Below are 116242 nucleotides of genomic sequence, written 5' to 3'. Positions count from 1 at the left end.
ACCAGTTGGTAAACTTTCTTTAAATTCCCTCCAATCGTTGCAAAAAATAATAATTCAGTACAAATGAGGAGATAATTCAGTAAGTATTCAAACCAGTTTTTGCTTTGCAATTTTCTTATTGATATCAATAGGTAGTCCAAGTTTATGACAAGTAAAACTGGAACAGTGCTACAGTACAATTCAAAGGGACATCGCCCATCGCCTCTTGGTAGAAGGTTCGTTGAAATCCTGCGGGGTTTTGGTAATGAAGTCCAGAAAAGAAACTGTGTAGACTTTAAGTAAGAAAACAAAACCGTTGCTTTGCTAAAATATCATTCCATTTTAGAAACCCGTAATATATGCACTCTATGACTTTATACCGATCATTCCTATAAAATGTAATTCTAATCCAGTCAACAGGATAGAGAAGTAGTGCGAACAAATTTTATTCAAAAATTACGTTTTAAGGGCCTTAACTCCGCAATAAATGACCCATGATCCAATATCCGCATCCCTTTCTGGTAGTGAAACTTTTTCGAAAAAAAAAATCGTTAAATTTCAGGCAGTTTTTGCTGAGAAATTGCGGGGAAAAAATTCAAATCAAACTATTTAGTATATTTTTATAAGATAGATATCGTGTTTCTCCAATATAAAGTCAGAGGAGGATAAATAAACTAGGGTTTTAAGGTCTACCTTTTATAACAGTCACTCCTGTGACATTTAACAGAAATCTTGAAAGCCTTTTTTGGAGAGGAAGTATGGACATGAATCTATTGTTTTTTATATTTTTAAATTTATGTCCAAAATCGAAGGTTCGTAACCATTGAAAAATTACGCTGTCTTTAAATCCTGATTGTAAGCAATAATGCGAACAAGATAGTGGAAATATGCGTAATAAAGCTCCTTGTGCATTTCGTTGAATTCCAGCTCTTGTTTTCTGAGAAATAATCCGAACAAGAATGCAGTGACGGACAGATGGTCGTTCCTACATATGGGTATTGATATAAGTACTCTTTTGTTCTCTCTATTGTTCCTTTAGCCACGTAAAAGAAAAATAGCCACATAAAAGCTTATGGAATGAATGACATCAAAGAAAAAGTACAGTTACCTATTGTTCCTATAGCCACCTAAGTATGCAAATGTAATACCGAAAAACTCGCGGACGAAGCGGTGACATTATGCCCCCTAGCCCCCCGGTACTTTTTACCGTAAAAAAATATCATACAGCCGATGTCTGAAAATGTACACCATATATAAATTCAGTTTAGTATGTCCATTGTCCTGTAATTGTTAACAACTATTTCGATGTGAACTGCGTGTATTGTTGAGAAACAGTTATTTCTATACTGTATAAAGTGACAACGTCTCACATGTTATTTAGTCTACCCATTATCTCACCTATATGCTGCTCATGGGATTATACTTTGTAAATCAAATCGTTTTAGTGCATTTGCTATAGCCTGGCATTTGTAAGACAAAGATCAAAGAAATGAGGCTGCGGAGTAACAGAATTGTGGGTTGGTCTCGAACCACGTGGAAACATTCTCCTCTTCAAAAAGTGATTATGACTTCACGACAGATACGATTGTTAAACGAGAAACTTGAAACTCTCGAACACAGATATGACGCCGCCCGGCGCGATGGTCAGATTGGCGTGATGTACTGGCTACGCACACGGATTTCCGTTGTGACTGGCGTCATATGCATGTATGAAAAGTATAAAGAAAAAATTCTAGAAGAAGTTGTAGAATCTACAGACTGGAGTTACGTAGATGCTCTTGAAGATGCGATGATCATACACGAAGACCCTAACAGAGATACTGACGATTTATATGAGAGTTCAGACGACGACGACGATGATGAAGATGATGGTGATGATGATAGTGATGATTCTGAGTATGAAAATTATTATAATGACGTGGATGATGAAGTAGTTTTTGATATGGAAGTTGAAAACACTTCCTCTGACACGGAAACTATGGAAAACAATGCAATAGATAATGGTTACTTCGTCGAATATGGAAGAAACAATGTCGACGGCTGACGACATTTCTAACAGTAATTTATGGAATTGGTATGGTGACGATTTTCAATGACTATTGTGAAAGAGTTATGTTTCAGCAGACAAGTGCTAAAAAGTGCTCGTGTTCTAAAGTGTAAATAGTGTAAACAAATGTGCTTGTGTAAACAAAACAAAATCCCGGAAGTGTGTTTAACGGTACGGATTTGACTGTGAAATGTTTTTAAAAATTATTTTACTTGCAAATTTATTGATTAAAAGATGATGTACAGGTGATATATTTATTTATATATGGTGTGTGCTCTACCCGTATATAGAACGCTGTACTAATAACGTACGCCGCAAGCACCTGCGTTTTTGGGTCTCAAAAGTGATACTTTAGTTTTACTGAAACTTCTTCAGCACAAGTTTAAGGTATAGGTCCATGTTGCGGAGAAAAAAGTTCAAACGTCATCAAATCATAGAAAGAAAGCATTGTTTTACATGGAAATTTAACAGCGTATAAAACATTTATTTTATTCTATAAAACCATTGTCAATTTACTCATATATGTATTGAATTCCGGAAAGGGACTGCATGAAGGGGCCGCACTTCTGGACAGTTCAGCGCCTTTAAAAACTCACCATTTTTTAAAAGCTGTTACATGTCTTCGTTTTGATGCATTTGCAACATCGTGCGAGTGTTTAAACTTTACATAACTAGGTAAAACATCGTTTTTGACAATTGTTTACATTTATTTCTTTACAAATGACATTCTTATTTAAAGGGGGACAACTCATTTAGAATATTTTAGGTATCCAACTCTTTGGGACAGAACAGTAAAACATGTATTGGACAGATAAGTTGTGTGTCAAGATGCTGTTCATTTACTAAATAAATCTGTTGTTTTGTGATATACTGCTAAACCTTAACGTAAAATGTGCAATTGTTTTAAGGTTAGAATTTAGGAAATGATTTACAAACTGCCTACTTAAACCGGTTTACTTAATTATTTATTAAAACAAAATTTTTGAGGGTTTCAAACTAATAAAGAACAGTATCATGTCATAATAAACAGAACCTGTTTTAAAATTCATCCACAATACACATGTTTCATACATTTACTGAATGGCTTGCCGGTCAATAAGTGTTTTATTACATGGCATTAGAAATTAATTTCCATGGTTTTATTTTTGAATTATATGCCCAGTTTGGACGTTGTGCAATATTATTAGGTTATTTAACATTGTTCTGTACAATACGGAGATATATTTGGACGCGTAGCCAGCTGAGAAAACCATATTGGACGAGCCACAGAGAAAACCGTATTGGACGAGTCGCTAGGCGAGTCCAATATGGTTTTCCCAGCTGGGTGTGTCCAAATATATCTCGTATTGTACAGTACAATGTTAAATAATCTTTTTATTCTATATCTATTTTATTTTAGTTAAAATTAAAAATGATTCACTGACCTTTTCTGATTTCAAGACGCATAATCAAACTCTGTACATAGAGCGCCCACTTCACCCGATTTACATTCAGAAAATGTTCACGCGTTTCGGGCTTTATCGTATGTTTAACAGTTTAACATGGGATTGTTGAACCGTCCAAATACGGAAAAAATACAGGTATTTTTGTACGCACGTGCGTCCAATACGGTATTATACTGTATGGTCACGTGTTGCAAATAAACGTTCACGATTGGCTAAAAAAATAAATATAGAAATTCTGACTATTGACCGACAAGCCAAGTTGAAGATGAGAGAAATTTCTTTCTAGTATGTCCGTTATATAATGCTACTACAAATGTTTTATTTAGGGATATTCTAACCAGTGTAGAGTACATTAACCGTGATGACAAGTCTAAGCATTTAATAAATAATTACCTAAGAAAATGTGAAAGTTTGTTCTGAGAGCGTTCATGTTCAGGAAAAGCGTGCAACAGAAATATATCTGTAACTTAAGTTTTCTGTCTAGTACCTTGAGTTTGTAAAAAACAATGTTTGTCAAAACACTCTTGTTTTTATGAATTTTAGTCAGCAGAATTTTGCAATGGCTAATACTTATTCTTGTCAAAGTTAATGTTGCATTCTTTTTTTAATGAATACAATAAGTGTGTTATTTACGCAATGGATATCATAATCAATTGTATATTGTTTGATATGCACGTGCAGTTACAATACCCTGTATTGAGTTTGTAAATATTCAGCCTAAAATGCATTCTTCTCATAACCTTTTAAATTGGGAATAACTAAATTGCAATATACTATTCACAAAAGTTACAACGTTTTAAGGAAATACCTAAATATTATGTTAATAATGTACTAAATATTTTGTGTCAAGACAGCATTTGCAAACAACAACAACAAAAAGCAACACTATTGTTAACCCGTTTTCTTTGACTAATGTTACAACTACATGTATATTTCATTAGATTTTCATGCATCACGAAATCATGTATTTGTGCACTTTAAATTGTCTTTGTCCATTATTGTTTTTTCTTAGTGTGTGTCCGTGCGTGCGTGCGTGTGTCCGCGAGTTCTTGTTGAACTTTTATGTAAGGCAACTGATAGACCCGTTGGGCTGGGTGTTTAACATTGTAATATTTTATATGAACAGTTTACTTGGGTATTCCAAACCCGTTTTCAGAAAGTCGAATTAGGTCTAACGCTTTATCATGTACAATTTCGTTTTATATATTTATGAATTGGGTCATTGCCAACACAAAGAAATTGTCCAACTTATGGTCTGTCGATCACTTTTATCCCAATTCAATGAACTCGGCTATTTGGAGTCATGTCCGGGTATTCTGAATCACTATATTGCTGTATTTCATATGTACAGGTAGATGTATGTCTATGGGTACTAGTTTAGTGAAATGGACTTCGGAATGCTATGTCAACTTTATGATCTTTCAAATTACACAAAAACATAAGTTTAATTCATAGCATGTAAACTGGTCCATACAAACTACTGACCATGAGTTTAAGGCTTTTTTTTAATGAACTAGGTAAAATTGGTGAATATTTAAGGATGGTGATTCGGAATACCCTATACTTCATGATTTTTGTTTAACATGAACAACCTTTTCGTCAAAAATGTTTCAAAATTTATATACTTAGTGTGTGATAGGTATAATAATGTACATCATATCCAGGGATTATTTATTTGCGCGCATCCTGGGACAATAAACAAGCGTCTTTTCAAGATTAGCATCTCGATATGTAAATATTTTATATTTCTGTTTATGTGTTTCTGTATATATACACACGTATGTGCTATGTTTTTTTTGTATAATCTTCATTATTTGAGGATGATAAATAAATAATAATAATCATAAGCTATAAAACATGTAGAGTGACAAGCATTTTAGACTGATTCAGATTAGCCGAGTAGACTGTATATATTTATGCCATACACATGTTCACTAAAATAAAAGATTATCTTATATTGTGACGCGTGCATACTTGTGCATGTAGAAAACAATGTTGCCCGCAGCCTATACCCAAGCTTTCATGAATAAATATTTTACCTTTTCGCTCGTCTACTTTTTTTTTTAGAAAAAAATCTACGAGGTACTGTTGTCATCTGATCGTCGGCGCTGGGAAAAAGTTTTGTTTAGCTCCACTTAAATACAGTGAGAGCAATAGTTTTAAAACTTTGCATATTTGTTTATCATCATTAGATGAGTAAGCTGGCCAAGAACCACATTACTTGCATTTCATCGGAATGATGGCCTTTTGTAAATGTCTTGAGGAGAACTTGAATTGAATACTATAAGAGCAATAGCTTTGAAACTTTAAAGCAATCTTGTCATCATCAGGTGAGTTTGTAGGTCAAGAACCATAACTCTGGTGTGATTTGTTAACAGATTTATGGCCCTTTATGTACAATGTACTTAGACAGTTGAATTTTTTTTTGGTTAAATGTATGGTTTCGTGAAAATGGTGTTGATGGGGTGATAAGGTATGCAGTGGAATGAATTTGAAATCGGGCCTGCGATTTCAGAGATTTTCTGTTTTCCATATAGCCGTAATGGGCACCTCTGGCAGCCATGCTTTTAATGAAACAATGATTTGTAGGAAGTTGGCAGATGGTCAGATAAGGAACATAGTCTGAAATTATTTTGAAACCAGAACAGCGGTTACAAAATACTATAAATACATGTAAGAAAAACTAGCCCTGTCCACAGGCAGCCATGGTTTTGAACGTTTCAATGAAACAGAATGATTTAAAGGAATCTGGTAGCGGGTCATGCGCAATAATTTTTAATTCCAGCCAGTGGTTTGGAGGCAGTCTTTCCTTTTGACATGACAAGCAGTACTCTGTAATAAACTACTTATATTTTAACATTCCTTTGAAGTTTTATTGCAATTGGCTTTGTGGTTTAGGAGCCGTTCTTTAAAGAAATCGTGGAAAACAGACATATAACGATCTAAAAACCACGAACAGTTCGTGCTCAGACGAGCTAAAAACTACCGTTTATGTCCGACTTTAAGGACACGAAATGGAAGGCTAAAATCTTTGACCTCGAGTTTGACCTTGACCTTGAGCCGACATGGCTGACTTATGAGTTCTGCATATTGTCTTTATGAGGTGATTATTTGACCCAAGTTTCATGAAAATCCTTCAAGGGGTTTAGGCGATATGGAGCAAACACGAGTGTTACGGACGGACAGAAGGACGGACGGATGGAGACCATTCCTCGTGGCGGGGGATTAAAAACAAAAAGTAGATGCATGTATTTCTCAACTTTTCGATGCAAATCATGTGCAGTTACCATCGTGGAAACACAACAGAATACAGTCCTAAAGTAATCATGTCCATTTTAGCACTTTTCAGAAAAAGACCAGAACTTCAGAGCCACTGAGACTATCCAAATAGTTATGGCACTTGTCCAAGATATTATGCTTAAAAATAATGTAACTGAGTTTGGTGAACACTGGATAAGAACTGCTCAAGTCTGAGAGAAGACAATGTCAATATAATAAATTAACAAGAGGGCCATGATGGCCCTGTATCGCTCACCCGAGTACCATTGCTCAAAATGATATGATCGTTTCAAACCAATCTCATTAGAAGCTGCTAAGGTGTATTCATTTAGAGAAAAAATAAAGAGAGGTAATTTGTCATAAATTCAGTCAATATGTATCTTCACTGATTGTCCAAGTCAATCTGTTGACATAAATGAAATTTCAGATCAGTTTCTTCATTAGTTACGGACATATACACATTTTAATTTGAAATAAAGGGAGGTAATTTGACATAAAATCAGTCCATAGTTATCTACCCTGATTGTCCCAGTCCAACTAATGACAATAACGAAATTTCAACAAGTCCTATAAGTACTTACTGATATAAATCCATTTTGATTACAATCAGGTGAGGTAATCAGATATAAAATAACTCTGGAACCTACGACTGGATCTGATAAATTCGTCATGGAATTCAAGATTTATTGTTGTTGAAGATATTTTGGAAATTTGTATCAAATCAAATCATAAACGAAGTCTATGGCTGCAAAAGCCAAAACAGCAAATTTTGACCTTTAAGGGGCCATAACTCTGGAACCCATGATGGAATCTGGTCAGTTCAAGAAAGGAGCCAATATCTTATGATGACACAAGTTGTGTGCAAGTTTGGTTAAAATCAAGTCATAAATGAAGCTGCTATTGTGCAGACAAGGAAAAATAGCTAATTTTGGCCTTTTCAGGGGCCGTAACTCTGGAACCCATTATGGGATCTGGCCAGTTCAAGAAAGGAGCCAATATCTTATGATGACACAAGTTTTGTATAAGTTTGATTAAATTCAAATCATAAATGAAGCTGCTATTGTGCAGACAAAATCAAACTAGCTGATTCTGTCCCTTTCGGGGCCACCACGCTGAAACCCATAAAGGAATCTGGCCAGTTCAAGAAAGGAATCAAGAGCTTATGGTGATACAAGTTGTGTGCAAGTTTGGTTAAACAAGTGAATGAAGTATTGCCATGCAATACAAAGTCCCCTTCTGGAAGGCACCTAATTTTCTCTACTGCAGTATAGCATAATGAACTGATATCTGTCAATGATGTATAAACAATATTGTACTACATATACAATATGTTATAACAACACACTTGGATTAAAATGTGCATATATAAAAACCCACAGTTGTTTTTATATTGAATTTTTTTGGCTGATTATAAAAATGTTATCATGTAAGTTATTTATAGTAACAACAAAGGGAAACTAGAAAATGCTTTTGTAAAAAAGCGCATGTCTCCCCAAATGCAAAGTCCTATAGGCAAGAAGTCAATAGGGGTCAGGAGCGAAAGTCAAAGAGACACTGATGGTTGGCTGCAATAGGGATCATCTACTTTGCATGTCCAATCATCCCGCTAAATTTCAACACTCCTGGCCTAGTGGTTCTCAAGTCACTGTTCAGGCTTCTGTGACCTTGACCTTTGATCAAGTGACCTCAATATAAATAGGGGTCATCTACTCTGCATGTCCAATCATCCTATTAAGTTTCAACATTGTAGGTCAGGTGGTTCTCAAGTTATTTCCAAAAAATGATTTTACATGAACATGCCACTGTGACCTTGACCTTTAATAGACTGACCCCAAAATCAATATGGGTCATCTACTCTGCATGTTCAATCATCCTATGAAGTTTCAACATTCTGGGTCAAGTGGTTCTCAAGTTATTGATCGGAACTGGTTATCAATGTTCAGGCCCCTGTGACCTTGACCTTTAACTGAGTGACCCCAAAAACAATAGGGGTCATTTACTCTGCATGAACAATCATCCTATGAAGTTTCAACATTCTGGGTCGAGAGGTTCTCAAGTTATTGACTGGAAATTGTTTTCCATGTTCAGGCCCCTGTGGCTTTGACCTTTAACAGAGTGACCCTAAAATCGTTAGGGGTCATCTACTCTGCATGACCAATCATCCTATGAAGTTTCATCATTCTGGGTCAAGTGGTTCTCAAGTTACTGACCGGAAATGGTTTTCAATGTTCAGGCCCCTGTGACCTTGATCTTTCACAGAGTGACCCCAAAATCGTTAGGGGTCATCTACTTTGCATGTACAATCATCCTATGAAGTTTCAACATTCTTGGTCAAGTGGTTCTCTAGTTATTGATCCGAAATGGTTTTCCATGTTCAGGCCCCTGTGACCTTGACCTTTGACAGAGAGACCCCAAAATCAATAGGGGTCATCTACTCTTCATGACCAATCATCCTATGAAGTTTCAACATTCTGGGTCAAGTAGTTCTCAAGTTACTGACTGGAAATGGTTTTCAATGTTCAGGCCCCTGTGACCTTGACCTTTAATAGAGTGACCCCACAATCGATAGGGGTCATCTACTTTGCATGTACAATCATCCTATGAAGTTTCAACATTCTGGGTCAAGTGGTTCTCTAGTAACTGATCGGAAATGGTTTTCCATGTTCAGGCCCCTGTGACCTTGACCTTTGATGGAGTGACCCCAAAATCAATAGGGGTCATCTACTCTTTATGACCAATCATCCTATGAAGTTTCAACATTCTGGGTCAAGTGGTTCTCTAGTTATTGATCGGAAATGGTTTTCAATGTTCGGGCCCCTGTGACCTTGACCTTTGACGGAGTGACCCCAAAAACAATAGGGGTCGTCTACTCCAGCAGCCCTACAACCCTATGAAGTTTGAAGGTTCTAGTTCAAATGGTTCTCCAGTTATTGCTCGGAAATGAAGTGTGACGTACGGACGGACGGACAGGGCAAAAACAATATGACATAATTAATCTTTAAGAAAAAAAAAAAAAAAAAAAAAAAAAAGTCTATATAATATTAGTCCACAAGAAACTCTTTACCAGGTAGCGATAGCTCAAAATACACCTAAAAATTGGATGTACCATGCATGCTGTACCACAGAAAAGTGGTCTCGATTTTTCTCTACCGCCAGTAATAAAAAAGTTACAATAAAATCTATTTATAGTAACAACAAAGGGATGTAATTCTAAAAACAAGGGTGCCTCATGGTGGTGAACATTTGGTCCAAGTTACATCAAAATCTCTCCATGCATGAAGAAGAAATGTTCCGTACAAAGTCATTCTTGAATTTGACCTTTGACCTCTAAATATGACCTTGACCTTAGACCTAAGGACCTGGTTCTTGCGCATGACATGTTATCTCATCCAGGGGAATATTTGTGCTAACTGATATCTAAATCCTGCTTTGCATGACAAAGTTATAGACCGGACAGGAAAAAAATCCTCTTGACCTTTGATCTCAAAGTGTGACCTTGACCTTTAAGCTAGGGTACTGGGTGTTGCGCATGACACGTCGTTTCATCATGGGGAACATTTAAGCCAAGTAATATTGTAATCCCTTGATGGATGACAGAGTTCTGGATCGAACAGGGAAAAAACCTTATTGACCTTTGACCTCCAATTGTGACCTTGACCTTTGAGCTAAGGGTCTGGGCTTTGCGCATGACATGTTGTCTCATCATGGGGAACATTTGTGCCAAGTAATATTAAAATCCCTTCATGGATGGCAGAGTTATGGACGGGACAGGAAAAAAACTCTGTTGACCTTTGACCCCCAATTGTGACCTTGACCTTTGAGCTAGGAGTCCGGGATTTGCGCATGACACGTAGTCTCATCATGGGGAACACTTGTGCTAAGTGATATTAAAATCCCTTAATGAATGTCAGAGTTATGGACCGGACACGAAACAGACCCTGTTCATGCTATGTTAACATTTGACTGCTAAGTGTGACCTTGACCTTTGAGCTAGGGGTCTGAAAGTTGTGCCTGACACATCGTCTTATTATGAGGTACATTTGTGCCAAGTAATATTAAAATCCCTTCATAGATGGGAGAGTTATGGACCGGACAGGAAAAAAGCCTTGTTGACCTTTGACCTCCAATTGTGACCTTGACCTTTAAGCTAGGGATCCAGATTTTGCGCATGACATGTCGTCTCCTCATGGGGAACATTTGTGCCAAGTAATATTAAAATCTCTTCATGGATGGGAGAGTTTTGGACCGGACAGGAAAAAAGCCCTGCTGACCTTTGACCTCCAATTGTGACCTTGACCTTTGAGCTAGGGGTCCGGGATTCGCGCTTGACACATCATCTCATCATGGGGAACATTTGTGCCATGTAATACTAAAATCCCTTCAAGGATGCGAGAGTTGTGGACCGGAGAGGAAAAAAGCCCTGTTGACCTTTGACCTCCAATTGTGACCTTTACCTTTGAGCTAGGGGTCTGGGTTTTGCGCATGACACGTCGTCTCATCATGGGGAACATTTGTGCCAAGTAATATTAAAATCCCTTCATGGATGACAGAGTTATGGACCGGACACGAAATTGCGGACGGACGGACAGACAGACGGAATGACGGAAAAGTGCATTCCTAGTCCCCGAAACTGGTTTTCAACCAGTAGGGGACTAATAAAATCATAAATGAAGCTGCTATTGTGAAGACAAGGTAGAAATAGCTAATTCTGGCCCTTTCAGGGGCCATAACTCTGGAACCCATAACGGAATCTGGCCAGTTCAAGTTAAGAACTAAGATCTTATGGTGATACAAGTTGTGCGCAAGTTTGGTAAAAATCAAATCATAAATAAAGCTGCTATTGTGCAGACAAGGCCAAAACAGCCAATTCTGGCCCTTTCAGGGGCCATAACTCTGGAACCCATAATGGGATCAGGCCAATTCAAAAAAGGAACCGAAATCTTATGGTGATACAAGTTGTGTGCAAGTTTGGTTAAAATAAAACCATAAATGAAACCACTATCGTGCAGACAAGAAATTGTTGACAGATGGACGTGCAGACAAGAAATTGTTGACGGATGGACGGACGCAGGGTGATCACAAAAGCTCACCTTGTCACTATGCGACAGGTGAGCTAAAAATGGGCATAACTCTTGTTAAAATTTAAATCGGAGTTATGGGGATTGTTTCTCCTGGTGTAGATGATAGTAATTAACTCTTTTTTATCTGAGTTTTACGGCGCACCAGTATAATTAACTATTTTAAGTTTCAAGTCAAAAGCTTTGATAGTAACAGAGATATTTGACTTTATCAAAAACTTTAACCAATAAATTCTAAGTTAAAAAGGGGCATAACTGTCAAAATTCAAATCAAGAGTTATGGTGATTGTTTCTCCTGGTGTTGACTTTGATAGTAAATAACTGTTTTAAGTTTCAAGTCAAAAGCTTTGATAGTAACAGAGATATTTGACTTTATCAAAAACTTTAACCAACGGCGACAGCATCACAGGGGCGAGTGCTATAGCTCTACTTTTTCTTCGGAAAAGCGAGCAAAAAACAAGAAAACTTATTATCTGTTTTCTGACATTTTTATTTTTCATATGTGTTCATCTGTATTCAAAAATGAAGCTTTCCAGCCATTTATGCATATAAATATACAAATAATCACTTCTATTCAGACTTGTCTCACATAAATCACTTACAGCATCAATGTGATATGTATATATGACTCGAGAAGGCAGATAACACACTGTTGCTCTAAGGACTATTAAAGGGACACAACTCTAGATGTACATCACATTAATCATTCATTTTTATAAATTTCTATACAAGAAAACAATGCGTTTAAAATATACCGAAATATCAAATGAAAGTTATAATTTACTGAAGTTTTGCTAAGTTCCTTCTATTTTTCATCAAGTTTTAACCAATTTATTACTGTATTTTACTGGGTTACTAACACTAGATTATAACATATAGCACAGATGTTCCTTTATATACAAATACTGTATAAAACTCATGAATCACTGCTTCTTCAGCATTTACTTACAATAATTACAAAGAGTGACAAACTGTCACAATATATGCCTGTTGCAGCAAATTACTTTTTTGACTTTTGAAATGCTCTATTCAATGAGTTGCCTTGTCAATTTTCTCAATTTCTACTAATTCAAGGGCTGTAGCTCCTGAACAACAAAAGTTATCCTCCTGGTTATCAAAGTGGACACTATAGTTTTTTTGTTTTTTTTGGTTTTTTTTGCAATTTCAAGTAATTCAAGGGCCATAACTAAGGAGTAATTGAATATCCAGCTGGTTATCGAAATGTGCGAGATATCGTAAACATTGTGACCAAGAATGGTGAACACTGGATAAGAATTACTCGCATAAGTGAGTAGACAACATCAATTTTTGCATTTTTTAATATTTCAAGGGTCATAACTGCAAAGCCTTTGGCACAATCTTGCTGGTTATTGAACTTTGTTGGAGTTATTATGCACAAATACCTTCTGACCAAGTTTGGTGAACACTGGATAAGAAATGCTCAAGTCTGAGAGCAGACAACTTTAGTGGACACTGCCCATCCAACGTAGGTGATCACATAATACACCTCATTTCACGGGCATGTAAAAATGTCTTGTGTCATAGGCATATAAAAATCAAAATATTTTCTTTATTTTAAAAACTTGAAATAAATCTAGAGATGTGACCCTTTAGTTTAATGTTATGATCAATTATTACACACATTCACACAAAAATAAAGTTACTCAAAACTGAACATACACAAACGACTGTATGTATTTACATATAATATTAGTCATAAATCCATAAGAAAAAGAAATAAATTTCAGATAACAATGTGAATGTTAAAATGGAAATTTCATATCAATGGAAATGTAAACTGCTTGCAAAGAATGTAAATCCATGGGCATCACTAGCAATGTAAATTACTTGCCACCAAAGACACTGTAATTTGAATATCATGCTCCTACTGATGTGTATAAAGGTATGTGTTCCTTTTCTTTCTATCTGTTTGCTTTACAAGCATAGCAATTACAACTTAGAACTCATCAGCAGACAGTCAGAAGATCTATTCCATTAAATCTGAAATCCCTGCAGTGCAACTTAGATGCAGCTGATTCCGTGCAATGATTCCTTATTTTGCACATTACTCTTTTAAACTATTCTATCCCCAAAGTCTTGATCCTACGAGAGAGAATGGTTCCTACATAATCTATTGTGGAAGTAGCTGAACAGTTATTAAAATGTCATTGTAAAACTACAATATATAACCTGAAATGGACTTAAATTTGGTCAACAGGTGAAATTAGAGAATGTTTTTTGCAATTTGTATGAACAAGCTTTAAATAATAAACGTAATATTCTCTGAAATAAACATGAAATACAAACAATATAATTTTTAAAAAGAGTAACAAATAATTTTTATTTATACCAACAATGACTTTAAATTACACACAACAGAAAATGTTTTTTTATCTTAATAGTAAGATTTAATTATTTTTCAGGTAACAATACATGAAAATAAGACAAAAATTTAACTCACAACAGGAAATGAGACAAAAATTAAGTACATGTAATAAACTATGACTACAGTATTAAAATCATTTTCAACATGGATGTTATTACACAGAGAATTACAAAGTTCACCTGTTCCTAAAATAAAAGTTTCCTTTATATAAATTTTACTGTTATTGTATACAACACAATAATAGATGCCTTTCCTCCTCTGACAGTGGAGGCAGACCCTCAGCTGCTCCTCCCAGCATTATTTCAGGTATGTGTGTGCACATAGGTAGAACAAACATTCCATCAACCATTTGGATGGCTTCTTCACATGAAATAATTCTACATCTCAAGCCTGGCTGCAAATCCAGTGTTGAGGGGCAAGTGACCAAAAGTCAGCAACCCTAACCACTTGGCCATGAAGGCCCTTTAACGTACACAACATTGCAAGAAGAGACTTTTGCAAATTAGGCAACAGTATGAAAGCATACACATTGTAAAATAGAAGAAGAAAAAAAACTCCCAATAATTTACAGTAAACACACGAGAAAAGTTAGTCACATCAAGGAGTATGGCAGGTCGATACAAACAGTTCTTCCATTTTATAAACATTTAAAGTGCTGTAAAACCTGAAACTAGCAGTAACACAAAAATACTTCAGCATTTTGGACCAGTTTAACATATTTCAACCATTTCAATTTTCAGTCATTACTTTCATGCTATGGTCAGACAGTAACATGGAACAGAAGTCAAATACAGAAATGAAAAACTATACAAAAACAATGAACTGAGTAAATATTGCAGTAAACTAATGGCCAGATGGATCCTGTGAGGTGTTGAAACTAATTTTATATACAAAATATATATTACGCTTCAAAAATATGTACAGCAAAACTACAAATGTATGATCAAAATGGTGTGAACTGAATACAAACTTACAAATGTATACAGGGAGTTAAACTGGAGTAGAGTAGTCATGCTGCAAGGCAGAAAATAGTCTCTTGACAAAATTACAAGTCTCTAGATGATCAGTGCATTTGATTTTCGAACCTTGCAACGTATTTAAAATATGACTTCCTTTGAATCATTACTAGAATCAACAACCGGTAATATTATTTGTCCACTATAAGGAAAGGGTGATTAAAATGTACGAGGAATATTACAATGTAATCTCCCCTGACAGGAATAAAGAATGAAAATAACTACACCTTGAATAAGGCAACACCACTTCTTTACATGCACAGATACTGTGCAAATTTAAATTTCATGAATAATCTAAGCTAGATTGATTTAAGTCTAAACTACAAACACATAATGATGGGAACATGCTTGTTTTTAATGTCTTTTTCTTTGACAATTTATGAAACAACACAAAGATGAAGAATGAGTTCATTTACAATATGAAGAATGAGAAAACAAGTTTTAAATTTCAGATTTTTTTCAGTAATACATGATTACAACAGAAATGAACACAAAATAATCAAATGATATGAAATGTGGCAGTTCTTCCCTCGAGACATTACAGAGTTTATCTTAACAAATGTTAGAACAGTGTAACCTAAACAATCGTAAGAAAAATTTAAACTTGGTCAGAGGCTATTCATATTAGGAATAAAGTCTTGCACACACATAGTCTGCTTAACTACAGCTAGTGTGAAGATACATTTTTACAGAAAATAATAAAAACTCTTAAAATAACATATAGTAATTTGCCTAATAAATAGATGGAGGCCCCTTTGAATATATAAAGACATTGCGATTTATGTATGTGGTATGTATCAGTTATGATTTCCATCTTTTATTTCATTATCAAAGCATATTTGACTTCATGTACACAAATGTTACCCCAACATCTGTAACAAAAAAACTGATCCATCTACTGTCTAATAGTGAGTAGTGTCTCCCTTGCAAAATTGTTCACCATGTCAAGTTTTAAAATTGATAAATTTTAAGACATTTCAACGTATTAGTAAGAAATGGATAATCCACCCACAAATTTAAATAGATGACGTTTTAAAGTAAACCCTGTCTGTGGGTTTCTCACAGCAACTAAATCATAATTTGCCTTATTACCTAATTACTAAATTTAACTTATGGTATTAACAGAACAGGTATTATCTATTCAGTAAAAACAATCTAGTCACATCAGAAATGTATTTGTACAATAATGCAAATGTTCTTTTAGTCCTGATGTGATATTTTCACTATTTTTTTTATATACACTTGTAGTATTTCTACAAACATGCAAAAAATATAACGGTTGTACACATTATAACAGTGAAAACAAATAAATTATATGGACAGAATTTTGTACGACCGAAACTACAAATAAATGCTCTGTAGAAAATGGACTACTTAAACCTACAAAATAAATTCAGCGTGACAACTGCATGGTTTTCACTGCTGGACTAGATAAAGACATCCTTATGCCAGAATATTTTAACTTACACCTGTTATGCACATTACTGTTAAGCTTTTTTTCACAGTGTGGAATATGTACAAGGTATTTCAAGAATACTACTAGATGTGTATGATACGCCCGTATAAAACCTGCTAGAATGCAAGTGTTTATGAAGAAGAAAAAGAAAGCCAAACACTGGAGTAATAACGACTGATCACTTACGTTCTACTTAAGCGTTTGTATTAAAGAAACATTACCTACAAAAAAAATCCACTTGCTTACATTTATAATATTCTGTGATGTAAAGCACTGTACGAACTAAACTGCATATCCTTCACAAAACTATGACACACCTCGGCATTATTTTCATGGCTGACATTGAACCCTTGATTCATTTTTATATGTGGTATGATAAATCTGTATATGAAACAATTTGTCAGGATTAATTATTGAGCAAATTTATCACATTCTTTTTGTGGCTATTGAGGCATATAGCAATGGCAAAGCTTATTATATACCAGTATATCCGAATTTCAGGAATCAGTAACTCTCACATCTATAATCTATTAATACTGTAAGAACGGATTAAACAAATACAGTTTGAGTTCAAATGCTAAATATTTACAATGAAATTCATCCACATTCATTTTAAGTAGCAATTATGTATCTTTACCACAGTTTTTGACCCACGGGAATTAATTCTTGTGCAATTATTTCCCTTAGAAAGACCTAAAAAATCTGTAAAACATTCATCAGCAACAAATTCTATGCAAGAAGTCAATTTTCTTACAAGTTGAGTCTACCTGTTTCAACAATCCAGTCTAATAAATTTTCTCTGTGAAAGACAATTTAATGTCCATCACATACATGTATCATTCAACTGCCTTTATTTTACTAATCAAGACAATCTTTCTACAGTCAGTTGGGTAAATATTTATTATATGTCTGCACATTTTAATAAATAAAGCACCTCTCTTCCTTCCGTCAGTGTTTTAGCACTTCTTTGCTTGTGTACCAGAATCTCCAGTTAATGTCTGTGTCAGTAGTTGACAGTTTCTTCAAGAATATCCAAACTGCAGGCAGAAATAACAGATCATATTTGTCCATTTTTGCCCAAGCAAGTAAACCTGAATCTGCTATCAGCAAAGAAGTATACATTTTTAATAAAATCTCATGTTGTATTTCTTTACACACTATAATAAATAACCAAACACTCAATTCAAACCACTGTTCTTTTATCAGCACTTCCTTGTCACTCAACCAGTTGAGTCATCTCTAGCGACCAGCACATTTTGTATAGGCTCTACTGTCACAGTTTTGTATCACAAACCATCCTCGAATTTCGCCATCAGTGCACTCTGTTCATTCATATCAATTTGGTTGGACATCTGTAATACAATGTACAGAATAGAGTTGTATCATATTAATGTTTGTTTTGTCTTTGTTTCTTGTTAGAAAATGGTTTTAAGTGGTGTTTTTGCCACTGACTGCTCAACTGATTTATGCTGCTTGAATGAAAGTTTTGGTAGATGGTTATGCAAAGAAAATGTCAGTGAAGTTTTTTGGATGAAAAAGAACAATTGGAACAATCTTTGTTAAAGATCACCTAAGAAACATTTGTGTAAAATTGTTTTAAAATTAGGCCTGCTGTTTCTGATGACAAGAACATTTTTAAAGCTTCCAACATACCCCACTACATAAGTATATGGAAAAGTGACCGTGCCCCACATAGCCATGTTTTAAATGAATCAGAATAATTTTAACAATCTTGGTCTAGGGTCACACAAGGACCATTTCTGTAAAATCATATATTAAAATGGGGCATTCAGTTTCACACAAGATATTTCCACTATATACATATAGGCAAAAATGACCACGCCCCCTGATGATCATGTTTTTTGACGAAGCGGAATAATTCAAATATTCTTGCCAGAAGTTTGCGTAAGGACCATTTGAGTGAAATTATTTCAAAATCGTCCCATCGGTTTAGAAAGAGATGCCGCTTGAAGATATTATATTTTTAGCTCTGGCAGCCCAAATGTGCAACCAAGCGGAACTGTTTGAACATCTTTGGTAGAGCAACACCAAAGGAACATCAAGGCCAAATTCTATCAAAATCTGTTCAGTTGTTTTGGAGGAGATGTCTTTAAAGAAATTGTTGACAACTGACGGAGGATGGACACAGCATGATCACAAAAGCTCACCATGCGGACTTTGTGCTCAGTCAGATAAGCTAGAACTCACAGCTTCAGATATTTTTTTTGTGTCAGACATCTTGAAGAGTTAACTTTTAACACTACATACCGCCTGTCTACGTCTTCTCTCCTGCTCTCGTCTTCGTTCCTTTTCTCTCTCTGCCTTCAATTTTTCAGCATCACGTTGTTGATCTTTCTCCGACTGCAACTGTGCACTTCTAGCCATCTCTAAAGCATCTTCCTCTTCCTTTTCCCTATCATAAACAGTAAGATTTCCTCATTTAATTACAATGTTTTTGTTGTTGGCTAATTTTGTTTTCTCTGTAATTGGGCTTTAAGTAATGTCTGCATTTTTTCAGTCACATGGTTGACATTCCAGCACCCTCCATTTTTATAAATACATGGCAACCAGTGAGTATTTTTTCATTAAAACGGCGATGTTGAAATTTTCTAAATATAAAAACATGGTATTCAAAGGTTTAACACATAAATTTTCTAAGTATACCCTGAACTTTTGAAAAATCAGGGTTTAATTAAAACCAATACTGTTGAAAAAATTTGATCAGAACATGAATAACTACAATAATAAGGCATCTTTTTAGAATCTCTTACCGCTTTCTTTCATTCTCCTGTCTTATTCTTTCTTTTTCTTCTTTTTCTTTCTGCAGTCGTCTGTATTCTTCTTGCTGCTTCAAAGCTTTCTCCTGGAATTGTAACAAGATTACTAGAGCAAGGCTTATCCAAGGATTCTTCCAACCATGTTTGATGAAGAATCATTAACATGAAAGGGGACCTTGCCAGGTGCAATTCTTGCCAGTAGTTTCAGAACAGATGTGCAAGTTCAAATGCTAAACTATCATCCTATACTAAAACTTAATTTCATCAAAATAAAAGCAAGATTTTGAGACCTATGTGAATCAGTTGGTGTGTGTGTGTGAGTTCGGGTTTAACATCTTTTTCAACATTTTTTCAGTCATATGAACGACGGTATCTACTTGAAGCAGTGAACACAATGCTCAATTTTGTGGTGCTGCCTCTCTGGAATATCACGCCGTAGACACGGTGAATCAGTTGGTATATCACAACAAGGAAGTGTGTGAAGTTTTATTTAGTTGTGATGAGTAGTTTCCAACATATAAGGGTTAGGAGTATATCATCAAAACACAGAAATATTGTATGAATGAACAACATTTTTACCAACAATTTACCTGTGCATTACATGTTCTACCCCAAACGACTGGATACCTAAAATATTCTCAAAAAGTTGTCCCCCTTTAAAAATTAATGCCATTTGTAAATAAAAATAAACAATTGCTGAAAGCTATGCTCCACCTAGTAATGTGACTCTTCAGCACAGGGACATTGCATCAAAGCAAAGATATAAGAGTTCTTTGAAAATGGTGAATTTTTAAAGGTGTTGAACTGTCCGAGAGATCGGCCCCTATATGCAGTCCATGTCCGGAATTAAATGTATATATCAGTAAATTGATATATGTTCTATATGCTGTTCAATTTCCATGTAAAACAAACCTTTCTTATATAACTTCTACAGCCGAAAGTCCTTTATGCAGCAGAAAACAGTTACAATTTATATATATTTCTTGGAATGTTATATTTACAGATTTCAGTTCATCCCACAATCCCCCTCCTACACCCCACCACCTAGTAAATAACCACTTCTTCAATTGAAACTGGTGTGTTCTTCGCCTGAAACAGATGTGTCCTATGTCCAAAACTGTCCTTTTTCGACCATGCACAGCAGCATCCAAATCAAACATGCATATTTCCTTTTATAAAATGCATAACATGACAATACAAACTCTTGAACACCTGAAACAAATTCCTTCTCAAGAATCTAAGTTGTAAAGCCATTGGTTGATAGCAAAATTGAGCTAGAATCAACCAATCAGATGCTCATGTTTGGGACTGGTCTCCAAACTCGGCTTTATAACCTGTGACCCCAATGTTTTTCCCTCTCATATTCTAAAGGTGATCTTTGGCAAAACTGGATCCTAAGACAGGAATCAAAACTGTTCTATATATAACCTTGGAGCCTGTTCACTACCTAATGTTCACATACCCGCTTTTCTTTTTCCTGAGCTTGTTTCCTGAACAACTCGAAACTCTTGGCAGATTCTTGCTTTTTGGTTGACGTTGGTGCTGAATCATTCAGTTTGGCTAGGCTTGCCCAAGAACCAGTGTTCTTTAACTTTACATCCTAAGATAAAATGGTTGTCAATCCATTAAGAATGTGTTTAATACAATATGATACAAGATTTATTTACAGCTCAAACTTTTCCCTTTATTAATATTACATGTATTAGGCAGTGTAACTAAAAATACAAACTTCAAGTAGGAACTATCTATTTTAGATATATATGTACTTAATTGTACCAAAGTACGTAGACTGAAAAAATTATTAAAATATCATTTTCTGAAAAATAGTTATTTGAGCTAAAAAAAATGATCCCAGGTAAAATATTTTGACAAAATGGAGACAACTTCGCTATGACTTTATGGTAGGCTTAGGTGGCTATTGACCTAGAACCTCAAGCAAACTATGCACTTTTTACCTCTAGGCAGGGAAAAAGCATGCATTATTGCCACATGGAATAGCAATCTGAATAGAAAACTATGTAAAGATCAAATAAAATAAGCCCTGGGGAAGGTGTGACATTTTCTGTGGTGAAATTTGTCAACAAACAGACGATTGTTTTGAAAAAGTAAAAACCCACAGAATTTCACAAGGTAAAATATGTTGAAAAGACTACTGCTGGCAAGAGAACAATCTCTACTACCAATATATATGCGTCAAAGTATGGGAAAACAAGAGCTTGTCGAACAAAAATGCCCCCCTTGATGCATTCAGTAACTGCACAAGGAACAGAAATTTTTGCTCACTGTAAACAGAAGTTCTACTGTTCTGGTTCAATGTGACATTGACCTTTGACCTATTGACCTAAAAATCAACAGGGGTCATCTGCTGGTCATGATCAATCTCCCTATTAAGTTATGTGATCCTAGGCCCAAGCGTTCTCAAGGTATCGTCCAGAAAGGGTTTTACTGTTCCGGGTCAATGTGACCTTGACCTTTAGCCTACAAACCTCAAAATCTACAGGGGTCATCTACAGGTCATGACCAACCTTCCTATCAAGTTTCATGATCCTAGGCCCAAACGTTCTCAAGTTATTGTCTGGAAAAGGTTTAAATGTTCCGGGTCACTGTAACCTTGACCTTTGACCTACTGACCTTAAACTCAAAAGGGGTCATCTGCTGGTCATGATGAACCTCTCTATCATCTTTCTTGTCCCTTGGCCCAAGCGTTCTCAAGTTATCGTCCAGAAACCGTTTAACTGTTCCTGGCCAATCTGACCTTGAACTTTGACCAAATGACCTCAAAATCAATAGGGGCCATCTGCTGGTCATGATCAATCTCCCTATCAATTTTCCTTATCCTAGGCCCAAGTGTTCTTAAGTTATCGCTCGGAAACCGTTTTACTGTTCCTGGTCGATCTCCTGGTCATGACCAACCTCCCTATCAACTTTCACAATCCTAGGCCCAAGCAATCTTGAGTTATCATCCGGAAACCGTTTAACTGTTCCGGGTCACTGTGACCTTGAACTTTAAAATGCTGACCTCAAAATCTACAGGGGTCATCTGCTGGTCATGACCAACCTCCCTATCAACTTTCATGATCCTAGGCCCAAGCATTCTTGAGTTATCATCCGGAAACCATTTAACTGTTCAGGGTCACTGTGACCTTGACCTTTGGCATACAGATCTCAAAATCAATAGGGGTCATCTGCAGGTGATGACCAACCTTCCTATCAACTTTCATGATCCTAGGCCCAAGCGTTCTTGAGTTATCATCCGAAAACGGATTGGTCTACATACAGACCAACCGACCGACATCTGCAAAACAATATACCCCTCCTTCGAAGGGGGGCATAAATATTTAGAAATATGAGAAAATCAAAGAAATCAATTTCAGGACTGTTTGATGGGTGACTGTGTTATCATGCATAGAATTTAACATAGATAGGTTACTTTTCCTTTGCACTGATATAACATGGGACAGGATTAGGATTAACAAACGGTGTTCACTCAACAATTTCACTATATAAACAGATTGTTTCCCTTGTGTAAAGAAGGCTTAGGGCAAGTCTCTACATGTATATGATAAATCTAACAAAGTCATAAATATCACACTCCTACACCCATATCCTGAAGGTTTATATCTACTTTTTGCACAAAGCTCTACGAAAGATCAAGTACCTTTTCTTGGAAATACAATAAACTAAACAAAGCAAAACAAAAAATTTCTTGCTTCAGGTGCCACCTTTCTCTAGTAAACAATAGTGTTTTTTTTCAGGAGCTGCATATTAAAAAGTAATTTAAAACTATCTCATGTGAAGCAGCTGACTGACAGCGTTAAGTTTGTACCTATGACTTTACAACTTATCTTACCTTTGGATCTGGCACAGGCTTCTTCTGCGACGTGACTGGTGTTTTGGCTAGTTCTGACTTCTTTTGATCTATCGCACCTGTTGACTGGCTCCCATGGCTTAACATCACACCAACACCACTTGCCACTGAAATATATTGTACACAACATAAACCTTCTCAGCAATACATATAGGACATGTTTAGCTTGAATACACCTTTCAATAACAAGCAAAAACCTTAGTATGAACAAACAAGAAAATATTAGTAAAACTGGTAATACTCCCCCAAATATGATTATTGCATATAAAAAGAACAATAGTGGAATTCATGGCCTGTGCACATATTATAAGATTCTTTCACTAGTTGTAGGTGCAGACTGAAATATCTGGATCGAGGGTATGTTGATGTACGAGATGTAGATTAACCACTCGGCCCTGAATGTATGTATTATCTGGGGATTTAGCTCTAAATCCCTAGCCAATCTCAGTTTTAGAACTTTCGTGAATGAGCATCCTTACAGGATTTCGGTAAACTTAAACAAGAGGTCACATAGTCCATTGGTTATGGTTTAAAGCAGTATGCCTCCAGATTTGGCTAAAAAATAATCTTTCTTTCAAACTGGTTTTGGTCATATTATGAACATTAGAATATGAATTTTTGTTTCTAACATTTTAAAAGTTCCAAATCAAGAAAAAAAAGATGACCGCGTCGGGAATCGAACCCCGGACTGCCACGGCAAAAAAGACATTATCCCGTCGTTGTAACCAGTAGTGAATAATTTCAAAATATAGATATTTATAATCGAGACAGTTTACCTGGAGTAAAAGGCGTGACAAACGCTTTTCGATTTTCATCGTAAAAAGTAGTAAGAACAGCAAATTCTCATTTGTTTCCGTAATATAAAGTTTGTCAGTAATTAAGTTTTAAAGCCTTCTTAAGAAATATAGCATTTATTTCAAGATACCTAAAAAAAATATTATTTTTTGTTGTTGTCAAACGATCTGGAGGCATGCCGCTTTAAGCCGTACAACCTAAAATACCACAGGTTTAAAACCCACAAGGTCTTGATGTAATCATATTAAATCAGTTCTGGCTTTAAAGGAATCAGATTACAGAGAGATTCAAGTAACTTTCAAGCACAAACTTTAACAAAATAATCTGAACAGAATGAAAGTGCACTTTTCAGCCAAAGTACATGTACTTACAATGAGTAGCTCCCGGTGGTGGAGGTTTAACATGTTTCGGACTAGAACTTGGTAAATCATCCCCAATTGAAAACGTTGCTAAAGGCTCTGCTATCTTCTCCTGAGATGGCTTTGTTACTGCCGCCGGCATGAATTCTTTATCTTGCTGAATTTTGATTGGCGAACTTACAATGATAGGCGGTGATGCCGACAATGGCGGTGCCTGGATTGTGGCCATTGATTTCTGGACTGATGGCTGTGGGACATGTGCAGGCTGTCGAGGTGTTGTTGTTGTTGTATTCACAGGTGCTGGTGAAGTTAATAGACCTTCTAATGTACGATCATGAAGTGTTATAGGAACTAAACAAAAAAACAAACAACAACCATAGCATGCAGTTTACAACAACACAAGCAAGCAAACAGAATTAGCTGAGCAACAAAAAAGAGCAAACGACTGGTGAAGTAAAACATTAATCATTAACAGTAGAATTACGCTTTAGAATTTCTGCACTTTGCACAAAGAATTTTCCAAAATTGCACAACAGGAGCTATTTTCTTCCAATAGAAGTCAAAATTTAACACAACAAATATAACTTTTTGACTGCATTTAGATGTGTACAAATATTCCTAAAAACATGCATAGATTATCATATAAACTTAAAACTTAGCAAGTGTCCCTGCTGTTCATGATAAATTTAATTTTGTAAACGCTTCCTTTTTCTGAAAAAGTTAACCAGTAACAGATGCACCTTACAAACAACTGTTAACATTTGACCGATTTATTTCAAAATTTTGTTGGTTTTGACATCATTTTTATATTCAAATGTCTAAATGTTTACCTGTAGTTTTATTTTGAGGTTTAGGGGCAGCTACAGCACTAGGTCTGTCTGGTTGCTGTGGTAACGCATGCATCACAGGTCGTACTGTAAAACATGTATATAAAACTTCAATAAGGCAATCTCTAGATAAAGCAATTTTCAAAAGCATTTGAATTTTCCTTATTTTAATAATTTAATAAATATAAGGCATAACCTAGCCCCTCCCCCCACCCCCCACACCAGAACTGCATTCAAGAGAGACCTCTGTGAATAAAGATTACCAATTTAGAATTGGTCTTAGAAAGGCAACCACATGGATGGTAAATGCGCAATCCAATTCCTACAGGGAATACGCTTAAAATGGGTTGCACGACATCCGGTGCTGGTGTTGCGCATCAATATATACCAAATCGAAGTAGGTGGCTTTAGTTTTTGTAAATAATGACACATTTACGAGTGTTTTCAAAAAAAAAAGCAAAATGCTATTCGACACAAAAATGAATTAAGATCGTATGTGTGAAATACCAACTTATTAATTTAAGAATCAGCCCCGTTATCACGAAAACTCTGCTGGCTCGAACTGTCAGAAAAAGTATAGAATCATGAAAAATGCAAATTTTCTAACTTGCGCCTTTTTCTGGAAATGCGACGCTTCTAATGATCAAACATGTGTAAAAACAGTCATGAATATTACATACACTTGAATGAAATGTTCCTTTTGGAGGAAAGATTGGCAATAAATAATTGGGAATGGGTATTTTGTCAATTATGTCCCTTTAAGCAGGATTTGAAGCAAATAATTTTGATATCCGTTACTTTATAACAGTCGAGTTATCATAAAAAGCATTAGATTAAGCATAGGACAGAAACTGCCATTTTTGTTGATTTCATACTTTTTTCACGCTTCGTGTCGCCAGAGTTTTTGTGATAATAGAGCCGAATCATGAATTACAAACCAGATATTTTACATATATGATGTATTACCGGGATCATAATTATTTTTGACGAATAGCATTTTGCTTTTTTCGAGAAAAATTATTCTTGTCTCATACTAAGAAAATCATACTTTCTCATAACTCAGTTTCGTCTTTTTTTACGCGCAACACCAGCACTGGACGTTGCGCAACCCATTTTAAGTTTATTCCAAATGGGAATTGGATTGCGTGTTTACCACCTGTGAACCAGTTTGATGTACCTGGGTCATATTTTCAGCTTAAACAAGAGGACCATGATGGTCCTGAATCGCTCACCTCTTCCCACATGACCCAGTTTCGAGTATGACGTCGTTTTTTCTATTATTTGAAATAGTGACCTAGTTTTTGAGCTCATGTGACCCAGTTTTGAACCTGACCTAGATATTATCAAAATAAAAATTCTGACCAATTTTCATGAAGATCCATTGAAAAATATGGTCTCTAGAGAGGTCACAAGGTTTTTCTATTATTTGACCAATGGACCTAGTTTTCGAAGGTACGTGACCCTGTTTTGAACTTTACCTAGATATCATCAAGGTGAACATTCTCACTAATTTTCATGAAGATCTCATGAAAAATATGGCCTCTAGAGAGGTCACAAGGTTTTTCTATTTTTATACCTACTGACCTAGTTTTTGACCGCACGTGACCCAGTTTCAAAAATGATCTAGATATCATCAAGGTGAACATTAAAGATCAATTTTCATGAAGATCCATTGAAAAATATGGCCTCTAGAGAGGTCAAAAGATTTAAATAATTTTAGACCTACTGACCTAGTTTTTGACCGCAGTTGACCCAGTTTCAAACTTGACCTAGATAACATCAAGATGAACATTCAGACCAACTTTCATACAGATCCCATGAAAAGTATGGCCTCTAGAGAAGTCACAAGGTTTTTTTTATTATTTGACCTTCTGACCTAGTTTTTCATGGCATGTGACCCAGTTTCAAATTTGACCTAGATATCATCAAGGTGAACATTCTGACCAATTTTTATGGAGATCCATTCATAAGTATGGCCTCTAGAGAGGTCACAAGGTTTTTCTATTTTTAGACCTACTGACCTAGTTTTTGACCGCACATGACCCTGTTTCAAACTTGACCTAGATATCATCAAGATGAACATTCAGACCAATTTTCATACAGATCCAATGAAAAATATGGCCTTTAGAGAGGTCACAAGGTTTTTCTATTATTTGACCTACTGACTTAGTTTTTGATGGCATGTGACCCAGTTTCAAACTTGACCTAGATATCATCAAGATGAACATTCAGATTAACTTTCATACAGATCCCATGAAAAATATGGCCTCTAGAGAGGTCACAAGGTTTTTCTATTATTTGACCTACTGACCTAGTTTTTGACGGCACGTGACCGACTTTCGAACTTGACCTAGATATCATCAAGGTGAACGTTCTGACCAATTTTCATGAAGATGTCATGAAATATATGGCCTCTAGAGAGGTCACAAGGTTTTTCTATTTTTAGACCTACTGACCTAGTTTTTGACAGCACGTGACCCAGTTTCGAACTTGACCTAGATATCATCAAGATGAACTTTCAGACCAACTTTCATACAGATCCCATGAAAAATATGGCCTTTAGAGAGGTCACAAGGTTTTTCTATTATTTGACCTACTGACCTAGTTTTTGATGGCACGTGACCGAGTTTCGAACTTGACCTAGATATCATCAAGGTGAACGTTCTGAACAATTTTCATGAAGATCTTGTGAAATATATGGCCTCTAGAGAGGTCACAAGGTTTTTCTATTTTTAGACCTACTGACCTAGTTTTTGAAGGCATGTGACCCAGTTTCGAACTTGACCTAGATATCATCAAGGTGAACATTCTGACCAATTTTCATGAAGATCTTGTGAAATATATGGCCTCTAGAGAGGTCACAAGGTTTTTCTATTTTAAGACCTACTGACCTAGTTTTTGACCACACCTGACCCAGTTTCGAACTTGACCTAGATATCATCAAGATGAACATTCTGACCAACTTTCATAAAGATCCCATGAAAAATGTGACCTCTAGAGTGGTCACAAGCAAAAGTTTACGGACGGACGCAAGGACGGACGACGGACACCGCGCGATCACAAAAGCTCACCTTGTCACTTTGTGACAGGTGAGCTAAAAACAGGTAAATTAAATTTTCTGGTCGAGGATGTAAATTCTCAAGTATTTTAATGCATCTACTATACCTATTTCAGCTTTTGGTTGCGACATAGTACTGTTAGCAGCTGCTGTTACACTGACCGACTGGACTGACACTGTTGGTACTTTTGCTGGTACAATATTTGCGGCTTTCTTCTGTTCTACAGTTTGAGGTCTGCTTGGTTGTTTATTGGGGAAATTTTGTGTTGTGCCGTTTCTCATTTTGCCATCCGGTGAAACCATGACAGTATTGTTACCACCTATAGTCAGTTTCATGCTTGGCGACATCATGCCATTTTCCTGCAAATTATGTAGTTCTCCTATTTTGATTCAAAAGTATCAACATATTTAGAACCATTCATGAAAGCAGCTTAAAAACTTATTACAGAAGTTAAATTCCATCTTTATACAGTACAGATATCTGGGTTTTTTTTTACCTATGCCAGTTAAAATTATTGTACCTCATGTAAACCACCTAATGCAATGTCCCCATCTCTTAAAATGTTCTAATTTAAACGTCTTTCGATCCACTATTCGAATAATCTACAGGTAATAATTTTAATAACACCTGCACAGAGGTATCCTTTGCACATCGCACTCAATGGATGGTATTTCAACAAGTTTCAGTGGATTGCATATATAGACTTTTCATCCTCCGCATTGACACTTATAAAATTCATTGATATGCAAGCATTTATTTGTTGCCGATTTTTTCTTGTTTTGGTTGCTTTGGTATAATAAGATAAAATAACACAAGTCAGTGACGGCGCTACTGATACTGTCGACCCTCAAAATGTATTAACACCCGATCCAATAGATTTCAAGGGTTGACAATATCAGAAACACCCTCACTGCCATGTGTTATTTATATATGACTAAATGTCAACCCTCATAATGCATTATTACCTGGCGACATACTGTTTCTCAGGTTGACAATATACAATTATTGACTTTTTCATAGGTTGGTATCAGGATTTATCAACCCGAAAAGAGTTATATTCACCTCGCCTTCGGCTTGGTGAATATAACTTTTTGAGGGTTGATAAATCTTGGTATCAACCTATGAAAAAGTCAATAATTGTTTTATTACATGAATAAATGTAAAGTCAAACTTGTTATTACAATTGTAACTTTAATAAAGAAATAAGGAATAAATTTAGACCAAATCTGGTTGATATTAGTTTTTTTCAAGCACCTACTTCAATCTATTTTTATTTTCGTACTATTTATAACCCAAGATAAGTTGATATGATATGTACTAATTACTTCTCGAACCATTTTCAGCCAATCAGAGAAACAATAGAATACAGTCATGTAATAATATGTTATCATCACATTGCACGTTCCTCAAACATTAGTCAAGCCTAGGGTTCAAGTTGACTGAACTTTGGAATACTCATGGAATTTTAGTTATAAAGTACAGACAGACGCATGTATGCAAGCTTTTGTATAAACCCTTGGAAACAACAATTTAACTTCTACGCTTCCATGCTTCTATATCAAATATCAGTTACAGTGCAATCACAGTCCTACGAAAAGCCAAGGGACCGGCCGTTTTTTTCCGTAATATCGCATTTTCATTCGAATGCAGTATAGGAAATTTCGCTACGTCTACACTTAGTAACAACCCAAATGAAGTATCTACACATCGTGATATTTACACATGATTTTCATATCGGAGTACATGTATACCAGATTTATATGTACTGAAACTCAATAGTCTGCGCCTTTCTCTTGACTTCGGTCTTCCCTGTCGCCGCCATTCCTATCCAGTTATCCTCCTGGCTGACCCAGGCCCTAATCTGGATTGCAAGGAACGCATAAATTGCCTATTCCCATTCAGCTATCCTTCCAGGGGACCTGGACCCTTCACTGAATTGCTTGGAATAATAAAACTACAATTTACATACGATCAGGACTTCCCAATATTTATTCTTATCGTCTTTATGCAGTGACTGTATGAGACAAGTAGAAATCAAAGCAACTACTGGTGTGCCATCCGATCCAATATTTATAGGAGAAACGATCAATCACTCTAATGTCAAATAACTTGTGTCATAGTGTACAGTGCATGTGTTTCGCATTAGAATCTAACTGATCAGTTTTCACACTTAAAAAACTGTTTACGCCCCATTAATGGATAGCGACACTTTCTACTCTAAAGCAATTTTCACGCTTCACCGCGACGGCCCAGACTTGAAAAAATGAAAGGTGTGAAAACTTAGCCGATACAGGTATTCGTAAAATTGCATTTCAAACAAGCTGAAAGCAATCAAAGGACGTAACAATACATTCACAGGAGCACATTTTTCGTAAAACCGCGACTTTGTAACATAGAAATAAGAAGGAAAGCAGCCGGGACCACAACACCTTTCCGTAGTATGCCGTTATTTCGTTAAATTGCAGTTCGTAGCACCACAAATACACTGTATATTAATGGGACTGATGTTTGCAGGTATCTGTTTAATCTAAGTCAACTTACCTTCACAGACTTGTGTTTTCTCTTCTTCTTCGGGGACCCTGTGAACAGTAGTTTACTTCTGTCAGTGAAACTAACTTCATTTATCACATAACATCTCACACTTATAAATCACCGGACCATAGTTTGTACTATTGACCGATCTTCAACTAAACACAAACCATTGTATGGCTAAACTCAGAACTATGGACAATAATAGCCCCAGATCACTTACTCTAGTTTCAGAGCCTAGACAGGCTAGTGTGTTAAACTTTGGAAGAGAACCAGAATATGCTCCAGATATTGAAAGTTCCAGAGACAGTTATGTTGATAGCATAAATTAATGTGAAAGATGTTCCTAAGGTCTTGTAAATCAAGTGGGAAAGGCACAGACAATTGGAGCAGGCCGAGGTTTTGGAAGGTCTTTTTTAAAATGATTCTATAATTAACTCTAGCAGCCCGAAAAAGGGACCAAGTGCCCTCATTTGCACAAAATTGGGAGAGGACAGTATGCTACAGACCAACTCTGATGAAAATGCATCCAACCACTCATGAGAAGTTGATTCAATGTATTTCTATATTTAGCTCTACTGGTCCCTAAAAGGGGGCCAGGTGCTCCCATTCAAATAAATTTGGCAACAGAACTTACAATGATGGATGAAATCCATCAAACAGTTCATGAGAAGTCATTATTAAAATTTCTGTATTCAGCTCGTGGCCAAGCTCCCCCATTTCAACAAGTTTGGAGACGACCTTATGATGCTACTGATTAAGGAGGTAGGTTACCTTCATATTTTTAAGTGCGCATGTCCAACCGGAAGCTAATGTGACGATTTACGATGACGTTTACGACAAACCAAATGTGTTTGTATAACCATTCTTTAGAAAAAAAATCATGAACCTGTCTCCGATCTGATGCTTAATGGTTTAATAATGCAGAAATAATTAATATATTGTCGCAGAAACGCTTCAAAACATTGTTGCTTTAAAATGACGTCATTGACGTCATGTGTCAGTTACCGCGCAAAATAAATAGCTTTTATTTTGAAAGTACGTAATTCTGTGCATTTTCTTTATTTGAACTAATTTTTTAAACAGCCATTATTTACTGAAATATTTTATGTGTCTTTCGCTCTAAATTTTATCAGTATTTTGCTTCTTTTATATAATTATATTGAAATGTTATGGGGAATGTAAGAAAATGGATGATGGTAACCAATGTTATTGGGAATATAGCTGGGTGAAAGGTTACTTAATACGGCCATTTTCAAATAAAAATGGGGCAGTTTGATTTCTAATACCTATTTTTCAGTTTCCGTTGATAATTTGTTACTTATATATTAAAACTAAGCCCTAAAATTGTCCAAATTTCGCTAGAAAATTGTGGTTTCTTGAATTAAAATGATGTTACCATGGAAACGAAGCCCGTGACCTATATATCTAAATGTAAAACTCAAAAGCGTTGATACTGATCTATTTCAGGAACACAGCTTCGGCTTTTTATTTTCATTTCAACTATATCCAAAATAAAAAATAGCAGCATGCAGAACGATTTTTCCATAAAAAATGTCAGACGAGCGGTGTTGCTGTAAGTATCTTAAGCTGTGAAATTTGTATAAATAAATGTAAATAACACGAAAATATTACTTACGTTAGAATTAAAATGTTTTAAAGCTACATTAACAAGAAAGATATCTTATTTAATATTTTTTTATAAGAAAGTATGATAAAAAGCAAGATATAAGCTATTTTAAACATCTCCGTTGCCATGGTTACTTTAAAAATAGGGTACCACGTAAAGTGCTTGGTATTTTTCTAATAATATTACCCAAATATTCCATGTTGGTCATTAACAGAATGGCACTGAAGCCGTCGAAAAACCTGTTTTCATACACAGTTGTTTAAAAACGAGAGAAAATGCGTTACCATGGAAACACGAGCCCCGCGACATGTATTTCAAGCTTATAATAGAAAGCTAACGCGCATACTAGAAAAAATATTAATTATGCAGACTTCTACGGATAACAATAAAACCAAAATGCACTGAAAACTGTTAAATATACGTATTTTCCTTCTACTTTCTATATAAAATACCTTTAGAGGGTCATGTTCTTCAAACCTGTATAAAATTGTACTTGAAGGGCCAGAGATAAACGAAACTGAGATTATAACAGTCAAAACATTAAATTACACGAAATACAAAAAATTGCTGTGGTTAAACTAATTTGAATTTACTCTGGTAACAAGGTAACCTACCTCCTTAAGTTTGATAAAGATCCATCAATGGTTCCGAAGTAATTTTTCTCAGCACTAGCTGCCCCTAAAAGGTATCTCTACTTACAGCTCTATTGGCCCCTGTAAGAGGCCCATTTGAACAACTTGGGAAGATGACTTACAATGACGCTACAAACCAAGACCGCAACTTTGGATCATGGGAGTCCATTCAGTATCTATGTAATAGAATTACACTTCAGCCAGTGCTAGGGGGCACACGGTGTTGCTCTTTTTCCATTACCTCTCATGTACACTTGATCCAACTAAGTATGTTATTATTTTGCTTCTATGCTTCAAAAGGATCTTTTTGAAGATTTTATTGATGTAGATCCATCAAGTGGTTCATAACAAGAAGTCATTGAAAGGTACTTCTGTTTTTACCTCTTGCTGCCCAATTTGAAAAAATTTTGGAGGACCTTATAATCATGCTATTTAAAATAATAGTCTGATAAAAATCCATCCAGGTTATTTCAAGGTATTCCTATTTTTAGCTCTAGTGGCACCCAAAAGGGCCAAGGCCACCCAACTTCAACAATCTTGGAACAGTTCATGGCAGGTCATTTAAAGGTACTTCTACTTTTAGCTCTAGCGGCCTGTAAATGGTGCCAGGTGCCCAAATCTATTTTGGAAAGGCCCTACGATGCTACAGACCAAGTTTAAGCAGTTCACGAGAAGTCATGTTTGTAGGTTCTCCTAATTTTAGCTCTGGGTGCCCCTAAAAGGGGCATAGAAGTGAAACATCTGAACAATCTATATAGAGGACCATGCAAGGATGCTATTGACCAAGTTTGGTGCAATTCTGACTAGTTATTTCACAGATATCATCTGAGGAAGTGTGGATTTACTAAACCTAAAATAGGGACTTCCTGCTGACCACAGGCAATCTTCCTAGATATTTACACAGGATTTTTTGACACTACATGAAACCTGCATCGCTCTGGGTTTCTCAGATCATAGATCAAGACTGAAAACAGTTTCATCACCTGGCATTCGAACAACTTTGGTCATCTACCAACAGGCAATCACAATATGACGTCTTCATACATAGGGTTAAAATGCTTAGGTAAAGGTCAGTTCTCAATACCAGCAGCTCTCAAGTGCTTCAAATCTGTGGCTTTTTTCAAGAACAGATCAAAATTGTAGATCTTTTCTTTAAGCAGACATACAGATGCTTGATAAAATGGGCTAACTAAATGGGCCAGGGCCAACTGAGTAGCCGTTAAAGTTGAAAATATATGCAGCAGAACATACATTTCGCACCCATTTCTGGTAGGAAATAAACAATCCCAAAATGCCAGCGGTCAAGTTTTGTGTATGATCAGATCATGTTTCTATCGGACTTTTTTTAGAAATCATGAAATGACTTTAGCTGCAAATACTTCCACAGCTCTTCTGTAAGTTACAGGTGGCATTCAGTCCAGATACTTGCAGGGACACTAGGGTAATAAGCATCCATAAGGACTGTTGGCAGAAACATTTTGGACTTTTATCAGCAACTTACTAAAAACCATATTTCCATTCCCACAATTATAATATGAACTGAATTACTGCAAGACTTGCGAAGAACCCAATGTGCATATCCACTCCACCTACCCCACAAGTGCCTGAACATCAAAATGGTTTATAGAGATAGATTTTCCATGTGGACTATATGTATATTCCCAAAGCCCTTCCGTCCATTATTTACCCTGTGCATATCTCTTTAACAGCTAATATCCAAATACAAAATGCCACCTAGTAACTTAATTCAACTAAATGTGTTCATCCTTTGTTTGATTACATATACAGGTCAATTAGGCACAAGAAAAGTACAAAATATTTATTTCAATAGTTTATTGTGATTTACGAATAAAAATGCTGATGACTCATTTACTATGTATATCTATAAAATGACTATTTACAATTGCAAAATGAATGATTTTTTCATCATAAAACAGTACAAAATAGAGAAAAAATAACTCGTAACAAATAAATGACTTATGACATAAAGATAATTTTCTGTACAACTCAATTTTTAACATTAGTTATACAAATGATACATGATTTTTTTTTCTCATAAAACTACATTTACACATTTTCCTTTAACAACTACAAACAAAACTGAAGACTACAAAGAACACAAAATGGACAAACTTTTGCTGTAAATTTATGCAGTGTAAGCTGTGTAAGCCATCTCTAGAGTATGCAGATCTCTGATAAAATGCAGAGTATAAAAACGTCTGAAAACTTACAAATGTCACAAGTTTGAAAAGTAATCATTAACAAGGTATATCCTGTGTAATGTGATCCAAACAATGTACAAATTACAGAGAAACTTTTTTCTTTTAAGCCTTTAGAGTGCACAAAGTGTCAAGTTTTGAGACCAGCCAAATCTGTTATACTCTCTACCTGCAACCACACCCTGCTGTCTTGGATCACAAATTTTCAAAGCCAAGTTTCAGAGGCTTTCAGTTCAGTCATTGTCTCTAGCTCATTACCCTTACAATGATTAAACATGCCGACGATCTAACTTCAATGCATTGGAACAAATCTTATGACAGTTAAGTAATAAAAAACGAGATAGAGTTAACACATTCAGAGTTGCACAGAAAAGTACATCTTTGTTGAAATGTTCATATTACATCTATGTCACATATACAGAATAAATGAGCCAGGAAAAGACAACTTAAAGATGACATTATCTACAATCAATGGTTTCTTCTCTAAATGATAAAAAGTATAAAAACCAGCCCAGAATTTTGGCTGGACTCAAAGGATGAACACATTTTTGCACTCAGGCTGTTTAAAACAAGTGTCACATTACACATGTTTCTTTCACAACTTTCTAAACCAAAACAGTATGCAATTTGGTCAGATACGTCCTATCAGCAAATGTAACTGCTTTGCACTGAAAGAATTTCTACTGCGTGCTGTTGCTACAAGCAGTCAATTTGAATTTTGTACATGCTCTAAATTTTTGCAATAAAAATGCTCAAAGTATAAGCAAGGAATACAATCTACCAAAGTTTGTTTTAAAGTCTCTGTACTACAACTTTATGCACTTTCAATAATTCAACTTGCAGTTACATATCTGAAATAAATATATCTGGCCAAAGCAATGATAACGTTCCTTCTTCCAAAGTAACGCTAACATCAATCATTTTGTATACTTCAAATAAATATATATTACAATAATAACTATTTCTAAACAATCAGAACTACCTTTTCTGCAGTTTAAAATACTATGCTAGTCTCACTTTTCAAGTTTAAAACAAAAGCAACTCCGTATTTCTATGATAGGCACTAAATACTCTTTAAAAACCATCAACATTGATTGGTTTAATACCAGTGTTTTATTTTCAAAACTGGTCTTGTTAAATCATGTAGTCTGATCATTTAGTCTACCTTACAAATTTATATCAAAACATTTTCAGCAGATCAAATCAAATTTAGCAGATTTACTTCATACATTTCTTACAAGCATCAAGATCCTTTCAACATTACTATATAAACTATTAAACCACTTTTCAGAGCAGTCCTATAACAATACTTTTTAGTAAACAATGCTTAAAGATAAACTGGTAGTAGTCAAGGGTTAAAATGGCACTTTTTGCATGATTTTAGACCTTCAGTCTAAGAGAGTTAATATCAAATGAATGACAATAAATGTTTCACATGTATAAGCAAAGACATCAAATACAACATTAGGATTTCGGAGCAAATAATACAGATTTGATTCCAGGTACAGCAAGTCTAACATATCTGCGAATGTGGTCTCGACTGCTGTATCAAAATACTGATAATATAATACATGCAAACTGACTAGGGAGTTATGTGACAACTTCATTAAATAAATGGAAGGATTCCTTATGGGTCAAGTCTAAGAAAGGAATCTATTTATCAGTCTTTTCTTGATTTTCAACTTTTGTGTATTTTCTGTTATAAACAGCAGTATATATGTCAATTTGCATGAACTATATTAAGTAGCACTAACATTTTAACAATTAAAAATATCAGATCTTAAGTATTTGTTTAAAAGCATACATCAAAATAGGCACCAATGAGCTCATTGAACATTTGCACATCATATATTTTGGAGATACAGTCATCTAGAAAATGAATCTTGGGCCAGCCAATCCTATGAGTGCACAAAGAAGCATTTCAATATGTAGATCCCAACCCTACTTATTTTGTTTCAATTTTCAAATACTTGCCAAAGAGGGAGGGACCTAAATGATCCCTAAACAAAGGTGGTGCTCTATTCCAAAAATTACATTTTTTTAAAAAGTTGAATAATTAAATTTGAGCAATTCAATTTAAAAAGCTTATGACTTTAACATACAGAACTATAAAAATGCTGATGCACTAGTTCTGCTTCGAAAATAGCCTTGGCAAAAAGTACAATAGTGACACCTAATGATTGGCTTAGATTGCTTGTTACCACTGTATCTGCATCTGGCAACATCTTCACACTTGTTCAATTACACAGCAATTTTGTTCAAGACTTATAAGACAGACATTAAAAGGTTAGATGAAGAGATATCTAACCTGACTCGGAGTCGCTCGAGTCTGAACTCGATGAGCTCGAGTTGGATGATGACTCGCTCTCTGAGCCACTACTACTACTGGAACTGAGACGACTTGCACCTCCGGAGACATCCATTTCACCTTTCTCACCATCTGAAAATACCATAACATGTTCATCATTTTCCACTATACAAATTAAGTATCAAAACTTGAATATAATTTCACTTTTATTAATCCTTTATAAATACGCATCAAATTTCCACTTCAATGTTAAAACAGGAGAAATATCTTTAGTACAGGTCTGTGAAAAGACTTGTCACAGGAGCATGAAACAGTCCGTGTCATTCAAACTAGCAGACTGGGATTAAACCTTGTTTTCTCTCTGGCCATCCCTGATTGAGTAACCAAGTCAAGAATAACATGCACTCTGCCCAGGGATGGCTCTGATAAATGCATTAGTAATTGTCATGAAATGCAAGTGAAAATTGTGAAATTAAAATATGTCACAAGAGCATGAAACAGTCCGTGTCATTCAAACTAGCAGACTGGGATTAAATCTCGTTTTCTCTCTGGCCATCCCTGATTGAGTAACCAAGTCAAGAATAACATGCACTCTGCCCAGGGATGGCTCCGATACATGCATAAGTAATTTGCATGAAATGCAAGTGAAAATTGTGAAATTAAAATATGTCACAAGAGCATGAAACAGTCCGTGTCATTCAAACTAGCAGACTGGGATTAAATCTCGTTTTCTCTCTGGCCATCCCTGATTGAGTAACCAAGTCAAGAATAACATGCACTCTGCCCAGGGATGGCTCCGATACATGCATAAGTGATTTGCATGAAATGCAAGTGAAAATTGTGAAATTAAAATATGTCACAAGAGCATGAAACAGTCCGTGTCATTCAAACTAGCAGACTGGGATTAAATCTCGTTTTCTCTCTGGCCATCCCTGATTGAGTAACCAAGTCAAGAATAACATGCACTCTGCCCAGGGATGGCTCCGATACATGCGCAAGTAATTTGCATGAAATGCAAGTAATAATTGTGAAATTAAAATATGTCATAAGAGCATGAAACAGTCCGTGTCATTCAAACTAGCAGACTGGGATTAAATCTCGTTTTCTCTCTGGCCATCCCTGATTGAGTAACCAAGTCAAGAATAACATGCACTCTGCCCAGGGATGGCTCCGATACATGCATAAGTAATTTGCATGAAATGCAAGTGAAAATTGTGAAATTAAAATATGTCACAAGAGCATGAAACAGTCCGTGTCATTCAAACTAGCAGACTGGGATTAAATCTCGTTTTCTCTCTGGCCATCCCTGATTGAGTAACCAAGTCAAGAATAACATGCACTCTGCCCAGGGATGGCTCCGATACATGCGCAAGTAATTTGCATGAAATGCAAGTAAAAATTGTGAAATTAAAATATATCATAAGAGCATGAAACAGTCCGTGTCATTCAAACTAGCAGACTGGGATTAAATCTCGTTTTCTCTCTGGCCATCCCTGATTGAGTAACCAAGTCAAGAATAACATGCACTCTGCCCAGGGATGGCTCCGATACATGCGCAAGTAATTTGCATGAAATGCAAGTGAAAATTGTGAAATCAAAATGTCACAAAAGCATGAAACAGTCCGCATCATTCAAACTAGCAGACTGGGATTAAACCTAGTTTTCTCTCTGGCCATCCCTGACTGAGTAACCAAGTCAAGAATAACATGCACTCTGCCCAGGGATGGCTCTGATAAATGTATTAGTAATTTGCATGACATGCAAGAGAAAATTGTGAAATTAAAATGTCACAAGAGCATGAAACAGTCTGCGTCATTCAAACTAACAGACTGGGATTAAACCTTGATTTTCTATAGCCATCCCTGATTGAGCAGCAAAGTCAAGAATAACAAGCACTCTGCCCAGGGATGGCTTTGATATACACATGGTTCATACAAATTATTCCTAAAAAAATCAAGCACCTACTTTTCAAGGTTCAACTACTCAAAATTCAAGCATTTTTTTTGAAGGCACTGCCTGTATTGTATTTCATTTAACAACTGCCGGTTGCTCAAGAGTACATGACCCTGAATACTCTTCATAAGCAGTTTTGTACACGGTGAAAAATGCGATAATCATATTTGGAACGAGGATACACTTCTGTGAACAAAATCGAACACTTCTTACTTCGTACTTATGAAGGTTCCGAACATAAATAAGCATTTTAAAGCACCTCAACAATTATTCAAACATTTTTCAATGTCCGTGCAAATCTTGATACATATCAGGGCTTTTTCCCCCTATAAATCTACCTCCGGTAAAAGGAGGTAATCCCAATGCAAAAAAGTGTTTTTTCCCCAAAGTTGAATTTAAAATTCCCAAATGATTATACTTTTTAGGGTTTTTGCTGTTTTAAGGTAGTTTTGCTAATTTGTATGTTTATTTAGATGAATTATAATACTGTTGAACAATTACTGAAATGCAATTCATTAATATTTCACACAACACATTTATGTAGATTTTGGTAATTTGCAAATTGTCCCAATTAAGACAAGTTCCGAGAGCATTTTCCCAACTCCACCGGTGTCGGTGGCATTCCCAAATTGATGAAAAAAAGGCCTGCATACACCAGTAATAGAAGTAAAAACAAGAGGACCATGATGGTCCTGAATCGCTCACCTCTTCCCATATGACCCAGTTTTGAGTATGACGTCATTTTTTCTATTATCTGACATAGTGACCTAGTTTTTGAGCTCATGTGACCCAGTTTTGAACTTGACCTAGATATTATCAAGATAAAAATTCTGACCAATTTTCATGAAGATCCATTGAAAAATATGGTCTCTAGAGAGGTCAAAAGATTTTAATAATTTTAGACCTACTGACCTAGTTTTTGACCGCAGTTGACCCAGTTTCAAATTTGACTTAGATATCATCAAGATGAACATTCAGACCAACTTTCATACAGATCCCATGAAAAGTATGGCCTCTAGAGAGATCACAAGGTTTTTTTATTATTTGACCTACTGACCTTGTTTTTTATGGCATGTGACCCAGTTTCAAACTTGACCTAGATATCATCAAGATGAACATTCTGACCAATTTTTATGGAGATCCATTCACAAGTATGGTCTCGAGAGATGTCACAAGGTTTTTCTATTTTTAGACCTAATGACCTAGTTTTTGACTGCACATGACCCTGTTTCGAACTGGATCTAGATATCATCAAGATGAACATTCAGACCAATTTTCATACAGATCCCATGAAAAATATGGCCTTTAGAGAGGTCACAAGGTTTTTCTATTATTTGTCCTACTGACCTAGTTTTTGACGGCATGTGACCCACTTTCAAACTTGACCTAGATATCATCAAGATGAACATTCAGACCAATTTTCATACAGATCCCATGAAAAATATGGCCTCTAGAGAGGTCTCAAGGTTTTTCTATTATTTGACCTACTGACCTAGTTTTTGACCGCACATGACCCACTTTCGAACCTGGCCTAGATATCATCAAGGTGAACATTCTGACCAATTTTCATGAAAATCTCATGAAATATATGGCCTCTAGAGAGGTCACAAGGTTTTTCTATTTTTAGACCTACTGACCTAGCTTTTGACCCCACATGACCCAGTTTCGAACTTGACCTAGATATCATCAAGATGAACATTCAGACCAACTTTCATACATATCCCATGAAAAATATGGCCTCTAGAGAGGTCACAAGGTTTTTCTATTATTTGGCCTACTGACCTAGTTTTTGATGGCACGTGACCCAGTTTCGAACTTGACCTAGATATTATCAAGGTGAACGTTCTCACTAATTTTCATGAAGATCTTGTGAAATATATGGCCTCTAGAGAGGTCACAATATTTTTCTATTTTTAGACCTACTGACCTAGTTTTTGATGGCACGTGACCCAGTTTCAAACTTGACCTAGATATCATCAAGGTGAACATTCTGACCAAGTTTTATGAAGATCTTGTGAAATATATGGCCTCTAGAGAGGTCACAAGGTTTTTCTATTTTTAGACCTACTGACCTAGTTTTTGAAGGCACTTGACCCAGTTTCGAACTTGACCTAGATATCATCAAGATGAACATTCTGACCAACTTTCATAAAGATCCCATGAAAAATGTGACCTCTAGAGTGGTCACAAGCAAAAGTTTACGGACGGACGCACGCACGGACACCGCGCGATCACAAAAGCTCACCTTGTCACTTTGTGACAGGTGAGCTAAAAAGTGAAATCAAAATGTCACAAGAGCATGAAACAGCCTGCTTTTTACACCAGCAGACTGGGATTAAACCTCGATTTTCTCTAACCATCCCTGATTGAATACTAAAGTCAAAAATAACATGCACTCTGCCCAGGGATGGCTTTCATACACATACTATAGTTATAAAACTAATCCGCATTGCATGGAATAGTTTGTGATACAAGCAAGCAGACTTGCATTTAAACTTTCTTCTGTCTGACCATTCCCTATCAAATATCTAGCTTATACTCAAAAGTACTCTGGTGAGAAACTGCCCATTTTATGCTCTTAACTAGAATGCCTTTAAAGAATAAGCAAGGCAATATTCATTCTTGTACCTTTCTTTGAACCCTTCTTTGCTGCACTTCCACCAAGCTGACCCGTTACATCCTGCAATCGTTTTTCTAATTCTTGACGTTTTTCTTGCTGTACCTGTTGTTTTGATTTCCCAGGCGTTCGTTTTGCTACAGAAGAAAAATTCTTTTAAATATTTTATATACACAGATTTGCTGAAACAGAAACTCCTTACAAACCGGTCACTGAACCTTTTAAGGTGTTTGTGCCTATTAAAACAGATACTGTAAAACATACTTAATAGTTATTACATTTAAAAGATCTAAGTCTTAAGAAACCAAATTTATTGCAACTTCCATAACCTTTTTTTGTTTCGCATTTTTTTCTTGTAGTTTATATTTACTCCAGTTGCATTATAGTACATCATATCCATGCTATGAACAGATGACATCTTAAGGATCAACTACCTTTACAATAAGTTTGCAAGTCACTACTGTATTAAGGGCATACATGACCATTTCTGTCACAATCATTTCAATTTTATCACCAAACATGAGAAGTTCAATGACATGTTATCAGAAGGCAACAATGGAGATCAAATTATGTGAACTACTTACTGTAACTTCTTGGCTTCTTTTTCAAACAAGACATAACATAGGACTCCAATTCTCTCAAAGTTGATGGTTTGAGGGTTTCAAAGTCTATCTCAATCTCGTCTGGGTTGGAATCTCTCAAGGACGGTTCTCTGGACTGTATAATATGCACCACTCTACCGAGCTTATCACCTGTAAACAGAATATATACAATATCATTACCAACAATCATCTGACATGTACCAAATATCACTTTGTCATTCATGCAAAATCAAAGAAAGGTCTTATTTGCTTTTCCAATAAAAAATACATGTATGAATGCCTTCGATAATATTTTCATAATTGTATGTGATTATATATGTATCCCCGATTACATTACAGTATCAATAAGGGCACTAGACTACAAGTGTGTCAGTCCTACTTTCTTCCAACGTATACTTGACATTCAGATCTTTGTACTTTAAAACAAGGCAGTCTGAAAGACAGCTATATCCTCTGCCGCTCAAACCTTTGACCTTGAGCCAACATTGACGACTCGTGAATTCTGCACATCGACTTGATGAAGTGATCATTTGAACAGTTCCATGAAAATCCTTAAAGGGGTTTAGGAGATACAGAGCAGACACAAAAGGGAAGGCTCAAACCTTTGACCTCGAGTTGTGACCTTGACCTCAGTTCTGCAAATCGTCTTGACGAGGTGATCATTTGACCAGTTTCAGGAAAATCAATCAAGGGTTTCAAGTTATATGGAGCAGACACAATTGTTACGGATGGACGGAGACCATTCCTATAAACACCCACCACTCATGGCCGGATATTAAAAAACAGAGCACATCTCAGAATAGCGTATAGGATCAGTCATAATATGTTCCTAATTGCAGGTTTGTCCTCATTGATGTGGCATGATTTTTTATCACTATGGATGAACAGAACAACATAATGGCCCTCTGTTTTTAAAGGACTGGTACCTGTGCCCTTAGCAGTAGAAATTTTAGCGTCATTTTAATGTTCAATGCTTATGTCAAATAAAATTAAAGAGAAAAATGAAAAGGATGAACTTTTGATATTTGAAAGTCCTTAAAGCTGAGTTTACAGTGTGATAGATGGACGACCTGACAGTTAATAAAATCTGTAAAAAGATCCTTTATCCTTTAGATCCTTCCTAAGACATTATACACCAGCAGGCGCCAATGAAAATGAATCATAAACGGATTTCCTTAAATTAACGAAGATATGCTTGAGTATCTAGGGCTCCCAATCATACAGGCAAAACAAGTTAACTACACTGCAGCATACGCTAAGGTTGTATATTTACACAGAGCAACAGGTAAGCTTTTACAGCTTGGGGCCAATTTAAAAATGTTTGCTGTCTCCCTACCTATCCGCTTAAAATGCTGCCCCTTTAAGTTTTTATTGGACAATGCTGGTCAAATTTATTTCAAGTAGTGATACGACAAGTGCCGCATATATTTCAAGTAAGCAAAATAATAAAAGAAAGTTTAAACTGTATTATTTAATTTCATCCTTTTATACCATATGTACAGATTTGTCTTATTTTTACAAAAGAAATATTCTGTTAGAAACGATCATAAATCTACTGCCAAAAGTATAATTCCCCCACTAAAAAAAACAAGAGGGCCATGAAGGCCCTGTATCGCTCCCCTGACCTATTGACTTAAAGATCATCAAGAGTAACATTCTGACCAAGTTTCATTAAGATATGGTCATCAATGTGGCCTCTATTCTGTTATATAGCTTTTCCTTTGATTTGACCCAGTGACCTAGTTTTTGACCCAACATCGCCCAGATTTGAACTTGACCTAAAGATAATCAAGATTAACATTCCGACTAAGTTTCATGAAGATACAGTCATAAATGAGGCCTCTAGAGTGTCAACAAGCTTTTCCTTTGATTTGACCTAGTGACCTAGTTTTTGATCCCACCTGACCCAGATTTGAACCTGACCTATAGATCATCAAGATTAACATTCTGACCAAGTTTCATTAAGATACGGTCATAAATGTGGACTCTACAGTGTAAACTAGCTTTTCCTTTGATTTCACCTGGTGACCTAGTTTTTGATTCTACATGACCCAGATTCATACTGGACCTTAAAATCGTCAAGATTAACATTCTGACCAAGTTTCATGAACACACAGTCATCAATGTGACCTCTACATTGTAGTGTTAACAAGCTTTTCCTTTGACTTGACCTGGTGACCTAGTTCTTGACCCCAGATAGCCCAATATCAAACTTGTCCAAGATTTTATTAAGGGTAACATTCTGACCAAGTTTCATTAAGATTGGGCCCAAATTGTAACCTGTAGAGTGTTAACAAGCTTTTCCTTTGATTTCACCTGGTGACCTAGTTTTTGACCCCAGATGACCCAATATCAAACTCGTCCAAGATTTTATTGAGGGTAACATTCTGACCAAGTTTTATTAAGATTGGGCCAAAATTGTGACCTTTAGAGTGTTAACAGTCAAAATTGTTGACGACGGGACGACGACTGACGCCAACGGGCGATCACAAAAGCTCACCTTGAGCACTTTGTGCTCAGGTGAGCTAAAAAGAAAAAGTAATTGCGTACCTACCGACCAAATTTTAAATAGGGTCGAAAAACAGTAAACAGACTTTTTTTAATGTGGCCTGGGTATTACCCCATCATTTTGGTTTGAATTGGGTATTGGCTAAACTTTTATTGGGAATTTTTAACCATGTTACCCAATGATTTTATACTTTAATTGGGTATCAATGCATTTTAGCGGGAACTAATTAATTTTTTTTGCTTTCCCCATGGATGAAGCAATAGGACGAAGAAATAAACAAAACAAAGGATACTCAATCACTATTGTGTATTCCAATGTTGGCAAAAAGCCGGTCAATATGAGTATTGACCGGGCCGGCGGTCAATACTGGTTAAAACCGGTCAATACCGGTCGATTCAATACTATGGTCACTCTTAGGTGGTCAATACTGGTTTATTCAACACTTTTACATTTATACATTCACAGATTAGCACAGGCTGTAAAAGTAATGTAAAAATAATAAAGAAATTTGAATAATTTAAAATTTTGTTCATTAAAAAGTATAGTGGTCAATACTGGTCAATTCACTTTTGGTCCTTGGCAATGTGTCCTAAATTTTCAGGTCAGGTTCAATTTTAGACAATATACTTAGAATGGTCAGTGGTCATTACTAGTTTATTCAATGCTTCTATCTTCTTACAGTAGCCTTTATTTTGATTTAATTAAAGACTTTATTGCTGTAAATTACACTCATTGAAATGGACAGTACTGGTCAATTCAAATCTTGGTTCTACGCAATATCCCTGATCAATACATATAAAAGTGGTCAATACTGGTCAGTTGAATACTTTGATTGCATAATTTTATTTTTTAAATAAAGTTACCATAATCAAGCATCTCAATAATACAGTGGGATTATTGATTATGACAGCTAATTAGTGACTAGATAGCCAGGCCTACAACATAATCTCTTGCGTATTGTATGACATGGTGTCAATTAGGCAATGTGACAGTTGCTACCAAAACACAATTAAACCACTTCCATGAAAGGGTCCAGGTGTTAACAGCAACTGTTCATTAAATTATTTATACCAGTAAAAATAATTAGATGTATCACTTGTAAATCAAACACTTACTGCTGCAGTTTATGAAATACTTTCTACAAAATTTAATTAAGTTTAGTCAAATTAGCAGTTTTTCCACTTATTGTGACATTTTTGTAGAAAAATAATATATCTTTGTAATCTAATCTAATAGAAAATGTTTAATGACCAGTATCAACCAGTATTGACCAGTCAACCACTTCTGACCAATTTGGGAGTACTGATTTGGTTGCTTTAGCTAAACAGTCATTATTTAACTGTTCATAAACTCTGTAAAATATCTTAACAATCAGTATTGACTAATTGACCAGTATTGACCAATTGACCAGTATTGACCGGTATTGACCACTTCAGGGAGTATTGACCGGGGCGGTTTTAACCGGTTAAAACCGCTGGTTAAAACCGGGGGCGGTTTTAACCGCCCAACGTTGGTGTATTCACTTAAAACTATTCACATGTCTTACAATGTACATATTTTTTCAGCAGCCACATACACTTAGTTGACCATTCATTTGAAAGTGTTTTTTTAATCGACAGGATAGCGGGGATACTTCCCAGATCCTGTTCCCCAACTGAAACCGACTAGTAATTATTTAATTCAATAATATTCTTGCTTTACAACTTTGTGAATCTTTTTCCTTGCAGATTATGATGATGATGTAGTGCATAGAGATGCTTTATTTTTAATGTATTATTGATACAGGTAAGTAATTTGGATATATTTGGACTGCATCATTGCGGTTAGCGGTGTACAAGACTACAAGCAACAAATGTTAAATTTTGCGGGACATATACAATGATATGCATGCACTAGAATGAGAACTGGATTTTTTTTAATTACATGCAAGTTGTGCAAATAAAATTGTGTATTTATGCAAATATGCAAGTTATCTGTTGCTCTGTTAACTTCGTAAAAATGGAAATAATGGGATGTACAAAACATATCTCAGAATAGCGTATAGAATCAGTCATAACATTCCTGTTCCTAATTGCAGGTTTGTCCTCATTGATATGCCTGCACTAGAATGAGAACTGGATTTTTTTTAATTACATACATCTTGTGCAAATAAAAAAATTGTTTCTTTATGCAAATATGCAAGTTATCTGTTGCTCTATTTACTTCGTAAAAATGGAAATAACGGGATGTACAAAACACATCTCAGAATAGCGTATAGAATCAGTCATAACATTCCTGTTCCTAATTGGAGGTTTGTCCTCATTGATGTGTTTTATTCTAAACAGTAACCTTAAAGAATTTAGTAAAGCCTTTCTAACTTATTATCATTTCAAGTAACTTATACAAGTTTTGTATAAAACACATATGCCTCATTGGAGAAAACTGGGTATGTAATTTTCAATCTCAAAAATACCATGACCTTCACCTCATGTTCCAAAATTTGATTGGGTTATCTAATGACCACAGAAAATCAACCTATGAAGTTTACGGGACATGTACCAAAGTGTTCTCAAGCTATACATAACTTAGTCATTTATGATCTTGACCTGCTAGTCATACAACTGTTAAATGACACTTCTCAGAATAGCGTATAGAACAGACATAACTTGTTCTGAAAGTTACTAAATGCACGATATTGTCCTCATTGAAGTGCTGGGATTATTTCTCTAGTCAGTCTCCAGGGGGGCAGGGGCTAAACAAAGACAGAAAGAAGTTCTGAAAATAGGGGAAATCACAACAAATTTGAAGTGATTTTTGTGAACAGTGGTGGTTCAGTAATGATGGAACTGGATGCATTGCCCAAACTTTCAAATGTATAGGTTTACATACCTAGTTGTATATGAAATGTTTTTTTTTTTTTTCAAAAGTGTTTAAACAGGTGTAAACTCTGGTTTTTTTTTTTATTCTATAGCAGCAGCCGAATATCGGCCTCGTCCCCCAGCCGAGGATTTCCCCCACAGCCAAGGATTTCCCCTACCGCAGTCCGAAATTCCTCCCTCCAAAATTGTAAACAAAGCAAGGGAGATTACTCCGTTAGTTCATATTGACGCTTTATGATACTGTTTTACAACATCATCGGTTCCGATACCAAGCTTAAAAAAATTAAAATATCAGAGTCATTTTCGGAGGTAAACGGGGATTGTTAAAATAAACTTTTTTCATCGGCAAAAGACGTAAGTATATGTCTCATATTACGACACACTTGGTAAGTTTGCGGCATCCGTGACCGTCAACAAACAACGACGACTACTTAATGAGAATAAGCCACCAGACTGATCCTGACAAGTTCTTAAGTGCCCAGGAGTGGGAGGCAGTGGTCAGCATGCCCATTCACGCACTGCAGTACGTGAATCACGTACAAAATATCAAATGCACGCATAAAAATCACTTGTTGGGGGTACATGCACGCAGAGATTCGGAACTCTAGTTCAGCTGCAATATCGCTGTTTATTTCATCGCGCACTTGCCAATTATTTGGTATGGTCTAAAACGCAGATCCGGTCCAAGAATGTTATAATTTCGTTTCCATCACCGAATTCTCGGCGTAATTGTCAGCTGTATAGAGGGGTTTGGTAAATGTTTTAGTCGGACGTCATACGGGTCGTGTGCAAAAAAAGAATGGATACGAAACGCAAAAAGGCATTTTAGCTTTAATAAACTCAGCAAAAGGTTAACAGTATTTTTTTTTTCGATATTTAACTGCAATTTTGATACACATTGCATATCTGTAATAGTTTGGCCATTTATTATTGATGGACGAATTTTACCAGTCTTCAGTTGACTGTATGTTATTTCGGACGAATCGTGTTCCGTTCACGAAATTGGGAATACATGAACCTTGCTGAAAAATTATTTATATTTAGTATAATATAGGGAGGGGTGTTTTGATTCAGAATTTCCTATCTTAACTTTGGAAAAACATTTTACTTTTTCTAAAATTATCTCATCTGTTATACCCCACCCACGAGAGTTCTGTATGAAGAAAACAACAACAAAAAACAAACACAAAAAACATGTAATATACAAATTTCAGTAGTTAAATAGAAAATTTTCAGATCTGCCATGTAGTGTACCCCCAAATTTTGAAGTGTACCCCTATTTTGCAAAAGCAGGGGGTACATGTACCCTCAACTTTAAAAATGAGTGGGCATGCTGAGTGGTGGACCTATTCAAAAATAAAAAGAGAGGGACATGCCTCTTTAAGTGCTCGAAAATGGACTGGTCTTCATCTATGTGCCTATCAGCTAAGTGACAGTGTGTATAGCTGCTAAAAGTTGCAGGAATATGTAATAAAAACATAGTTTAAAGTGTTTATCATGCATAATTGTAAATTCTCCCAGAGTGAAAAAAATTCCCCAAAATTGCCTGTCCTGCGCTATTTTCTCCCCCCCAACGACAGACTGGGGCCCCTTCCCCCAGTCGTAATAAAACCCCCTGAAACTAGAATTGTGTCCATAGGACATGGATGGATGCCCCCACATGCCGTGCCATCCTCTATATAGCAAGAACTATCAAATGGCCACAACTAAAAATATTCACAGACAAAATGCCTTATAGTCATTTGCACATCAAGCTTGTTCATCTGTTTAAATTTGAAGCAAACCAGGCTAATAGTGTGGGAGGAGTTGGACACAAGATTTTTCTTTATATTCCATACAGCAAAAACTATCAAAGGGCCATAACTGCAGTAAAATAGTCACAGAAAAAATCCTTCCATTATGGTCATTTGCACATCTAGCTTGTTCATCAGATTATGTGAAAGTTTGAACAACTGAAATCAGGCTAATAGCGTGGGAACAGTTGGACAAGATTTCGGGATGATCATACGACGTACGGGCAACAGCTATATGCACCTCCCCATACTGAGCTGGGAAATGACTCCATCTGCTATGTCAGTTTATGAATGGGGGAAAAAGCCTGCAAAAAGACAGTTTTAACTCCTTTCAATGCAAAAATTGATAAAACCTGAGATCTGATTAAAGTTGTCCTACATGTGGACAGGTACCCCAAATGAACTTCTATAAAATACTCATTTTCAAATACTTTAGATTGCTGAATATTATTTACAGACATTTAAACATGCCTGTGGTTAATCCTGCACCACATGTCCTTACATAACTGCACATTAAATCCATACATATGTGAATAAATCCAAATATCACAACTGTTAAAAGTGTTCACTATTTGCTGAACACCCAACTTACCCGGTAATTTGTTTATATCCAAACTCAATTGTCTTTTTTCATCATAAGTCATTGGTTTAGCGTTATCCTCATCGTCACTATCAAATGGAATAGGATAACTTGAAGGAGTTTTTAGAGCTTTTTTACCACCACTACCCTTACTACCCGCTCGTTTGCGCTTCTCACTTGGAGTTTTAGTCACTTTTTTGTTGGATTTATTAATAATTTTTTTTGCACTGTTCAAGTCTGTACTAGTGGTAGTTGCCACTGGTACCGGAATAACAGAGGCGGTGGGAACGTCAACAACTTTATCAACTCTTTCCTTATCACGTTCACGATTTTTCTTTTTTTTCTTTTTACGTTCTGTCTTTTCTTTTAATCTATTCATATGTTCTTGTGTAAGTCTTTGTAACTGATCCTGAAGCTCTTTCACCTGTAAAGTAAATTAGTACTTGGTTAAAACTTTGGTGTATCAGATTTTACTAAAAAGTTAATACAGTTAAGTTTGATAAATAGGTTTTGTTGCAAAGTTTTGGACATTAAAAAGTTTATTTTTAAGAGAATTCCTGCCAAATGTAGTCAGCCCTGAGCAAAGTCATTCTGGAAAGATTTCACACTGCCTGTACAACACAGACAGCATTCAAGTCCATCCAGTCAGATGACACGCATGGGGGTCATCATTCAACATTAATCAAAGGAACATGTTAATCTATGCCGATGCTTTAAAAACACCCAAGGGTTTTAGTTAATTTTGTCAACACTTCAATGTTATTGATCAGTAGAAAGTAAACATCAAATCATTCATTCTAGAGCCAATCTAAAATTTTGAATTACAGCCAGTATTAATTTTGTTAAAAATTTTGCATAGCTAATTGTCTTGATTTCATACATAAACAGTTAATTGTAGACAAGTTCTATTAAACTACAATTTAAATTTTTAAGTTATAAACAAAATGCACAGAGTAACACAGTTTCTTAAGATTTTTTTTTATAGCAAGTGCTTTCTTTTGAGTAATCAGAGCGATTCTTGTTCATATTTTGTCTAGACAACTGCACGACACAACTTGCAAACAATAAAACATTGCATGACAAGACATAATCACACAAGTCCAGACAAATCAGATGAAGCGCATGATAGTCATCATCATATTACTCTTCATTTATTCTGTGTTACAGCAACCTGCCTTCTCAAATTTTATTTTGTAACAAGGCAGTCAGATAGCTATATCCCCCATCACTGTTATGGATAGTAAAAGGGTTGATGGTATTGGGTGGAAGCATTGACGTTAAGTATATTTCATAGTCCATGTATGTAGTATGACAACATCAATGAAACGGAAAATACTTATGGTTTTAGGAGATACACAGCAGACACAAAATGGAAGGCTCAAATCTTTTGACATTGACAATGAGCCATCATGGCTAACTCACGAGTTCTGCAAATCGTCTTGATGAGGTGATCTTTTTTCAGGAAAATCCTTCAAGGTGTTTAAGAGATGCAGAGCAGACACTAAATGTTACGGACGGAGACCATTCCTATAACCCCCTCGCCACTTGTGGCTGGGAATTAATAAGTGCTTTCTTTGGAGTAATCAGAGCGATTCTTGTTCATATTTTGTCTAGACAACTGCACGACACAACTTGCAAACAATAAAACATCGTATAACAAGACATAATCACACAAGTCTAGACAAATCAGATGAAGCGCATGATAGTCATCATCATATTACTCTTCATTTATGCCGTGTTACAGCAATCTGCCTTTTGCTCATTTGTGTTTCTTTCCCTTCAATTATACTTAAAACTTGTGATGAATTTTTAGTAAATTTTAATCTTACAGCTTAACTTTTAAAAATAAAAAAAATATTTCTATCAGTTTAAGGGTACTTTACTTGCAGGAAAGCTGAACAATAACAATACTTCATGTGTAATTCTACAGCTCTGTCAACAAACTTTTCATGTTGCAAAGAACCTTCACAGCCTCTGCTTTCTTTTTATAAATACCAACCTGATCCTGCAATTCCTTTAATTTCTTTTCTCTCTCTTCTTCACTTTCATTACCACTATCAGAGTCTGACTCGCCTAATGAACTAGCTGAATCATCTTTTGCGTTTAGTTTTTCTAGTTCTAAGCCAGTAGGTTCATCTGGCATTCGCGCAAATCTTATTTCAAACACATCCTGTAATTTTTTTGCCATCATAACAACGTCACTATCAGGTGGATTATATCTGTAACAGTTTGTGAATATCAACCGAACATCTTCTGCAAAATCCTGTGCTGAAGCATATTGTCTGTTTTCCAACTTGTTCTGAAAAGGTGACATAAAAATGCACCAGTTATTACCACTAGTAATTTAAAGTACAAGGTATTCGAAACTAGTTTTCAACACTTGCTCCAGCCTAAAAATCTTCCTGGAATTTAAGACCATTTTCTTATGAAATCTGACTATTTTTTTAAAAACTATTATGACATTTCAATACTTTCTTCCAAAAATCAACCTTTCAACTGCCAGAAATACCTTTATTGTGCCCAAATCCATTGGTTTCTTTATTATGTCGTGATAATCATTTAGACCTAATAATGCTGCGTCCACTGGCTTGTAGAATGGCCATGCGTAAGTCTGAAATTATAAAATGCATATACTATATTTCTTGATGTAGAAAACATGAAAACTGTTTCTTGGCAAGGCTGATCATGTACCAGCCTTTAAATACAACACAGTACTGACAAAACACGTCCAAAATAGTCAATAGTCTAAGTTAAGACCTTGACATGGCATTAATCCGTAACTTATGCTTTCTTTGGTTTCTATTGGGTCAATTCTATAGCAATTATTTTATCATTCCCGAAAAAACTAAATATCTTTACCCTCAAAATTTCATACCAAAACTCTCAACTGCAGCCTTTAAAAAACAAATGTTTCTTATCGACAAAAAATCTGATTACTATGGAATATCACTGGCTAGACATAGAAATTGGCGTAAAATGTTGCATAAATCTGGCCTAAATCTACTCACAGTATCATACTTACTGAATGTTTTTTTGTAAAGAATTCTTTCACTAGATTAAGACAAAATTTGAGCTGTTCCGTCATTTTACTTTTCTTCACCTGCAATATAAAATGGTCATGCTAACGATAGTTGTAATTAATGCTTAAAGTTAAATTGAATACAAATACTGTAAGCTGTCAGAAATTCTCTACATGCATTCAAAAGCCACTGCTTTTAACTAACACCTTAGTCAGCACTAAACTGCAAGGACTCTTTAAAGCTATTATATATATCCCTTACCCTGCTCAATTACTAAAATGAATTTGTCCATCTTTCAATTTGAACAGTACCATTAACTGTTAAAAGGGTTGCTTACCAAAAAGATACTGACTGAATAGCTAACAGTGAAGACCTTGATCAGACTGTACAGCTGTGCAGGCTGATCATGATGTGCACTAATCATAAAGGCAGAATCAATCCGTGTCCAGCATGACAAGGTTTAAATATATGTACATATTTATGTAAAACAATAAACTTCCATCCCAAGAATTTCAAGTAATTTAAAATCATAAACTTACAGATTCACCCTCTACCCTTGTCTCCTCAGGTAGATCTCGCTTTGGCTTTTTGATCTGTCTATTGCTTTCTCTTCGTGCTGGTGTGATTTTGGCAGCTGATCCAACTGGTGTTGAAACAATATTAACACTACCTCCTACAGGAGTCACTACTTTATTTGGTATTATTTTATTTGGAGTCACTTTCACACTAGAGTTTGTAAGCTTTTTTACTGAACCCATTTTCGGAAGTTTTTCTTCCTTTATACCATCATCAAAGTCGGGTTCATAGGGATCTGCTGCCATTGGTGGAATGGGTGTTGTTGTGTCTGCCTTTCTCTTTACACCTTTCTTTGTCTGCATGTCAATAAATAATAAGTTACTTGTACAACAAATATGTATGTTTTTTTAAGTCCAACTATGGACAACTATATGCAAATAAAATAGTAGGAGGCTTATTTATTCTAGGAGCTCTTCTGAAAAAATGATATTCTTTGAAATACATTTTAAAAATCAGCAAGCCAAAGTACTCAAACGGTATTCAAAATGTCAAAATATCATTATGTGCTTGACTTTGACCTTGAGAGTTATGAATGAGACTCCTGCATGTTAACCATCTTCTTAACATGGCTATTAATATCTGTGTTGTAAATGCTTTACTAAAGTACTAATGTATAGTAACAGAAAGTGTCCTTGCATCAGACACCGACCTTTGAAACATTTACTCCTCTAACATTTGTGTTTTCCTTGAATCAATAAAAAGTAGATAAGCCAATGAACTACATAAAGAGTGTGGTTCCTACTGATGACCCGGAATAAGAAGAGTATGTAACAAGAATAAAAATAGTGTTATTAAATAATACACCTTTGTGCTGACCTTTGTTGGTTGTGACGGTGGCATCACAGACGACTGAACTCCAGAATTTATTCTGGTGGGATATTCATTCGCCTCCGACTTTAGCGAAGTTGCAGAGATGTTAGCAGCTGGTGTGGCATTTACCGTCTCTGTTAAAGATGCATTTGATGCTACAGATGATGTATCTTTTGACTGAGTTGTTGTGGTTACCATGGACGATTCCGCAGAATTCATAGTGTGAGACGGTACAGACGGGGTTCGTGATGCAATTATTTTCTTCTTTGGTGGTGGCTTTTTACTGGCTGGGGTTAAGTCTACCTCCTTAAAACAAATAAAAGCTTGAACAGGACCATTTTATAGAGCTAGCAAAAACAATTCACAATGTTTAAACAAATTTATTCAAATGAAAAATTTTAATTACACCGAATTTATTTGGGTTTTACGGCGCACCAACACAGTATAGGTTATATGGTGCCAAACAGGACTACAAATTTTGATTTCACATCTCATTTACATCGAAACAAAGAGGGTCATGATGACCCTGGATCGCTCACCTGAGTAATACGAGCTACATGTTTCAAAGATCAAACTGATGATAAAATATTAAGAAAGTCAGTAGGTCACATTCATGGTCAATGATATTCAGTTTTACGACTGGTGTGCAAAACTGTGTGTCATAAAAATTTCAAGGCTGTATTTTAAAAAACAAGAAAGTAGGTCAGTAGGTCAAGGTCAAAGTAAAGTGACATCATATTACTCTGGTGCATCAGGTAATTATTATTAAACAATCTTGGAAATAGGATCAAATGATTTTTTAAGTATTTTTTCCTATATAACTCACATAGTAACTAAGTTACCCCAGGGTGGGGCTTCTATTAACCCCAGAGGCATAATTTGAACAATTTTGGTAGAGGACTACTAGACAATGCATCATACCAAATATCAAAAGCATAGGTTGTATGGTTTCAGACAAGAAGTTTTTTTCCTATATAAGTCTATATAAAACTTTGGACCCCCAGGGCAGGGCCTCTTTTCACCCCAGGGGTACAGTTTTAACAATTTTGGTTGAGGACCATAAGACAATGCTACAAACCAAATATCAAAGGTCTAAGTTTTGTGGTTTCAGACAAGATTTTTAAACTTTTTTTCATATATAAGTCTATGTAAAACTTGAGACCCCTGGGGCGGGGCCATATTTGACCCTAGAGGGATAATTTGAACAATCTTTGTAGAGGACCACTAGATGATGCTACATACCAAATATCAAAGCCCTAGGCTGTGTGGTTTTGTACAAGAAGATTTTCAAAGTTTTCCCTATATCACCCCAGGGGTACAATTTTAACAATTTTGGTTGAGGACCATAAGACAATGCTACAAACCAAATATCAAAGGTCTAAGTGTTGTGGTTTCAGACAAGAAGATTTTTAAACCTTTTTTCATATATAAGTCTAGATAAACCATGTGACCCCCAGGGCGGGGCCATATTTGACCCTAAGGGGATAATTTGAACAATTTTGGTAGAGGACCACCAGATGATGCTACAAACCAAATATCAAAGCCCTAGGCCATGTGGTTCTGTACAAGAAGATTTTCAAAGTTTTCCATAAACCATGTGACCCCCGGGGCAGGGCCATATTTGACCCTAGGGAGATAATTTGAACAATTTTGGTAGAGGACCACTAGATGATGCTACACACCAGATATCAAAGCCCTAGGCTCTGTGGTTTTGGACAAGAAGATGTTTAAAGTTTTTCCTTTTGTTGAGTCCTGCATGGAATTCAATTCTTTGAACAATTTTGAAAGGGGGCCACCAAAGGATAATTCCTGTGTTTGGTGTAATTCTGCCCAGTGGTTTTCAAGAAGATTTTTTTAGAAATTGTTGACGGATGACGGACATTGAAGCTGTCACAATAGCTCACCTTGTCACTTTGTGACAGGTGAGCTAAAAAGGACCTTCTAGTTTCAGTAACTTCACCAAGTTGCACTTCAACCCGAAAATGCCAATGATAAGCCAAACTAGCTACGATATCAAGCATCCCATAAAATGTTTCGTTGAAATCTCACCATAGCTCCCCCCTCCCCAAGTAAGTATCATTCCTGGTCAGCTAATTAGCCCTGTTGAAATAATGTTGATTTTAATCTCAATCTTAGCATGCCACTTGCAGAAGTTAGGGTATAAGTTTCAATCTATTCCTAAAACAACTCAAATTACAATCTACTTTAAATACATTCAAACTACCCCACTTGTCCAAACAGCTTCAAACATTCTATAGTACAGGAATGATAAAAGTTTAAATACTAATATCACAAAACTATCATCTAAATAAAAGCTATCATCATACCATGGGTGTGCTCACCTCAGCTGGCATCTGAGCCACTTTGGAGAGAAAGACTTTTTCCAGCGTCTGTGCCATAAGGACTATGTCTTCACCAGGTTTATTATAAATGTAACAGTTAGTGAACATCTGATTAAAGTCCTGAATACATTCTTTGGCTGAAGTGTAGTACTGAGATTCCAGACGTTGTTTGATGGTCCCTAGATCCATGGGATGCTTAATGATTTCAAAGTAATCCTGAAATATATGCATATCTCGAAATCAAATAACCTGTAAACCAACCAAGTCCAAGGACTAGTAGTAATACAGAACTTAAAACAGGGACATTATTGTGTTTTGGTTCTAAGAATTTAAAACTGTTCATTGCAAGTCTTTTTTGTCAGTGGAGGTGCCCCTCCGTGCATTATTTCATCACGAGTGGGCACCTGGGTAGAACCACCGACCTTCCGTAAGCCAGCTAGATGGCTTCCTCACATGAATAATTAAACGCCCAGAGTGGAGCTCAAACACACATCAATGTGGGGCAAGTAATTTGAAGTCATCGACCTTAACTGTTCGGCCACAGAAGCCCCTAGTTAAAAGGTTAGTATTTTCTACCGTGGTCCACAAATCAACATCAAGCTTTAACAGGTTCATCTAATCTTTGGAATTATTTTACTTAGTTGAACATTTTCTTTCAAAACCATTTTTGTACTTTCAATTCAAATTAATAAAGTACATTAAAATGAATATAACTGTTTAATATTGTAGCCTTTCTATCTTGTTAACTGCACCTGAACATTGATGTTCTAATAATGAAATTGTCTAAGACAAAAATTAATATCAATATACCTACTAGATCTTTTTTATTGGGCATCACCATAATCCATGTGGACCAGACCAGACAAGAAAATGTGGAAAGACAGTATATGGGACTGACAAGATTTTGTGCAATACAATAATCCAAGAAACTAGTCTTAGGACCAGCATGGGGATAATTAATAGGACTTCCTCAACATCAAACATAGACTAATAACTCAAATTTTATGTAAAGCACAATTCATACCGGCAAGCCAAGCTTATCTGGATCAACAGGAGAATGGAATGGCCAAGCAAACTGATGCTTCCAAACACCTTTCATTAACACCACTTTATGAAGGTACTGTAACTGATTGGTCTGACGCCCTCTTTTGCCACTTGGTGTCCCAGATGCATCTGTATCATTCTGCCCAGACTGGAAATACAAAAATAAAAGGTTTGCATATGTGACATCAAACTGCACAAATTATGACAAACTCGTGTGTTACTTCCCCTTATCAGCCACCACATAAAAAAATTGGGCTAATTTTTTGCTGGAAGATTGTTTTTTATTTTGGAAATTTATGTCTATAAATAAATACTATAAAGCTTGCTTGCAACAAGTAAAAAACCAAACAAATATTAAATATGCTTCTTTTTCTGGTATTGATGCACACTGGTTCAATACTTATGGCAACAACAAAATCATTTAAATTGATGAATCCATTGTTTTAATTATTTTTTCTCTAATTTTTAACTTGTAAATTAAAACAAGTCACACACCAGAGAAGCATAAATTGCTCAGGACCAATTAACCAAATTAAAGTACCTTAACTCTGGTCAAATAAAAAATCTTTCAACACCAATCAAGCCATCCAGTGTAATTTTATTTACATTAAAATTTTGTACCTAGCGACGTCTTCGTTTCAAACTGGACAACTCTATCTCAACTATCTACTGATCTGGTAAGTAATGTGACTTGCAAGATCTTCTATATGATCAAGGTTTTGAACCCAGATGACCTAGTATTCCAAGCAGAGACGCAGTTTCATTTAGACTGGGCCAACAGTAAAACTGGACAATATATGCCGGACAATCGATGCCAACCAGAAGGCAAGATAAAAATCACATAAAGACATACATCAAATCAACTGTATAAGTTGAGCATACAAGAATGACGGACCGATAAACAGTTCTAACACTAAATGCCTCCCAGCCTTTGCCACCAGGAGGCATACAAGAAGTCACTAAAGAATACCTAAAATAGCTAAATTGTGAAGATAAAGTTCATAAACTACTTCAAAAAGTACCAAATGGCTCAAATATAAATACCTAAAATACTGGACTTCCTTTTCAACTACAGACTTGTAGGGGTGTGTACCAGTATACATATGCTTTTTTAAATCATTTTGGAACAAGAGCTGTCGTACGACAGCAACGCTCCACTATTCAACTGCCTTGTCAACTGAAGGAATACAGAATGAAAACCAAAGTTGAAAAAGCACCATGGTTTTGTTAAAAAGCAAAACAGAGTTATGGAACCTATGCACTGAGTGCAAGTCAGTTTATCACAGTGAATATGTGAAGTTTCAATCCCGACATATCTTGCCGATGGGTGCCCTTGAAGCTATCAGTCAAAACATGACATGATCTTCAGTATAGCTGCTTTGTATATTTTATTTTGGCTATCTATTGAAAATAATGCACAAAACATCTTTATATAGATTTGGTAACTTCCAACTTTTTCCGAGACAAATTCCTAGAGCATTTTTAGCTTGACTTGTCAAAGAATCGGTGAACTATCACCAGTGTCGGCATTTGCGTCAGCGTCCCAGTTTGGTGAAGGTTTTGTATGTAAGCTGGTATCTCAGTAAAGACATGGGAATGGATTGAAACTTCACATACTTATTAGCAGCGGTCTAGCTAGGTCCAATTTTTTGAGAGAAGTCACTTCTCCCTCAAGCTGATTTAGGGAGAAGTGGGAAGATTTTTTCTACCTCAACACTGTTGAGTGATTCGAAAGGTGGCTGTAATTTTCTTGTTTCTAGATAAAAAAACATTGACCATTCATTTTCTTAGTTACATCATTTCCCATACTGTACAGTGGTTATTGTTTCATTACAAAATTCTGAAAAAAGACTTTTTTTCAAAAATTCAAGCCGATGCTGTAAATCTAACCCACTGATCTTTGGTAACTTTTATATTAATGCAGGATGAAAGTGTTTATTAGTTAACACCGAGTCACCACATCGGTGAACAGTATCTCACTCGAATAAAACTGGAAGTAAACTGTGTAAACTAGAAATACATATTCAAATCAATACATCGGTGGAAGTCAAATTGTCAATTTAACGTACTTAATTACATTACAGGTCATTCTTTTACCATAGATAACAAAAAATATGTACAATATTCCAATTAATTGCATCGTTAATCAGCAATTTCTTTATAAAACATTGTTTTTTTGCACTGGAACATGCCGACAAATAAACACAGTGTCAAAGACGTAACCGTGGTGCTAACTGGTTGAACACAATCAACTGTAGTGTATCGGATAATTTGATTCACTTTCACACTTCTCGGGAAAATCTCGCAAGTACCTGAAGTAGGCAGAGCTTAAATATGCTATCGGCAAGTGTTCGTGTATTCAACACTCATTTTGACACAGTTCAAATTGTCAACAGTCTGGGTAGCGTTAATTACAATCTGACTAAAAGTACTTGATCTTCTTAACGAAGATCTGAGGATGACCCATTCACATTCGTCTTCTGTATATTTTGGATTTCCAATATTGCTATTTTTGTTTTCGCAAATCCATTTTTATTTGAACCAATCAGACGACTTGTTCAAATGTTAAAGAGCAAGAAAAATGTAGTCAGTCCAGGGCTCGAACCCAGGACCCCTCACTTACTAAGCAAGTGCCCTACCGACTGAGCTAACCGGCTATCTGACAATTTACGACATAAGAATTGTTATTATCAAAAACCAAGGCTAAATACAGGCTTGCAAAATGTTGTAAGTAAGCCTTTGATTGGCTAGCGGAAGGGTTGCAGAACGAGGCTATCAACAGCTGGTCTTCAGATCATAAGCATAGCGTAATAGGAGATGTACTTTAGTCAGACTGGCGTTAATTAGCAAGTGCGGATATCAAAGAAAATCTGGTGACTTGCATTTCGCTTTGAGGTTAGATTTGAGCAAAGTTTTAAGTTCCAAAGCGCCTATTTCGCTTAAGTCGCCCACTCCCGAGAGAGCCCTGATTAGATGTCTTTTTGATAGTTTTTTCTGAAATTCCAGTCAGCGGAAAATTTCTAACTACAAAAATATTATATCAAATTCTGATAATTTTGTACAGAAATGTATATCAAATTGATCATTCCAACTGATACACACCTCTACTGCCTGGAAAAAAGCACTATACATAATGACTTTCAACAAAGTGAATACTACATAATACTGATTAAAGCAGAAAACTGAAGCAAATCTTGCCTACAATACATACATTGCTTACTTCATTATCACCATCTTGTTTTGCAGAGTCCATCTTTGCTGCAGAGCCCGGTGCCCCTGTGTCTATTTCCAATTTACCAGGTTCACTCATGTTGCTATATTCACTCGTTGAGTCTCTTCGCACAGGACTGGTCATCGAGTCACCACTGGATAATTAATATACAATGCAAACTGAGCAACTTAAGAACCAGTAATAATGTGCAAGTTTCAGAGAAATATCAATGAAGAAAACTCTTCACATATTAGAACATTAAAGCACTGAAATAGTCATTCACACTAAAATCTTGAAAAAAAAAAAGCTATTTCATAACAGAACAAGTTACCACTTTAACATTTAAATATTGGAAATTAATCAGTATTCATCCCATGATTTTACTCCCCTTTTCCTTCCAATCATCCCCGAGCCCACAGTTGACAGCCCACTTGCGAAAAATCGCTGCTGGTAAAGAAAACGACCTACCGCATTAAGATTATCTTGCTTTCACACTCATGCCTTAAACATTATTGCACTGCTTTGCTCCATACATGGGAGACTAGTTGATGGTCATACAAGAGGAATCTGCAATAAACAATCCATTTATCATCATAGAGTCCTTAGGCTTAACACAACACCAGCCTACAATTAATGTATTTATATACACACAAGATTATACAAGCAAGAAAATATTTATATTTGAGCTCAACGTTGAGGACTGGCCAGTTGTCTTTAGGCTAATACGAGTCTGGGCTGGCAAATAAAGTAATCAACTGCTCGTAATTGATCACGGAAGGGTTTGATTTTAACACTGCATACATGCAAAATGTAGAGACTTACCCTAAGCCCTCTTTACACAAGGGAAACAATATGTTTATATAGTGAAATTGTTTAGTGAACACCGTTTGTTAATCCTCATCCTGTCCAGGTTATATTAGTGCAATGGAAAAGTAATCAATGTTAAATGCTATGCATGATAAATCTGTCATGCATTGAACAGTCCTGAAATTGATTTCTTTGATTTTCTCATATTTCTAGATGTTTTTCCCATACTTTGACGCATATATATTGATAAAAGAGCAGTAACCTTTTCGGTATATTTTACCCTGTGGAATTCTGTGGGTTTAGACTTTTTCAAAATAATGTCCGTTTGTTGACAAATTTCACCACAGAAAATGTCACACTTTCTCCACATCCAGAGCTCCAGATAAGCTGCGTATTTACGCAATTAAAATTGCAGAAAACCCAACTGAATTCATACAGTGTGCGTACTGAAACGCAAGTAAAATTGCTAATACCCAATTCGTAAAAAATCGCTTGCGTGTCGCATTTTCCTTATAACTAGAACAGGTACGAGACTTTAACACTAGATTTGACTGTCTGGTTATACGTTACCGCAGAACAGGTTTCAATTTATCGGAAAAATTACAGGACCATCCAGTCGGCTGATCTGTGTTATTTGGACGCTTTGTAAACAATTTCTTTACGCCGATAAAATGTAAAAGAAGTTGCAGAAAAAAACATTGTTGCAGCACAAACAAAGTGGGATATTTTGCTGTTCAACAATGACAGTTATTTGTTTGTGACGATGTAGTGTCACCAATACTGGATGACATCTTTTAGGAGAATGCATATTGCGGTAATCGTTCGGGATATTGTGGATGAACTGATCTCTGACTGCATTAAAAGTGAAAAAGAAAACAACAGTATGAAATATTCATTACAATTTTAAATACATTTTTGTATTAAACATTGAAGAGCGCCATTAAAATACTTAGTCAGTCCTGTTTAATGATATATACCATGTATACTGTAAGCAAAAATACTCATTTGTCAGTGCGAGGTAAAATACCCAATTGGTTATAGCAAGTACCCCTTTACTTTTGAAAAGGCTGGGTAATGATATTATTTTTACCCAATTCAAATTTCCAATACCCAATTCAGACAAAAAGTGATGGGTAAATACCCAATTGCACCAAAAGCTTATCTGGAGCTCTGCACATCATTAACTTATTTGATCTTTACATAATTTTCTATTCAGATTGTTAATCCTTAGGGCAATTATGCATAATAAGCATGCTCTTTTCCTGCATAGAGGTAAAAATTGCATGGTTTGCATGGGGTACTAGGTCAACAGCCACCTAAGCCTACAGTAAAGTCATATCAGAGTTGTCTCCAGTTTTTCCAAATATTTTACCTAGGATCATTTCCGAAAATGATATCTGAAATATTTTTTCAGTCCACATACTTTGATGCAGTAAGCTGTACATGGGTGGTTTTCAAAATAATGAAGCAAAAGTGTGACATAGGGGTTGAAAATTCAAACTTATTTTTTAGGGTGGTCACCTATTTTTTATGATAGCAAATACTTCAGATTTGAGGGAAATAACTCTCGGAAAGTGTTGAGAAATGCCAATAAGAAAATATTTCAGCCTTTAATTCGAAAGTTCAGTGAATTTCCCGTAACATGGGTGATAAATGTTGCAGTGTTTTATGACAAGGAAATATGTATAACAGTAATTTTTTAAACATAAATGATAAGTAATGGGTGTATGTGTATGATTTGAAACTTATTTACTCATATGTTTGTGGACATTGGTTTTTAAAATCACAATTTCTGCACAAATCTGACATGAAAATAAAACTTTACCTAGAAAAGTTGTTGCTAAATGCAAAATAACTAACATATAATTATAAAACCTATTTTTTTCTCTCACTTTGCATGTTTATAAACCACATGCCAAATTTCAAGAATGTCCAGTAATTCTAATTTCTAGAATTGTCAACTCAAAATTGAGTTATTGTACAGATGCACAGGGGACACATACTGAAGATCAGTGTAATATTCATCCATTATTAGTTTTCTATTCATAAAAAAGACTAATGGTGATCAACTTTAGACAAATACCATTAAAAAATTAATTTATTCCACAAAATAACTACAAAATTGAAAATTTTCACTACAAAAACATGAAAATTCAACTGAATGTAATGCTTTAAATGAAAAAAAATAAGTGACTTTATACATAACTAATACACTGAAATCATTTAGTTTACATGCAATGCTTATTCATAGTAGAAAAATGACAAAATGCCATGCATGATAAAATGGAATAGTAAAATTCATACATACTTTATAATGTTACTAAAAAGGGTGCACAGGGGACAAATTGTATCAAAATATTTATTCATAGAATATGTTCATGGTAAGTAAATTTCTTTTAACTACACAATATTTACTAGTGAACATTACATATTTAGGTAAACCTAAAGAGCTTAAGAAGCAATAAAATTGATGTTTCCACTTTTAAACTTGAAAATTGGCAACTTCAGAAATAAATGCAAACAATGAATTTTAAATTGTCCAGGGTTTCTTATATGATGCTAAATTATCAAGTAATGCCTAAATTTTGCTTTCACACTGCTAAGAATATAGAACTGCCACCACAATTACAGTAATGCTATGAAAATTGATATATGTCAAAAAAGGGTGCACAGGGGACATCACTTTTGGCTCTGTGAATGTTTAACAGTCAGTAATATGTGAAGTTGAATGCTGCTTTTGTATCTGTTGTAACTCCCTTTCAAGGAAAATAAATCAAAATCCCATTTTATTTAAAGAATATAAGAAATCTGACACTTAACAACTAAAAAGGTGCACAGGGGACATTTTTAGGTGTATAGACATCCATCAAGTTTCTGAGAAAGTTGATTTAATAAAGAAAAAAAATCATACTGTGTCTTCACAGCTGAAGGGATAAGGATCTTAGAAAAACATTAAGACTTTAGAAAAGTAATAGGGTTATGAAATTGTAGTGTTCAACATTTAAATTTAGTATTTTTTTCACTATTTTTTGTGAAGGGGGTTCCATCACAAGATGTGAAATATTGGTAACAATAAGATGTAGCTAATGAAAAGAAGTATTTTATTTAAATGTGCAGAGATTAAGTTACACAAAAAAGCCAAAGCTGTAACAATAAAGCATGGTTTTAAAAAGTAAGCCACAGTTGAAAACTATACTTCATGTAAAATGTCACACTTTTTTGGGTGCACAGGGGACAAAATTAGCTATATAATTTAATATAACTTTAAAACTGTTTGATTCATTAAGCTGATATCGCACACATTTATTGACTACATTGATTTTGATATAATTTGCCCCAAAATGCATTCTAAAACTAAACTGAATTAAAGTAAGATGAGAGAAAAGAAAAAGCTTCATTATTTTGAAAACCACCCACATACCGTATTTTCCCAAAACGCCCCCGGGGCGTTACATTTTCCCAAGAGGTTTATTTGAGGTAAAAAAATAAAAAATGAAAATTTTTACAAAACTTAAAAACATCGTTCAAACTAACTATGAAGTGTTTCTGTGTTGTTTAATCCCCCCAAAACATAATTATTTGCCATCCAATTTAATGCAGTGTGCCTTTTATGCATTTAAATACGGTACCTCATATATTCCTTGTCTGGCTTTTGACACGCTTGCGACATTACACATTACGTCATGACCCAAACAGCTGTGTACTCCGATAACATTTTCCTTAGTACACGAGGGTAGCTAATAGCGCAATACACAATGTCAATGGTTCGACAAGCTGCTTATGTGCCTGCTTTTAAATTAAAAGTTGTCACTGCTGAAGAAAAGGGTAAACACTTTGCCGCAAATTTGTTTAAAGTCAACAGGAAGCGTGTGCGCGAGTGGTGCAAAAACAAATCAAAAATGGATTTACCGTTTAATTTTCTATTTGATGATTGGATACGTACCGTACTTAGTAAACGTTTTGGACTTCCGGTACATGGACTGTTTGAAAGTGTGTTTAATTCTTAACACATTGGATACTTACTGTAAATTACTTATTATGTGGACTTATAAAAATGAGGTGATTTTTTCCGTTCTTGTTGACTTTTCCCCCCTCCAAAATGGGTGGGGGGCGTTAATTAGAGGGGGGCCTTAATTCAGGAAAATACGGTATATCTAAAATAGGTAGTTCCTACTTGAAGTTTGTATTCTAAGTTACAGTGCCTACGAGATGAGAATACATTTGCCAAAGCTCACACAATCTCGAATGGAATGAGGACTGAAACCATTTCATCAACCTTTGGATTCAATCTTATGTAAATATGCATTCACTGACAGGGCTCTCCTTTGGCAAAATTTGGGGCCGAATATCAGCCCCATTCCCCCCTCAAAATGGTATGTTGTTTTCCCCCTATTTCAAAAAAAAAGTTCCCCACTCAAGTCCAAGAACATAAGTGCTAAGCACTTTGCAGTGGATGTTGGCCTTAAAATTTTGTTTCCAAAAATTCAGTGGCTCAGAGAAAAAATACAAAGTGTGATGTCTAAATAAGGTTGTTTATATTTGGCAGAATTCATACAGCAGAGTTTATAATTAACAGAATTCTGGTTCGGGTCAGTAAAGTTGAAAAGAATGTTTATATTTGTTTGCATTTCTTTTCGCATTTGAAATTCCCCCTCAAAAGAATTTTTTTTGAAAAATCATGCGAAATTCCCCCCCTTGCATGGACCCTGGCCCCAGTCCCAAAAAGCAAACAAGAGCCCTGACTAATAGTCTTAGCAGAAATTGACTGACAACATTCTTACAGACTGATTCAAAGATTTAAATAAAACATGCAATACTATTTTATACCCAGTTCAGTCATTTATTATACAAAGTACTAGTATGCACGAGCGCAGCATTTGTTTCGTTTTTCTCACACATCCATGTATTGTTATGGAGGACTGAGCTATACTGTTGGAAATCTGTTTATTGTGATTAACCCTGCATGCAGGAATTTTGGTGTGATGCCTATTTCAAAGGTTGTTTACTGTATTTTCACAGCAGCAGTGACATACCCAACTATGTCACTTTGACCAGTCATACAGTCTTCATGGCCTAAGTTCTAGAAAAAGATTTTATGCATTCATACATTGGAATATAAACTGCACAATTCAAGACCTCCCTGAAGAGACTTAAAATAGCACAGAAGACAAGTCATTTTTTGTAATTCTCTCATTTATTATATATTGATCTGTACATCAGAAACAAATTTTGAAAACAAAGTCAGCCATGATGACTCTAGATCACTCGCTTAAAAGGGTTTCCCCCAAAATTTTCTAGCCGGGCATTGTGGATTTATAGCCGTGTACACTTTTTAGCCGTTTATCGCGATAAACGTAATAATAAAATTTATATCAAACGAAAGGTAATTTTATCCTCTTTTAATATATATGATTTTTATTAATATCAGTCCAATAGTTTTAAAGATATGAATTATAAACCAAAACCAGGTATTGATTTTTACCAATATTCCTAATGTGTAAGGCTTATCAGCTGTGGTTGCTAATATTATTCATTTAAGTGAATTGAGGTGATGAGTTAGAAGAATGATATATGAAACAGCTTCTCAAACTGTAACATACATAAACATATTTATCAAAGGTAGCTTCAAAGTAAATAAATCAAGAAGAAATCAATGCAAGAATCATTACTTAATATTTTCTACTTGATTTTCTCGAGGTTTAAAAGAAAATATGCATTGTGATTTTTTTCTTGAGTTAATCAAGTTTTAACAGAAACATAGCAGTTTTGAGAGGAAATAATGTCCATCTATTTGGTCCTTACTGTGTCAAACACAACCTATCTTTTAAACCTACCAATAATTCTATTTCGTGTTTTAGCTGAATCTGCAGCTCATTTCATGACAGAATATTTAAAGTAAAAGAATTAAATCAAATTATTGATTTCTTCTACCTTCTCTGACACTATGTATTGACTTATTAGCAGGGCTTTTCATCCTTATACAACAGAGACCTGTATAAGACCACTTAAAATATATTACTATTTTTTCCCAACTGCTGCAACAGATGGTTAAGATTTTGTTTACATTTTAATATTTCTAGAGGAAGTGTTTGTCTGGTATTGATTTTTTGTTGGACTATAGCCGAACAGTGCACAGAACCACGTGTGACACATTACAAGTTCCATGGCCTGGATTTTAGTCAGTGTTTTAGGGGAGATAAATTTAGTTCATCTTTCTGTGTTTACTTCTGGTTGATTATTTCCCTCAAAATGGACAATTGTCGCGCGTCTTTCCTGATGAAAAACCCAGATCTGAATTTGTGTGGTCTGAAATACCCTGCAGTTTCAAGTACGATTTTTCCAGATTCTCGCCAATAGCAGAACGTTAGCAACTTTGCAAGTAAGTTTTTATTGAAACAGCCTAGCTATTATTTGCTGGATATGGAAAATACAACATCAATTAATGGTTCAGCATATAACGATGTTCTATCAGTGTCCGTTTTATTTGGTTGCAACCGAACAGATTTGTCAATTTTTGCTGAACCGTTTCATTTTAAAGTATGCCAAAATTGATTACATGCAATATCAAAATTTGTTTGATACATACAAATATTTGATCACCGTGTATTTTAGCTCAAAATAAATTGCAGTTTTGCAAAAAATTGTAATGCACGAAAACACAAGTACAATTTGACAGTTGGTGGAAAAATAAGCCAACAGTAACACTGTCCGTGACGACGTTCCACGACTTTTGACATATTCGATTTTGCTTCTGGCCATGATCAAAACTGGTAATTATCAGCTGGTAATGTTTACAGGTGCTGTATGCATAAAAATTTATATATTGCAATTTTATAGATATTTAAGCCGGGCGCAGTGCCTGGAGAGAACCCTGCTTAAAACAAACTAGAGTCTGTTCAACATTGGAAAGACAACCATAATATGCTCCAGGTGTCAAAAGTTCCAAAAGCAGCACAAGTATATAATATAAACAAGAGTGCCAGACTGTCACAAAATACGCCCGTCTAAATATTCAGTTACGTATATTCAAAGGCCATAATCCAAGAGTGCCTGGGGAGATTTGGTTGGTTATCAAACTTAGCCGAGATATTATGCCCAAAAACATTGTCACCAAGTTTGCTGAAAATTGGATGAAAACTGACTTAAGAGAGCGGACATGCTTTTGGACCCAGACGGATGTTCACATTAATGATTATACGCCCTAAAAGAGCATTTATTTATTTATTTGGGGTTTATGTCGCACCAACACAGTACAGGTTATATGGCGCCAAACAGGACTACACATTTTGGTTCCACATTTCATTTACATCAAAATAAAAACATGAGGTATGGAATCAAAATTTGCATACCTGCTGGAATCACAGAGTTACTGCAAAACCAAGTGTTAAGACCCTATTAGTCGCCTCTTACGATCATGCAAGGGTAAGGCAGTGGTTCCAATTCTTTTCATACACAGGCGTAATAATGTAAATATATTGTTTGACGGATGACAAAACACCATATGGTTCATGGATCATATTTAATAAAATTGGGTGGAAAAAACAAGGACAATAGGCGTCCCCCTTTGCGGTCCTTGGGATCCCAGGACACTTAAGACACTGTTAAGTTTCCAGGGCTGAGGTACCCCTTAGAATCCGATTTGATGATCTTGTAATGCGACAGATTTCAGATACATTATCTGATTAGCTTTTTACAAGGTTTATTTCAAGAGATCCACAATGGTATATACAGGCCCTATCAGGGCAGGGATCAGTTGGATACCCCCAAACTGACTGGGAAGTGACCTATACTCATCACCCAATGGGCTACCAATTTGGAGATGGTGTATTGTGTAAGTTAAGTCTACTTTCAACACTTTGAAAGAGCCTATACTGAAATTTCTTTTGTCTTTTAGAAAATTCAAAATCTAAGATTTCCTTGGGTAGGTACCATCTCTAGATAAAGCAGGTTTTTTCGTGTTATCTGCAGAATCCAGAGGGATTGTTTGGTACCTGATCCCGGTAGGGCGAGGATACCAACAATTTCCGAGGAAATCTGAAGATATTTTAGCACAAAATGAATATGCGCTAACGCAAGCATAAAATGTGTAAAAACTAATACAATAATATATGGTCCTTCAGCTTCATTAAATTTACATGAAATGTGGGATGTCAACAAAGTCTTCTCACACCAACGTAATTTTCTTTTGAATTATCCCGTCTTTGGGCCGTAATACATCTAGGATTTGCCATGGAAGGTGCATATATATATATATATATAAAAATGCATATATATATATATATAAAAATCTGTTAACAGCATGTGAATGAGAGAATCTGTTGACACACGTTTTCTCTCGTGTTAAAACACCCCCGAAAAAGTGACTATAACAGCAGTTTTATGCTAGAATGCTTGTTCGTTCATGAACACCCCTGAAAAAATTCTTTGTTTCCGGCAACATGCTAAAAAAAATCGGGGTACGTAGGTCGGAAAAATCTTATTTTTAAAAGGAGACTTTTCAGAAATTATTTTTATGCCAAAAAATGAATACTAATAACCCTTGGGTGTTATGCCTTTAGAGCATCAGTAAGGTGATTTCTAACATCATTGACCATGTTTAAAGCATAAAAAGTGAAGTTTTGCAACTTTTTGATAAAAAAATTCTCTAAGGCCAAAAGAACATTTAGGGCCGGCCAAAAATTTAGGGTCGGTCGGGTTACCAGAAACATTTTTTTTACGCCTAAGTAGGAAAATCTTTCAAGAAAGGTTATTTTCTCTTGACAATACATTTTTGCCCTATACAACATGTATTTTGACTGTTTACATTCTACTTTGCAGAAAATGTCAAACTTCGTCTTCAAAAGTACTTCTATGATTATTGTGTGTCTAAAATATTTCTAAAGAAGGTACTCCAGGAGCTGAAATTGTTACAAACGTACATTTAAAAACAAAAATGCAAAATGAAAGTAGAGCTGTAAATATGACAATAACACACCCCCACTCCCCAAGTACCCATGTCAGTATGATATACACATAACAAAGATAAAATTAGAGAAAAAATATGTTTGAAAAAGAAGTTTGACATCTTCTACAAAATGGAAGCACCACGAGTTGGACTGCTTTGAAAATTGTATAGATTTTAAAATTTACAATTCCTTGGACAAAAAACGCATGAGCAACGTAACTTTGGTACTTTTTACCATATATTTTCGCTTATAAGACGCACCCAGACAACAGACATGCAATCTGGGGATTCTTGATTTTCTAATTCTCTTGTAGTACACGCTTGTAAGATGCTACCCACTCTTTGAACTCGTAAGATGACCCAGAGATATAAATTGGCAGGGGCCCAGTAGCCCATGGCCCCTAGATTTTGGGCTGGGCCCCTAAATTGTTGGAAAAAATGCCCATATACCTAATGTTAAACATTTATTTTTTACAGTCTGGGCCCCTAATTAAAAATAGCTAGTTTACATCCCTGTGACCCCTAATGATGCATCTTATAAGTGAAAATATATGGTATTGCATCGACAGTAATTAGTAACTTCAGCTAAATCATGTTGAATTTTTAAATTTACAAATATAATAAATGATCCAGACATGCTGTGTATGTTCTAGTTCTGGATACCATAACTAAATAAGGTCTTTTGATATACTGACGGTGACCTAGTTATGGAATTGTCCTCTTTCAAAATCAACAGTTTAAGACCAGCGCATAAAATGTAAGTTTACTGTTACTGTAACAGTGTTATAATATAGCAAAAAAGGTAACGTCTATGTATAATTGTTCTTTTATTCAACAAGGCTCCGGAAATTTGCCGGTTTGTCAGTTTTGGACCGATTTTTGACTTTCAGACTGATTCGTGAAGTGAAAAAACGAAAAAAATCGGTCCCCTAAAAATGGAGAAAAAGTATAAATTTCGGTCTGAAATCTCAATACACAATCACCTGCCAAGCAGGAAATTGCTGGTCGCACCCTCAGATAATCAATAAACGTGTCAAACGGTCTGATTATGACCTTCATAATTGGTCCGTAATTAACATGTGACGCAATCAGCGCTCGCGCGGCACATCCTTTAATGTTTGCAAACAGCCGACTGCAATGCATAAAACATTTTTGACTGGTTTCCAAATGTTTCTGACTGGATCCAAATGCTTTCGACGGGGATCCACTTCTTTTATTTATAATCCGACGGATGGTTTATTTCAAAAGGCTATGATTAATCACGGGTAAAAAACAAACGGTCACTGCATTTAATGAGACATCACACGGGAAACCGATATAAATAGTTTTCATAATTACATGATTCATTTGTTGGGCCTCCAGTTGAAACAAGTACAGAAAATCGTCTTTGCAACCAGACTGTACAAAAAAAATACATAAAAAATGGACAGGCAAACACGAATGATAAAGAAAACCGGAGTGGCACTGTTTATCAAATCGGTCTTTTAAAAGACGTTTCAAAATGAAATTTTGTTTACATCAGAAGAGAACATATTACTTTATATAATGTAGTTGCTTACCAAGTACAACGCCAGTAAAATGAAATATCTGTGGCCAACCCGCGTGACCTTTTGGTACATGCGGGAAAATCGATCTCAGCGTTCACATTTATAACATACACATTCGGTCCGCGACAGAGTATTCTTAAAATACCGAGGATGTTTGGCAAGAGAATTTGTCACTTTGACGCATTGTATTTTATAAAATTCCGTCAAAGAATGAGGAAACTTCACAATACGGTACTGAAGTCACATGCGTTGGCTTTTAGACTAATTATTTATTTATTTTGTTGGGTTTAACGTCGCACCGACACAATTTTAGGTCATATGGCGACTTTCCAGCTTTAATGGTGGAGGAAGACCCCAGGTGCCCCTCCGTGCATAATTTCATCACGAGCGGGCACCTGGGTAGAACCACCGACCTTCCGTAAGCCAGCTGGATGGCTTCCTCACGTGAAGAATTCTACTTTAGACTAGTTAGGTACACGGTGTCAATGCCTCGGCAATTTTATCCCTGCAAGTATTTTCTCGGAAAAACATCGAAATTTAAACAAAGTAACGATCACATATAACACTGAACAACTGTCTTCATTGTATGGTAACTCGTGGTTACCGGTAAATCATTCTTAATGCGTGACATGCTTATTTCTTTACTCTATCACGTTTTACAAATATGGTATATTGGTAATGCGGTGGGTTGGGTAGCGCCGATGTCATGATTTTCGTTTCGGACCGATTGAGTTCTCAAAATTTCCGGAGCCTTGTTATTCAAATGTTTTGTCGAAAAAAAATTCCATATTACACCAACACAATGATTTCATGCTGAAAATGCCATTACTTCCTTATTCTGCATTGCATTTAGATCTATTTACTGACAACCGCTGCCCAGAAGGTTCGCAGGTATGTGCAGTTTTGTGAAAATCCTTGATTAAAATAGAATAGGCCATGTTAAAAATAGACTGTAATAACATCAGCAGATACACACTCGAAATGCTAATCGTCAAAAGACCTTCGGCTATGTATGTTCTAAAATTCTGAAAATATTGACCGATATCTGGCAGGGGCAGAGCAGGGATGGGGCCAGACCTGAAGTGTCTGTGTAATTGCAAGTTGGTACAAGAACAAAACAGAAAATTATTTTATAATAAATCCTCTCTATACCCCAAAGCACTGTAAAAACGTCTGGACCCAATCACAACATTTAACTGGACATCTCTGAAACAAATTCTTTTAGTGGACACTCCTGCTTCCCTCAGCAGACTGCCCTTTCATGTCAATTAACAACTGTACAACAAATCTGTATTATAACGTCGATATACAGTTAAACAGGATTCAACAAGAAACACAATTTGCAAGTGACTATGAGTCACCGGTATTATTAACCTTAATTAGCTCTCACAAAAGCACCACTGGTTTCACAATATATTGTTCTAAATACATACACAACAATACATACAAAACCTAGAAAAATAAAATACAAAACAAAAGCAAGCTACATTTTGGTTCATTTATTAATCAAAATAGGTGTGCGAAAGACCGACATTGCATTTTTTTTCACATTCACACGTATTTTGCTTTGATGAAACATGGAAACTTACTAATAAAATGCACCAAAATGAAGCAGACCAAATAATGCAACCGATGTCACAACCTATAAACATTCATATTGTGATTTTGTCATGTAAATTGCAATTTTACTCGGAGCCGAAATGACCGCCGACGTGCCGAAATAATGGCGGATGTCTTAACATTTGTCTCGTGACAATATCACAAAATTTGACCTATAAAAGCATCTAAAGCAAAAAATGAACATATAGTACCATTAGTTGCTCTCTGGGGTATGCTCCTGATACCGTTTAAGTGTTGGATGGCTCTTCGTGTCCATAACTTTGAACGGATTCGTCAGAACACCTTTGCCTTCCTTCACCTACTCAGCAATCAGAGCCCAGAGCCGATTATTCCCTTTATAAGATGCTTTGAAACGGAGCGTTTTGATTGGTCCAAAAAGTCACATGACAATCAATTGAAACAAATTTCGTAGAAATATCGTCAAATAGGCCGATTATTTTTAATAATTAAGTTTCCTATATGTTTCAGAAAGCATTCATACATCCTTGTGAAGTGAAATTATAACAATATTCGCGATGAGTTACTGTAGTTTCATGTTTTTTCGACAGACGCATATGTCGCGTCTCTCTTTTATTGAAGTTACATTTCATTGGTCAATCTGGCCACATGACCTTCATGAATTAAAAATAATAACAACATAATTCTATTATATCATGAAACTCAGAGAAAAATATAACAATATATGTTTTTGATCGAACATTTACATGTCAACACTACTTGTACGTGAAAACTGAATTAATATGAAAAAAATATTTCTTTCCAATGAACCTAAAGTAACAAAAGTACAGACACTGCGCTGCATAAATGAAGATTTTTAGCACGTACATGTATCAAAGGACGTTATGCAATGCAGCATAGAGCATATTTCTTTGTTTCAGCGTTATTTTTTATTGAAATATATTTAACCAAGTGGATAGATACACATGGTCCAAAGTGGTTGCAGAAACTTGTGTTAACGACTGAAAGCTAATTTGAGTAAATGAGTGTACGGGGAATCGACACATATATCGCCGATGCATAGTGCATGATAGTGCACGAATAGTCATTGAAAACAAGGCAAAAGTCCAATAGGAAAAGCCACATTAAAAGGACGCAGCCGCCGCACAGCACTCAACATGGAAATATGTGTATGTGAAACTGTATACATGTACAATATATTTGGAATGAAAGGAATGAAAAGATTTTCCATATTTCGGTGATGAATTGACTGCAAAACAGAAAGGGAGTCGGAAAAGAAAGATAATTTGATCTAACATGTAGACGAAGATACATAATCAAGTATAAATAGCCGAGGACCAACAACGAAAAAAACAAAGACAAATATCAAACAGGGAATGCCACGTACCAAAATCGCAACCTCCCGAAAACGAAACCTACAGCACGCAGACGTGCACACCACAAACACACACACACACGCGCGCGCGCGCAACCGCCCCTAACATGAAATAAAATCATATTGCAGTGATTTATAAAAGGAGTCGTGTTATAATAGTAACTGTTGATGTTTCTCATATTTACTCTTACTAGTAGTTACTACAACACTTGTCAAAAGAATCAACTGCCGAATTTATTGGTAAACTGATGTTAAAAAGAGTTTGATTAAAGTTTATAACCCAAAATTATTCTTGGCGGAGCAGGTAAACGGCGGAATGAAGAAAAAAAATCACCTTTAGGGTACATGGAGGTACAATCTTTGCATAAATGGAAAAGTACTTCAAACATGAATTTAGGTATGAAAATAATGGCTGTCGAATGTTGTGCAACCCCTTTAACCTAACCAGTTCCTGGATTTTGTACCAGTATTAACCTGGACAGCCATTATTTTAATATCTTAATTCAAGAAACGACCATTTCTCCACATGAATCAGAGATGAGGGACGAAAAGACTCCAGACACAATGTCTTTTATCAAATTGTCATGGGGAACATGTGCTTCGACTCGCGATCAAACTATTGATCCGTGACCCGTAGATATGCACTCTCCCTGCTGAACTAAGCGGGCGGGCTTAATATTGCGGGACGTATTATGGCGGAAGGGATTGTCCGGAGCATATCTTCTTCATGCATGGAGGGATTTTGATGTAACTTGGCATATATGTTCACAACCTCCGCGCAGGAATATTGTCAAACAAGCTACCGTACCGATAAGGGGAGGTAACACTGTGTTGGAGTTTGAAATGTTCACCTTCATGAGATGGGAGTGTCTAGCAGGTTCCTAGGTCTAAGGTCAATGTCACACTTAAGAGTTCAAATGTCAAATTCAAGAATGACATTGTCCGGAACATTTCCTCTTTATGCATGGAGGGATTTTGATGTACCAGGGGCGTTCAATATGTAATGTTATTCCGTATGTAGTTCCGTAACCGCTGGTTATTTTTAGATGCGGTTTTCGACACATTATAGAGCAATTTATTGGGAACACAATGCTATATAAAATATAAAAAAATCGGTAGATTCAAAGTAAAAATATAATCATTTGAATGAGGTGTACTCGGGTATACTGGACAATTTTATGTCCAAAATATTGAGACTGTAATATGCAATTCTTTGATTCTACTATTCAACAACGAACTATAGTTCAATTTTCAGTTTAAGCAGATAAAACAAATCATGATCTTCACAAAAGCATTTGAAAACTAAAATAAAAAAGTTTATATCAGTATTAAATTGACTGTGTTTATTTTTACTCGAAAAATGATAAGTTGAGTACAATAAGCCTCTGCAATTTCGTCAGGCGCGAAAATCATCATTTAAAAAATTCTTGTATTTTAAGTTGTTACTATTATCTTAATTCTCGATTGCGAAACGAGTTCTTACAACGTTGATGAATCGTTCTCAACACCCAACCCAGATGGAATCAACCTCGACTTTAGATTTTTTAGTTGTGTTATAAAATTAAAAATGCAATAAATAGTTTAAAACACAAGCAAACTCATTACAGATTGCTGTATCTCGTGGAAAAATGATAGAATTATGTGATTTTACAAGTTATTCTATTTTTCTGAGACTCTGGATGCCCAGGACAAACCAATTATGGTCCAGTATACCTGAGTACACCTCACTCAAATGATTATATCTTTACTTTGAACCTGCCGATTTTTATAATTTGTATAGCATTTTGTTCCCAATAAATTGCTCTATAATGTGCCGAAAACCGCATCTAAAAATAACCAGCGGTTACGGAACTATGTACGGAAAAACATTACATATTGAACGCCCCTCGTAAATTGGCACAATTGTTTACCATCAACAGACGGAGTGTCATGCGCAAGAACCAGGTCCCTAGGTCTAAGGTCAATATCACACTTGGAGGCCAAAGGTCAGATACAAGAATGACTTTGTCCGGAGCATTTCTTCTTCATGCAAGTAGGGATTTTGATGTATCTTTGCACAAATATTCATCACCATGAGACGAAGTGTCATGCACAAGAAACAGGTCCCTAGTTTTAGAATCACTTCCCTTTGTTGTTACCTTAAATAGCTTATATTGTAACATTTTTATTACTGACCGTAGGGAAAAGTCGAGACCACTTTTCTGTGGTAAAACCTGCATGTTACACCCACGTTTTAGGTGTATTTTGACCTATGTCTACCTGGTAAAGATTTTTGTGTGGACTTAGAATTTTTTTAATTAACTCCCCTTTGTTATGACGGGCGTTTATCGTGACATTCTGGCACTCTTGTATATTTTATTGGTTGAGTCTGTACATGAGAGATAGTGGAAAGTGCAACACACCTCTTGCACTGAGTACCAACTATGTCAAACTTTGCTAGTGATGTTTTCCCATGGGAACAAATTGTGCACACCTTGTCGCAGATTTGTTTTTATATTGTTATGAAAGAGACTTTATGTTGAGCCTTTCTTCAGATACGCAGGCAGATATTATAATTGCATTTAATAATACATCACGCTATCTGGATGATATTCTTAATATGGATAATCCGTTTTTTTTGGTCAGTTGGTGGGTACTATTTATCCTAGGGAGCTTCAGTTAATTAAAACTAACAATTCGGATACTGATGCTTCATGTTTAGATTTACATCTCTCTATTTATGACAATATTATACATACCAAAATTTATGACAAGAGGGATTATTTTAATTTTAGTATTGTAAATTTTCCCCATTTGGATGGGGATGTACCTCAGGCTACATCTTATGGGGTATATATTTCTCAATTAATTCGGTTTGCCAGAGCGTGTAGTCATGTCAAGCATTTCAATGAACGTAATCAATATATTACAAGTAAACTTCTTCAGCAGGGCTACCGTTATTACAAATTGCGTAAATATTTTGCTAAATTTTACTATCGTAATTCTGATTTAGTTTTAAAATTCAATAGTAATTTAAGGACACTTCTGCGAGAAGGTATTTCTAAACCCGTTTTTATGGGGATGTGGTTTACAAACTTCGTAAGATCTTGGGTCATGGTAATTTTCCAAACGTATTTGGTAAAATTATAAAACGTTTTATTAAAAGAGGTTACGACCCAACTGTTTTGAAACATACCGCATGTTTAGTGTTCAACCCGTTTACAGTTGGACACTACGCTTCCCTCTTTGATTGTGTCTGACGGAAGAGGGGGAGGACTCTATGATAAGCAGTTTTTAACTCCTACCAGGACTGAACTGTTTTGATATCTGTCTTCTGGCCTGTTTCGTCGGGCCCTTAAGGGTGTTTCTCTTGTTGCTCTGTCTTCTGAAAAGGCATTGAGTACATGCGTTTTTGGTTCTAAAGGTTTGCTTTTTATATATTTATACACGAGCATTTTTGTGTTTTACATGCCATGCCTTTTTGTTTCCAATACGTGTGTTAGAGATTCACCTGGAGGGGATTACTTTTATTTACACTGTCCCGTGTCTTTGGAACATGATGGGGGTAAGAGTGAGGTTGGGTGCGCACCATAAATCGGTTAAGCTCCCCAATGGTGTTTTTGCCACTGACCGTTCCAAGGCGGTGCCCCACTGTGTTCCTTTGTTTGTTCGTTTTGTCCTGGTGTGTTGGCTTTGTGTGTGTGCGCGTGTATGTGTATGTGTGTGTGTTTGTGGTGTGCGCGTCTGCGTGCTGTGGGTTTCGTTTTGGGGAGGCTGCGTTTTTGGTACGTGGCATTCCCTGTTTGATATTTGTCTTTGTTTTTTAACATTTTTACAATTGTAACTCACGTTTACCTCTTTGATTTTGTCTGACGGTACATCTTTTTAAAAGATCATTACAAGAGAGTAATTGTAGACCATACTGGCGATTGGCACATTGATAAAAATTTCTTCTTGACTGATATTTTTGACAAGTCATCTAAATAGTGCATATCGATCCACATTTCACTGATGCCAGCATAGCAAATGTTTCAGCAGACGCGGATAACAGGGATCAGACGACACGACTAGTAATTTACGGTATTTATTTTACATAGTTTAGCATATTTTAAATGTTTGACCTTGGTTCGTTGACACGTATCCATCAATAATTGTCTTGTATATACAGAGCTGAAAATTGGTAGTCAGCAATATAGTTTTAATCTCCCTTACAGGCATCAACATTTATTGAGAAGGTAAAAAATAAAACAGTTATATAGTTTCATAACCAATTTATGCGTTAAACTATGAGCTGCTTTCAGTTTTTGCTCCAGGGTTAGAAATGGATCTATAGACACGTTATGGATAATTCAAAAGTATTCAGCCTTCAGAATCACTCCTTGAAACGGATTTTTTGTTTGTTTTACAGACAACTAAAGAGACCGTCATTAGATGGTTGGGTTCATCAAAAAAATATACACAGGAGATCGATTCATACGATACCTAAAAATACATGTAGTTGAACAATCATCTTAATTCCTAGTCTTGTTTTGCATCACATTGTATTGTTTTTTGCGGTCATTGTATTAAAGAATAAAATTCTGCTATGTTAATCCTAAATGTGATTAGATTTGAGGTGAAACTTTTTACTGACAAACCAAATCTTAATAACCTCCAATACATTTTAATGGTAACATTGTATTAATGTTTCTATTCATTGCAAGAATTCTCCTGTCTTATGTTCTTTCCTTTAATACATGTCTTTATATGTTTCTGAAAGAGAAATAAAGTTAGGACACAATGCGTTATAACTGGTTACGTATGTATATTAGTATTTAGTTATTGAATTGCTTTTATGTTTACCATTGTAATTATTTCACGGATCATCTCATGCATTTTGTCAAAAATTATAGACGTAAAGCACCGACTTGATACACACATTTAAACAAATTGGCTAATGAATTACCGACCTCCCACATTGTTTCAAATATTTACAATATACTCTGCATTTCGTCCTTGATTGATGACAGAAAAAAACAACAACGTTGTTATGTATATCACTTGTGTTTGCATACTTTGTGAATATATCATAATAAAATCTGTAAAAAGTAGCTGATAAAATGAACGCCTCAAGTTAACAAATATTGATATGCAAATTGAAGAGCAAAAAGAAAGAAAGAACAAACAAACATCTGTTTTGTTGACTGCAAGCAGATTTTGTGTCTTCCAGAAATCATTGAATGATATTTATTTGTTTACTTGGTTCATATCATATTAACACATTTGATATAATTTTAGAGTATATTCTGAGGCACACTGCATATTTAAAGGTTTCATATTTTCCCCTGCCCTGCTTCTTCTTGCGCTAAATGATGTTTTCTTTCGTGTTCTGATATCTACAAAGTTACCGAGTACATAAGTTTTCTGTGTCACCATTGCATTTGTTTGTGTAACTGTGCACATTCACATACTCATTTTTCATGTTGAGTGCTGTATGGGCGGCTGGGTTTTTTTTTAATGTGACTTTTCTTGAGGAACTTCTGTCCTTGTTTAGCATTTAGCATTGAAATAAATGTAAATTCATCTGCAGTTTTGTACTTGAAAACCATTCTAAAATATTCACCCCGGTTTATTTTTTATTCTAACACGACCAGCAAATAACCTACATACATGTAGAGCAAAATCTATCTCGGGTTATTCTGCAATAAACCACTCGCGTGCAATGACGTCATCCGATCTAGGTGCGTAGCACGGTCGTAAAAAGTAGTTACCATTTTTTTCTAACACTGTTGTACTAGTCCTTATGTCGTGTTAGAATCGAAATAACAAGTTCCCAAGTGTGATTTATTGTAGAATAACCCGAGTTTTTCGTTCTTCCTTCGGCCTTCGTGATATATTCTTACGCATAAGAACGAAAAACTCGGGTTATTCTACGATAATCCACGTTTGGGAACTTATTATTTCTTAACTTATACATACGTTAAGTCGTAGCATTTTATATATTTGTACAACTAGTGTTTAGTTTTAGAGCTTAGTTAATAGACAGTAAATGAATCTTGAATACTTCTCGGAAATTGATGTTACACTGTGTGACAGGAAAGGCCGTACCGGCGACAGTAACCATCAGAACAAATCAACACCCTTTACAATATTTACAAATTTATTTACATAAGATGATTATTTACAATGAATAGATGATATGAAGAAAAAAAAACTGATTATAAGAAAAAAAAGAAAGTTCAGAATCTCTAGATACAAAAGTTCTTATAGTCCATTCTAATCTGACGTGACACAGGTCTTTAATGTAATTGTGAACTTTAAGTAGCACAAACAAAACAGATTTCTAAATTCAGTCCCTTTAAACCGTGAATACGTTGATTCCGTATTGGCTCCCTATGGTGGTAGGTGATTGCATCCCTGAGCTGACTTCAGAGGATAACAAAAATCATCGTCTTTGCGGTTTACGGCACAACCATGGGACGAAAGCTCTGCGCTGGGAATATCACATCCAGGCGAGTGAAGACAAGTGAACCTCGGGCATTGTACTTCCGGGTTATGACATCACCAGGAAAAATCGTCTGGCGGAAGAAGCTAAAATATATAACATATGGTAAGCACCATAGCAAAACAAAAGTCAGGGCATAAAACTGCTCCTTTGGGTACACCATACCTCCGTAGGCTCCCATAAATAATACGTGCTACTTATACAAAACATATGTGCTACTAAGTTCATACGTCACATGATTAAAATACGTCACTTATTACTTCCATTATTACAAAGATTACTTACTTAAAAGACTAAAGTTAAAGTATGAAAAAGATATGAAAAGTTTATGATGAAACATTATAGATACGGACATGATAAACTGCAGCTATTATTTACAACTACAAATTAACAAAATTCAATGTAAATCAAACGTTATATCATAGTTGGCATCCATATAATATCTAATGCCATACATTACAACGGACATTAATTAGATGTGCTATAGACTGGCACACAATTACAAATTACAATAATATATTACAAACATGGCACTAGACTTGCCATATAGATTTATACATAACAATACAATGCAGTAATGGCGTTCCATAATAACGAAATGTTTGACATAAGTTTTTGAAACAAAGTACTTTATAAATATCATGTTACAAATTTCAGTACAAATTTTACATCTTATATAAATGAAACATTTTAGATTCCTCTTTCGAAATAATTTACAAAAGTCTGAAAAATTTAATAAATCATCCTGACATACCGAAACTAGCTAAAATCATATGCCGAAAAGTAAATGTTACAGAATTCTGTAGAATGAACAAAAATTTACCAAATAAAAATCGTAATGCAAAAATCATACAAAAATCTAACAAATAAATTTCTTACCTCGATCGAGCATAAATTTCTAGCAAGAAAATAATTCAGACATAGATTCGTCTATAAAGTCGTAAGGTGGTGTGCGCAAGGCATATCTAGTCCAGTCTATTTAAAGGATAATGTCCCGCCAAATACTAAATTTCATGGGATTCACGGCTAAGCCGTGGACTCCGACTATTTGTGTTTCCACGGGATTCACGATATAGCCGGGGAATCTAACTACTTTGGCGCGGATTTAAATTGACAATTTGAGGCCCATTATAGTGGTTTTGGGGATAAAAACATAAATTACTGAAGTTTATAAAATATCAACTTTCTTATTACTGAACAGAATTTAATGAAATTTACATGGAAATTTAAGTTATGAAATACAGAAAAACATGAGAGGTATTTCATGCGTGAAATCTGACATTTACCTCAATAACTCAAAAATTTACAAAAAGATGATGCAATACCTGCATTTACACTACAGATAAAATAAGGCCCGTATGTCAATTTGTGACACACTGCAAATGTTTTGGTGCATACGTTACTGAATAAGAATATATTAAATTTTTAGCTTAATAGTGTTTTATATAACCTAAATGAGTTTTATAAATGTACACAGTTGAACAATTACTTCCTGAAGTTCTAAAGTTAAATAATATTAAAAATAACAGAGAAAATCTTAAATTTATAGAACAAATTATATAAATTATTTGAAACCGTTCAATGTTGTTTTTTAAAGCTCAGTCAAATAAAAATTTGAAAACCGGCCGCCCAACACGACATAAACGAAAATGTTGCAGACTTGGTTTGATTGAGCCTGTTCATGGACGGTAGTTATAAGCACCAGAATGTAATTTAAAGACATCCGCAGATGTATTCGTATGGCGGTGCACATGGTACATTCAATGATGTACAGAGTTCAATTCCATGAAAAGCATGCCTTCAACATTTTCATGTTTGTCTTGTTGAGCGGCCTGTTGAATCTCCATTTTTTCTACTTTTGTAATCACAATCAAACTGGTATATGTTATTCAGAACGTATAATATACATTCGACATCAAATGCGCTACAAAACTCACGTTATCTATTCATTTGTTGATGATACAATTGTTGGTGTATTACAATTTGTCCACTGAATGCAAACGTTACCATGTTTTATTTATCAATGATATGTGATCGTGAATGTAAAAGCATATACGCCCGGAATATAAAAGTCCGATTACCGGTCCCCTAGCCACTGAGCTACATTAAAATAAGATATGACGTTGGTTGTAATAAACATTTAGTGTCCAACTGCATAGCTCTATAGAGATAGCGCTGGTCCTGCGTTCTTTCGACAAAACAAGACTATGACTATTCTTTTACATGCAAACGAACACTCTATAGGGGGTAATACATACCACACACTTAAAAAGTCCTGCTATACAATTAAAAGCAGTGTTGTAACATATTTCATACTACAGAGACTATTAGTATGTGTACAAAGCATAGTAAGAGGTTTGGCTAGGAGCTGAGGAAATAGCCATTGGTCTGAAGACGACTTAAAAGAAATTTAAAAAAGAAATTGACATGTGAAAAAGATTATTTAATTAATGTCTTAACATAGATATCACTTCACTTATGTTATTTGATATATTGTAACAGACTGAAAATATTTCAGCCCTGACCGGGAAACGAACCCGGGACCTCTCACACCTAAGGCGGACACTCTACCACTCTATTTGCCCCATAGGGAAAATGGTAGATAGAACATAAGCCCCCATTGTTTATTTTTTGGAATGGACATTTGCACCATCACCCCCGGATATATGCCCTACATGCCAGTAGATGTAATGTATTTTTGTTGTTTTATAATCAAAATTACACTAAAAGAAATTTTCATTTAAAAGTATTTTATTGATTAAAATGATAAATATAATAATTACTTTCAAGTGCAAATGTAAACAGTAATAATGTACCGTAAGGGTAAGTAGTCGCCGCATGTCATGTACAGTTGCCACTTTTCCATATTTAAAATACTTTGAGTCGGTTTGCAATTACGCATGCGCAGTTCCACATGTATTGTTGCGGGAAGCATTGTATGTAAATATACGTCCCTTTGCGATATAAATATACTTATCTAACAATATTTCTGTTAATTCTTTGTCAGTATGTGTGTTGCTGATTTAAAAGTTTATTCCAATATTTATATCTTTCCTAGAAATTACAGTTCTAAAGAAAATCCCGTAATTGCTCGTGTTATTTTTGTGGGTGGGGAATTTTTTTCAATCACATGGTTTGTGTCGGACAGTTCGCTAACGAAAGCCCATTTGAAAAAAAAATTAGAACCCACTTTTCGTACCACTTTTGTCTGCTTCCATGAGTACACGAAAATCTGTGGAGATGGTATACTCTGCTGGAATTACAGTGGTTTCGTCAAATCACCGGTTCGTCATACTTAAATTATATAGTAAGTGAGAAGTGGTTTCGTCATAAAGACTTTATATAGTTAATAGCATAATAGGTCAATACAATGGAAGATGATCGCACCTATTTAATGGCAGTTAATCTCGATGATTGCGTTAAAGTAATTCGCACATACTTAATCGATAATGTTACTCAAATTGCAAATGAGTTATTAAAAATTATTGTGTATTAAAAACGAGTTCTTGATAAATATTACGTTTCTGAAATAGACGGCTCGATCTATACTTCATTTCATGAAAAAAAATGAATGATTAGCGAACAATATAAAGCTGATTTTGATCTGCACTGGTCGCGAATGCAGGTACATACTTGCGATTAAGATGTTGATAATTAAGGGATGCTGTAAGAAATATGTACAATTTTGGTAATATGAATTATCGGACTTGTATTAAATTACATTAAAAATTTGGCAAACAGATATATTTACATATCTAAAATATGAATGTTATAAATGTACCAATGGAAATAAATTGTGTCTATCTTCACATTTACTCTGATAATTTTGTATTTGTAGAGTAAGTATTTGTTTGCCATAATACTTATTTTACACAACTTCAATTACGGCCTTTAATTAACGCAAACTATACGTTGTTTTTAGCTTATGAACATCGTTAGCTTGTATGTTTAATTATCCCCGCGTAAGTTTGTGAACATCGTTAGCTTGTATGTGTAATTATCCTCGCTTATTAGCTTGTATTTGGTTATGGTTTGTCATCAGTTTGGTTATGGAAGCTGGAACTTACAGGGTTGTCATGATATGTATAAAAGTGCATTGTGTATTGACTGTGATATTAATTGCTTCTTTTTCTTTTTCAGAGTTTACATGGCATATGCATTATAATGTATAAAATTGTAATGTGTATTGAATGTGCTATTGATTGCTTTTTTTTTCTTTTTCAGAGTTGACATGTGTATTATAATGTATAAAATTGTATTTTGTATTTAATGTGCTTCTTATTTTCATTGTTGAATGTGTGTCTTTTGTGATGATGTAAATAAATGTAAAAATATAAAACGGTTTGTTTTTCTTCTGCAAATACATTTTGATGATATATTAATTTCTAATTAGAAACATCTACGAAATGTCGGGAATTTAATGAGCAGAATGTGCCACAATTAGCACCTCACTGACATTCTAGAAATGCAAGGAATTTAGCACATTTTAAGTACCGTATAATAATCATCGATCATCAGTTAAGCTTTGGGGACAGTTACGCTAACTTCTTAAGATAAGAATTTTAATTCTTCTACTATAAATATACATTTTGTATATCTAAATTTTACTTTTTATAGTATTTGTTTTGTTTTTTTCTTATCAAATTCATATTTTCAAAATAAATTTAAAATGCTTTAATTCTCAATAGAAATTCTTAATTTTTTATTAATTCAAATTTAACATTTTGAAAAATAAATTGTCTTGCGTCGAACTTAACATTTGTAACCAGTAATAAATACATAAGTTTCGTCCATAAGAATTAGTTTAACAAAAACTAAATCTCTATATATCTTAAACATCGATCGGCAATTATATCATTTATTTTTCTTTTCATTTTCTGTATAAATAATTAGCTTTGAAATTATCTTTACAAAATTAACAACTTGTTTGCCACACAAAGTACATCAACAATAAAACGACCAACAAACAATCATTATTACACTATAACAATAAGTATGACGAAACCACTTCTCACTTACTATATAAATTAAGTATGACGAACCGGTGGTTTGACGAAACCACTACCATCCCTCTGCTGCATTATAATTTGCTTCTAGGCAGTGGCTACGATTACGGTACCGTAATCCTAGCCTCCGGTTCTAGGATTACGGAAGTTCCGTATTCCTAGACAACCCTATGAGGATAGACTAGGATTACGGGAGTATTTTAAGAAGCATAAAGTATATGTTAGGACACGCATAAATGGTGTTGTAAACTAACTTATTTCACTTAATTTTTCAAGCCTGCCTTTAATATAATTTCGTGTTTTCTATCCGCCGTTTTGGGTTAGTATAATCTTAATGGCGGCGCGCGGAGATATATTAGAAATATGAGTGTCAAAGTTAGATTTAAAAAAAAATCTATACTTTGAATTTTGTTATTTATAATCATATTGTATGTTATTAAAGACCATTTGTGGTGACTTGATGAAAAAAATGCAGGCATATACGAAACATAGATAATTCTATATTTCCGCCCAGCGCCATTAAGGTTATACTTACCCAAAACGGCCGATCGATAGCACGAAATATTTAGTGAAAGTAAGTTAAATGAGTAAGTTTACAATGTCATTTATGCATGTCCTAACATAAATTTGATGCCTCTTAAATACTTCCGTAATCCTAGCCTATTCTCATAGGGTTGTCTAGGAATACGGAACTTCCGTAATCCTAGAACCGGAGGCTAGGATTACGGTACCGTAATCGTAGCCACTGCCTTGCTTCTAACACCCAGCTAAATAAACCAGCTTCAGGGATGTTTTCACGCTATGACTAGATACCGGAAAGGGCCCTTTCCGCAAAAAGGACTTAACATGATCGGAAAGGGCCTGCCATATGTTTATTACTGGAATTTATTTCTTCATATTTCATTATGACATAATAAAATAAATTACGAAAAAAAAGTTATCAATTTGTTATTTTTAAATGAATTATAGACAAAATACGAGTCATGACATAAACTACGCTGATCGGAAAGGGCTTAACATGATTGGAAAGGGCCTGTCATATGTTTATTATTGGAAATCATTTAATTATTACTTCATATTTCATTTAACAAATCAAAAAGAAAATAATTTAAAATAAAACAATTACTAATACTCGAATTTTAAATGAATTATTGACAAAAAACGGGTCATGACGTAAACCTCGCTGATCGGAAAGGGCTTAACATGATCGGAAAGGGCCTGCTGTATGTTTATTATTGGAACTTATTTATTTATTTCTTCATATTTCATTTATGAAATAGAAAAGAAAATTAATTATGAAATAGCTATTTATGATTTTTAAATGAGTTATAGACAAAATATGGGTCATGACATAAACTACGCTGATCGAGAAGGGTCTAACATCGGAAAGGGTCTTCGCAAAAAAAACTTGAAATGTCATGTTTACTATTTGAGATTATTTAATTGTTTCTTCATATTTGGTATTTCGTTTACAAATAAAAAAGAAATTAAATTTAGAAAAAAAGATCATTATCGATTTTTAAATGAACTACACACAAAACACATGTCAGTGCATAAACCGCGCTGATCGGAAAGGACCAACCTTTGGATATATGCGGCGTAACAAACACGTGCCTCTGATTAGTCCTGATAGAGTTTGATTGGATTATCACACCTATTGATTATATCAATTAATCAGTATATTTGTAAGCACACACAAGTGCCATGTGACAATACAATACAATACAATATTATTTTATTGCATTAAACATATTACAATGCTTATAGCACAATACATTTTAAACATAAGCAGATGAAAACATATCCAAAACAGATAGAAAAGGACATACGTAGATTCATATTTCTACTTATAACAGTGAACCATTGATTTTTTATATATATATTTCTTACTGTATTCGTTTTTAAAACAACAAAAATAATTATAATTATGCAATTCGGATTTTATTTGCAAAGAAGATGAATTTAGCTAATTGATTTATTGACTTTTTAGATTTGCAATTCATAATCGAATCGAACTTGTTCAAAGTTGGCCATCGGCAGTAATAAGGTTAAAGGCATTTTTTTTCTAAGTTCGCGGCACACTAGCAAGAAATGATATTCATTTTCTAATGTATTCATACTACAAGATTTACAAATACGTTGATTGCGTTGTGCGAGGATGTTCTAAATTTCGACAGTGCAATTTTGTATTTATTTTCCGATATACAATTTAAATACTGTTCAGTTTCAAAGTTGTGTTTAAAGATACAGTATGATTGCAGGCGGGCCGAGTTATTAATATCAATATTTGTTATTATTAAACTTCCAATAAATACATGTTTTATAAATATTTAAGGGAGATCTGTATTTATTATTATCTCATCAATGTACAATTACACAGAGTTAAAACATATAACTTAAATATATTTAGTTTATGTAGTTCTTTTCTTTTTGATAAGATAAATGAAATATGAAGAAAAAAATAAATAATGTCCAATAATAAACATATAGCAGGCCCTTTCCGATCATGTTAAGCCCTTTCCGATCCGCGGGGTTTATGTACTGACGCGTATATTGTCAATAATTCATTTAAAAATGAAAAAAAAATGTTGTTGTTTTTTTTTTGTAAGTTCTTTTCTTTTTGATTTGGTAAATGAAATATGAAAAAATAAATAAATAATTTCCAATAATAAACATATAGCAGGCCCTTTCCGATCATGTTAAGCCCTTTCCGATCAGCGCGCTTTATGTACTGGCGCGTATTTTGCCTATAATTCATCTAAAAATCAAAAATTGATAACAAATTTTCGTAAGTTCTTTTCTTTTTGATTTGATAAATGAAATATGTAGAAATAAATGAACAATTTCCAATAATAAACATAAAGCAGGCCCTTTCCGATCATGTTAAGCCCTTTCCGATCAGCGCGGTTTATGCCATGACTCGTATTTTCATTTAAAAATAACAAATTGATAACTTTTTTTTCGTAATTTATTTTCTTTTATTATGTCATAATGAAATACGAAAAAATAGTTAAATCAATTCCAATAATAAACATATGGCAGGCCCTTTCCGATCATGTTAGGCCCTTTCCGATCAAATATCACGGAAAGGGCCCTTTCCGGTATCTAGTCATGCCCATGTTTTCATGTTGATTTGTATCTCTGAACTGAAACAAACTCTGTATTAAAATATTTTGGGGGAAGGGGGTCAGTACCAGGGGGAAATTTTGACGTGAAAAAGCTGAAAGGGGAATTTTTGTGGCATGTTTATTCCACATAGAGTCTTGTATAGTGTGGTTAATTTAGCCACTGGTCAGGCCTCGACCTTAGCGGTGGACCGTTGGACCGACGCAACCAAAATATTGGCAGGTCCACTAACTATCAAAAGTTGGGTAGACCGACGGTCAACCAATTTTCAGTCACGGTCTGCAAGTAAAACAAAACCCTTAAAAATGAAAAATAAAGAGGAAAAAATCGTACCCATATCAGCGAATTCACAAAACGAAAGTTAATTTTGCCTTAAGTACGGCATTCTACAGTTATAAGCATTGGCGAGTTAAAGTCAGGATAGCACGAATGGACTACTCCACCGATCGGGCGAGTGGTTTTTACGTGGTAACTTTACCAAATTGAGAAATTACATCAGGCAAAATTACCTGGGTTGACTGGAATTTACCCGCGAATCGTAAAAATATCAAGACGTCATGCTGGTAATTTTCCATTCCACAAGCACGTGCGCCCTATCGTAATATCTAATTTACATCTGTTACTTTTGACACAAAAAATGCGCGTAGTGCATTCATTTTTTAATATAATCGCTTCAAATTTTCAACACCGCTTGAGAACTAATACAGTTTGAATTCTATAACAATTTTAATAAGATATCGACAGGAATGTAGGCAAAATTCTTTAAAAACGATCAAATTTTCATATAATGTTTTGTAAAATTTCAAACAGCGCGATCTTGATTATTTATTTCTTTCTTAAAGTAAATAAACGGTACATACTATGGTAATAAAATTCAGACTTTTGACCAGAAAGTACAAAAAACACAATTAAAAAATCTTAAATAATGAAAAAGCGGCAGCAATTTAAATACATGGAGTAAAACGATTTTTGGCAAACAGATTTCTGTTAGCGCGGCAGAATAGGTTACGTGACCTCTTGAACGTAAATAGAAATTGTGGTTTTAAAATAAAGCAGTATGATGTCGTTGCGGTTTTTAGTAAGTTTTAAATGATTCTTTGTACATGTATTTTTTGACACAACACTTTGTTAGATATTCTTCTCAAACAATAATGTAAATTCCTTGAGGGCAAATAGGTCACAGAGGTAGGATATCCACTATTATCGTTCACGGCTTAACACATTTACATGTCAGTTTATTCGGGATATTGCACATTCGCTTTTAAAAAATTAAAGAAAAAACTTTTTTATTGATTTCTTCTCAACAATTTAAGGAATCGAGAAAGTACGATCAGTGATCTGTCACATGGCGCGAAAACATGACGTAATGCCATGACAATCTCGGGCAACTATACCGCTTTGATCTCCACTTCAGATGCCATAATATTCAAACCGACACACTTCATTTAGCTCTTTGAGGAGGTGTTAATTGATAATGAAAATAAGGCCAATTACTTAGTTTATCAACAGAATAATAACCGACAGTTGTTAATTGGTTTTTTTTGTTGTTTTTTTTTTTTTTTTTTTTTTTTTTTTTCATTTTCAACACGGGTCGGGTGGATGATGATTATTGTGTCCATATTTTGGGACACTTTTCAAAATAATTATTTTCGGGATAACAGATTGCTACAGTCTTCATTTTTAATTATTTTAGAAATAAGTCCTGTTTCTTTGAGTCATATGAAGTTATGACGTCTACAACATCACAATTTTTGTGATAGAATTGGAGGTCAACTAAAGTCTGAGCAGGTCTACTAGATTTTAGCAGTTGGTGGACCTGCTGGCAACTGCTGAAAAAAGTTAAGGTCGAGGCCTGCTGGTGGAGAATATTCAATCATTTGGCTAATCTAACATCAAATATTTGATGAGGAGTATTTTTTTCCTCCTAAATAATAGTTTTTGCCAAAATTGAACTAGTTAACATCGTCAAAAAATGACAAAAAGTGCAGACCCAGCATTCCCACTGACTTTTTGAAAAGTGGGTACATGTACCCACATACTTTAGAAAATGTGGATACATGATAAAAAAGTTGGGTACAAGCCATACAAATTGAAAAAAATGTTCCAACTGAAACAAAATTATAAAGAAGTATATGGGAAGTGACACTTTTATTTAGCCTGTGTTAATGATAGTGGAGAGACTTCTAGTTGAAAAATAGAAATTTATGAACATCATTTCTAACTCAATATAACCCCCCACGACCACCACACACACCCAGCAAGCTTGTGAAGCAATTTGAAAATTCTTGTTTCAATATGGATAAAAACTATTTATGTGATCATTCATTTTCTTAGATACATCATTTTCCATGCAAAGAGTTTTTCTTTACTCCATAATTATGGAGAAAAAAAACGTTTTCAAAAATTCAAGCAGACGCTGATAAGTATCACCCGCTGAGTTTTTATAACATTTTTTGCTGCTATATCTTGCTGCAACATTATAGCAACAAAAAAAGAATGATATAACCTGATAAAATAAAAACGCGGCGGGTAATAATTATTTAACATGAACAGTATCAGACTCGAATAAAAATGAAAAATTGCCCGATGAAAGTCGGTCTGAAACCGGTCATTTTGTAAATATTAATAAACAAGCAGCTTACGAGTCTTTCTTTTACAATGGAGACCAAATAATTGTGTAGTAGATGCCAGCTGACCGCTTAATTATTCAACAACTTGTTGAAAAAAACGTCCAAAATCGTTGTTTTTGCACTCGCACATGTTGACAATTATCGGAAAGTGTCAAAGATGTTACTGCGTCGTTGATTGGCTGAATACTATCGTGTCTAGTTTTACAAATTATTTGATTCGCTGTCACAGTTCTCGCGAAAATCTCACAAGTACCTGGAGTAGGCAGAGCTTAAATTATGCCATCGGCATGTATATTCAACTCATCTTGACATGTAGCAAATTGTCAACAGATTGAATTGCGGTAATTTGCGTGTACGGATCAAAAATAATGTTTGGTTGCTTGAATTTCGGCTCTTTATCGACAATGTATTTTCTGTCAGGTTTTTTACGCGTGCATTGTACCCGTGGAATTTTAAAAATTTGTGTGCAAGTGACTTTTTATGCGTTAATTACGCGGATTTTTGCGTGAATGGGAATGCTGAGACCCCGATAGATTATTACAGAAATGACATGACAATTCTAGTCTGATTAAATCGATTATGCACTGCGCAGATGCAGAAGTACCTTTGATATAGAAGGCTCTGCTTGAACAGAATGTCAATTTTTGTTGACCCTTTAGCCGTTTTTTTTTGTCTAGGTCCGTGTTGAGTGTAGTCAATTTTGAAGCCAAGGACGAGACGCTTGGACTATGAGAACAAAATGAATGCTGAAAGCGCCCACATGATAGTACTCTGTATTTAAAAAAAATCTGTCGCCGCACGGTATTGAATTAAACCCAGTGCCGCATCAGACATCAGTTTTGCTTGATGTAATCTCCTGCAAGGGGGGGTTGATTTTTTAGCTCACCTGTCACAAAGTGACAAGGTGAGCTTTTGTGATCGTGCGGTGTCCGTCGTCCGTCCGTCCGTCCGTGCGTGCGTCCGTCCGTAAACTTTTGCTTGTGACCACTCTAGAGGTCACATTTTTCATGGGATCTTTATGAAAGTTGGTCAGAATGTTCATCTTGATGATATCTAGGTCAAGTTCGAAACTGGGTCACGTGCCGTCAAAAACTAGGTCAGTAGGTCTAAAAATAGAAAAACCTTGTGACCTCTCTAGAGGCCATATATTTCACAAGATCTTCATGAAAATTGGTCAGAATGTTCACCTTGATGATATCTAGGTCAAGTTCAAAACTGGGTCACGTGCCATCAAAAACTAGGTCAGTAGGTCTAAAAATAGAAAAACCTTGTGACCTCTCTAGAGGCCATATATTTCAAAAGATCTTCATGGAAATTCATCAGAATGTTCACCTTGATGATATCTAGGTCAAGTTCGAAACTGGGTCACGTGCCTTCAAAAACTAGGTCAGTAGGTCTAAAAATAGAAAAACCTTGTGACCTCTCTAGAGGCCATATATTTCACAAGATCTTCATGAAAATTGGTCAGAACGTTTACCTTGATGATATCTAGGTCAAGTTTGAAACTGGGTCACGTGCCATCAAAAACTAGGTCAGTAGGTCAAATAATAGAAAAACCTTGTGACCTCTCTAAAGGCCATATTTTTCATGGGATCTGTATAAAAGTTGGTCTGAATGTTCATCTTGATGATATCTAGGTTAGATTCGAAACTGGGTCACGTGCGGTCAAAAACTAGGTCAGTAGGTCTAAAAATAGAAAAAAATTGTGACCTCTCTTGAGGCCATATATTTCATGAGATCTTCATGAAAATTGGTCAGAATGTTCACCTTGATGATATCTAGGTCAAGTTCGAAACTGGGTCACGTGCAGTCAAAAACTAGGTCAGTAGGTCAAATAATAGAAAAACCTTGTGACCTCTCTAGAGGCCATATTTTTCATGGGATTTGTATGAAAGTTGGTCTGAATGTTCATCTTGATGATATCTAGGTCAAGTTCGAAACTGGGTCACGTGCGGTCAAAAACTAGGCCAGTAGGTCTAAAAATAGAAAAACCTTGTGACCTCTCTAGAGGCCATACTTGTGAATGGATCTCCATAGAAATTGGTCAGAATGTTCACCATGATGATATCTAGGTCAAGTTTGAAACTGGGTCACGTGCCTTAAAAAACTAGGTCAGTAGGTCAAATAATAAAAAAACCTTGTGACCTCTCTAGAGGCCATACTTTTCATAGGATCTGTATGAAAGTTGGTCTGAATGTTCATCATGATGATATCTAGGTCAAGTTTGAAACTGGGTCAACTGCGGTCAAAAACTAGGTCAGTAGGTCTAAAATTATTAAAATCTTTTGACCTCTCTAGAGGCCATATTTTTCAATGGATCTTCATGAAAATTGATCTGAATGTTCACCTTGATGATATCTAGGTCAGTTTCGAAACTGGGTCACGTGCAATCAAAAACTAGGCCAGTAGGTATAAAAATAGAAAAACCTTGTGACCTCTCTGGAGGCCATATTTTTCATGAGATCTTCATGAAAATTAGTGAGAATGTTCATCTTGATGATATCTAGGTAAAGTTCAAAACAGGGTCACATACCTTCGAAAACTAGGTCAATAGGTCAAATAATAGAAAAACCTTGTGACCTCTCTAGAGACCATATTTTTCAATGGATCTTCATGAAAATTGGTCAGAATTTTTATCTTGATAATATCTAGGTCAGGTTCAAAACTGGGTCACATGAGCTCAAAAACTAGGTCACTATGTCAAATAATAGAAAAAACGACGTCATACTCAAAACTGGGTCATGTGGGAAGAGGTGAGCGATTCAGGACCATCATGGTCCTCTTGTTTAAAATTTGGGAAGAAAACATACTTTTAAGTAGGGGAAATGGGGCTGAATTTCGCCAAATATTTTAGCAAAAAATAAAACCTGGATAGCCTAGACATCCGGTTATCGGACGGCTAGAACACAGGCTAGGCATCAGGTTACTGGACAGCTAGACACTTCCCTTTAAAATATTGTCAGTTATGTTGTGGTAGCGAGAAGATTCCAAGATAGAGAGAGTGCAAGATGAATGACTGGCAATGTTGGCGTCAGTCACTCGGTAGTTCTCCGGATGTCCTAAAATGTGATTGACTGCTTGATGTTTGGTAAAATCGGAAATATTTACAATAAACAGAGAAGGAGATTTTTTTCTGTCTAGTAAAGACAAGAGCTGTTTTTCATGAACCCTACTCTATTGCCAGTGGATTTGTAAATTTGAAGATTCGTCTTTTGCAGCTTGTTTTTAAGACCTTGTAACTTTTTTAGTTACCGGTTTCGTTGTATGTCTCCATGTCTGTGATATTATGGTAACTCAAATTTGCAACGTGTTACGTATTAAAATACTTCTTCAGGCAAACATGCAATGTATACAAACATATTTATGAGGTCAGTTAACATGTCTGTGACACATACAGCAGAACAAATTTATACATGGAATGATTGATTTCATGAGCAGTTAGTTTGCATTTTACGTGAAATAGTGTTTTATCCAAGTTTTTTTTTTTTTTTGCAGGGCTTGTGAAATAGTTCCCTTGATCAAGCCAACATCAGAGAAGCATAATTTAATTAAGATGTCATCAGAGACACCAGGGAAACCTGCCCTAGAAACTCCTGATATTAAGCCTTCATTGACAACACAATCAGAAGCAAGTTCTGTTCCAAGTAGTCTGCCTTCTACGACTCCTGCACCTAGCGCACCAAAGTCACAGTCACAACCTCTGGTAAAACTTTCAGTTATAAATCATTACTGTTACCCAGGCAAGCTGTCCCATGATTTCTCACCAAAATGTTTAAACACAATTAAAAAAAGTCAAAATTTTACTTGCAGAAATATTTGCAACAAATCAGCATTTTATTTTAACCTGCTTTATTTAATTATAATGCGTTTGATGAATTCCAGCAGCGTTTTCTAACTTGGCTGGATTATACTTTGTCATAATGTTTTTCTACTAGATCTTAGAGGGCCCTCCATGGCTGAGTGATTAAAGCGGCTGACTTGCCTTCGGCTCTAGGTTTCAGAATGTTTTGATGTAGAATTCTTTCATTTGAGGAACCCATCCAGCTGCCTTACAGAAGGTTGGCAATTCTACCCAGATGCCTGCCGATGCATGAAGTAATGCAAAGATGGGCACATGTGTTCTACCTTCACTATAAATAGAAAGTGGCCATAATTATGCTCTACATTAATGTTGGTGTGATGTTAACTCAACACAAAGAAATGAAATAAAAACAATCACGGAGAGGGTAGTGTATTGTTTGGTTTTAAAAGCTAGATCATTATACTAAACTGATTGAACCATAGAAAAACAATATTATTCCTGTAGAGATCACATTTTGTGCCTGATGTACATGAAAACAACTCAGAAGTTTTTATGAAATCAATGGCAATTTACATACATGTGATCCCCCGCGCGGGAGGGTCAAAATCCCGATTTTTTCAACTTGCCTCCCGTCTCCCGACCAAAACCATACTTCTCCCGCTTTTCAAAAAAAAAAATCAATGACTGGGTTGATAATTACCGAGGAGTGCCAAACATGTTTACACGGTAAATCAAAGTGTCACGGACTGTTGTGTATTATACTTGTTTGACACACATATAGCTGGAGGAAAGAGTTGTTTTTCACAGGTGAATTATTAATTGTTTGTTTTGATAAGGGATTAGACAAGCATGGCCTTTTCCACCTGTTTCACGGGGCCGAATATCTGCCCATTCCCAATGCCAATTAAGCTCCAATTTTTACCAATTTGAAGCAAAAAACTCCCAGTCATAAGAAATAATTCCCAACAGAAATTAATTTTGATTATTCAAAGAAAAATTTTGCTCGGTAAAATCACATAAATAATTGTTGGAAAAACCAACCCATTACTATTTTTAGAACAGGAGTGTTATTTCCCTTTACGGAGTTACGTCATTTTCTTCCAATGTTTACCAAATTAATTTGCTACTAAATTGGACTTATTTCATTGAAAATTGGATGAAAACACACACTCATTTATTTGATAACATCAATCTACATTATTTTGGTAAGGGTAAATACATGTTGATGCATTTCTGTTTTCTATTTTAATACGAAAGTGGGTGGGATAAGGAATTTACATAATATATGAGTTGTATTCAGACCAATTTAGAGCTTCGTTTTTTTTTAAGTCCTCGAGTAGAATAATGTTAATGCATCTTCACCTTCATTTCAGACCTAAATTGAGACTTTGTTTCTACAAATTTAATCTGTTAAGAAAGTTTAAAGTTAGAACAAAAGGGAGCTTCTGTAAGATAGCATGCTCGACTTTTCTCAGTGATTGACTCTGAATTTAAGCTTTGCCAGCAAAAGGGGCATAACAGGCAATAGCTTTGTATGTAACAGAGATATTAGACATTATATAAAACTTTAACAAAAAATGAAGTTAAAAAGTGGCATAACTCTGTCAAAATTCAAATCAAGAGTTATGAGGATTGTTTCTTCTGGTGAAGACTTATATACATTATTGTGTGGCCAAAAATGTTGGATTTTGCCTCTAAGTTATGTGTCCACGCGCTTAATTTATGTCGATAAAAAACCTCCAGTTTTGAGACCCCAACTCCAGCTGAAAAATGGCAAACCTCCAGTTTTGGGATTCTGAACTTATCACATGTATGCAATTTACAAACTTAGTAGCGTCGGCATTAAATACATCACAAAGTTAAATCATAGAAAAACATTATTATTAGCACAGTAGAAGTCAGTATTTGTGGATCTTCATTAAACATAGGTTGTCCATCTAGTTTCATATGTCAAAAGTTCAGGTGAGATGAGCAACTTGTGGTCATCACAGCCCTCTTGTTTATATGTATTTGTACCACTGTATTGTCATGTTGCAAGCCTAATAATTATGTCCTGAAACTTTTCAGAAACCAAATTACTCCCTCAAGTTTACATTAGCTGGTCATACAAAAGCAGTTTCGTCTGTCAAGTTCAGCCCAAGTGGAGAATGGCTTGCAAGTTCATGTAAGTACATACTGTTCCAATTTCTTAATTGTTCCATTTTGTAACAGTAATTGAGAAGCTGTTTAAAGGCACTGACCTCCAGATCGTATGACAACTAAACAAAAGAAAATTTTTAGATATCAAATTTACTGCTACATTTCTTAAGATGGCTTTGAAAGTTAGTTATTGACAGATTATTTATTATTGAAACACATAATCAGTTGTTTTACTAATTTTTCCATTCAAAATTGGAAAGCGTTTGTAACAGGGTACTGGAGGTAAAACTCTTTATAATTACTGATTGATAGGTACATATTTCTTTGTGGTGTATTAGTCAAGAATGCAAGAAAACTTATTGCCACAGTCACCCAAGTTCGATTCCTGACACATTTATGTTGGGGGCATATAGCATTGCTGCTGTCAGTACGTCTGTCTGTTTGAACGTCCCAAAATCTTGTCTCCAACTCGTCCTACACTACAAGCCTGATTTGCTACAAACTTTCACATTGTGAAATGACCACTCTGAGACAGATTTCATAATTCTGACTTACAGTTAACAATGTTACACCCCATTTTCCAACATACAAAAATTTGGTTAACCGTTAAGCTTTTGACAAGTTTTGTATATAAATTGAATTTTTGATTAAGCTATTGTATGTAAGCTAATATATTGTGGAATGATTTTAGATAGACAAGCATGCTATTTTAGGTGGGCCGGTGGTCTAGTGGTAACACGCTTGACTGTCAATCCAGAGGTCCGGGGTTCGAATCCCGGTCCAGGCACTGGAAATTTCCGAGATGCTCTTGAGTGTCTCCCACCTAACTAAGAGGCCTGTACTGGTTCTTCCCAGGAAAGACGGCTTCATGTGTATCGGTGCTATACATCGGGCACCAGTGCTCGCGCTGCCATCAACCTTATCGCCAAATGGCGATTAATTTATTCAAATGTCAATTAAAACGCAAATTTCGGCTATAGAAAATGGCGATTAATTTACAAAAATACTCAAAAAAAAATATTGCAAAAAATTGTCCTTAAACTGCTGTAACATACGTAGATTTATCAACAAAAACGTGCGAAGTCGGTAGCAGAAAGTGTATTTGCCCAGAGGCATAATTACCCCTTCTAAACGGTGACCTTTACACACTTACTTGATTTGTTTATCGCCAACACGCGTATGCGGTATACTTCACTAATTGGTCTACAGGTGTGCACTATTGATTGTATAGAAGTTTAAAGCAACAATTTCATCACTTTATCCTTGATCATTTAATCGCCATTAATTACAAATCAAACAAATTAATTAAACATAATTCCTTCAAATCTATCCTCTTATTTAAGAGTCGGCTCTATTATAATTATTTAGCACGTTAAAGAACCGGACTGTCTATTCGCAAAGAGCTAGGCTAAGTTAGCCGGACAGGCCTGTATCTAAAATGATTTCTCTCTATCTGTTCTGGGGGCTTTATCTCACTCTGTCCCTCTGGTTGCTCTGTATCTGTACCAGTAGAGGATGAATTTCCCGCCCTGTGTGGCTGTGTTTGCTAAATGTAAAGCGCATTTGAACGTGTTTATCATGAAAAAGGCGCTATATAAATCTGGTATAATAATAATAATAATAATAATGCTGTCTTTAAACGATTGTATATAATTATGAGGTGACAAACCTTTCATTTTTAACTCTTTAGTTCTTCATATTATTTCAGCTGCTGATAAACTTATAAAGATCTGGGGTGCGTTTGATGGCAAATTTGAAAAAACTGTTAGTGGTCATAAATTGGTAAGAACACAGAGTGTATTTGATTGCTTGTTGTTTTGCTTGATAGCATCAGTTTAGATATTTCTGATACCATTGTTATAAATAACATGTAGCTGAAGCAGTAGAAACTCGGTTGTTAAAATATACAACAAGTTTATCGAAGAAATTCAACAGGGAAAATTGCCTTTTCTCATTTAAGAAGCAAATGCCTGATTTCTCAATAACTGCTCTTTAAATCTTTGTTTCAATGATTGGTTTGATACTTGTCTATTTTAACTCATTTCTGAGAAAATTCTAGATTATATCGCATTATTTCAGTCACTTTTCAAGTTTGACTCCTGGAAAAACCCAGGATCTTAAACACCAGACCATTGTTCCCCTGTTTTGTTTTTCAAATTAAATTGTCATAGAATAAAAAGTTACACTAATCTGAATTGTACTTCTTCTACTTGTCTGTCTGAATGTTTAAACGTGTATGTATTGCAGGGCATATCTGATGTAGCTTGGTCAACAGATAGTAAACTATTGTGTAGTGCTTCCGATGACAAAACATTGAAAATATGGGATTTTGCCACGGTAAGCCATCATGTTCACTTTGTGTAATATTAAATAGCTAGCAAGGGATAGATATTCATATGCCATAAAATACCTTTAAACAGAGCTCCAGATAAGGGCCGTGTTTTCGTAAATACGAATTTGTTAGGGGTCGGATACGAATTTATTTTTAAATGCGGTTGTATCATGACTTTATTTAAAAATGTGGTTGTATCTGTACGAGATGTAAACAGTATTATGAATTTCAAAGGAAGATCGAGCTGAATTGCATGTCCATGCCGAGTTGCGCATCTGGTGATCTGTTACCAAATATATCTTTCCGGTACTTTATTTCATTAGCGAAAAGCAATAGACTGGTTTACCACTTTCGTGCATTGTTTTGCTTCTTTTTTTCCCATCCTGCCGATCTAAGCAAAATAAAATGTCAGCGCGCAGTGTGATAGGCAGGTCTTAAAAGAAATTAGAAATTCAAAACACACTGCTTACATATGTTTCTTCATCTGCAAGAGAAATAAACATTGAAAAAGGCATTATTCGGCCAACTGTTGATGTGTTCATGGTTGCTGCTAATTTTTTGTCTGTTACCTGGTACGACCGTTACTAATTTCACAAAATATCAGGTAGATCTAGTACTGTTACTAATTAAAAAAATTATCAGGTAGTACCGTTACTAATTTCACAGAATATCAGGTAGTACCGTTACTAATTGCACAAAACCTTATCTGGAGCTCTGTTTAAAGAAATTTACAGGTAGATCAATTTAAGTTTTAGCCATGGAAGCTAGCCTATTAGTAATGGTTGACTAATTATTTGATTCTATTGTGTTTTGGTTCAGTTTCTAATATTTGGTTTTATGTTTTAATAAATCTGGTTCTTCTAAATAATATTTGTTGCAAAGATAGTATGTAGGATTTAAAGTCATACAAGAAGGAAATTCAAGATTTTGTTTTGTGATTTTGTGATTTCTTAAGTTTGATTAAGTACATATTGATCTACATAAATTTATCTGATAATTTAGACTTATTGTGTATTTATAACAGGGCAAGTGTATGAAGACTTTGAAAGGCCATAGTAACTATGTGTTCTGTTGTAACTTCAATCCCCAGTCTAACCTTATTGTCTCAGGATCTGTAAGTATGCATTTCAGTCTCAAGCTAATTCAAAGTGCATTAGCCAAGATTTATTTGTATTTTTATAGGGGGCTAACTTAACTGACAATATTTGAAAACATTTTTAACATGTTTGCAGAGAGGGCTAATTGTTTCAATCTTGTATGCTTGTTGTTCTTTCCCCCATGGACACCCCTGATAAACTGGTGGACATAGCAAGCAGAACTTTACACCGAACTAAATGCCATATATTCAAACAGCTGATTATAGGTTTTATGCAGAATATGGTGAAGAACTTTGTAGTTTCAAGATAGATGTATTACTTACAGCACATTAAAATATTGGTGCTTACAATTTATATTCAATGTGAATCTCTAATTATTTTACCTGTTTTTTGGACATGACTTAGTCAGACATAATATCAGACCGAATTGAAATTGAAATTATGACACAGAATTTCAACTACCTCAAGTTGAGCTATTGTGATCATTAGTTGCCTGTCATCTATTGAAAAAGATTGTTTAATTGAATAAATCATGTTTCGATCTTATCTTTCTGACTACGTGAAGCTGCAAAAGTATATTAAAATTAAATGTGTCAAAAATGTAACATTGAGACTAAAAATCTTACATAGCCATAATCTATAGTAAAAATGAGTAACATTAAAAAAGAAAAGTAGAATATGACATTTTATAGCTATTGTCAGATCTACTAATCTGGTATATGTAGGTCAGGTTTGTAAAATTATAAAAAAAAAATGGGCACTTGTGTCATCAAATTAAGTCGGGTTTTTTAACGGCTATTAATGAAATGTAAAAAGTATTGTTTGAAAGTATTTGAAAGGATTTTAATTATTTTCATCCACCTATGCATCCTTTTCAGTTACTTGTTTTCTTTTGACAGTTCGATGAAAGTGTACGTATATGGGATGTGAAGACTGGCAAGTGTTTGAAGACACTACCTGCTCACTCTGACCCAGTTACAGCAGTGCATTTTAACAGAGATGGTTCTCTTATTGTATCAAGCAGTTATGATGGTTTATGGTAGGTTCTATATAATGCTCGGATTTACCCAGGTGATACGAGCAATGACGAAAATTTAGAGTTAAGTTGAATGACACGGAAGTCAAGAAGATGGTTGTCAGGTTAAACTGTCATTTTTGCCTGGCAGTCCTGTGGGGCTCACTTCACACTATTAATTAAATTACACACTATTAATTAAATTGAATATATATAAATTTACAAATCATAAGGTTTTTACAAGAGTAGGAATGGAGTACATGCAGATATTTTTAATGAATGCTAATACGTGAAGAATATTAGATCCACATAGACATCTGTGTATAAAATTATCGTTCATACATGAAAACTGAATTGCTTAGTATCTCCTAAATACTAGTGTAGCACTCATTATGTCTCCCCCAGGAGACATATTGTTTTTGCCCTGTCCGTCCGTCAGTCCGTACGTACGTCACACTTCATTTCCGAGCAATAACTGGAGAACCATTTGACCTAGAACCTTCAAACTTCATAGGGTTGTAGGGCTGCTGGAGTAGACGACACCTATTGTTTTTGGGGTCACTCCGTCAAAGGTCAAGGTCACAGGGGCCTGAACATTGAAAACCATTTCCGATCAATAACTAGAGAACCACTTGACCCAGAATGTTGAAACTTCATAGGATGATTGGCCATGAGGAGTAGATGACCCCTATTGATTTTGGGGTCACTCCGTCAAAGGTCAAGGTCACAGGGGCCTGAACATTGAAAACCATTTCCGATCAATAACTTGAGAACCACTTGACCCAGAATGTTGAAACTTCATAGGATGATTGGTCATGAAGAGTAGATGACCCTTATTAGCTCATCTGATTTTTTGAAAAAAAAATGATGAGTTATTGTCATCACTTGAGCGGTTGTCGGCGTCGGCGTCGGCGTTGCCTGGTTAAGTTTTATGTTTAGGTCAGCTTTTCTCCTAAACTATCAAAGCTATTGCTTTGAAACTTGGAATACTTGTTCACCATCATAAGCTGACCCTGTATAGCAAGAAACATAACTCCATCTTGCATTTTGCAAGATTTATGGCCCCTTTTGTACTTAGAAAATATCAGATTTCTTGGTTAAGTTTTATGTTTAGGTCAACTTTTCTCCTAAACTATCAAAGCTATTGCTTTGAAACTTGGAATACTTGTTCACCATCATAAGCTGACCCTGTACATCAAGAAACATAACTCCATCTTGCTTTTTGCAAGAATTATTGCCCCTTTTGGACTTAGAAAATCAGTTTTCTTGGTTAAGTTTTATGTTTAGGTCAGCTTTTATCCTAAACTATCAAAGCTATTGCTTTAAAACTTGCAACACTTGTTCACCATCATAGGCTGACCCTGTACAGCAAGAAACATAACTCCATCCTGCTTTTTGCAAGATTTATGGCCCCTTTTGGACTTAGAAAATATCAGATTTCTTGGTTAAGTTTTATGTTTAGGTAAACTTTTTCTCTTAAACTATCAAAGCTATTGCTTTGAAACTTGCAACACTTGTTCACCATCATAAGCTGACCCTGTACAGCAAGCAACATAACTCCATCCTGCTTTTTGCAATAATTATTGCCCCTTTTGGACTTAGAAAAATCATTTTCTTGGTTGAATATTATGTTTGTCAACTTTTCTCATAAACTATCAAAGCTATTGCTTTAAAACTTGCAACAGTTTTTCACCATCATAAGTGGACACTGTACATCAGGAAACATAACTCTATCCTGCTTTTTGCAAGAATGATGGCCCTTTTTAGACTTAGAAAATCATGGGTAGGACAATATTTCTATTATACAAAAAAAATCAGATGAGCGTCAGCACCCGCAAGGCGGTGCTCTTGTTGATTTTGGGGTCACTCCATCAAAGGTCAAGGTCACAGGGGCCTGAACATGGAAAACCATTTCCGATCAATAACTAGAGAACCACTTGACCCAGAATGTTGAAACTTCATAGGATGATTGTACATGCAAAATAGATGACCCCTATCGATTTTGGGGTCACTCCATTAAAGGTCAAGGTCACAGGGGCCTGAACATTGAAAACCATTTCCGGTCAGTAACTTGAGAACCACTTGACCCAGAATGATGAAACTTCAAAGGATGATTGGTCATGCAGGGTAGATGACCCCTAACGATTTTAGGGTCACTCTGTTAAAGTTCAAGGCCACAGGGGCCTGAACATGGAAAACCATTTCCGGTCAGTAACTTGAGAACCTCTCGACCCAGAATGTTGAAACTTCATAGGATGATTGTTCATGCAGAGTAAATGCCCCCTATTGTTTTTGGGGTCACTTCGTTAAAGGTCAAGGTCACAGAGGCCTGAACATTGATAACCAGTTCCGATCAATAACTTGAGAACCACTTGACCCAGAATGTTGAAACTTCATAGGATGATTGAACATGCAGAGTAGATGACCCCTATTGATTTTGGGGTCAGTCTATTAATGGTCAAGGTCACAGTGGCCTGTTCATGTAAAATCATTTTTTGGAAATAACTTGAGAACTACTTGACCTACAATGTTGAAACTTAATAGGATGATTGGACATGCAGAGTAGATGACCCCTATTTATTTTGAGGTCACTTGTTCAAAGGTCAAGGTCACAGGAGCCTGAACAGTGACTTGAGAACCACTTGGCCAAGAGTGTTGAAATTTAGCGGGATGACTGGACATGCCAAGTAGATGATCCCTATTGCAGCCAACCATCAGTGTCTCTTTGACTTTCGCTCCTGACCCCTATTGACTTCTTGCCTATAGGACTTTGCATTGGGGGAGACATGCGCTTTTTTACAAAAGCATTTTCTAGTTTGGTTTTGAAATGTGACTGAAAATCTGCTTTGCACAATAAAAGTACTGCACATAGACAGTATACGCAGTAATTTTCAGTGCGGTTAAGGGTTAGTGATGGCTGCTGACTTCAAATCACTTGCTCCTTACTGCTCTTTCATATGAGGAAGCCATCCAACTTGCTTTAATATGTAAGGTTGGTGGTTCTACCTCAGTCATCAAGGGCTGGAAAGTAACCATATGACCTATAATTGTCAGCCTGATGTAAAAACCCAACAAGGATGAAATATTCTTCAATGCATATTTACAGAGTACTCTATTTTTTCAGTCGTATATGGGATACAGCATCAGGGCAGTGTTTGAAAACATTGATAGACGACGACAACCCGCCTGTATCATTTGTAAAATTCTCACCTAATGGAAAATATATTCTAGCAGCTACATTAGACAAGTAAGTAATCACTGTCACATGTAATGGCAGTAATGCATTGACCTTTTCAGTTAAAACTTAACTTGAAGCTATGTTTGATCAGTAGTATGGGTGTTAAGCTTTGTTATGTTTGACCATGTCTGCAGGTCAGATCAGTTAGTGGTTTATACTTGAACTTCAGTGAAACTTACCTTTTTTTGGCTAGAAATTGATCTATATATTCCTTTTTACATTTACAAGACCAAGTCTCATGTTCTTTGTGAATTGTTAATCTTTCGCCTACTGCCATAAGCCTGAAGTGACTGCTTTGTTAAAAAAGATAAATTAGGTTAAAAAGCCTTCAGTAGTTTTGTGTTTAATTTGTCCAGTTTTTCTGCCATGCCTTGTAGATATGTTGTAGGTTCTACAAAACAAGTAAAAACACCACCAGTGGAGTTGTAGTCTTTGGCTGCTGATCAGCAGAATTCTGTTGAAACTAAAATAGTAATTAAAAAAACAAACTTTACTAGTTTACCATTTTGTTAAGTGTGAAACAAGAGCAGACCTTTTGTGTTGTCAGAACTAGTAAGGAAAGGTTAATGATGCTTTGTGTATTTTATTTTTTCAGCACATTAAAACTATGGGATTACAGTAAAGGAAAAGTATGTATCTTAGTTATAAATAGAAAGTATCTCTTTAAGAGATTATTAGAATGATTATTTTCTGTTTAAAAGAAGTGAATATGACATTGTTGTTTTGTCACAGCACCATAAAAGCCATCTTAATCATTTCTGCAGAATGATTATTGATAAATCATGTTTCCTGCCAAAAGGCTATTCGAGGGGATTTAAATTTGTGGATTTTGACATTTGAAAATAACTGAATGGGAAAATACTACCTTGGTTTTTTAGCTCACCTGTCACAAAGTGACAAGGTGAGCTTTTGTGATCGTGCGGTGTCCATCGTCCGTCCGTGCGTGTGTCCGTAAACTTTTGCTTGTGACCACTCTAGAGGTCACATTTTTCATGGGATATTTATGAAAATTTGTCAGAATGTTCATCTTGATGATATCTAGGTCAAGTTCGAAACTGGGTCACGTGCCTTCAAAAACTAGGTCAGTAGGTCTAAAAAAGGAAAAACCTTGTGACCTCTCTAGAGGCCATATATTTCATAAGATCTTCATGAAAATTGGTCAGAATGTTCACCTTGATGACATCTAGGTCAGTTTCGAAACAGGGTCACGTGCCATCAAGAACTAGGTCAGTAGGTCTAAAAATAGAAAAACCTTGTGACCTCTCTAGAGGCCATATATTTCACAAGATCTTCATGAAAATTGGTCAGAACGTTCACCTTGATGACATCTAGGTCAAGTTCGAAACTGGGTCACGTGCCCTCAAAATCTAGGTCAGTAGGTCAAATAATAGAAAAACCTTGTGACCTCTCTAAAGGCCATATTTTTCATGGGATCTGTATGAAAGTTCGTCTGAATGTTCATCTTGATGATATCTAGGTCGAGTTCGAAACTGGGTCATGTGCGGTCAAAAACTAGGTCAGTAGGTCTAAAAATAGAAAAACCTTGTGACCTCTCTAGAGGCCATATATTTCATGAGATCTTCATGAAAATTGGTCAGAATGTTCACCTTGATGATATCTAGGTCAAGTTCGAAAGTGGGTCACATGCCGTCAAAAACTAGGTCAGTAGGTCAAATAATAGAAAAACCTTGTGACCTCTCTAGAGGCCATATTTTTCATGGGATCTGTAGGAAAGTTGGTCTGAATATTCATCTTGATAATATCTAGGTCAGGTTTGAAAGTGGGTCACGTGCCATCAAAAACTAGGTCAGTAGGTCAAATAATAAAAAAAACCTTGTGACCTCTCTCAAGGCCATATTTTTCATGGGATCTGTATGAAAGTTGGTCTGAATGTTCATCTTGGTGATATCTAGGTCAAGTTCGAAACAGGGTCATGTGCGGTCAAAAAATAGGTCAGTAGGTCTAAAAATAGAAAAACCTTGTGACCTCTCTAGAGGCCATACTTGTGAATGGATCTCCATAAAAATTGGTCAGAATGTTCACCTTGATGATATCTAGGTCAAGTTTGAAACTGGGTCATGTGCCTTAAAAAACTAGGTCAGTAGGGCAAATAATAAAAAAACCTTGTTACCTCTCTAGAGGCCATATTTTTCATGGGATCAGTATGAAAGTTGGTCTGAATGTTCATCTTGATGATATCTAGGTCAACTTTGAAACTGGGTCAACTGCGTTCAAAAACTAGGTCAGTAGGTCTTAAATTATTAAAATCTTTTGACCTCTCTAGAGTCCATATTTTTCAATGGATCTTCATGGAAATTGTTCTGAATTTTCACCTTGATGATATCTAGGTCAGTTTTGAAACTGGGTCACATGCAGTCAAAAACTAGGCCAGTAGGTGTAAAAATAGAAAAACCTTGTGACCTCTCTAGAGGCCATATTTTTCATGAGATCTTCATGAAAATTAGAATGAGAATGTTCACCTTGATGATATCTAGGTAAAATTCAAAACAGGGTCATGTACCTTCGAAAACTAGGTCAATAGGTCAAATAATAGAAAAACCTTGTGACCTCTCTAGAGACCATATTTTTCAATGGATCTTCATGAAAATTGGTCAGAATTTTTATCTTGATAATATCTAGGTCAAGTTCAAAACTGGGTCACATGAGCTCAAAAACTAGGTCACTATGTCAAATAATTGAAAAAACGACGTCATACTCAAAACTGGGTCATGTGGGAAGAGGTGAGCGATTCAGGACCATCATGGTCCTCTTGTATTGAATATCCTTGAATGACTCAACTACGAAAATTAGTCACCCACGATATATTGATGATTTCACATTACATGTACTGCCGAATTCATTCCTGCTTACAACTAGTAAGCAGCTGGCCAGTGATTTAAAGTGTTTTAACTTACTTGCTGATATTCTACAAAAATCTTAGATTGCTGACTGCTAAAAATGTTCTTTTGAAGTATCATGAATCCTTGTATGAGCCTTAGAACAATAATTATTGCAGATTTTCTATCCCAGAGTTTTACAGTGTTAAAATTCCATCTTGTGATTAGTATCAGGTTTAATTGAATTTTGGTAGATGATTAAACAGTTTGGCATCTAATATTCTGATATATATTTCATTTGTTTTCAGTGTTTAAAAACATATACAGGACACAAGAATGAAAAATATTGCATATTTGCCAATTTCTCAGTTACTGGTGGAAAGGTATGTTACAGTTCTGTATCTTAAACCTAGAAATATCAGCTTTGTTCTTTACCATTTTGCAGTTCTGGAGTCCCAAACAAATCCTGCAAATTCTGAGGTATATATTATATGTGAATATATACATACAAACTTTGTCTTCCCAGTAAAGCTGGACAGTTTTCATATAATGTAAGCAATGTATTAGACTTTTAATGTCATAAAATGCTTCCATCAGTTTTGCACAAGAATGTTTTTTGCTTCTGACATAATTTCTGATACTTTTGCAACTGATTTACTGTTTTACAGTGGATAGTGTCTGGGTCAGAAGATAACATGGTGTATATCTGGAATTTACAGACTAAAGAAATTGTGCAAAAACTACAAGGTCATACAGGTAAGTACTTACACCTAATATGTACAGATAAACAATTATGTTCCAGTGCTGACTAACGTTTGTGTGTGTATTGCAATTATTAGTTTATATGTACAAATGAATGAAGCACTTGTAAAACCTTACTTTGCACATCAAATTCATGTAAATGTACTCACATTGCGAACCATATAATTAAAGCTGCTGGAAAAGGAATTTCTTACACTTATGCATACGTATGTTTAAATTTCATATTCACAATTAAAACTGTTATGTGTCAGGATGGAAACAGTAAGTTAATTCTTTTTTGTTTCCCAGATTAGCAAATTATGTTGATTTGTGGACTTAGTTAGAACGCTGATGTGCATTTTGTCAAAATTGTGGCCCTTTTTGTACCTAGAAAATTTTGTGTTTCTTGGTTAAATTTTTTGTTTAGGTCCTCCTTTTCTCAAAATCTATTAGAGCTACAGCTTTGAAACTCAGCACACTTGTTTATCATCACTAGATGACTATGTAGGCCAAGAACCATAACTCTGGTATGCATTTTGTCAGAATTATGGACCATTTTGTACTTGAGTTTCTTGGCGAAATTTTTTGTTTCGGTCCACTTTTTCTCAAAAACTATGAGTTACAGCTTTGAAACCTTGCAGGCTTATTTATCATCATTAGGGGACAATATAGGCCAAGAACAATAACTCTATCCTGCATTTTGTCAGAATTAAATTCTGAACTATAACTTTTCTTACATACTGACCAGCACTGTCTTGCAGACGAGCGATTGCACCCGTAGGCGGTCTCTTGTTAATGATTATGTTTGTTTCATTTAATAAAGTGAAAAGGCTTTTGAATAATCTTGTGTTGCTGTCTACAGACAGTTTTTGTTAACAATAATTGTTCTTTCATTCAAATTGATAAATGTGTTATATTAGTTTCATATTTAAGTTTATTGTTTAATCTCTTTTACAGATGTAGTGTTATGTTGCGCTTGTCATCCAACAGAAAATATCATAGCTTCAGCCGCATTAGAGAACGACAAAACTATAAAACTGTGGAAAAGTGACGTATAGCATACGTATGATAATCTCATTGTGTCATAACTTACATTGGGCAGCTGTTTCAGCAGCCATCCATAAACATCACAGTCATCATTCTGAAATTCATTCAGCAGTGTGACGAAATTCAGAGTGCAGAGAGGTGGATATGGATAGACTATTGTGCTCAAAATCTCATGCTTCACTTGATACTCTCATTCTGAAGGATAAATATTTCCTTTTCTTTCGCAAAGGAAATTTAACATTTCATGGTTGAATTTATTAAGGATGCACTTTCTGTTTCAAGCCACGTTTCTAAGGACAGAATCAAGATAAAAGTGAAAACTCTGTAATTTGATTTTGTGTTGACAAACAGTGGCCTATATTGTATTTTGACTATACTGTTCTACGGTCCTGTATGCCAGCAGAACTAAACAAGTTGAAAGTCTAAACATTTTGGTTTCAAATGGAGTGTACTGACAATTTGGTATATTTGTTTTTGTTACTACTGTCCTTAAAGGAATTAAGGCAAAAATGAGAACACAGCCTGCTCCATTACAATTTTGGCTTTTGAAAAGATGTTCTATAAATGTTTATTCAGGTTCAGGAGTGAACAAGTCCTTTGAATGATGATGATTGAATGAATGATTTTTTGGGACAGCTTGTACATGTATATGAAACAAATTGAAACCATTGTCTTAACCTTGCATTATGATAAGGCATGACAAATAGAGTCTAAACACTTGGTTTCGCTTTAGCTCTATGATTCCAGCAGATGTATAAGTTTTGATTCCAAATCTTTCATTTAATTTCGATGTAAAGGATATATGAAACCAAAAATTCCAGTCCTGTTTGACACCAGTATAACCTATGCTGTGTTGGTGTGCTATAAAATACAAATCAAATCAAATCAGCAGTAACTTGATTGTTGCAAAGGTAAACAAAGTTATACATGGATACGGTATTTTTTGAGTTATTTTTTGGTAACTGTAAAACTGTATTGTGTACATTTAGAGCGACAAAATGACCATTAGTCATTACAGTATTGTAGAAGAGTGGGTTGTAAAACGGACTTTGACATTTCTTTGCATAAGTATTAATGTACAGTCTGTGGAATTAATAAATAAGGGACTTTGCCATTTAGTTCATTCAGTCAGTAAAATTTGTATAGTATTTTTGTACATTAAATGTTGTTGTTTTTTTGGGTCATCTTGTTTCGTGCAATGTGTGGTAATACTGTTATACTTTAAAAGATGTACTATGCTCATACATCACCAAGATAATTTACCATTAAGATAGTGTTGTATATCTAGAAAATCCTCATTAAATGTATTCAGTTTTACTATAAACTGTGTGTGTAAAGTTGCGATTACAATTAAATGGCATTAAAAAAAACCTGCGGCAATTTGTGAATCAAACTGCCATTTTTCAGTGGCACTGCATATTCTCAATGTTTACTTACGCACTTTTTTTGTTTTAAGTATTTGAAAGCTAACACGCAATACTGCTGATAAAAACTTTTTGTACAGTAATTATTCAAATGTATTAAATTTGGGTATAATATATCTTTAATTACATGCTATTTTGAGAATATACCTACCAGGTATGTCAAGGAAGTATGTCTTAGTTCTGTAGAAAGTTTTTGAATTCTTTTAGGAAAACCAATACATGCATCTGTTAAGCATTTGTTAAGGTAACTGTTTGTTTTTTCCTTTAATGTCTTTGTTAAGTAGTTTCATAAGTTATTTTTCCACTTTTTCTTTAGAAATAAATTACACTTTTGTTTCATATGTTCAGATAACTAAAGTTTAAAGGGCAAGGAATGCCTGACATTAAGTTAATTGTGTTTTATGTGTATTTATGACGTCATTTACACTTGTGAATTCTTTATTTCGCAAATAACCTTTAAATTAGAATTATTTTATATGTTTCTTGCATGTAAGATCATTAATGAAAAAAGTTGAGATTTTTTTTTTACAGAAATAAGTAAATACAGTTCGGATATGTATCTAAAAATAAAGAAAATCCAGCATTTTGTTTTTTGTTAACATGAAAACAAAGTGGCCGCCATTTTGATCAAATATTTAAATGCTAATAACTTGTCATTTATAAGCCTATTTTGAAAATTCTTCCATTTTGTTAAATGATTTAAAAATTCCTAGCAGACTGAATTAATATAAAAACAGCATTTCCTTTTAAAATACAGATATTCTACTTGATTTCTGTCACATGGTTTGAAATTACAATTTGAAAGGAAACATCTATGGTTTCCAGACAGCAAATATTAGGAATGGAAGCCATCAAAATTTATGGCCTGACAAGTCGGGCTAGTTTTGAATTAAAATGAAAGTGTTCTGAATCTGTCACAATTTTCCAAATTTAGTAATTAGTACAGATAGCCCAGTCATTGTTTAATCATTATTGAAATCAGGTATGTCACTTAAACTTTAGTCAAACTTCGCTCCAACAGCTCGCTTTTTATACACCCGTTTGAAAAACGGGACGTATTATGGGAACGCCCCTGGCGGACGGGTTGGCGGGCGGGCGGGCGGCGTCCACAGACCTTGTCCGGAGCATATCTTCTACATGCATGAAGGGATTTTGATGAAACTTGGCACAGTTGTTCACCATCATGAGACGGAGTGTCATGCGCAAGAACCAGGTCCCTAGGTCTAAGGTCAAGGTCACACTTGGAGGTCAAAGGTCAAATTCAAGAATGACTTTGTCCGGAGCATATCTTCTTCATGCATAGAGGGATTTTGATGAAAGTTGGCACAATTGTTCATCATCATGAGAAGGAGTGTCATGCGCAAGAACCAGGTCCCTAGGTCTAAGGTCAAGGTCACACTTAGAGGTCAAAGGATACAAGAGTGAAAACTTTGTCCGGAGCATTTCTTCTTCATGCATAGAGGGATTTTGATATAACTTGGCACAAATGTTCACCACCATGAGGCGGAGTGTCATGCGCAAGAACCAGGTCTCTAGGTCTAAGGTCAAGGTCACACTTAGAGGTCAAAGGATACAAGAATGAAAACCTTGTCCGGAGCATTTCTTCTTCATGCATAGAGGGATTTTGATATAACTTGGCACAAATGTTCACCACCACAAGACGTAGTGTCATGCGCAAGAACCAGGTCCCTAGGTCTAAGGTCAAGGTCACACTTAGAGGCCAAAGGTCAGATACAAGAATGACTTTGTCCGAAGCATTTCTTCTTCATGCATGGAGGGATTTTGATGTAACTTGACACAATTATACACCATCATGAGACGAAGTGTCATGCGCAGTTCCCTTCTTTAGAATTACTTCCCTTTGTTGTTACTATAAATAGCTTATATTGTAACTTTTTCATTACTAGTCGTAGGGAAAAATCGAGACCACTTTTCTGTAGTACAACATGCATGCTACATCCAATTTTGAGGTGTATTTTGACCAGTCTCTACCTGGTAAAGATTTTTGTGTGGACTTACAATTTTTTTTTTTATTTTATTTTTTTTTTTTTTTAAGATTAACTTCCCTTAGTTGTTACTATAAATAACTTATATTGTAACTTTTTTATAATTGAACGTAGGGAAAAACCAAGACCACTTTTCTGTGGTACAACATAGATGTTACTTTCCAATTTTAGGTGTATTTTAAGGTATCTCTACCTGGTAAGGAGTTTTTTTGTGGACTTAGAAAAACAAAACACTTAGTTATTACTAAACAACCACAAAATTAAAATTCCATTTGCAAATACAGGTGCTAGAGTAAAGAAATTTGCTGTGACGGGCGTATATTGTGACATTCTTGCACTCTTGTTGGTATTTGATTGATAAAAACAACACAAGGACTTCTGTTTAACAGCTTATAATTAAAAGACATTTACATTCATATAGATGTGAAAGACAATTGTGTCAACTGGAGGTTATGTATAACACTATATTTAGTTTTTTTTGTAGGCAAAGTAATTCATCAACAAACCTAGATTTTGATAAAAATTACATTATTCATCATTTTCCAAAAGATTATTTTCGTAATACTTAATCATGGCTTTTTTTTGGATGAAACTTTATAATGTTTGAGGGGAAAAAAAGAGACAAAATATTTATTTGCCAGTTGTTTGGTGCCTATGGTAAACAAAATATAGAATTTCAGATATATAAATGCTATTAAGTGCAACATAAGCTATGAATTGTAAATCATTTTTCAATACATAATTAACATTGTAAATGACCTTTGTATAAATTTTCATTTTTATTAGGACCTGTGCATATGTCTTCATTGCCATTGTCAACCCTTTATCTAGATAATAATAAACTTTAAACTGTGTTACAACTTCTGCTTGTTTTCCATCTTTGTTCCTATTGTACATGAATGCAGAAATCAGTCCTCTGAACATTGCAAGACTTACTAAATCCTCTAGTAGAGAACATTCAGATGGCAAGCTATGGTCAAGTCATTCTGCCTTTCCAGTGTACTGTGTGTGCTTTAAAAAGGACTTTGAACCAGACAACCAGTGTTCTCTGTCATTTCATCAATGCAAATTATAGAAGAGTGACCTGAATTAATTTAGGGTATTGTTCCAAGGGAGGACCTTTAGAACGGCCTTTCATGATGCTTTACCAATATAATCTTTGGAGGTAATTTTTCATCAGACTTGAAGACAAATTAGGTTGAAGACTCCTTGTATAGCTGCAGAATAGGCAAAACTTTTTATATATCAGATTATTGTCCTAGGATGACTGCCCTAATTATGTCTCCCACCACACTGTGAAGTGGGAGACATATTGAATTACTGTCTTTACTAATCTGCCTTTTTAACTCTTGTCCACGCTCTAAGTCGTAACATTTTTCATCCTATCTTTACCAAGGCTTGAAACAAATTGTTTTATGACCATAAGTCATCACCCAAGATCGATAACTAGCCAAATCGGCCCAGGCATTTCAGTATTATGGCCC

The 116242-nt window shown here is 35.3% G+C and overlaps 2 protein-coding genes and 1 non-coding gene across 11 annotated transcripts; 1 reads left to right on the top strand and 2 right to left on the bottom strand.

The window, feature by feature from the left end:
- Positions 1-12294: 12294 nt before the first annotated feature.
- On the bottom strand, positions 12295-75071 carry LOC123546372 (bromodomain-containing protein 3-like). 8 transcript variants are annotated; one of them, XM_045332591.2, is made up of 23 exons: positions 75047-75071; positions 62073-62171; positions 61605-61758; positions 58374-58541; positions 57335-57565; positions 55002-55313; positions 54161-54493; positions 53624-53701; positions 53111-53212; positions 52601-52900; positions 50614-51025; positions 42844-43011; positions 42271-42396; positions 37690-37821; positions 30913-30950; positions 28478-28730; positions 25316-25399; positions 24498-24836; positions 23314-23438; positions 20926-21063; positions 19458-19549; positions 18955-19099; positions 12295-18038 (listed from the first exon to the last, which is right to left on the bottom strand). In XM_045332591.2, the coding sequence occupies exons 2-23, from the start codon at positions 62075-62077 to the stop codon at positions 17973-17975; spliced, it is 3801 nt and encodes a 1266-aa protein (XP_045188526.1). In that variant the 5' UTR covers positions 62078-62171; positions 75047-75071; the 3' UTR covers positions 12295-17972. The 8 variants fall into 8 exon arrangements, with proteins under 8 accessions (XP_045188526.1, XP_045188518.1, XP_045188586.1 ...); XM_045332583.2 differs by lacking the exon at positions 75047-75071 and adding an exon at positions 74714-74972; XM_045332651.2 differs by lacking the exon at positions 75047-75071 and adding an exon at positions 74714-74971 and having other exon boundaries at positions 24498-24785.
- Positions 47392-47464, bottom strand: LOC123563128 (small nucleolar RNA U54). The gene has a single exon (XR_006688750.1). It is a non-coding gene; the product is annotated as a small nucleolar RNA U54 (small nucleolar RNA).
- A 10133-nt stretch (positions 75072-85204) lies between the features above and the next one.
- On the top strand, positions 85205-114303 carry LOC123546357 (WD repeat-containing protein 5). 2 transcript variants are annotated; one of them, XM_045332569.2, is made up of 12 exons: positions 85205-85254; positions 96576-96783; positions 98950-99046; positions 100730-100803; positions 101269-101358; positions 102378-102467; positions 103350-103489; positions 106590-106712; positions 107299-107332; positions 109849-109923; positions 110209-110296; positions 111239-114303. In XM_045332569.2, the coding sequence occupies exons 2-12, from the start codon at positions 96634-96636 to the stop codon at positions 111337-111339; spliced, it is 1062 nt and encodes a 353-aa protein (XP_045188504.1). In that variant the 5' UTR covers positions 85205-85254; positions 96576-96633; the 3' UTR covers positions 111340-114303. The 2 variants fall into 2 exon arrangements, with proteins under 2 accessions (XP_045188504.1, XP_045188499.1); XM_045332564.2 differs by having other exon boundaries at positions 85228-85258.
- The last annotated feature ends 1939 nt before the right edge of the window (positions 114304-116242 follow it).

This window comes from Mercenaria mercenaria, chromosome 15 (genome assembly GCF_021730395.1).
Source record: "Mercenaria mercenaria strain notata chromosome 15, MADL_Memer_1, whole genome shotgun sequence".
NCBI lineage: Eukaryota > Metazoa > Mollusca > Bivalvia > Venerida > Veneridae > Mercenaria > Mercenaria mercenaria.
Note: the sequence above shows the minus strand (reverse complement) of the source record. Positions and strands in the feature narration are given on the sequence as shown.

Coding starts and splice junctions, on each gene's coding strand:
- LOC123546357 (XM_045332564.2), top strand. CDS start 85,233: ATGTATTGTTGCGGGAAGCATTGTAT. Junction 96,784..98,949: donor AGTCACAGTCACAACCTCTG/GTAAAACTTTCA, acceptor GAAACTTTTCAG/AAACCAAATTACTCCCTCAA. Junction 107,333..109,848: donor GGGATTACAGTAAAGGAAAA/GTATGTATCTTA, acceptor ATTTGTTTTCAG/TGTTTAAAAACATATACAGG.
- LOC123546372 (XM_045332591.2), bottom strand. Junction 37,822..42,270: donor AAAGAAGGGTTCAAAGAAAG/GTACAAGAATGA, acceptor TGGTATTTTCAG/ATGGTGAGAAAGGTGAAATG. Junction 23,439..24,497: donor ACCACCGGGAGCTACTCATT/GTAAGTACATGT, acceptor AATATATTTCAG/TGGCAAGTGGTGTTGGTGTG.